Source organism: Heterocephalus glaber, unplaced genomic scaffold, assembly GCF_053883595.1.
Source record: "Heterocephalus glaber isolate CG9 unplaced genomic scaffold, H.glaber_assembly_v1.0 deba00001577, whole genome shotgun sequence".
In the NCBI taxonomy this organism is placed as follows: Eukaryota; Metazoa; Chordata; class Mammalia; order Rodentia; family Bathyergidae; genus Heterocephalus; species Heterocephalus glaber.
This window is the reverse complement of record NW_028258358.1, coordinates 23,071,222-23,215,400: the sequence shown is the minus strand read 5'-3', so window position 1 is coordinate 23,215,400 and position 144,179 is coordinate 23,071,222. Positions and strand designations below refer to the sequence as shown.

The 144,179-nt window shown below is 33.4% G+C and overlaps 1 long non-coding RNA gene and 1 pseudogene across 1 annotated transcript; both read right to left on the bottom strand.

Annotated features, from left to right (window-relative positions):
* Positions 1–47,459: 47,459 nt before the first annotated feature.
* LOC110344034 (uncharacterized) lies at positions 47,460–103,979 on the bottom strand. Its single transcript, XR_002386307.2, has 3 exons — positions 103,798–103,979; positions 90,973–91,078; positions 47,460–47,573 (listed from the first exon to the last, which is right to left on the bottom strand). It is a non-coding gene; the product is annotated as an uncharacterized LOC110344034 (long non-coding RNA).
* Positions 103,980–111,069: 7,090 nt separating this feature from the next.
* Positions 111,070–111,199, bottom strand: LOC147823530 (U2 spliceosomal RNA; annotated as a pseudogene).
* Between the last annotated feature and the right edge of the window lie 32,980 nt (positions 111,200–144,179).

The window sequence follows — 144,179 nt, the reverse complement described above, 5'->3', positions numbered from 1 at the left end:
TCATTCCTGCTATTCTGCTAAAATATTTCCTCCATATCATAGATGCAAAAGTATGCTTTTGACCAACTCTTTATTCAGACAATGAAGGCAAATAAATATATTGCTGAGATCTCTAGTGCCTTCTATAGATGCCTTTGTTGGTGCTGCAGCCTATTTCCATTTGAAGTGAAAAATACTGTGTACAACTCAGACTTTGTTATTTAAAATCTCACAAATATTCAAAGAACTACATCTGGGAAGAAATACATGGTTTGAGGGAGAACAGCAGACAGCTGTGGGGAGATTAAGAAACATATTTATAAAACTTAACTCTGCCAGACAAACTACTCATACTCAGTGTAAAGCATGTATATACTTTTAAATTAAATTAAATATAACACTTCAAGTCACATAAATAAGCATTTTATATACTTTATGTGGTTAGATTTCTGTCCTGATAGCAAGCTACATACACCTGAAGAAGAGCCCAGATACCTAGATATCTCCCCTATGAATCTTCTTATGGGGCTTTTCAAGATTTATTATGACTTAACTATTTGAAATCAACTATGACAGTACAAAAGATTCTGCTGGGTTATGAAGACTAGTTAAGAAAGAAAACTTGAGATCTGCCCTGGAATTATTACAGAGCTTTTTTCCCCTCAGGTTCCCACTCAAAACCTGCAACCCTAAAAATTCCTTGAATATAGCATATACTTCCTCTGAAATGTAAGGGTCTCAATTAAGTGTTATACATCTTTTATGTGACAGGTTGTGGAGGTACCAATAACTTATATCCTAATTTGGAAAGGTACCATGACAGCATTTTAGACTAGTAGATCCCTGGAAATTTCACTGTGGTGCCTGGACCCTGAATTACCCTAAAGTTTATTTCTCACCTTTTAGCATGCATATGACAACTAATTATTAATTTGTTTGTTAATTCTTCCTTCTCAGGCTATCCCAGTATGTTGCTATCAATGTAACAGATAATCTCTTTAAGTCAAGAAACTCAACATCTTTGCACTGTTATCTGCACAGAGATTAAATGCTAATATAGACCTGAAGCAAATCCACACAAATACACTGCTTTCTTTTTCAGGTTAAAGAGTAGGTTTCTAGTGGTCATCCTTAACTAGTGCAGTAAAAAGAACACTTGCTAGATAAATACCCTCATATTAACTTGTACAAGTCTTGTACTAGTGAAAATATTACAAACAAAAAAGAAATGATAAAGTTAAGTTTTACTACAATTCACAGTCATACTTGAAGCTTACCAAACATCTACATAGACTGAATGTATAAATTGAGAACATGATAAAAAGCACATTGAGTGGTACACGTGTGTGTGTGTGTGTGTGTGTGTGTGTGTGTGTGTTAAAGATATTCAATTATTGAATTCACCCAGTAATCTGGTATTTTAAAAAAATTATTGTTCTGGTAAAAAAAATTTAAAAGTCTTTCATTTAGTTCTACCTACTACAATAGCCATCAGTTTATGATTTGGAGAGAAAATATGTGGAATTTCTTGTTCATCAAAATGATTATTCTGCTTCAAGAAGCAGAGACTAAATGACATATTGATTTCATGGAAATCATGATGTACTCGTATAAGACTCAGGTCCAAGTTTAATTTATTACTTCATAAAGTTGAACTTAATAATAGTAGACTACAGTTATGCTATCAGTATTTAGGGAAATATCAACACCAATCCTTTGTCAACTAAAGTATGGATGGTCTTATTTTGTCCTTTTATTATTATCATAGTAAGTGTACTTACTTCCCTATGAAGAGGGTATAGGGAAATATTTCTAATATATCATTAACTAATTTTTAATAATCTTTCCTGAAGGGAATTCTGACCTAAGGAATCCCAGATTGGTCTTGAATTTTGGAGAAAGAATGAAATATTCAATTATGTGAATTTGTGTCATGCTTATGCCTTCAGATATAAAAATTATGTATCTGTTTAATCAAATAATATTTTAGTACATTACCTATGTAGCCCATATATTATATTTCTTAGGAGCTTGTAATTATTTTGTCATCAAAAAAACCTCTGTGGTTTAAATCATTGTTACCCTTCTGTCTCTGATTCTAAATAGAATAATGTTCCTTTTAAATCTGAAGGTTGACGACAGTAATAAAATCACAGTTATTTTGAAATTAAGACTATTTTCTTGTTAACAATATGGCTTAGATTTGCCCTTCTCTAAATGATCAAGAAATCACATAACATTATATGGAAGCTGACCCTGTCTCCCTCACTAATGAATTTCTTAATTCTTTATTAAAGAAGTTTCTTCTGATTTCTAAGTATGTAAGCGTGTGTATATGTGCAAATCTTTCACACAGGCTGCATCTCAAGGTTTCCATCACCCAAAGATTTGTATTTTTTTATTTACCTTATATCAGAGCAGTTTTGGAACCTACCCTCATTGAATAAAAGCTAATATTGAGTTCAAATTCTAATATGTTCCCTACAAAATTCAGCTACAGTTAAGTGCTTGAACTGGTATAAAACATTCAGAACATTCAATAAAGTCTCTAAAAGGTTAATTTACTCTGATAAATTATATTTTCTATAATATTCTTAGCCCATTTTGTGTTGCTGTAATAAAATATCTGAGGCTGTGTTCTTTAAAATAAAAGAGGTTTATTTTGGCTTATGATTTTGGAGCCCCATAGTATATGGGTCAAATATATGTAGTGATCTTGCTTCGAGCAACATACTCTATCAGTAACAACTTGCTATAGTCAGAGGCAGGAGACTTAACATACAACTGTGGGCACTGATCTTTCCCTGCAAGAGTGATTCTTGACCTAATTATCTTTCACAAAGCCTCACCTTTTAGTTGTTGCAGCTACCTCTAAATACCTTTACACTTTGGAACAAGCTTACAGCACATGAAACAATGGAAGACAAACTTAAGCCATAGCAATCATCTTTTCTTTAGTGTCTTAGCAATCTAATACTATCCACTTTTCCACAAAACTCCAAAATTATGAGTTAGCAAAAGTTTAGAATAGTTCTTGAGGGCATACTCTCTTCCTATGTCAAATCTGAAGCTTAAATCTCCACAGCAAACTGACACATGAGTCTACTCATAGGTATAGAAGAAATATGGTATAGAATTAGTAAATGTTCAGAAAAATAAACATTCTTTTGTGAAGGATTTCTTAATGACAAACTATCACAATTTATTTATTTATTAGTTTATTAGTTAGTGGTATTAGGTATTAAATCTAGGGCCTTCACCCTGAACTTCACCCTGAACTATATCCCAGGCTTTTTAAAATTATATTTTATTTTGAGACAGTTTTGATAATTTGATAAATTCTTTAGGCTAGTCTTGAATTTAAGATCATACTTCCTTTGCCTCAGCCTCGAAAAGTGGCAGTTTTTTAAAGTTTTTTTTAAATACATTGGTTCTATTGACAGTGGAGATCAGGATGTTCAGGGGAATCAATATATATTCCCCAGGTTGTTACATAAGATGATTGCAAAGCTGATGAATTGTATAGCATTTCTGCAACATGCTCAATTTATAGTAAAACTATCGACATATGGCTATGAATTTTAGTAACATCTAATTTATATCTAATTCAATCTGAATCTATCACCATGAGTTGAGTTAATTTTTTCTTTCCAGATCATATCATTTTTATCCTATGAATTTTGGATCTCAGTAATGTCTAACCATTCTCACCTACGAGTAGGTGATGACTCTAACTTGCTTGCTAAAGTCTGATCTTCTTCAGATGTTTCATCCTAAGAAATCAGTGATGATAATTTAATTATTCAGATAGCAAAACGTGCCATATTTCCAGTAGATGTTTTCTGCTTGTGAAGAAACTCAATCTGATGCAAAAACCATTGACTACATGATAACAATCCGAGAATTTCATTTTCAGTGTCTACTCTCCCATGTCATTATAGTTAATACTATTTCATTCAAAGACAAGTCAGAATAGAGAAAATACTTGACATATTGAGCCAAAGTGGGTCCATAATGGTGAACAGCTTATATATGTCTTTAAAGTTACACATTCAATGTCATTGTATCAGTATTCTAAAATCAATTACAATGGTAGTTTCTATACCTTAGAAATAAAGAAAAACTTGAGTCACTTTAGAAAACTGATTGTATTTTGAGTCCAATAATGTTAAGTGAAATGGACAAACAAGTTTTACATTGCATAGTTTCTCTTATATGAGAAACTCAAATTATAAATAGAAAACAGATAATAGCAAGTAGAGAGATTTTTCTCAAAAGGGTAAGGGAACAAGAGATGGGGGAGAGGAGAGGAAGAGAGGGACAGGGGATGAATAAAGGAATTATGTTGCATACATGTTAGAACTCCACACAAGGAAAGCAAACATCATGCACTGCAAACATATCCTAAAAAAATTATTTTAAAAGTGTCAACAATAGAAATAGGGGCCAGGGATTTAGCTCAGTGGTGCCTCACCTGCCTCGCAAGCATGAGGTCCTGAGTTTGATCTCCAGTACCAAAAACAATAAATAAATAAAAGTAGTAATTGATTTTATACATTGAGCATTTAAACATATGCTTTAATTATAAAAATGTTTTAATTATAAAAAATTCTACATGATAAATGCCACTTTTCATTTCTACATAGCTAATTTAAATATGATATTAATCAATTATATAGCAATAAATATTTAGGTCTAATAATTAGTTTTAGTGAATCATACAAATTATGACTCAATTGTTTTATTTAGATTCAAGGAAAAGTGTTTTTTTTCCAATAATTTGCCATCTTAAAAACAGAGGAAATTCTGGAACAAATTGAACATTAAACATTTATTATTCAGAGATCAGTTTTCTTAATTCCTCATATATCCAATCAATGTTACATATATAATTAAGATTAATACAGTCTCAAAGGACAAACTCACAAAATTTGGGAAAGTATTTACTGATGAAATTCACATACAGATCAATTTGGTCCAATGCCTGAGTAGGGTTTTGGAGAGCCAGGATTAGGCAATGATATGGAAATTATCACATTTTCAGAAGTTTGTCTCACTATAGACAGCCAAATGGTCAAATTAATATAATCTAAAAAATTAGTAATTTGGATACTATTCAAATAATTATTGGCCTCCAATTTTCCAAAGTAATAAGCAAAAGATGAAAACCAGTCATCCTAGGCAACAGTTCAAATTTGAAAATTGAGAGAACATGCCAAGGCAGAAGTCCAATTCTATAAATGGATTCAATATTGGGAGGGGTACATCATAAAGTGGTACAGCTGGGCATGGCATGAGTTTTTGTTCATCCATCTGATTAATCAAATTATAGCTCTCATTAAGAGCAAAGGATATGCCAAGGACTGGCTTCTGTTTCCTGATCTAGTATGGGTCACCTTAATGCCTTCTGCAGTTCTGAATATAAGGGTGAGGAAGGGAGTTGACACATGAACAGTTACTAACAGGAATGCTTAAGAAAACTCCAGAAGATAATTGAACCACAACCGGTACTCTGCAAAGGAGACTGCCCCAAGGGTTAAGATGTACACATGAAGATACATGTGAAATAATATAGAGTTGACTAAAAATCAGTGACCAAAAAAAAAAAATCAAGAAATCCTAAAGACAGAAATTCTACAATGAGTTGAACTATCACTAGACATTTAGTCAGAAAAAAGACATTCAGTTTATTAATGATATAATTTTTAAGTTGAAAAAGAGTTGCCAATCATGGGGTAAATAAAATGTAAGTTAAAGGGTAACTCTAAAGAGTGGATCAGGTCCAAAGTACTGAACAAAGGAATAAGTTGCAGAAACTCAGAAAATAAAGTCTTAATACACAAAACCCGAAAGCAAGTTAGTTATATAGGCAAATAATTATCATGATCTAACTGTGGGACAAACATAATATGAAAACAAAATAAAAAACAAAATTGAAGGGGGATCAAGATGTACAAATGCTTGGAGACCTATTTTAATTTTTAAAACAAAATAATTGGGCTATGTACTTTAAAAATATACACTGTGAACTTATTTATTCATATAACTCAATAAAACTGAGTCTCATTATGACTGTTTCAGCATATTACAGAATTCAGCTGAACATGCAAAATCAATGTCAAAGCAATGGAATAGTTTCCAACAGCCTTTTGACAAATGTGAAAGATGCTGGAATTCATAACACTGGAGGAAAAAGTTTTACAGTACTTGTTATCTAATTATCTTTTCAAATCTCAAACATGTATACAGCATGTTTCACCAAGTCACTCTCTAAACTTTTCCCTAGGCCTATCCTCACAGTTAGCCAAATTCTCTGATTTTTGAGGGGACATCTTCATCCTATTTTAAGCATGTCATCCTTACTCCACCAAGAAACCATGCTCTGAATTTTCCAATGAAAAATAGTCAAATCAGTTAGTATTCCTTTCAGTTCTGCTGCTCACTGTCTAATCTGAACAAAAAGCTGTAGTAGCCACACATATGTATACATTTATTAATATCTTTATAACATGTGTCTCTTGAAAACAAATTATAGTTGTCTTTCAGCATTTTGCCAGTCTTGGTTCTATGAACTTTTTGGATATGAAAATTTTAAGATGTTCTAATGCCAAATGTAAACTAACATAAAATGTATATACAACCTAGAAATCTTCTCATGTACCAAAAAAAAAATCATCTCTAGCATATTTACAATAACTAGTACAATATAAATCCTATGCAAATAGTTGCTGTAATGTATTATTTAGAGAATAATGACAAAAACATATATGCATATTTTCAATACAGACATAATTTTTCCAGTTTTTCAATCCAGAGTTAGTTGAATCCATGGAAGCTGAACTGCACAGATAAAGACAGCCCACAGTACTCATTATTTCCTAGTTCACAGTTTCCAACATGGTCACACTGATATCTGCACCACCTCTGTATAAACATGACTAAATTAGAAGTAGAAACTACATTTTTCAAAGGATATTTCTGCATGTGATAGTTTTACAATCCTCCAATATCTACTCCCACAAATCCCACATATGTAAAGTGTACCGTACTTGAAAGTATCTGTTTATTTAATCTTTTTGCTTCCTCCTCATTTGTCTCAATATTCCAATCTTCAAATCTGTGAAAGTATTTGTTACACTGTGTGAATATGCATACATGTATACATACATATGATTTTCAGCCAAATATTTAAAATCAAATGAACGAAAAGTATAAAATAACTCAACAGATAACAATTTCTTGCAGCTTTACAGAGAACTGCAGAAATTCCAAGAATAATGTCCTGACACTTGCCGGCTGTGAGGATTGTATTTCAGATAAACAACATTGGGCTCATTTTAGTCTGTCATCATATAACAGCTGCTGTATAAGGAATTTCAGATTTCTATATTTTATTTCCAAGGGAGAAGGTCATAAACATTGAAAGAATCAGTAATGAAGACAATACTTGTTTTGCATTTTGTTCTTAGTTCAAAATGGAAACAGATTAAAAGTTTCAAATCTTATTCTCTATATGTTCAATGAAGATAATAAGACTTACTATAAAAATAAAGAGTGATGGAAAAATGTATTCTGAATTTTAAGAAAAATTTCCACCAGAAAGAAGTGATATTAAGATTGTAAGATCAATATAAATATTTGTAACAAGTGATTTTAAATATAAAATAGAATAAGCAATAAAATAGACTGTGAATTATCAAAGTGCACCTTACCTGGCAATAAGTAGGCTTTGATACATGGCTTTGGATATGTTAAGACATACTTATAAACAATATACTTCTTTTCATTCCATTTTTAAAGTAATTCTTTATTGTTAAACATTTACACTAGAATTAGAAATGTCTGTATAAAAACAAAATTTAAGTATATTTATTGTACAAAATTTGATCATTTTGACTGCAGCATCTAATGAAATAACCTAATACACAACCAGCTTTACAGAATGCATAAAACAGAAATGCAAGTTCATGACAAGATTTTCTGCTTTCGAATGGTTGGTAGCACCAGGGTTTCACACTCTGGGACAGATAGAGTCATATACAGAAAATATATACATTTTAATTATGCAATTCCTTGGGTTTGACCAATCAATTCACACAATCCACACCTAAGTCAAAATACAAAGCATTGTCTTTATGGTAAAATTTTTTTCCATGCCCCTATAAATAAAGTCTATTTACCCGCCATAGCACAGGGGCACTGTTCTGATTTTTACAGTTCTAGGGTGACTTATGTATGGAATGATACAGGATATGCTCTTTTTTTCCTAATCACTTATTTATGGTTTTTTTAAAATATTTTCTCTTTTCTATACTATAAAGGTGGTATCTTAGAATATTAAAATCTAGTTCTTATTTTGTCATGAACTTAGTTTTTTTAATTTAAATATATATATTTATTGGTACATTTTAGGTATAAAAATACATTTACATTTATCATTGGGTGTTTGTACCAGAACATGATGCATCTTAGTTTTTATTTATTCTCCCATTAACTGTGCATCCTTCACCCCCTCCACCCTTCCCTATCTACGGAGATTTGATTCCATTTTTTTTGCTCATAATTTTTTTCTTTCCCTCTTCCCTTTCCCCTTTCCCTTCCACCATTCCCAAACCCTTGGACCTTTTCTTATTTCAAATTACCAATTATTCATTTTAATCATTTTCATCCTTATTTACACTTTCAATTTCTCACACTAGAGAAATTATTTGATATTTACACAGGTGTGTCCTATTTATTTCACTTAAGAGTATGTCCTCAATTTGCATCCATTTAGCTATAAATGTCTCTAGTTTTTCATTCTTTATGGCTGAGTAGTACTCCATTTTATAAAAAAAAACACATCTTCTTTATCCAGTTTCCAGTTGTTGGGCAATTGGGCTGTTTCCAAGCTTTAGCTATTACAAGTTGTGCCACTATAGACATAGGTGCACATATATCTCTGTGGTATGATTCTTTTAATTCTTTGGGGAAGATTCCCAGTAGGGGAATAGCTTGGTCAAATGGGACCTGTAGTCCTAGTGTTTTGAGGTATCACCATACTGATTTCCACAGTGGTTGCACCAATCCACATTCCAACCAACAATGGAGAAGGGTTCCTTTCTATCCACACCCCCACCAGCATTTGTTATTGGTTGATTTCTTGATAGCAGCCATTCTTTGTGGGGTGAGGTGGAATCTCAGTGTTCTTTTCACCTGCTTCTCTCGAATGACCAGTGATGTTGAACATTTTTTCATATATTTATTTGCTGTTTTTACTTCTTTGTCTGTGAAATGTCTTTATTTCAGATGCCCATTTTTGAATTGGGTCTTTGAATTTGGGAGGTCTGTTTTTTTTAGTTCTTTATATATTCTTGATAGTAGACCTTTGTCTGAGCTACAGCTGCTAAATATTTCTTCCCACATTGTAGGTTGTCTCTTAGCTCTGTTGGTAGTTTCCCTGGCAGTGCAGAAACTTTTTAATACTAAGAGATCACAGTTGCTGATTCTTTGTGCTAGCTCCCATGCTACTGAAGATTTGTTCATAAAGTCTTTTCCTATGCCAATGTCATCAAGAGTTCTACCGAACTTATCTTCCAGCAAGTTTAGTGTCTGTGACTTAATATTTAGATCTTTAATCCACTTCGATCTTAGTTTAGTGTGTGGTGATAGATATGAGACTAATTTTGATTTCTGACAGGTTGAAATCCAGTTTTTCCAACATCATTTATTGAACAGGATATCTTTCCTCCAATGAGGGTGGTTGGATCCTTTGTCAAAGATGAGGTGGCTGAGTATGTCTGGAGTTGTTTCTGCATCTTCTAATCTATTCCACTGATCTTCAGATCTGTTACTTTGCCAGTACCATGCTGTTTTTATCACAGTAGCTTTGTAGTATAGTTTCAAGTTGGGCATTGTGATGCCCCCAGCCATGTCTCTGTTGCCCAGAATTGCTTTTGCTATTCTAGGTTTCTTCTGCTTCCAAATGAATTTTTGGATTGTTTTCTCTAGTTCTGTGAAGTATATTGTTGGAATTTCAATTGGCATTGCAGTGAAGCTATATAGTAGTTTTGGAAGTATGGCCATTTTCACTATATTGGTTCTTCCAAACCAGGAACAAGGGATATCTTTCCATTTTCTTATGTCCTCTTCAATCTCCTTCTTCAGAGTGTTGTAGTTTTCACTGTAGAGTTCTTTTGGTTCCTTTGTTAGGTTGATTCCTAGGTATTTCATTTTTTTAAATACGATTGTAAAAGGAATTATTTCCCAAATTTCTCTCTCAATGGGTCTGCTATTTGCATATAAAAAGGCTATTGTTTTTTGAGTGTTAACCTTGTATACAGCTACTCTACTGAATCTGTCAATTAGTTCTAGAAGACTTTTTACTGAGTTTTTTGAGTCTTCTATGTAAAGTATCATATTAGCAAGTAATGACAGTTTCACTTCTTCCTTTCCTATCTTTATTCCTTTTATTTCTTCCTCTTGTCTAATTGCTTTGGATAATGTTTCCAGAACAATATTGAACAGGAGTGGTGATAGTGAGCATCCTTGTCTTGTTCCTGATTTTAGTGTGAAAGTTTTAAGTTTTTGACCATTTAGTATGATGTTGGCTGTTGTTTTTTCATAGATAGCCTTAATCAGGTTGAGATAAAGACCTCCTATTACAATTTTCTGTAGGGTTTTTATCATGAATGGGTGTTGGATTTTGTCAAATGCTTTTTCTGCATCTATTGAGATGATCATATGGTTTTTCTCCTTGACTCTGTTAATAAAGTGTATTACATTTATTGATTTATGGATGTTGAACCATCCTTGCATCTCTGGGATAAATCTGACTTGGTCAGGGTGTATGATCTTCTTGATGACACTCTGTACCCTGTTTTCCAGTGTCTTGTTGAGGAATTTTGCATCTATATTCATTAGAGAGATTAGCCTGTAGTTCTCTTTTTGGGTTGGGTCTTTCCCTGGTTTTGGAACCAAAGTAACACTTGCTTCCTGGAATGCATTTGGAAGTCTTGCTTCCCTTTCAATTTCCTTGATAAGTTTAAAGAGTAATGGTGATAGTTCTTCTTTAAATGTCTTGTAGAATTCAGCAGTGAAGCCATCAGGACGTCGGCTTTTCTTTGTTGGTAAGTTTTTTATTACATTTTCAATTTCACTCTTTGTAATGGGGTGTTTAGAATTTCTATATCTTCTTCATTTAATTTTGGCAATTCATATGTATCTAGGAATCTGTCCATTTCTTCTGTGTTTTCCATTTTATTAGAGTACAGGTTCTCAAAGTAGGTATTGAAATTTCTCTGGATTTCTGCTGGATTTGCTGTGGCTTCAGCTTTTGCATTCCTAATTGCATGGATTTGAGCCTTTTCTTTCCTTTTTTTGATAAGGTTGGCTAAAGGTTTATCAATTTTATTTATTCTTTCAAAAAACCAATTCTTTGATTCATTGATTCTTTGTATCATTCTCTTAGTCTCCATTGCATTGATTTCTGCTCAGATCTCTATAATTTCCTTTCTTGTTTGAGCTTTGGGTTTGTTATGCTCTTCTTTTTCTAGGAGCTTGAGATTCTGCATTAAGTTATTTAACTGAGTTCTCTCTGTTCTAATATGGGCATTCAGTGCTATGAATTTCCCATGTAGAACTGCTTTCATTGTGTCCCACAGATTCCTGTATGTTGTGCTGGCATTATCATTTACTTGTAGAAACTGTCTGATTTCTTCTTTAATTTCCTCTGTCACCCATTGGTTGTTCAGGCTGCTGTTGTACAATTTCCATGTGTTTGAGGGTGTTTTGCAGTTTCTTATGTTATTGATCTCCAATTTTATTGTACTGTGGTCTGATAATATACAAGGGATAACTTCTATTCTTTTACATTTACTTAGATATGTCCTATGAGGTAGCATGTGATCTATTTTGGAGAATGACCCGTGTGCAGCTGAAATTAAGGTTTATTCTGATTTTGTGGGTGGAACACTCTGTAAACATCTATTAAGTCCATTTGTTCAATAGCTTCATTTAGTTCTAGAATTTCATTGTTAATTTCTTTCCTAGATTATCTGTCTATTTGTGATACAGGGGTGTTTAGGTCCCCCACTACACTTGTGTTACTGCTTATTTGTTTTTTCATGTCCATTAATATTTGTTTTGTATAGTTGGGAGAATTTGTATTTGGTGCATATATATTTAGGATTGTCATCTCTTCCTCTTGGATTGTTCCCTTCACAAGGATGTAGTGACCATCTTTGTCTCTCTTAATTAGTTTTGGTTTGAAATCTACTTTGTCTGCAAATGAGATGGCTATGCCTGCTTTTTTCTGGGTTCCTGTTGTGTGGAGAACTGTTTTCCATCCTTTTACTTTCCATGTATGGATTTCCTTTTGAGTTAGGTGTGTTTCTTGTATACAGCATATTGCTGGGTTTTGCTTCTTAATTCATTCTGCCAGTCTATTTCTTTTGATTGGTGAATTGAGGCCATTAACATTGATAGTTATAATTGACAGATAGTGACTCATCCTTGCCATGATGTTTTACTCTTGTTGGCTCTTTTCTCATTTTCCTCGCTTTTGCTTTAGTGTGTTACCTTGCATGGTGCCTTCTCTCTGTTGGGCCTTATGGAGTTATGACCTTCATTTTCTTTTTCTAGGATATTGCTTAAAATCTTTTGGAGTGCTGCTTTGTTGTTCATGAAATTTCTCAGGTGTTCTTTTTCATGGAAGTATCTAATTTCCCCATCAATTTTGAAAGATAATTTTGCTGGATAGAACAGTTCAGGTTGGAAGGTATTTTCTTTTAGGGCTTGAAATACTTCACTCCAGACTCTCCTTGATTTGAGGGTTTGTGTTGAGAAATCTGCCATGATTCTGATGGGTTTTCCTTTGTAGGTGATTTGTTTTTTTTCTCTAACTGAGTGGAGAATTTTGTTCTTCAGTTCGCTTTCTGAAATCTTGACTATTAAATGTCTAAGTGTAGATTTTTTTTGGTCATGGCTGAATGGAGTTCTATATGCCTCACTTATCTGTACATCCAACTCTTTACCTCTGTCTGGGAAGTTATTTACTATTATTTCTGTGAACAGTTTTTTATGTCCATTGTACTTTCTCCTGTTTTTTCATGGACTCCTATGAGTCTTATGTTATTCTCCTTTGCATCATCTAGCAGTTGTTGGATTGATTTCTTATGGTCCCTTATTATCTTTAAGAAATCTCTGTTTTCATGGCCCTTAACTGCAAACCTATCTTCTATATCTGATATTCTGTCTTCAGATTCTCTTAGTCTGCTCTGCATGCTTTCAATGGAGTTCTTAATCTCATGAATATCTATTTGAATCTGTTTCATGGATTCCAGTTCTTTCTTATATTGAGTGATCATGTTTTGCATTTCTTTCTCATGCTGGGCATTCATGGCTTCCAGCATGTTTCTAATCTCATTTATTTTCTTATCGTTTTCTGCTCTAGAGCTTCTACTCATGTCTTTCACTCTGCTCACCATCTCTGTATTTATCTGGGAAATTATTTCTATTTTGAAATTTTCTAGAGCCTCATGCATCTGCTTTGTTACTTCCTGTGCTATCAATTCAGGTGTCCAGGTCATTAATTATCAGACTTTTTCACCTCATGTCACCCAGAATTTCCCTTTTGTGGCATGGAGGCCTGAGTTTGTGCCTTTCTTAAGCATCTTCTCATTTTTGTTTTTGGTACTGTCCTTGATTTAATTCATGGGTTGATATTTCAAGATTGCTTAATGTAAGTATCTTTGTTACTTGTGTTTAAAACCCTTATGGAATGATTGCTTTTCAGAGGTGTCTTCTAAATATGACTTGTGTTTGTGTTTTGAGACTCTAATGACTCTGGAGCTATTATATTTTTTTTATAGCAGGAAGGAAAACTAATTAGGTCAATCACAACATGTTAGCCCAAATGATATAGTCAGCAATACCATGGCATCAAACACAGCTTAGAAAATGACAATTTGTGGTGGTTATTAATCTATCACTTTTAAGTATGTGAGTTAAATTAAAACCAAGGACCAGCCCAACGTAGGTTTATAATGACTAATCTCTTCAATATAGCATCTTTCCACTTTGAGGTGGGGAGCTAAAAGGAGTTGGGGAGGGAGGGACAGGTAGAAAGAACAGATAAGATTAGCGGTGAGGCTAGAAGACACAGAAAGATCACACAAACTCTAAGAAGTTGTTAAAGGCAAGAGAAAATGGCAGAATGAAAGAACAGAGATGTGAATAGAATCACCTAACAGCAACAGGGAGGCTAGATACCAAATTTGCTTTCCTTTAAACCTAATGATAAGAGAAGAAAAGAACAGTAAGGGAGAAATCCAAATTCAGTGTAGAAAGGAACAAATGGGGAGATGAGGGGCAATGTGGGCCAGTGAGAGAATGAGGGAGAGAGAGAGAGAAAGAAAAGATAAAAGAAAGAAAAGTAAAGCTTTGAAGAGTAGAAAAAAAGTAAAAATTAAGAATTAAAAATAAGAAATTTTTTTTTTCTTTTTTGCAAATAGCAATAGAAATTATGGGCCTCCTTCAGGGTATGTCTCTGTTGTCACAGTAGGCAATATAGGAATCCCTGTTAATATACAAAGCAATGAGTCTCACTCAGCAAGCCAGCAGCAGACCAAGTACAGTGGTCTGATGTGCCTTTATTGTAGACGTACTCTTTACTTTTCTACTGAGCTTCAGTTTTCTTCCAGAAGCCTGAGAAGCCCTCTTTCTGTTACTAACTTCTGCTCTATCTTGTGGCGCTCCAGACAAGGGTCTTTATAATCTCCTGTGACTCTGTAGTGTGGGATCAGGTAGCAAAAAAGCCAGAAGGTGGGGGGGGGGGCACTGACCCTTGGAGGTAAGCTGGCATCACCGTGCTGTGGGCGTGGCCTGGGACAGCAGCAGGAACCCCAAGCTGCTTGTCTTGTCTCACCAGGCTGGTCGCCCCAGCTTTGAGAGCATCGGGGTCCATCATGAACTTTTATAATTTGATTATTTTTCATAATGTTATCTTAATTTCATCCTTATAGTATATGTTGTATTTTTATATTTGTTCAAATCACATTTTCCAATTTCTATTGTAATATTTTAATTGACCAATAAATTCTTTAAAGGTACATCAGGTAATTTCCAAATAACTTTGGATAAGCTAGATATAGTTTATTAATAATCTTTCATTTAATTATTCATTTAATTATGCTGTCATCAGAGAGGATAGTCTGTAATATTTCAAATTTTAAAATTCACTGTGGCTTGTTATGAATTTTTTCCCATTAAGTTTATTAGTACATTTTAGGTATAAAATCCAGTTACAGTTATCATTGGGATCTTGTACCTTTACATGAGTATCTTGGTTCTTATTTTTTTCCCCTTCCCTTGCCTTCCCTTCACTCCCTCCACCTTTCCCTATTTGCAAAGACCTTGTTTCCATTTTTTTTCCTCTTTTCATATTTTTTCCTTTCCCTTTTTTCCCTTCCCCTACCCCTCCCAATTCTCCTGGTCTTTTAGACCTTTTCTTCCTGTTACACAATATCAGTTATATAATTTTTAAATTACAATATTAAGATCTAGCAGACATTATCACAGATTTTACAGAATTTAAAAGGATATAGAAAGCATATTACAAAAATCTTTTTTGAAATAAATTTGACAACTTCTAAGAAGTACTTTGGAAGACAAATTAATGAAACTAACTCTGGAGGAAATATAAAATTTGAATAGCACCTATTAAAGAAAGTATATTTCTAACTTGAAAACCTACCTATATGACAACAGCAGGCTCATAAACATTTTAACTGATAAATTATATCAAACAATTAAAGCAGAAAAAAGAAGGAACACTTCTCCCCTCATTTTAGGAACTCAACATTGTGCTAATCCTAAAACTTGATAGAGATAACAGAAGAAAGAAGTATGAACATAGATAGAAATTTGTTTAACAAAACAAACTATTACAAGTCAGATCTGGCAGGATGTAGAAAGTGGTTTTGTTATAGGGATGGCAGTGTTGGTTCAGCATTGGAAGATCCACTCCCAAAAGTCGTCATTGTAACGAGGAAAGGAAAAAGCCATATGATCTTGTCACTAGTTGGAGAAAAAGTGTTGGACTAAATTCTACAGCTGTTCATGGTAAAAGCCATCCGGAGCCTAGAAGTAAAACAGAAACTTCTCAACAGATTAAAGACATGTACTCCATACTTCCAGTGAGAATACCTTATATAAATGGAGAAGATACAATGCTTTCTCCTTAAGGTGGGGAACCAGGGCAGATATGCTTACTCTTTATCTGTCCATTAAACTTTGAAACCTAGGACCAACCAAAATAGTCTGGCAATAAAGTGACACAACTAGGATAGGATTGGCAAGGTAGAAGCAAAATCTTTATATGTAGAAGAAATGATCATCTACAGAGAAAATACTAAGAAATCCCTAGGAGCCCCTAGAACTTGTATTTGAATTTAGTAGGATTAGAAAACACAAGGTATATATAAAAATTCAGGTCTGTGTATACTTGCTATAAATGAAGAATTGAATATTGAAATTTAAAAGTTATGTAGGAGTACAAAGGACCTAAAAAAGTTAAAAACAAAAACAGAATTGGAAGACATTTAGTACCTAATTTTAAGACTTCTTCTAAAGCTACAGTAATCAAAGCAGCATTGGTTTAAGGAAAGACATATAGATCATTGGAATAAAACAGAGAATCTAGAAATAGAACCACACATATATGGTCCACTGAGTTTTGAAAGATTATTTAACATTAACATTTTATAGAATATAAACTCAATTCAAGAGCCGAGGAAGAGATAGTGTTTTCAGCAAATGGCACTAGAACACCTGGTATCTGTATATAAAAAATTAACCTCAACCCTTTTCTTCCATACACAAAAATAACTTGAAGGGATCTATGAACCTAAATATGAAAGCCTAAAAGTATAAAACTTTAAGAAGAAATTATAAGGGAAAATATTTATGAATTCAGGGTAGGCAAGAACTACCTAGGATACAAAAAACATGATATATAAAAGAAAAAAATTGATAAATGAGATTCCATCTAAATTTAGAACTTTAAATGACATCATTAAAATGAAAAGTAGTCCTTAAACAGACCATATTTACAATACATATAACCTATGACCAGAATATTTAAGGAATTCTTAGAGCTCATTAATAGACAACCCAATTAAAATGTAGACCTAAGAAGATGATAAATAGCCAGTATAGCACAAGGAATGGTGTGCAACTCTAGAATCAGAAAAATACTAATCACTACAATAATAAGATTGAATTATACACTCATTAGGGAGATGAAGTTAAAAGTTTTAAAAGCCTTGTGATGACTTTTTCTTTTTGTTGGATTCTCCCCCTTTGCATTTAATTTGTCACACTGAATGGATTCATTCTGCTGGTTTTCCTGGGGTTGTGATCCTCATTGTCTTTTCCTAGGGTATTGTCTAAAAGTTTTTGGAGTGTGGCTTGTTATGATTTAGTATATGGTTTATTATAAAAAAGTTTCAATGAGTTTAAAATATTGTTTATGTTCCACCATTAGACTATAGTTTCCTATATATTTCTTAGTTCTACTTGGTTGATGGTATTACTCAACTTGTATGAAATCTTACCGCTCTTTTGTTTGCCTATTTCTTCTTGCTGCTATCAAAATAAGGATATTAAGCTTTAATTTAAAATTGTGCATTTGTCTTTTTGTTCTTTTAAATATGTCACTAATGTTTGCATTATTAAATACATATATGTACAATTAGTTTTATGCTGTAGTGTGCATATTAGGCTCTATAATTAGGTACCTACACATAGTGTGACTGTTAGAGTATTTGTGTATCTTTCTCTCTGTAGTCATGCTATGGAAGCCTTATCTGTCTCATAGTAATAAACTGTGTCAGATTTCATATATAGAATATACATATACATATTTATGGCATTTTTGTTATAAACTATTTGGCATTTTATATTTAATTTAGAGTTTATTCTCATAAACATCATATAGTTGAGTCTGTGATTGATCATAATATCTAACATATTAATAGGTGGTATTTTCCCAGTTATGCTTATTAGTGGTTAGATCACAGGCCTAATAGGACTTAAAGCTACTATCATATTTATTGTCTGTTTTCTTTCTTCATTGTGTCTTCTGTATTCTTTCCTGACATAGTTTGAATTAATTAAATTTTCTTATTTCATCTTCATCTCCTTTCACCCATAATTGCATTAATCTTTAGTGGTTACTCTTGGTGACAATGATCATTTAAAAATTACTGCAGTTGAAAGACCCTCTGGGACATCATCTGTAACAGCATGAAGGCCCTGGCCAGAGCCAGCCTGGATAGCGGCACAGTGCAGGAATCTGAAGGTCATCATTCTGAGCTCACAAATTGGCACAGGGGTAAGCAGCAGAAAGGGGGCCTTTCCAAAGCTTGTTGAGAGTTAAAGCCCATCGAGAGAGCAAAGAACCAATTCAATAAAGGTGAAGCAGACTGCAGCAGTTGGTGAGTTGTTGGGGGACTACCTCCTATCAGAACTCTGTGGGGGAGGGGGGCTAAAACCTCTATTAGAACCCAAAAGAGTTCAAACCCAAAAGAGGTTAGGGAGCTCAATTCCAGCCTCACAAACAGAAACCAGCCTAAACTTCAGTGGACTAGAACTGGCTCACCGAGATAGTCTACGTAAGTATGTATGCTACCCATGGTGTCCACTGGTATCAACAAAGACACGCCTTGAAGGGGACACATTTTTTCTTCTTTTCTTTTTTCATTGTTCACTTCTTGCCTTTCTTGTTCCATATTCTGTTTTTTCTCGATTGTTCTTATTTTTATAGGAGTGAAAATGTAGTTTCTAGTTTTTCTGTTGCTGTTTGTTCTGTTATTGTTTCTGTTCCTCCTCTCTTTTCCTTCTGTCTTCACCAGTTTCCAAAAGTTTACATAATTTTCCTGTGTCCTCTACCCTTACTTCTAACCTTTCCATCTCCTGTTTCTCTATGCCCCAAATACTTCTAAATATCCCCAGAGGGGTTATTTATTGCAAATCAATAATATTATATTATTATTAATAATATATTAATATAAAATATATAATTCACTATAATGAAGGGCTTATTTACTGCAAATATATTTCTGGTTGATTCTAGATTTTGATATAGAACCATAAGTCTAGTTCACCTAGTCAAGGATGTAGATTGACAGTTATCACTCTTTGCCATTTTCTAGGCTGTGCTTGATATTATTGTTGATGTTGATTGTATTGCTTTAGCCAAAGTGACCTGATTGTTCACAATTTTCTTTGCTGTTATATCAAGACTGAGATTGCCTAAGGACCATTACAGACTCAAAACCCAAAGGCCAACTAGACCTGCAAGACAATCCAAGAAGTAGCCATTAACTAAGGGTTCTAAATACTAGCAATAAAGATACTTGCAATAAAAAACTTACAAGCAGCAACATAGGAATTAAACCAAAAACATCAACAATGAAAATAGAAACAAGAAGACATCTAAATGAGACTCAAAACTCAAGACTTCCAGATTTCCAAAGGCAATTCCAAGGGCAATGAGAAGGAACAATCTGAAACTCAACCACCTGGACTCCTTGAATTGGCAATTAAAGAGGATCTGAAAAAAATGAAACCAGAAATAATTTCTCACATGAAAACAGAGATGGTGGCCATAATGAAAGACATGATTAGTGACTCTAGAACAGAGACAGATAACAAAATAAAACTAGTGGACCTGGGGAAAATTATAAAAACCATGAATACCCAACATGGGAAAGAATTGGAAAGTATCAAACACATCTAAGCAAATATCCAAGAAATGAAAAATTGCATTGAAAGTTTCTGCAGTGGAATAAGTGAATATGAGGACACAATTTGAGATATAGAAGATAGGATTGCAATTAACAAACATGAAAAAAAGATTTCTTAAGAATAGCAAGACAGGATGAGATATTAATCCAAAAGCTACTGCAAGAAGTATAAAAGAATAACAAGATTGACTGGAGTAAGTGAAGGAGTAGGAGTAGCACAAAAGACATAAACTTTGTATTTTATTTCCATTAATTTTTTGGTACATTTTAGGTATAAAATACAGTTACATTCATCATTGGGATCCTGTACCTTTACATGATGTATCTTGGTTCTTATTTTTTTCCCCATTCCTCTGCCGTTCCTTCACCTCCTCCACCCTTCCCTATTTACAAAGACTTTGTTTCCATTTTTTTCCTTTTCTCACATTTTTTCTTTTCCCTTCTTTCATTTCCCCTACCCCTCCCACTTCTCCTACTTCTTTAGACCTTTTCTTCCTATTTCACAGTATCAATTATGCAATTTTTAAAATTACAATATCAAGATTTAGAGGATAATACCACCGATTTTACAGAATTTAAAGGATATAGAAAGCATATTACAAAAATCTTTTTGAAATAAATTTGACAACTTCTAAGAAGTACCTTGGAAGACAAATTATTGAAAATGACTCTGGAAGAAATATAAAATTTGAATAGCATTTATTTTAAAAGTATATTTCTAGCTGGAAAATATACCTATATGACAACAGCAGGCTCATATATATTTTAACTGATAAATTATATCAAACATTTAAAGCAGAAAAAAGAAGGAACACTTCTCCCTTCATTTTAGGAAATAAACATTGTGCTAATACTAAAACTGGATAAAGATAATAGAAGAGAAAAGTATGAACATAAATTGAAATTTGTTTAACAAAACAATTAGAAGTCAGATCTGGCAGTTTATTATAGGGATGGCAGCATTGGTTCAGCGTTGGAAGATCCACCCCAATAAGTCATTATTTTAACAAAGGAAAGGAAAAAGCCATGTGATTCTATCAGTAGTTGGAAAAAAATATCGGACTAAATTCTACAGCTGTTCATGGTAAAAGCTATCAGGAGACTAGAAGTAGAACAGAAACTTCTCAACAGATTAAAGACATGTACTCCATACTTCCAGCAAAAAAATGCCTTATGTGAATGGAAAAGATACAATGCTTTCTCCCTAAGGTGGGGAACAAGGGCAGATATGCCTACTCTTCGTCTGTCCATTAAACTTGAAACATAGGCCCAAACCAAAATAGTCTGGCAGTAAAAATAAACAAGTAGCATAGGACTGGAAAAGTAGAAGTAATATCTTTATATGTAGATGAAATGATCATCTGTAGAGAAAATACTAAGAAATCTCTAGTAGCCCATAGAACTTGTATTTGAATTTAGCAGGATTAGAAAACACAAGATATATATAAAAGTTCAGATCTATGTATACTTGCTATAAATGAAGAATTGGGTATTTAAATTTAAAAGTTATGAAGGAGTAGAAAGGACCTGGAAAAGAAAAAACAAACAGCATTGGAAGACATTTATTACCTAATTTTAAGACTTCTAATGCTACAGTAATCAAGGTCATGTTGGCATAGGGGAAGACGTATAGATCAATGGAATAAAACAGAGAATCTAGAAATAGAACCACATATATATGGTCCACTAATTTTGGAAAGATTATTTAACATTAACATTTCATAGAACATAAACTCAACTCAAGAGCAGAGGAAAAGATGTTTTCAACAAATGGTATTAGGCCACCTGGTATCCATATGTAAAAGATAACCCCAACACTTTATTTCCATACATAAGAAAATCTTTAAAGGATATATGAACTTAAACATGAAAGGCTAAAACTATTAAACTTTAAGAATAAATTATAAGGGAAAATATTCATGAATTTAGGGTAAGCAAGAATTTCCTAGGATACAGAAATCATGATGTATAAAAGAAAAAAATTGATGTGAGATTCCATCAAAACATAGAACTTTAAAAGATATCATTAAGAAAATAAAAAGTAGTCCTTAACCAGAACATATTTATAATACATATATTATATGACCAGAATATATAAAGAACTCTTACAGCTCATTAATAGACAACCCAATTAAAAAGTAGACACAAGAAGATAATAAATAGCAGTAAGTGCAAGGAAAAGTATGCAATACTAGAATCAAAAAATACTAATCATTACAATAACAAGATCATATTGCACATTCATTAGGGAGATTAAGTTAAAGATTTTAAAAGAACAAATCTCAGCTTAGGTGTGAACCAGTTACAACTTTCTAATACTGCTAATATGAATGTAAAGTGATAAAACCATTTTGGAAAACAATATAGAAATTTATTTTATTACTGCTAAGAACCAGTAGTTCTGTTCTTAAGCTTTTACTTAAGAAAAATGAACACATATGTTCAAAATAGATTTGTACATACAGGTTGACTGTCCCTTATGTGAAATTTTTGGGACCAGAAGTGTTTCAGATTTTGAAATCCACTTGATCTGCAAAGAGGATAGCTACTCCTGCTTTTTTCAGGTTCCTGTTGCATGGAGTATTGTTTTCTACCCTTTAACTTTCAGTCTATTCTTTTAAATTTCTTTTTAAATTAAGTGTGTTTCTTGTATGTAGCATATTTTTGGATCTTGCTTCTTGACACATTCTGCCAGTCTATTTCTTTTGAATGGTGAATTGAGACGATTCACATTGATAGTTATAACTGATATATATTGACTTATCATTGCCATGACTTTTCCTTTTTGTTTAATTCTCCCCCTTTGCTTTTAATTTCTTGTCATTCCCAATGGATTAACTATGCTGGGCTTCCTGGGGTTGTGATCCTTGTTGTCTTTTCCTAGGATATTATCTAAAATTTTGGGGGGTCCTGGTTTGGTATTCATGAAGATCCTAAGGTGCTCTTTTTCATGAAAGTATCTTATTTTACCATCAATTTTGAAAGTTTTGCAGGGTACATCAATCTGGGTTGGAGGCTCTTTTCCTTTAGGGGATGAAATATATCACTCCACTTTTTGCCTTAAGGATTTGTGTTGAGAAGTCTGTTGTGATTCTGATGGGCTTTCCTATGAATGTGTTTATTTCTTTTATCTAATTGCTTGTAGAATTTTGTTCTTCTGTTGGATTTCTGGAATTTTAACTATTATATACCTATGTGTATACTTTTTTATCATGGCTCGTTGGAGTCCTATATGACTCACTTATTTGTATGTCAAGTTCTTTCCCCCTGCTTGGGAAGTTTTCTGCCATCACTTCTCTGAACAATTTTTTTGTGTCATCTGCACTCGCTCCTGTTTGTCTGTTGACTCCAATCAGTCTTACATTATTCTTCTTTGCATTGTCTAGCAGCTGCTGGACTGATTTCTCATGGTCGCTTACTATTTTAAAGAAACTTTTCTTTTCCTGGTCACTAATTGCAGTCTTATCTTCTATATCTGAAATTCTGTCCTCATATTGGCTCATTCTGCTGAGTAAACTTTCAATGATTTTTTTTAATCTCCTGGAAATCTGTTTGCATCTGTTTTATAGATTCTGTTTGTTTCCTATGTTGGCATTCCAACATGTTCCTCAGCCCCTCTATATTTTTTATCTGTGTCTGCTCAATTTATTAATCATGTCTTGCACTATGGGCACAATCTGTGCTGTTATCTGAGAAATTATTTCCAATTTCATTTTTTTCCAGCTCCTTTTTTCATTGCCAGTTCAGGGAATCCAGGTTGTTGAGTATCAGATTGTTCCATCTGGTTTCCCTTTGGGGTTGCCTTAGTTGATCTAGAAGTGTGGTTTTGAGGCTTCTTTACTTGTCTTCTCCTTTCAGCAGATCCAGCCTGCTGTGTCTTTGTTGAGGCAACTTTTTGCTCACTCAGTGGTCTTTACTTCTCAGCAAGCCACAGAGCTGCCTTTTTCTGGGACTCACCAGTACACTAATTTTTGGCTTCACAAAGGTGGCCTAGATCCCTGAGCTAACTTGTTGTCTGGGCAGGATTCTGGCTGGGGCCTGTGCATACTTGGAATGGTATGTAGGTGTGCCTCTGGATAGGGCCCCTATGTACTTGCTGTTTGGCAGGGCTTTTGGCTGGGGGCTGTGCACCCCAGTTCTTGTTTGTGTGAACAAGGTTCTGACTAGGGTCTCACACACTTACTGATGGTATGGGGGTGAACTGGCTGTTGCTTGTGTGCCTGCACAGCTCTTTTCCAGGCAGGCCTTGGCTTGGGCCAGTGTGCCCCAGCCTCTGGGGAAGGGCCAGAGCCCTGGCTGGGACCTGCTTGAAGCTGTGCTTCACTAGTCCACACCACTGCTCCCCCAACTAAGGTTGTCTGGTGTGCCTTTATTGCAGAGATTTTCTTCACTTTTCCAGTGGGATTTAATTTTCATGTAGGGGCCTCAGAGAGACCTCTTTCTGTTGGTCACTTCTACTCTATCTTCTCAAGCTCAGAACAATGTCCTTTATGACCCCTACAACTCTACTGTGTGGATCTAGGTAATGGCTTAGCACAGCTTGGGGGTGGGGTGCTGTGGTGCCTGCAGAACTCACTTTCTTGGTGGTCTGGGGTGGTGGTACAGCAGCCTGAGAGGCTCACCTCCTCAGCACTCTGAGACAGTGTGCTATGGTGGCCTGAGAGCTCACCTCCTTGGCCCTCTGGGGTGGTGGTACTGCCATAAATAATGTTTTTTAAAGAACTAATCACATAAAACTTCCCAAATGGGAAAAAAATATAAAATAAACTCTAGTGACAAATAGCTGTGATCAAAAATTCTACACCAAGTCATATAATAGGCAAGATTCCAGATATCCAAAAAATATTAAGAGCAGTTAGAGAAAAGAAACAAATCACATACAAAGGAAAGTCCATCTGAATCACAGCAGTCTTCTCACAGCAAATGCTCAAAACAAGGAGAGTCTGGACTAAAGTATTTCAAGCTCTTAAAGAAAACAACCTCCAACCCAGATTTATGTATCCTGGAAAACTATCTTTCAAAATCAGAGGAGAAATAAGATACTTTCATGACAAAGAACAATTTAGGAACTTCATGAATACAAAGTCAGCACTCCAAAAACTTCTAAACAATATTCTAGGAAGAGACAATGAGGGTCACAACTCCATGAAGCCCAACAGAGTGAATCCGTCAGGCAAGGCAAAAAATTAAATGCAGAGGCAGGGAAAAAAATTCAACAGGAAAAAATCATGACAGGGATATGGCAATATATATCAGTTATAACTTTCAATGTTAATGGTGGCAGTTCAACAATTAAAAGAAATAGACTGGCAGAATGGATCAAGAAGCAAGATCCAGCAATATACTGCATACAAGAAACACATTTGATTCAAAAAGAAATGCATAGACTGAAAGTTAAAGAATGAAAAAACGACACTCCAGGCATCAAAAATCCTCCAAAACACAGGGATAGCTATCCTATTTGCAGATAAAGTGGATTTCAAACCAAGACTAAATAAATGGAACAAAGAACTTCACTGCATCCTTGTAAAGGGAACAGTACAAGGGGAAGAGATGACAATCATAAATATATATGCACCAAATACTAATGCACCCAGCTATATAAAACATGTATCAATGGACATGAATAATCAAATAAGCACTAATACAATAGTAGTAGGGGACTTCAATGCCCCACTGTCATAAATGCACAGATCAACTGGACAAAAAATAAACAACAATACACTAAGACTGAACCAAACCTTTAAACAAATAGACTTAATAATAGATGTCTACAGAGTGTTCAACCCCACAAAATCAGAATATACATTCTTCTCAGTTGCATATGAGTCATTCCCCAAAATAGACCACATGTTAGCTAGCACTTACACATGTCTAAATAAATGGAAAGGAATTGAAATTATCCTCTGTATACTGTCAGACAATAGAGCAATGAAATTGGAAATGAATAGCAAAAGAAATCATAAGAACATCATAAATACATAGAAATTGAATAATAGGCTCCTAAACAATGAATGGGTCACAGAGGAAATTAAAAAATAAAATTAAAAAAAAAATTAAAAAGAAATTAAATGGCAATGCTAATACAACATACCAAAATTTATTTGCCACAATGAATGCAGTCCTATGAGTGAAATTCATAGTAGTGAAATACCCATACTAGGAAAATGGAGCAAGCTGAAATAAATTACCTAATCTTGAACCTCAGCCTTCTAGAAAAAGAAGAGCAAGACAAACCCAAAGCTTGTACAAGGAAGGAAAAAAGATCAGAACAAAAATCAATGCAGAGAAAACTAAGAGAAAAGTACAAAAAATCATCAAACAAAGAGTTAGTTCTTTGATAATACGTGAAATTGACAAATCCTTAGCCAATCATATCAAAAAAAGGAAAGAAAAGGCTCAGGTACATGCAATTAGGAATAAAAAGGATGAAATTACAACCCATCCAGCAGAAATCCAGAGGATTATCCACACCTACTTTGAGAAACTGTACTTTAATAAGATGGAAAACACCACAGAAATGGACATATTCTTAGATACATATGAATTACCAAATTTGAATGAAGAATATATAAAAATTCTAAACAATCCAATGTCCGTCAATGAAATTAAAAATGTAATTAAAAACTTACCAACAAAAAAAGCCCAGGTCCTGATGGATTCACTGTTGAATTCTACAAGAAATTTAGAGAAGAGCTTATAACAACAATGCTCAAACTCTTTAAAGAAATTGAAAGGGAATCAATAATCACAAATTCATGCCTGGAAGGAACTATCACCTTGATTCCAAAAGTTGAGAAAGATCCAAACAAAAAAGAGAACTATAGGACAATCTCCCTAATGAACATAGATGAAAAATCCTCAATAAGATACTGGCAAGCAGAATGCAAAGATCATCAAAAACATACAATCTGAACAACTGGAATACATCCCAGGGATACAAGGATATTTCAACATACATAAGTCAATAAATGTAATACACTATATTAACAAAGTCAAGAACAAAAACCATACAATTATCTCAATCTATGCAGAAAAAGGATTTGACAAAATCCAACATATATTCACAATAAAAACAGAAAATTGGAATAGATGGTCTTTATCTCAAACTGATAAAAGCTATCTACAAAAAGCCAACAACCGACATCATACTAAATGGTAAAAAAACAATTTTTTCATGGAAAAATCAGAAACAACACAAGGATGACCACTATAACCACTCCTGTTCAAAATAATTCTGAAAATATTAGCCACAGCAATTAGACAAGAGAAAGAAATAAAAGGAATAAAGATAGAAAATGCAGAACTTAAACTGTCATTATTTGCAAATGACATAATAGTCTACATAGAAGACCCCCAAAACTCCACCAAAATATTTCTAGACTTAATAACCAAATTCAGGAGACTAGCTGGATACAAGCTCAACAGTCAAATATCAATAGCCTTCTTGTACATGAACAACAGACTCACTGAGAGTGAAATTGGGAAATAATTCCTTTCACAATAGCATCCAAACAAAATGAATTAAATAAGAATCTATCTAATAAAGGAAGTAAAAGAAAGCTCTAAAGACTACAGCACTCTGAAAAAATAGATCAAAGAGGATATCAGAAAATGGAAAAAATATCACTTGTTCTTGAGTAGGAAGGAACAATATAGTGAAAATGACTATACTCCCAAAACTGCCAGACAGACTCAATGTAGTCCTTATTGAAATACTAACAGCATTTTCACAGACCTTGAAAAAAAAATCCAAACATTCATTTGGAACAAGTAGAGACCAAGAATAGCAAAAGCAATTCTAGGCAACAAAGACAAGGAAGAGGGTATCACAATCCCCAACTTGTTACTATGTTACAAATCTATTGTGATAAAAACAGCATGGTACTGGTAAGAAACAGACTGGAGGATCAATAGAACAGATTAGAAGTTGCAGAAACAACTCCATACACACTCAGCCACCTCATTTTTGTAAAAGGAGCCAAACACCCTCATTGGGAGCCTCTTTTATAAATGGTGCTGGAAGAACTGGGTTTCAACGTGCCTAAGATTAAAAGTAGACCCTGATCACTCACCATGCACTAAAATCGAGTTGAAATGAACCAAAGATCTAAGTATTAAAACAGAAACAGTAAATCTGCTAGAACAGAGGTTAGTTAGAACTCTTGAAGACATTGGCATGGGAGAAAACTTTATGAACAAAAGCTCAGTTGCACGGGAACTAGCACAAAGAACTAACAATTGGGATCTCATCTTATTGAAAAGCTTCTGCACAGTAAGAGAAACCACCAACAGAGTAAAGAGACAACCTACAATGTGGGAAAAAATTTTATTAGCTGTTCCTCAGACAAAGGTCTACTATCTAGAATCTATAAAGAAGTTTAAAAAAATCAGATCCCCACCCAAATATAATGATCCAATCCCAAAATGGGCATCTGAAATGAAGAGACATTTCTCAGACAAATAAGTAGAAACAGCAAATAAACATATGAAAAAATATTCATCTTCACTGGTCATTTGAGAGATGCAAATGAAAACAATGGTGAGATTCCACCTCACTCCAGAAAGAATGACTGCTATCAAGAAATCAACCAATAACAAATCCTGGCAGGATCCAGAGTTTCTCTCCCTGGGTCAGCCAAGCAGCCTGAGGCTCCTCAACTGTGTTCTAGTTCCTGTCCATGGCAGGGTGAGGTCCCAGGAGTGGCTTGGAGCCCCACCTTCATCCAAAGCTTCTCTTCTTGGGTCAGTCAAGCCTTGGGCTCCTCCACTGTGCTCCAGTTCCTGTCCATTGCACTGCAAGGTGAGGTCCCAAGAGCAGCTTGGAGTCCCACCTTAATCCAATGCTCCACTTAGCCAGGCAGATGCCTACAAGGCTCAATTCCATCCCCCCCCCCCGCCTTAAGGCTCTTCTGCTTCCTGGTCCCTCACTACAGAGGTACAGGGGATTATACTTCACATACTTAAATGTGATAGATTAATAACTACCACAAATTGTCATTTTCTAAGCTGCACTTGATGCTATGGTATTGCTGATTGTAACATTTGGCCTAACATGCTGTGATTGATTTAATCAGTTTTCCTTCCTGGTGTAAGAAAAATAAAATAGCCTCAGAGTCATTAGAGCCTCAAAACCTAAACACAAGCCATATCTGGAAGACACCTCTGAAAAACAATCCTTCCACAAGGGTTTTAAACACAAGCAACAAAGATACCTGCATTAAATAATTTTGAAATATCAACCAGGAATTAAACCAAGTATAGTACCAAAAACAAAAATGAGAAGACATTTAAGCAAGGCACAAACTCAGGCTTCCATACCACAAAAAGGAAATTCTGGGGGAAGTGAGGTGGAAAAGTTGGATAATCAACCACCTGGACATCCTGAACTGAAAACACAAGAAGTAACAAAGCAGATACATGAGGCTCTAGAAAAATTCAAAGGAGAAATAATCTCCCAGATAAATACAGAGATGGTGAGCAGAGTGAAAAACATGATTAGAGGCTCTAGAGTAGAAACAGACAAGAAAATAGATGAGATCAGAAACATGCAGGAAGCCATTAATGCCCAGCATAAGAAATGGAAACCATGACTGCCCAACTTAAGAAAGAAATGGAATCCATGAAACAGATTCAAACAGATATTCAGGAAATTAATAACTCCATTGAAAGCATGCAGAGCAGACTAAGAGCATCTGAAGACAGAATATCAGATATAGAAGACAAGATTTCAGTTAAGGACCATGAAAACAGAGATTTCTTAAAGAAAGTAAGGGACCATGAGAAATCAATCCAACAGCTGCTAGATGATGCAAAGAAGAATAACATAACACTGATTAGAGTCCAGGAAAAAACAGGAGAAAGTACAATTGACATAAAAAACTGTTCACAGAAGTAATAGTAGAAAACTTCCCAGACAGAGGTGGAGAATTGGATACACAGATAAGTGAGGCATATACAACTCCACCCAGCCAGGATCACAAACAATCTACACCTAGGCATATAATAGTCAAGATCCCAGAAACCCAACAGAAGTACAAAATTCTCCAGGCAGTTACAGAAAAGAAACAAATCACCTACAAAGGAAAGTCCATCAGAATCATGGCAGATTTCTCAACATAAATCCTCAAATCAAGGAGAGCATGTAGTGGAGTATTTCAAGCCCTAAAAGAAAATACCTTCCAACCTAAACTGTTGTATCTGGCAAATTATCTTTCAAAATTGATGAGGAAACTAGATACTTTCATGACAAAGAACACCTGAGAAATTTCATGAACACCAAACCAGCAATGCAAACAATTTTAAGCAATATCCTAGAAAAAGATAATGAAGGTCACAACTCCATGAAGACCAAAAGAGAGAAGGCACCACACAAGGTACAGCACTAAAGGGAAAGGGGGAAAAATGAGAAAAGAGCCAACAACAATAAAACATCATGGCAACAATGAGTCAATATCTCTCAATTATAACTATTAATGCTAATGGCCTCAATTCACCAATCAAAAGAAACAGACTGACAGAATGGATTAAGAAGCAAAACCCAGCAATATGCTGTATACAAGAAACACACCTAACTCAAAAGGAAATTTATAGACTGAAAGGAAAAGGATGGAAAACAGTTCTCCACATGACAGGATGCCAGAAAAAAGCAGGGGGAGCAATCTTATTTGCAGACAAAGTAGATTTCAAACCAAAACTAATTAAGAGAGACAAAGATGGTCACTACATCCTTGTGAAGGGAACAATCGAAGAGGAAGAGATGACAATCCTAAATATTTATGCATCAAATATGAATACCCCCAACTATACAAAACAAATATTAATGCACATGAAAAAACAAATAAGCACTAACACAATTGTAGTGGGGGACCTTGACACTGCTGTATCACAAATAGACAGATAATCTAGGAAAAAAATTAACAATGAAATTCTAGAAATGAATCAAGTTATTGAACAAATAGACTAAAGAGATGTTTATAGAGTGTTCCACCCCACAAAATCAGAATACACATTCTTTTCAGCTGCACATGGGTCATTCTCCAAAATAGATCACATGGTAGCTCATAGGGCAAATCTAAGTAAATGTAAAAGAATAGAAGTTGTCCCCTGTATATTATCAGACCATAGTACAATAAAATTGAAAATCAATAATGTAAGAAACCACAGAACACCCACAAACATATGAAAATTGAATAACACCCTCATGAACAACCAATGGGTCACAGAGGAAATTAAAGAATAAATTAGATAGTTTCTACAAGTAAATGATAATGCCAGTACAACATACAGGAATCTGTGGGACCCAATGACAGTAGTTCTACATGGGAAATTCATAGCAGTGAATGCCCATATTAGGACAACAGAGAGAACTCAGTTAAATAACCTCATACAGAACCTCAAGCTCCTAGAAAAAGAAGAGCATAGCAAAGACAAATCTCATAGAAGAAAGAAATTATAAAGATCCGAGCAGAAATCAATGAATGGAGACTAAGAGAACAATACAAAAAAATCAATGAATCATAGAGGTTGTTTTTTGAAGGAATAAATAAAATTGATAAAACTTTAGCCAACCTTATCAAAAAAAGGAGAGAAAAGGCTCAAATCCATGCAATTAAGCATGAAAAAGGTGAAGCCAAAACAGATCCAGTGGAAATTGAGAGGATCATCAATACCTACTTTGAGAACCTGTACTCCAATACAATAAAAAACACAGAAGAAATGGACAGATTCCTAGATACATACAAATTGCCAAAGTTAAATGAAGAAGATATAGAAATTCTAAACAACCCAATAACACTGAGTGAAATTGAAAATGCAATAAAATATTTACCAACAAAGAAAAACACAGGTCCTGATGAACATAGATGCAAAAATCCTCAACAAGATACTGGCAAAAAGAATACAGAGTGTCATCAAGAAGATCATACACCCTGACCAAGTCAGATTTATCCCAGAGATACAAGGATGGTTCAACATCCATAAATCAATAAATGTAATACACTATATTAACAGAGTCAAGGACAAAAACCATATGAGCATCTCAATAGATGCAGAAAAGGTATGTGACAAAATCCAGCACCCATTCATGATAAAAACCCTACAGAAAATTGTAATAGGAGGTCTTTATCTCAACCTGATTAAGGCTATCTATGAAAAAACAACAGCCAACATCATACTAAATGCTCCAAAACTGAAAACTTTCATGCTAAAATCAGGAACAAGACAAGAATGCCCACTATAACCACTCCTGTTCAATATTGTTCTGGAAACATTATCCAAAGCACTTAGACAAGAGGAAGAAATAAAAGGAATAAAGATAGGAAAGGAAGAAGTGAAACTGTCATTACTTGCTGATATGATACTTTACCTAGAAGACTCAAAAAACTCAGTAAAAAGTCTTCTAGAGCTTTTCGACAGATTCAGTAGAGTAGCTGTATACAAGGTTAACACTCAAAAAACAATAGCCTTTTTATATGCAAATAGCAGACCCATTGAGAGAGAAATTTGGGAAATAATTCCTTTTACAATCGTATCTAAAAAATGAAATACCTAGGAATCAACCTAACAAAGGAACCAAAAGAACTCTATAGTGAAAACTACAACACTCTGAAGAAGGAGATTGAAGAGGACATAAGAAAATGGAAAGATATCCCTTGTTCCTGGTTTGGAAGAACCAATATAGTGAAAATGGCCATACTTCCAAAACTACTATATAGCTTCACTGCAATGCCAATTGAAATTCCAACAATATACTTCACAGAACTAGAGAAAACAATCCAAAAATTCATTTGGAAGCAGAAGAAACCTAGAATAGCAAAAGCAATTCTGGGCAACAGAGACATGGCTGGGGGCATCACAATGCCCAACTTGAAACTATACTACAAAGCTACTGTGATAAAACATCATGGTATTGGCAAAGAAACAGACTCAAGGATCAGTGGAATAGAGTAGAAGATGCAGAAACAACTCCAGACATACTCAGCCACCTCATCTTTGACAAAGGATCCAATCACCCTCATTGGAGAAAAGATAGCCTGTTCAATAAATGGTGTTGGAAAAACTGGATTTCAACCTGCCAAATATTAAAACTAGACCTATACCTCTCACAATTCACTAAACTAAGATCAAAGTAGATTAAAGAGCTAAATATCAAGGCAGAAACAGTAAGCTTGTTGGAAGATAAGTTAGGTAGAATTCTCAATGACATTGGCATAGGAAAAGACTTTATGAACAAAACTTCAGTAGCATGGGAACTAGCACAAAGAATCAACAACTGGGACTTCATCTTATTAAAGTGCTTCTGCACTGCAAGAGAAACTACTAATAGAGCTAAGAGACAACCTACTATATGGGAAGAAATTTTAGCAGCTGTATCTCAGACAAAGGTTTACTATCGAGAATATATAAAGAACTGAAAAAAATCAGACCCCCCAAATTCAAAGATCCAATTCAAAAATGGGCATCCAAAATGAACAGACATTTCTCAGACAAAGAAGTAAAAACAGTAAACAAATATATGAAAAAGTGTTCAACATCACTGGTCACTCCAGAGATGCAGTTGAAAACAACAGTGAGATTCCACCTCACCCCACAAAGAATGGCTACTATCAAGAATTCAACCAATAACAAATGCTAGCAAGGGTGTAGAGAGAAAGGAACCCTTCTCCATTGTTGCTGGGAGTGCAGACTAGTGTAACCACTGTGGAAATCCTGATGGAGATACCTCAAAGAACCAGGACTAGAGCTCCCATTTGACCCAGCTATTCCCCTACTGGGAATCTTCCCCCCAAAATTAAAAGAATCATATCACAGTGATATATATACACCTATGTTTATAGCGGCACAATTTGTAATAGCAAAGGATCGGAAACAGCCCAAGTGCCCATCAAATGGAAACTGGATAAAGAAGATGTGGTTTTTTATAAAATGGTGTACTACTCAGCCATAAAGAATGAGAAGCTAGAGTCATTTATAGCTAAACGGATGCATATTGAGGTCATACTCTTAAGTGAAATAAATAGGACACACGTGTAAAAACTGAATAGTATCTCTAATGTGAGAAACTGAAAGTGTAAATAAGGATGAAAATGATTAAAATGAATAACTGATAATTTGATATAGGAAAAGGTCCAAAGGTGGAGGGGTGGCAGGAGGGGAAAGGGAAAGGGAAGAAAGGAAAAAAAATTAGGAGAAAGAATAAAAAATGGAAATGAAATCAATGTAAATAGGGAAGGGTGGTGGGGGTGAAGGGCACATAGTTAATGAGGAAAAAAATAAGAACTAAGATACATCATGTTCAGGTACAATCACCCAATGATAAATGTAAATGTATTGTATACCTAAAATGTACCAAGTAATATATAAATTTAAAAAAAATGCTGGAGGGCTTGTTGGGGAAAAGAAACTCTTCTCCACTGCTTGTGGGAGTGTAGACTGGTGCAATCACTGTAGAAATACCTATGTAGATTCCTCAAAAAACTAGAATTGGAAGTTCCATTTGACCCAGCTATTTCCTTACTGGGTATCTTCCCAAAAGAATTAAAAACATCATACCACAGCGATATATGAGTACCATGTTTATAACGACACAGTTTGTTCTTGTTGTTTTTGTTTTTGTTTTTGTTTTTTGGTACCAAGCATCAAACTCAGGACCCTGCACCTGCAAGGCAGGTGGCAGAACCACTAAGCCAAGCCCTTGGCTTTGCGGCACAGTTTTTAACAGATAAGTTTGGAAAAAAACCAAATGCCCGTCAACTGGTGACTGGATAATGAAGATATGGTGATATATAATAGAGTATTACTTAGCTATAGAGGATGATAAACTAGAGACATTTATATGGAGGCCTTTCTCTTAAGTGAAATAAATAGGACATAAATATGTGAATACTGAATTGTCTCCTTGATGTGAGTAACTGAACGTGTAAACGAGGACTGAAAGGTATAATAGATAATGTGAACTAGGAAGCAAAGGTTCAAAGGAGAAGGGAAAATAGGGGAGGTGGGGAAAGGAAAGAAGGGAAAGAAAATTTTTTTAGAAAATTAGGAATAAATGGAAACAAAGCTTTTGAAAATACAAGGGGTGGAAGGGTTGAAGGGAGGGAAGGGGCATGGGAAAAAAAAAAGAACTAAGCTATATCACAAACAGGTACAAATTCCCAATGATGAATATGATCATGATGTATACCTAAAATCTACCAATAAAGTTAATTTTAAAAATTACTACAGTGTATCTTAAATTAATATTAAACTATTTTAGTACAAGAAACTTGTAATATGGCAGTTTTGCTTAACCTTTGGTATCTTTCGTGTCATTGTCATATTTTAATAAAATATATAATATAACTTTTTTATATTGTAGATAAACTTCTTTCAAATAAATTAGAAGAAAAATGGTCAAGGCTCTGGAATGTAGAATTACTGATAATTCTCAGCCATGCCTCATTTTCAAAAGAAGTTCCCAACATTTAAATGACAACATATGCTTTATGATGCCCTCTATCTTTAAGCAAGCATCTATTCTCAATGAGCATTTAAAAGTGCTTTAAATATCATTATTTTTCACTTATTCAAGAATGTATACAGAATAATATCCAATTCTTAAATGCCAGTGTTATTCAACAGGATAGCACTGGAAATTGATTTTAAACATTTTTTAAAACAATAGTAATCACTGCAGCACACACAGACACATAAACTCATACTCACTTAAGGTATTATAATGACTTTATTATAGTAATAATGTCTTTATTATTTATTTTTCAAGCAATATTCATTATCATAGCAGTCTTAAAATTTGAATGCATTTTACTTATACTACCAGATTATGAGAAATTAAAGATTCATAATTAAAATAAAATTGAAGCATTTGTTCATTTAATGATTGCAATATACATGAATACCAATACCATATTTAGTTAAATTACATGTATCCTTCAACATTACACTTCAAATTTAAATCATCATACTACATTAACTGTCAAGTAATTGTATAATATACAAAGCGTGGATAGACCTTGAATCCATTAGTGACATCATAAATAATACTTGTACATCATGATCAGTGACCAACCATGTCATCCTTTTCAAAGTCTTCCAGTAATTTAAAATTAAAATTAAATTAAAATTGTTAATGAGTAAATTAAAATTGTTAATAAATTAAAGTAAATTAAAATTGTTAATGAGTAAATTAAAGTTGTTAATAAATTAAAGTAAACTAAAATTGTTAATGAGTGACATTAAAATACAAATAAATAGAGTTAAAAAGTAATAGTCAACCATTTGAATGTTTACTATATCACATGGAGAGATTTCTAGATGAATAATCTAAAAACCAGTGACACTATACTTATCAGTATAAATAAAGGAAGTGGCTTGGATGAAAAGATAGGAATGTTCCAGCAGATGCTGAATAATATCATGAAGAACTTCATATTATAAAGTTTGGGGTATTTTCACAATATTGAAAATGCAAAGGATGAAATGTTGAAAGGTGTTTTAAATTTATAGAAAGGAGTAAAAAATTCACCATAACATAGAAAGAATATTCTCTAAGTAAGGTGACCACCATCCAGTGTTTACAAAAGCACTATTCAAGTAGATTTGACACTTCTTTATTAATAAATAATATACTTTCTCAAAAGTTCTCATATCTTAATTTACAGTATAATAAATAATAGCTTATTATTTTATTTATGTAATTATTACCAGAAGAAATATTCTAATATTACGACAAAAGTTTTTAAGGGTGTGGATTGTTCTAATTGATTATTAAAGTAGTTCATGTGATTTTAAATGTTATGGTCATTATTATAGTGATGACAAATTTTAGTTTACAAAATTATTCATTGTTTTTGTGGATAAATTTGGATTTGAGTTCCACACATGGCCATAAGTTTACCATTTTAATAAAATCTAAAAAATACGTCATGGCTCTTTATTCTTTGTGTACTTTGATTCACAAATCATATAAGATAGTGCAGAAGATGTCTCACAAACTTTTCTCTGATGAAGAAACTATACTCCAGATGACTGCTTATTAATGTATATTTTTATATGACTATGGCATGATATTCTTAAAATTTTTAATATAAATTAGAAGAAGGTAAAGTATGATTGGTAACTGTGGTAGTGGTGGAATATGAATAAAGGAAAAAAATGGGAGTTTTTGTGAACAAAAAAAGTGGCTTGTTTAATAGATACCAAAGTAGGAATTGCTTTAAATTATACAATATTTACAGAAAATTAGAGTGCTTTGTTTCCAAATTGTGTTAATGGTATAATAAACTAATAATCATAAACTACATAAATATATAAATAAAATAATGAGAAAGCCAGCTGTGGATTTAGATACCTACATATATCTGAAGGTGTGCCATTGTAAAATTGAATAATTAACCCAGGTCTTTACCTTTTAATCTATCAAGCTATAAGTAAATAATTATAACTTCATTGTAATAAAGCATGCATGTAATTATTGTGTTCTACATAATCTTACAACTTGTAGAGATGGAAAAATCATAAATATTTGTGTAAAGTGGAAAACAAAATAAAATTATATGTACCTTATTTCTATAGTTTAATTTTTTTCTAAAAGTCATTTCAGTAAGCATATCTATCAAAAAGAATATGTTAGAAAGTATAATAATTTATTTGTTCTTCATTTTCTATGATACAAAAGTACAGAATTGTTTATCCAAATAGACTTAAATGTTTGTTTCAAACTGATGCTTATTCAAGGGACAGACTATTACACTTCTAAATTCTGGCTTTTATTAACTCTTTTATGTGAATTTAGTCATCACAATGATTGTATGACATAAACATTATTATGAGATCCATCTTACAAAGAAACTGGAAAACTTACAAGTTAAACAACTTTCCCAATGTATTCACCTCATATGTAGATTAGATTTTAAATTCCCGTAGGTCTTAGTTAAAACCAGGTATGGTGTTACACATCTGTAATCCCAGCATTGTGGAAGGCTAAGGCTGGGGGATCACAAGTTTGATCCCAATCTGGGCAATTTGGTGACTTAACCAAAACCTATCTCAAAGTTGAAAAGGAAAAAACATTATAAAGGGCTGAGGATGCTGCTCAGTGCAGAAGTCCTTTTTTAAATCAATAGAACTGAAGAAAGCAAGGATGAAAGAAAGAAGGAAAGAAAGAAAGAAAGAAAGAAAGAAAGAAAGAAAGAAAAAGAAAGAAAGAAAGAAATTTGAATTTAATGCTATCAATTAAATTTCTATTATTTTACATAAATAATAGTTACTTGCATAGATGGAAATACATTTTCCATTCCACTCTCCTGTCCACCTCAAACACTTACAATATACAATAATGTAAATTCCTCTTCCTGAGAATTATACTTTAGAATCCTTAATTGTGGTATATTTGTTAAAGGATACAGAAATTGTAGAAGAATCCTTTTCCATCCAGAAGTTCACACAAGCGATACACTGCCATACAATTGTCCTTCAACTTACTGATAAAGAAGTAAATAATTTTTCTATCTCAAACTCTCATATTTATTATCTAACTGGGCTTCTAATAATTACTGCCCCATGGTATAAACTAGATGTAATCTGGCATTCATCTGCACAGATACCAGCTCAAAGTTGAACCAAATCGTGATTTAATAAATTTATATATACAATTCCAAAAATGTTTTCAAATTCCTATAAATTCCTGCAACACTTTGTCTCCATTAAATCTTAGCTAAGAAATACAGTCACTTCACTATTATCAGTGAAAAAATGATATACATTGAATCTTTGACATTAATATCTATATGAAAATTTTGATTCTTTTAATTCATGAATCCAACTGTTTCCTTTTTTCTTTATTTCACACAGAAACTTAGAAATGCTTTCTATGTTTTGTGCAAAAAAGTTCTTTCTATAGACTAAAATTTTTAAATTTATACCTAAATAGGTAATCAAAAAGTATACTACTTCACCTGTACATTCATGCCCTCAGGCACAAAAGCATAAAAACACACACACACACAAACACAATATCCAAAACAATTAAAAATAAAGCAACTTCCCTTTTAAATAAGTTACAGAAAATAAGTTTTTCAGTTTCACAAAAGTAATGTTAGGAGTACTATGCCACCATCTCTCTATTAATTTATAATGATGAAATGCCAAGTACGTTCAATTACATTTAATGTATATATAACAATATACCTACTTAGTTGATATCACCATTATAAGTCTCCAACTTACAAACATTTAAGTTGCCAACTTTCATGTGTTACAAACTTTCTAGATGGGAACAATTAAGGAAAGTAGCTTGCATGTCTATCAGACACTGTCACAGTTGTGCTGTTGTGTACTTGCAATAATGTACAGTAGTAGCACCATGTTCAATCAGAGCCTAGGATGTTCAGAATTAAGAGTAAAAGCAATGGTGATGTGCAGACTGCTAGAAAGTACACAGCAATAGACTTTATATGATGCATCAAAGGTGTATGAGACTCACTTTGTAGGACTTAGCAAGGAAATGTTTTGTAAGTTTGGGACTTAACTGTATTTGTTAAGGACAATGTAAACTATGCTGAAGGTGTTCATTCAGTATAGCTGGAAAATTCATCTAGACAAAAGGAAGTTGATGTAGCTTTTCTAAGTTTATTTAATTGTCTAAATATAGATATTTAGACAAGAATACAGGAAAGGGAGCCAGGGGGTTAGCTCAGTGGTGCTGCCTCCTGCCTCGCAAGTGCAAGGTCTTGAGTTTGATCCCTGGTACAAAAAAAAAAAAAAAGAGAGAGAGAGAGGAAAGTTAGTGTTGAAATGGAAGTGAGTGAAAAGATGGCAGGCTAGTCAAGGCTAAATATTGCATTACCTAGGTGAAGAGGGCAGAATGTACAAGGAGAAAATAAATTTTAAAAACACAATGAAAATTTAAAGAATATGAATTTGACCTGGACTTTGCCTTGAAATTGAGAAATATCAGACTTTTCAATTTCAGGGTATCGTGAAGACTTTGTATATGCCAGGTGAATGAGTCATGAAATAGGGTGTTGTTTTCAATCATTTCTTGGATTAATACTTCACGATTTTAATGAAAAAAGTGGAAACTGCCTTCAGTTACTTATCCTTTACTTTGTTATACTTGTGTTAATATAGCAAAATACCATATCTTGGGCTATTTATAAGAATAGATATGTATTCCTTATAGCCTTGGAAATTTGGAAGTCCAAGATCCAAGTAGCAACTTGTGGTGAGGTCTGCTCTCTGCTTTGCAGAGGACCTTGTTGTTCTGTCTCCTGGAGGGGATGAATTCTGTCTCCTCGGGGACTAGCTCCCTCTGGAATTCCCTTAAAAGGAACATCCTATCCAGGAGGTCAGAGATCTCTTGGCCTTATCAGCTTCTAAAGGTCTCAATTCTTAATAAATTTCCTTAGTGCTTAAGTTTAAACATGAATTTTGGAGAGTAAGGCAAATAGTTAAATGGTACCATAATTACTGATACAAGAGCGGAAAAATATCAAAATATATTTCCTGAGCTACTAGTGAGAAATTTGGTGTTCTACTTAGATTCTGCAACAAAACTTTTATGGCATTTAGAGAGACTTTGAAAATCATTTTGATTTTTATTTTTCATTATTTGTGTAACTAAATTAATAACATCAATTTGCACTTTGGTATGTGGTGAAAATAAAATTTTTAAATATGTAAAATTATTTTAAGTGTTCAATTACTGAACAAAATATTTTCTTGTATTCATATTTTGTCTTGTATTGATATCCATATTGTATGTTTGTGAAAATATATTATTATTTCATTAACTTTCTTTTTTTAAAAAGTAATTTTATTGGTACGTTTTTGGTATATAATGTAATGACATTCATCATTGGAAATTTGCACCTTGACATAATTCATCTTGATTTATATTTTTTCCCCATTCCCCTGCCCTCCCTTCAACCCCACCATCCCTCCCTATTTACAAAGGTTTTGTTTCAATTTTTTCATTTTTTCATATTAATTCTATTTCCTTCTTTCCTTTCCCCTACCCCTCCCACTTCCCCTTCCCCTTTGTCCCTTTTCTTCCTGTTTCACATTATCTATTATAACTTTTAGTCCTTATTTACATTTTCAGTTTCTCACACTAGAGAAGCTAGTCAGTATGTACATGTATGACCTATTTATTTCACTTAACTGTATCACCTCAATGTGCAGCCATTTAGTAATATATGTCTGTAATTTCTCATTTTTCATGGCTGAGTAATACACCATTGTATAAAAAAACCAACATTTCCTTTATCCATTCTCCAGTTGATGTGTAACTGGGCTGCTTCTAAATTTTGGCTATTACACATTGTGCTGCTATGAACATGGGTGTACAAATATCATTGTGGGATGATTCTTCTAATTCTTTTGAGAAGATACACAGGAGGGGAATAGCTGGGTCAAATGGGACTTCTAATCCTTGTTTTTTGAGGCATCTCCATACTGATTTCCACAGTGGTTGCACCAGTCTACACTCCCACCAGAAGTGGAGTAGTGTTCCTCTTTCCCCACAGCTTCACCAGCATTTGCTATTGGTTGATTTCTTGATAGCAGCCATTCTTTCTGGAGTGAGGTGGAATCTTGGCTTTGTTTTCATTTGCATCTCTCCAAGGACCAGGAATGTTGAACATTTTTTCATATGTTTATTTGCTATATCTACTTCTTTGTCTGAGAAATGTCCATTCACTTCAGATGCCCATTTTTGAATTGGGTCTTTAAATTTGAGAGGTCTGATTTTTTTAAGTTCTTCTTATAATCAAGACAGTAGATCTTTGTCTGAGTAACAGCAGGTAAAAATTTGTTCCTACCTTTTTGGATATCTCTTCACACTGTTGGTGGTTTCTCTTGTTGTGCAGAAGCTTTTCAATAAAAAGAGATCCCACTTGTTGATTGTGTGAGTTCATAGGCAAATTAGGTTTTGTTGATAAAACGTTTTCCTACACCAATGTCTTCAAGAGTTCTAACTAAACTCTGTTCCAGCCAGATCAGTGTTTCTGTTTTAACATTTAGATCTTTAATCAATTTTGATTTTAGTTTAGTAAATGGTGAGAGATACAGGTCTAGTATTAATCTTTGGCAAGTTGAAACCCAATTTTTCCAGCACCATATATTAAAGTGGCTATCTTTCCTCCAGTAAGGGAGCTTGGCTCTAAGCTGAAGATTACGTGGCTGAGTGTGTCTGGAGTTGTTTCTGCATATTCTAATCTCTTCCTCTGGTCCTCATTTCTGTTTCTTTGCCAGTACCATGCTGTTTTTAACACAGTAGCATTACAGTATAGTTTCAAGTTAGGAGTTGTAATAGCCCCTAACATGAATCTATTGCCTAGAATTGCTTTTTCTATTCTAGGTATCTTCTTCTTCCAAATGAATTTTTTGGATTGCTTTCTCAAGGTCCATGAAATATGCTACTGGAATTTAAATTGGGATTGCATTTTGGAAGTATGGCCATTTTCACTATTTTGATTCTTCCTACCCAGGAGCAAGGCATGTCTTTTCATTTTCTGATATCATCTTCAATCTCTCTTTTCAGAGTGCTATAATTTTCAGAGAAAAGGTCTTTGATTTGTTTTGTTAGTTTGATTCCTAGGTATTTCAGTTTTTGGGGTGCTATTGTGAAAGGAATTGTTTGTTCTATTTCTCACTCAGTGAGTCTGTTGTTAGTGCAGAGGAAAGCTATTGATTTTTGTTTGTGTTGACCTTGTATCTGGCTGCTTCACTTAATTTGTTAAATCTAGAAGAATTTTGGTGGAGTTCTTGGGGTTTCTGTATAGAGTATCATGTCATCTGCAAATAATGACAATTTGACTTCATTTCCTATCTTTATTCCTTTTATTTCTTTCTCTTGTCTAAGTGCTCTGGCTAATCTTTCTAAAACTATATTGAACAAGAGTGGTGATAGTGGACATGCATGTATTGTTCCTGATACTAGTGTGAAGGATTTCAGGTTTTGACCATTTAGTATGATATTGGTCATTGGTTTTTCATAGATGGCTTTTATCAGATTGAAGTAGAGACCATCTATTCTAATTTTTGTAGGGTTTTTTCATAAATGCATGTTGGATTTTGTCACATGTTTTTCCTGGATCTATGCAGATAGTCATATGTTTTTTTTTCCCTTGGCTCTATTGATATAGTGTATTACATTTATTGATTTTCATATGTTGAAGCATACCTATATCCTTGGGATGAATCCCACTTGGTCAGGGTGTATGATCCTCTTTGTGATCTTCTGTATTCTATTTACCAGTATCTTATTAAGGATTTTTACATCTATGTTCACTAGTGAGATTGGCCTCTAGTTCTCTTTCTCAGTTGGTACTTTCTCTGCTTTGGGGATCAAGGTGATACTTGCTTCCCAGAATGAATTCAGGAGTATTGCTTCCCTTTCAATTTCATTGAAGAGTTTAAACAGTAGTGACAGTAGTTTCTCCCTAAATGTTTTTAGAATTCAGCAGTGAAGCCATTAGGGCCTAGGCTTTTCTTAGTTGTTAAGTTTTTAATTACATTTTCAATTTCATTGGTTGATATTGGGTTGTTTAGAATTTTTAGGTCGTCTTCATTCAACTTTGGTAATTGATATGCATCTAGGAATCTGTCCATTTCTTCTGTGTTTTCCATTTTACTGGTGTATAGGTTCTCTAAGTAGATATTGATGATCCTGTGGGTTTCTGCTGGTTCCATTATAATTTCATCATTTTCATTCCTAATAACATGGATTTGGGCCTTTTCTTTCCTTTTTCTGATAAGGTTGACTAAGGGTTTGTCAATTTTGTTGATTCTTTTGAAGAACCAACTCTTACTTTCATTGATTTTTTGTATAATTCTCTTAGTCTCCATTCCATTGATTTCTCCTGTGATATTTATAATTTCCCCCCTTGTATGAGCTCTGGATTTGTCTTGCTCTTCTTTTTCTAGAAGCTTGAGTTTCAGCAATAGGTTGTTTAATTTGGCTCATTCTGTTTTCCTAATATGCATGGTCACTGCTATGAATTTCCCTCACAAGACTGCTTTCATTGTGTCCTATAGATTCTGATATGCTGTATTGTCATTGTCATTTAATTGAAGGAATTGTCTGATTTCTTCTTTAATTTCCTCTATGACCCATTCGTTATTGAGAAGTGTGTTGTTCAATTTACACATGTTTATAAAATTTTTCGAGTTTCTTTTGCTATTGATCTCCAATTTCATCTCACTATGGCCTGATAATATACAGGGGATAACTTCAATTCCTTTGCACTTACTTAAACATGTTCTATGTGTGAGTATGTGGTCTATTTTTGAGAATAACCCATGTGCAGCTGAGAAGAACGTGTATTCTGTTTTTCTGGAGTGGAAGACTCTGTTAACATCTGTTAAACTCATTTGTTCAAGAGTTCAATTGAGTTCTAGTATTTCATTACTTATTTTTTGTCTATTTGATCTATCTATTTGTGACAGTGGGGCGTTGAGGTCCCCCACTATAATTGTATTAGTGCATGTATGTCTTGTCTTGTCCGTTAGTATTTGTTTTATATAGTTGGGCACACTAGTGTTTGGTGCATAGATATTTATGATCGTCATCTCTTCCTCTTGGATTGTTCCCTCTAGAAGGATGTAGTGTCCTTCTCCATCTGTCTTAATCAGTTTTGGTTTGAAAAGTACTTTCTGCAAAGAGGATAGCCACTCCTGTTTTTGGGGGGTTCCAGTCACATGGAGTATTGTTTTCTACCCTTTAACTTTCAGTCTATGAGTTTCCTTTTGATTTAACTGTGTCTTTTGTATGCAGCATAGTGTTGGATCTTGCTTCTTGACCCATTCTGCCAGTCTGTGTCTTTTGATTGGTGAATTGAGACCATTAACGTTGATGGTTATAACTGAAACATATTGACTTATCATTGCCATGACTTTTACTTTTTGTTGGGTTCTCCCCCTTTATATTTATTTTCTTGTCATGCCATATGGGTTCATTCTGCTCTGCTTCCTGGGGTTGTGATCCTCAATGTCTGTTCCTAGCATACTGTGTAAAATTCTTTGGAGTGCTGGTTTGGTATTCACGAAGTTCCTAAGGTGCTCTTTGTCATGAAAGTATCTTATTTCTCCATCCATTTTGAAAGCTAGTTTTTCAGGGTACATCAATCTGGGTTGGAGGCTGTTTTCTTTTAGGGCTTGGAATATGTCACTCCAAGCTCTTCTTGCCTTGATGGTTAGTGTTGAGAAGTCTGCTGTGATTCTGATGGGCTTTCCTTTGTATGTGATTTATTTCTTTTCTCTAACTGCTTGTAGAACTTTGCTCTTCTGTTGAGTTTCTGGAATCTTAACAATTATATGCCTATGTGTAGTTTTTTTCTGATCAAGGCTATTTGGAGTTCTATATGCCTCAGTTATCTGTATGTCAAGTTCTTTTCCCCTGCTTGGGAAGTTTTCTGTCATTACTTCTGCGAAGAGATTTTTATGTCATCTGCCCTCTCTCCTGTTTCTTCATTGACTCCAATCAGGCTTATGTTATTCTTCTTTGCATCATCTAGCAGCTGCTGGATTGATTTCTCATGTTCCCTTATAATTTTGAAACATTTTTTATTTTCTTGGTCATTAATTGCCATCTTATCTTCTATATCTGAAATTCTGTCCTCACGTTGGCTCATTCTGCTGTGTAGACTTTCAATGGAGGTTTTCATGTCCTGGAAATCTACTTGTATCTGTTTTATGGATTCCATTTGTTTCCTATGTTGGGATTCCATCAGGTTCCTCAGCTCCTCTCTAGATTTATGAATCATGTCTTGCACTAGGAGCACAATTTCTCCTATTTTCTGAGAAATGATTTCTGATTTCATTTTTTCCAGATCCCCTTTTGTTGCCAGTTCAGTGGGTCCAGGTGGTTGAGTATCAGAGTGTTCCATCTCATTTCCCTTTGGGTTTGGTGTATGTGATCTGGAAGTCTAGTTTTGAGACATATTTAAGTATTTTCTGGTTTCAGTTGGGAAGGGTTGTGGGGTGCTCTTGGCACTTGTTCGACTCACCTCCTTTGAGCTGGGAGAGGTAGGCCAGGGGCCTGGAGTGGTGGTAGGGATGGTGTCCTGAAAGCCCCTTCCTCTGGGCCAGGAGCAGTGGGATAGTGGCTCAGAAACCCCTACCACTGGGCAGGAATTCTTTAAATGCTGAGAACTTGATTTGCTCCAGTACAGTGGTCTGGTGGCCCAGTGTCCTCTGCATCTTTGTAGTGTGGAACCAGGTGGAAGTACAGAGAAGAGGCCAAAGGAGTGGTGGTGGGGCCGGTGGATTGCTGCTGGGCCCTGGGCAGATTCGGTGTTTTCAGCTTGACCGGCGATCTCAGGACCGCTATCTATTATGTTTTGCACTCTTGTGTTTATTGCAGGTTTTCTTACTTTTGTTTATTGCTTTTTGCAAATTTTCAGACATTGTTTCTTCAAACATTTTTCTGTTTTTTTCTCATTTCTTCTTTTTTTCACACTCTCCCCATTCTTCTTCTTGTATTCTCTTTTCACCTGTTACCATGTTTGTAAATGCCTCAAACTTCCTGGGTATTCTATTCTATTTCATGGGATGTTGTCATTTCTCTTCCCTTTATAGTTCTGTAGGTTCCTACACACCTTACTGAAAATATATCTAAATGTAAAATATTGAAATAAATATCATTTTAGTACCTGGTGGTGTATAATTGCCTATAGTTACTGATTAACTGATTATTAGAATTTGCCAGGGAAATCTTTTATACATGTTTTCATTTTGAAAAGTTATTAACATGCCCATTTTTAATATATTTTCATAATAATGGCTATTTATGTTAACTTTTCCTTCAGATGACCTTGATGTCTTGTACTATAGGAGAGGTTACACACACATAAATGTGAGAGGTGTAATCCTTTAAAATATAGATATAAATATATATATATATTTTACAATTCTAAAATTTCCTTTATGTTTTACGTTATGCTTTCTATTTTCCTACTGAGAATTCCTATCTCAATTTTTCCACAAGTGTTTTGTTTTACCTTTTTTGTGCATTTATAATAGCTCTTTTATACTGTTTGTTTCCTCCAACATCTACTTACTGCATGATGGATATCATGTCTCTTTTTCTCTAGAGAATTTTTCAGATTTTCCTGTTCCTTCATCAATTGATGTGGTGTGGTACATGCAATACATTGAGTATTATTAGAATATAGATCTTATTTAAATTCTACACAGAAAATATATGTCTGTTTATATTAAGTATTTTTACTTGTTTCAGTCAGAAATGTATTTTCTAAGTTTTGCAATAGTTTTGACCCACCTTCCATGCCCTCTGCTTCTAAGGTAGTTAAGTTTAATGACCTCTCACTGATTTTTAGATGTGTCCTGCATGTGTTCCACTCATAGGCATACTGGGACCTTAGCCATGTTCTACTTTGCTGTTTAGTCCTCAGATCCTTGGTATGCTGATTAAGGTCATGTCCAAAAATGTATAAATTGGACAGTATCCCTAGTAATCATAAACAACTCAATGCCATGCCATTTTCAACATCCCTCTTCTGGATACTTTGCTTGGGACTTACCTACAAGATCCAACTTCTACTGAATCTTCTGGCTAGAATTTTCTGGAGATTAATATTTTTTCTGCTGCACACTCTCAAAAGGACTCATTCTGTTTTGGGAACCAAACTGCAAGAGTATAAGAAAAAATTAGCCAGAGAAAACTGCTCACCATCTTTGGTCCTCAGTTCTTTTTGTAGGAAAGGCTTTCCTTCTATGAGTTGTGGATGATGGCATAACTCTTGGTTCCTGTATTGTTGTTGCCACTGAATTTCAGCCTCAGGACTGGGGGTTAAGGGAATGAAACAGAGATTATGTGTATCCATCACTTAATTCCTATTTACTCTGAGATTTTAAGAAAAATACTAGATAAGATTGACTTCAAAATTTCCTACTTTAAACTTTGTCTGATATTAAGCATATAAAGGAATTTAAAACATGACAAAACCAGTTGTCATGTTACCCATATGTAATTCCAGATATTCAGGACTCTGAGGCAGGAATACTAGATATTCACATCACCTTAGACAATTTAGGGAGACCAAGTCTCAAAATAAAAACGGGTTTGAAATGTAGATCAGTGGCAAATGTGAAGTCATGGGTTCAATTTTTTAGTAATACAATGCACACACACACACACAGAAAACACAAATACAGACATAGATTTTATATTTTTCCCTTAATACAACAGTTTTCTTGCAAAGTAGACATTCAAACAATATCTGCAACAAAACTGCATAAAAACATATTTTTACAAACCTCACAATCTAAGCAGATTTAACCAAACCACAAATAACAAAATTTGCATATGATTTCATGAAAATGTAGGAGAAAGCCTGGAAATAAAGCTCAAAGGAAGAATGTTTTCTCGGCATGCTCAAGGCCCTGGGTTGGATTCCCTGCATCATAAAAAATTTGAAAGAAAAAAAAGTTTGTAAGGAAAAGAAGGAAGACAATGAATTTCTGTTTTTTCTGTGAGATAGAAAACTGAAAATTGTCATCAGGCAGTGCTAGAAAGTTTTGATCTTCACTCTAACAGCAAATCTATTGATCTTCACTCTAATCTCAACTCTATTGAAGTTTCAGTTGATGATATAAACAAATTAGCAATTTGGATTAAAGATTTTCAAAATAAGAGAAAATTGAAACACATCAACTTAAGAATTTCAGTAAATATCCTTAAATCCTAAAATTAGTTGAAAATATAAAGACTATATTTTCTATATTGACTTTTATACTACTAAAAAGCAACTAATTCAGCAGGAATAAGCATCAGGAAAAGCCAAATTTCAGCTTCTAATTGTCAATTTCCCTTCAATACATTCAAAATTAGTTGGAGAGGTTTAATTCGACTTCCAGTGGATGACATGTAGGATGAACCTCTGGTAGATCATTCAACACTAGGTAAAAAGAAGCTTATAACAACTTCCACTTTTGCCAAGATAATTTGGGCAGCAACTTAAAGTTATTGCTTTATTGAAAAGACAATATAAGTGTCAGTAAAAATACTCATGAAATATTTAAGCACGGCAAAAAATTAATATTATGAGTGCATGCAATATTAGGAAATAAAAATATACTGATGCAACTCAGAATTCTAAGGTAGCAACTTGTTCTCAAAATTAACTAATGTAGAAAATTATTAACTATTTAATAACAAGTAAAATGATACTATTTGAAGTTACTAAATTAATTGATCTTGCTATGATAATGAGAACTAAGTAAAGAAAATAAAGATACAATATCATTTTCCTCATAACGAGATTCCACTTGTGAAGTATTATTACAAATATAAGTAAAACTAAATAGGTAAACGTTGTTTGAATTACTAACAGTTTGTAGAAACAAGAAATATAAATGATGTTTTAATGATACAGGGATGCAATAAAATATTCAGATTGCAAGAAATTCTACAGAGAATAGGACTAATTTTCCTACACAAATAAACTAAAGATGATAAGGAGAGATGAAGATTTAATATCTTAACTTTATCTATTAATATTGCAATGAATAATAAAATATTATTGAAAATAATAATATTTGGTTTATAATTTAATTCATTACAATATAACAACACAAATAAATTAAGTAACATGGTATTTGAGATTAGATTTTAAATTATCAAGTACAGTGCTGGTGAATAAAGTGAGGAAACACATGAAATGAAATTCAGCATAAATTAAAGTTACTGGAACTTGATGATAGTTACATGGATGTAAACTGTACTTGGTTATCTTTCTATATATATTTCCATTAACAGTTTTAAAAAAGCATCAAACCTTAGCCAGAGCAGATGTGCCAAAGAAAGTAATAAAAGCGACACATATAGAAAAGAGAGAAGACAAACTATCTTTATTTGCAGATAACACGATCTTTCCAAATAGAATACTTAAAATTTCCTAGAAATAGCAAAACAATTCAGAGAGGTAGAAGAATACAATATCAGCAGAGAAAAAAATGGTACTCCTGTACATCAATCATGAACTCACCAAGAGAAAATTTAGACAAGTAACATCACTCACAATGGCATCAAGAAAAGTTCAATACTTAGGAATTAACCTAATTAAGGAAATGAATGCCCTCTAGCATGAAAACAAGAGCACTCTGTAAAAGGATATGTAAGAGAGCATCAGAAATTGGAAAGATGTCTTCTATTTCTGGATAGAGAGAACCAATATTGTCAAAATGTCTATACTATCAAAACTGAAATATGTAGATTTAATATAATCCTAATCAAAAGACCAATAGTATTCCTCAAAGAGCTAGAAAACAATTAAAATTTTATATAAAATGAGAAGAGACCCAGAATAGCAAAACCAATTCTAGGCAACAAGAGAAAAGCAGGAAGCACCACAACCCTGTATTTCCAATTAACAAAGCTACAGTGATGAAAGCAGTGTAGTACTAGCCCCAAAACAAACATGTGGATCAATGGAACAGAATAGAAGTAGCAAAAATGACCCAAGGCATATTCAGACATCCAATCTTGATCTTCAAGGAGTCAAAAACATATGATTGAGGAAAAATAGACCCTTTAATAAATAATGCTGGGAGAGTGGCTAGATATGTGCAGAAGACTGAATCCAGACTCATATCTCTTAACTTGTACTAAAATAAGAAAAAAAAATATGATCAAAGACCTAAATATTAAAATAAAGATGATAAACTAGGTAAAACTCTTGAAGATATAGGCATGGGTATGGACTTTCTGAATAGTCCCTCAACAGCACAATTCAGTGCTGAATCAACAAATCAGATTATCTCAAATTAAAATTTCTTTACTCCAAAGAAAACAGTCAATAGAATGGACAACCTAAAAAGTGGGCCAAAATTTCGACATTAAATCATACAGTTATATACTTAAAACATAGATAAGATTTCTCATTCTCATTCAATTTTAGGACCTGTAGGCAATGATCTGAAGTTTGGAAAACAAAAAATATAATCATTTATTAGTACATTAAAAGACTCATGAAAATGTGAGAAACTTTATAAATCTCTACATCGTCAACTGCCCAGAAACCATTTCTTGTGTGTAAATTCAAAATTTTTTCCTTTCAGTGTAGCATTCATTGATAATAGCATTATAGATTTATAATTTTAATTATTCACTTTATTTAAAACTTGTGCTTCTAATTACTCAATTATGAATACATGTAGTTACATGAATCAGAATAGCTATAACAATCTATTTTGAAAGGCACTTTATAATTTATTGCCATTTGTTTCTAGGTTTTTCTCATTTTCAAAGGCAGTCATCCACAAAAAATTCCATACATAAACTAACATTCTATACATAAATCATTAAAAACTCCAGTTCATTTCTGATTTTCATCACATTTGTATCACCTAACCTTTTTGGTTATAACTGAAGTACTTAGTAGGGCAGAACTCTGAAACAAAACAGCACATTGTACATAATGACACAATTTAAAAGTTATCATGAGAACGTATTTATATAGAAATAAATTTTATTTAAACTCTGACATGTTTAAACACAATTTCTTATTTGAAAGACCAATGGCTCTAATGTTAAAATGAATTGGAAATATGACTTCTAATTTCCTGACAGCATGTAACATGGTTCTACTGAGGGCCATTTGTTGAATGCCTCCCATGTCTTACATGACCCACTTTATTATGTGCATCAATTTACATAGATTTTTGCATGTGTTTCTGGGCTAATTTTAAAACTACAATAGCTCACTCACTATTGAGTACAAAGCCCTTTGATTTTTCAACAAATTAAAAACCCTGAGAATTAATGTTTCTCAGTATTTTGTGATTTACCAAGTTTATATTTGATTGTCAAAAGTCTGATTCTTTTATTTTGCTTATTTTATCTAATTAAAGTGCTTTATCATACTGTTCTGAGTAGGTGATTGTTGTTTAATTCATTTATTGTTGTCATCCCAAAATTTACCATTTATGTTAGTTATGTTAAAGCTTATTTTTTGTCCTGTGGTACCTCAATTTTGTTCTTCCCAAGCCATATGTTGTGTAGCATTCTAAAATATGCCACATTGTGTCATGTATGGCTTATATTTATTTTAAATGATAAGATAACTTGTTTATATTTGAATTATTTTAATTCTAGCACCTTATGTTGCTTTCTCCAATCAAGTGCTTTGGTCACATGTTATAAAGTCTCTTAGATTCTACAGACTACAGAGAGAAACAGATGCTATGTGACTATTATTACATGTCCATCTTTTATTTCAAGTTCTATGTATATAAGTTCATAAAAGGTCATGCTTTCATCTCCTGAAGGTCACCAGTTTTCCTTAATCTCTGTTTTCAGTGATTAAAAGAGAGTTAGTATTATCATTTTCCTCAATCAAAACAGGGTTGTCTTTATATTTTACTATTAGTAAATATGGAAATTTACCTGCCTAAAAATGAACTTAGTGGGTAACTCATCCTGTATTATTTCATATGTGTGGTTAAATAAATTTGGAAGTAATTTTAGCTTAACACATTTTGAATATTAAGTACTACTCTCTAAACATTAACTTTTTTCTGTAAATTATTTCTTTCACAGAAATCATGATAGTTTAAAAATTTATTCACAATACAATGAAAGTTTTATAAGGCAAAATTGAATTTATAATAGATTCAATAACTATTTATGATAGATTCAGTAACTATATATGATACTGTTATCCATAAAAATTATAGAATTGCTTTTATAAAAACTAACCTTGAAGTTCTGAGAAAAAGAATTATATCTCTCAGCTTTTCCTACAATTATTCAATTAGTTGTTTATCTACAATATCAACACAAAATATAGTGTAAGTATGAATAATTTAGGGAGTATATTATGACAATTTTCAGAAACTTTTCTAATTTTGAAAATTGACGAAATGTATTAAAAAATAAAGCAAATATTGTAATTATATTTTTCTCCTCTGAAATTTTATTGAGAATGAAACAAAATAAAATCAAGACATGATTTTATCCATCAGTATCTGTAGGTCCAGAAATAACTCTATTTTCCTTACAAGAAAGAAAACTCACTATAATAAATATTACAATAGTTGAGAGGAAATGTCAAAATATTTAGCATTTGGTAATGCTTGAAGAAGTGCTATGATTCATTATGCTGATGTAGTACATAGTGTTTCCTTCAGAAAAGATTTCTTAAACAGATTCAATATAGCAGGTACTAAAATATATGCTCAAAATAAAATAATTACTAGTAGTCAACTTGTTATTTCAAGTACCCCAAAGCTCAGTGCAAAGTGGTGGGGGATACATATAGGAAATACTAAGTTGTTTGACAATTAGAAAGCCAATCTTATGCCAAATGTGTTATGGAACAAGGGACATTATGTTTTTAAATGTTTAAGAAAATATATATTATAAAATTTACAATGAAGAAAGTTACAAAACTGTGACATAATAACCTTTTAATAAGAAATGAAAGTAAAGGGGAGAAATTTACCAAAATCTCATCCATGATTATATCTGCTATTATATACGTGTATTATTAAAATATACTGTGAAAAATGTGTATTATGAAATATATATTATGAAAAATTGAGACTCATGAAAAATTGATAGAGGCTGTGGATGTTTATGATGAAATAAAGAGCCACATAGGAAATAGTTACTATAGGATAGTAAAAGAATTTTTCAAAGTTTAACATATTAGCCATAGCACAGAGAAATGTAGAGATAAAAAATAAATGCAATGATAATAGAACATTAAGGTATTTGGATTTTTTTGTAGTTATTAGACACATGATTAATAATTGCTTCCTGGCTCTGCATTAGATAATTTTGAAATTATGTCATACAATTTAAAAGACAATAAGCAAAACCTCATTGTCTTAGGTGGTTTCTTTTTTTGTATCGCTGAGACAAAATGCCCAACAACAAAAAGTAAAGGAGAAAAAGGTTATTTTTGGCTCACAGTTTATTAAGATTTCATAGTTGGCTGGATCCAAGGCAGAGTGGCATGGCAGAGGAGTAACAGTTTAGAGCAGTCAGAAGGCAGCGAGGTAGCAGGTAGCAAAGTAGTGAACCAGCAAGCGACAACTAGCAACAACAGCATCAGTCTTTCTGTCCTTTATATGCTACCCTAATAGAAGGCAGGACTCAGGTTAAGGCACTCTTAATGCTAGCATCTGTCCTTGAATCAATCCCAGCATCACATCCTTAATCCCAGCATCACACATTCTAGATCCACCTACATTTAAAAAGCTCCACCTATGACCACATGAAGCCTGAGGGGGTCATCTGGATACAAGCCATAAGACCCAGCCTATTAAAAATAATCTGTCATATTGCACTTGAATGTACCTATGGAATGTACCTATGTACTTATGGGATACCCTAATTAGGAGTTTCCTGGAACAGTTCAGTATAAAACATTAGAATTTAAAAGATATATATATATATATATATATATATATATATATATATATGGTTGGCTGTATTTGAAAGTGTGTGTCTCTTGAAATCATATTAAATAATATATGTGAAATGAATATTCTTCTTACAAGAAGTTTATAGAGACAAAAAGCAATTACTAAAAGAGGAAGATGATGAAGTATGTATGCAAGGAAAATGATCATAAAAATGCATTCAAAAGAAAAGAAGAAAAATTTGGTAAGGCTGGAAGAAAAGATAATGACAGTTAACAGAATATGTCTAAAAAACCCCAAAATATTTCAAAATTTCAAAATAAGGAAGAATAATTATGATATAATGGTAACTTAAACAGCATTTATGAATATTGAAATCATCACTGGAATGTCATAAAAACTGGAAGACCTATGCTACTACTAGAAATTTAGTTAAATTCATTTAAGAAAGGTCCACCAGTTGAAGGATGACTATGCATTTACTCTACATTTTCTCTGACTCATGCATTTATGCCCCACATTTCTGGAAGGTGGGAGTGGTGGGTGTAATAACCAAAAATATACATTCAGATTTGATTCACAAAGAACAAGCTAGAAGAATTCTCATTGTTGTCCTTTTCATATCCGTGACTCACTGACTTCCATACCAGTTAAGTTATGAGAAGTTTAGCTTTTCATATCAGTAACCACAGGAACAAAACCATTCCACTGGAAACTGCTTCTTGATGAAGCATGGCTCCTTCCAAAATATGATGCACTAAAAAGACGGAGGCAGAGAAAAGTAATTGGGATGGTAATTGGGCCAAACTAAAATTGGTTCAGAGAAAACATGGCCTCTGGCACAACTTTCCCACCAAACAAAGAGAATAAATGGTATGAATACAAAATTTATCTAAATGAATTCCTGGAGCTGTAGCTGTCTGCCAACTTGATCTGGAAGTTGGATAATTGAACTGGCTCTTGAAATTTATATCAATGAAACTCTTCTGCCTTATCATTTTAGAGGATGATGCTAATGGAATCCAATTGGAGAGTTACAGAATTTTAGAAAAATCTATGTATTTCCATGAAATATTAGGCTTAAATTGATCTTTCTGCATAAGAGTGAATATGAAAGGAGAGAAAAGCGTCCTTTCTAAATTATATATAAAATCTGTAAAAGAGAACAACATAAAACTATTTGAAAACTATATATTAAAACAAATTTGCATTTTTTAGGTAATACCTATACCTTGAACTTTCTATTACATTTTTAAAATACATAGAAGCTAGGAGTAAAAAATATCACAAGTTTTAAAAATTCATTATCTGACCAAAATACAAGTGTACTTCAGGAGAGTTAAATGATTAGTGCATTTTAAAAACAAAACAATTAGAATACAATCTGCCTTAGATGAAGTAAAGGCAGAATTAACAGGGAAAAAAATTATTTGGTTGTGTTGAAGGCATTTTAAATAAATCTCTCTAGAACATACAGTCAAAAATGGAGATTAGAATAATAGATACAGATGACAGAACATATGGATGTCAAATGTGGATAATTAATGTTCCGTAATGAGACTCTGAGAAAAAATTTACAGACTTTATTTTTAAAATGAAAATAAATACACTTCAACAAAATTGGGCCACATACAGCACTGTGAGCATAAAAGCTACCAGAACTGATGAAACCAAGAAAAAGAAACCCACATTGGGTTAGGGCATTTTTAATATTAAGAAAAAAAGACATATTCTATATTATTCAGACAAAAATCACTTAAATTACAAAATTAGGAAAAGCAAAATTTTAACCAACTTTAATAAATTTCAAAATATATTAGAGCAACATTTGTAGAAGAATTAGATTGTAGTAAGTGAGCAAAACACTTATCCAAACAGGATTGTCACTCACATGTAATACATCAAAAAAGACATTTATAGAACCTTATATATTTTTAAAAATATGTGTGCATGTATGCACATGGACACTGAAAGTTACAAGTAGAATTCAAATTAAATTAGAGACAAAATATAAGTTATAATAGTTAAGAATATTTTATGAAAATCAGTCTCCTCTGCACAGTTTCTAATTCTTCTGTTACAATGCATAAAATAACCAAAATTTTTATATAAGTAGCAATGGGAGACTCACATAATTAAAAATTAAATAACAATTTTATATACAGCAACATGTGTGGTATATACTACACAAAAATAAATTTTCAAGTGAAAAGATGAAAGCAAAAGGAAAAAGAAATAATAATAAAAATAAAAATTTCACTGCAAAAGGAAAAGATTTATGGTTATTACTACAATTAATCAAATAAATATTTTTGCTTATGTTTACTAAATATTTAATAGCAAAATGCCACAATTGTAAAGAATTATTTAAGAAAAAACAATACATAATTCAATGAATGAGCAACAATCTGCAGTTATATCCCAAAGAAGCAGTAAGATAAGGAAATGGGTAGTAGTAACAACAACAAAAAGTAATTTGTTTTACTATTTGAATGTAATGTAAAAAGTAACCAGGGGTAATTTGACATTTTATAATTAATAAATTTCATTTCAAAATTCATGATTTGCATTAATTTAATAACAAAAAAAGGGGTTGGCACCGCATTTGTTTGCTCTCCCGATGGAAACACAGTGCAGCTGAAGGGAGAGAAGACCCTTCCTAAAACTCTTCTGATGCCGAATCCCTGGAGATCTGCTACCACTAGGTGAAGAGCAAGATGAATGTCACAGCACTCATCATGGATAGCCAGCAAACAAATAAGCAGGAGGACACACTGGTCTACAGCTAGGGGAGAGGCATTAGATGGAAAGAGACTCACTGCAGGGGCAGTTATGTAGGAACAGACAAAGACAAAAGCAGAAGAAATATTGAGAAAAACTTTCCAATGTAAGACCTTCATCCTAAGGTACCAACAGAAATGTATGAAATCTCTAGTGTACCGAGGTAACCATAAAAACAAGAAAATACAAACCCAGCTCAACCCAGGACAGAATTGATCTAACCCGCCCTAGTGCCATCCTCACAAAAAATTATAGTATTTCCAGGCATATGTTTTTTTATATTAGTCTCTGATAGTCTAGGCACTATAGTCAGAAATAAATGAACATTTTCAAAAACAAAGAGGCCAGGTAAGGCAAATCTCTGACAGGAATCAAAATGATTATCAATTTTCAGATACTCTTCTCGTGTGATTCTATCTGGGAAAGGATGGGAAATGACTGTATTTAATATGCTAAATGCTCTAGTGAAAAAATAATCAGTATGTATGAGCAGATGGATACATTCAGTAAAGATGGAAATTAAATAGAAGAATTGGAATGATATAGTGCTGCAGTAAAACAAACACACACAGACACAAAGATGAAGAATGCCTTCAAAAGGCTCATGAATCTACTTTGGTAGAGTCAGGAAATGGACAAGTGAAATTTCAGCTAGATCAATAGAAATTTCCTAGGCTAAGCCATATAAAAATAGGGAGGTAAAACAATGTAAAAATCTAAAGCCTGCAAGAAATGTGGGAAGACATAAAATTATATAGCATAACTGTATGGAAAATCCTAGAAAGAAAATAACAACAGTATTAAGAAGAATCATTTGAAGACCCAATGTTCAATGTTTTCTGGTGTCATTTTTCCCAGATCCTCTTTTGTTGCCAGTTCAGAGAGTCCAGGTTGTTGAGTATCAGATTGTTCCATGTCATTTCCCTTTGAGGTTGCTGTAGGTGATCCAGAAGTCTGTTTTTGAGACTTGTTTATGTGTCTTCTCATTTCCACGGAGCGGCGGCGGGTGAGGGGGGTGCTTCCGGCACCCATGTGGCTCACCTTCTCTGCCCTAGGAGCTTGGGCCTGGGATGGTGGCGGGGGAGCTTCCTTCTGGGTTCTGGGACTGGCTCAGCTTCTCTGCCCTAGGAGCTTGGGATGGCAGCGGGGGAGCTTCCTCAATGTTCAGTGTTTTCATAAGCACAAAAAGTGGCCAACCACAGATGTAAGAACCTCAGAATATTCTAAAACTAATGTCAAAATTTAAACAAACAAACAGGAAATATTCATAGATATTAGTATTAAACTTATGAAAACCAGAGATAAAAACATCTTGAAATCACCACAGGGAGAGAAAGGACTCATTACATAAGAGAAAAAGAGATAAAAATTGAATTCTTATCAAATTGATGTATTTGTAAGTCAAAAGACAATGAAGGGAAAATTTTTGTGTTCTAAAAGAAACAGAAAAAGAAATTTTGCTAAGCCACCAAAGACTGATTTCAATATTGAAGGAATAAAGATGTTGAAAGCAGCCCTACATTTCAGTTATGAAAGATGAGAGAAAAAGATGAGTAAATTCTGGAGTTACTAGGAGTAACAATGCTGCACTGTACACTTCAAATTTGCTGAGAGCATAAATTCTATGTGTTTACAATGAAAGATAAAAGTAAATATGTGTGGTAATGGCTAAGTTGATAAGCTTAATTGTGATGATAATTTCACAATGTATATGAAATCATCAAGTTTTACACCATAATTATATTTAATAAAAATAAAGCATATGGGTTCTTGTGAAGGACATAACACAAATATAAAGATTTCCTTTTAATAACAATGATATGGTAAACAAGAGAAGATTGGATCTACAACAATTAAATTCATAATAAGTTTTTTCAAAGATAAACTAAAATATTATTTGTATTATAATTCTTTTATGAGATAAATATCTTTCTGAAGCAAAAATATTACTGAATGTTTACTATTTTGAGTTGATACCATATGCAAATATGAAGATGATATTAGAATGAAAGATTTGCTACTTTGTTCTTGAACACCTGAGAAAGTAAAGGAATTAACTTTACACTCTTCTGCTTCCTTACATCATTGAAAATATCTAACTTTAATTTTTCCTTGAGATGAGACTTGTATTGACTCAATATATTAAAAGGTAGGGATTTTCATTCCTTTTGATTTTCATGTCTGATTAATTGGATGGAAAAAGAATCTTCTGGGGACAAGGGAACAACATACAGCTCTGTAATGTCTCTCTGCAGCCTGGGGTATGCTAATAAGTAACCCATTAGTTCAACTCTACTGGAGAAATTACTTCTACAATCATAACCTGTCGAATTTGTCTTTTTAATAGAGGAGATCCTTTTAAATATGCACGAACACTCCTATACATTATAAGGTGGCTTTTTTTCCCACAAGATTTCAGAATAAGACACATTCAACAGAAACTAAGCTATCTGGAAGTTATCACCCAGTATCATTCCCTCTCCCCAGACGTACATTCACACTCATGTACCATCACTCACACACAATTGCACATACATACTAACACATCACATACTCACATGCAACACACTAACTTATTCCCACCGATTCCTCCCTCTTCTGCCTCCTCCTTCTTCCTCTCTCTCTCTCTGTTACACACAGATATATTTAAAAACTCATACATATACTGATGCTATAATTAAATTACATATATATATATATTTCTTATTTGGTTAGATATAGGAAGATTTACCGGGGAGTTTAAGAGCCTTGTTTTGATATGATATGCATTTTACCTTGGTCAGTGCTTCCCTGAATTGGAGTGAAGCTTGTAGAAAGACAGACATTATACATCTAGTAATTAATATATCATCTGTTGTTTATGATGAGTTGAACTACAACATACCTAAGTAAAGTTTTCTCTAGGATAGTTCTCTTGCTTTAAAGTTGGTGAGATAATTTTCACCATTAGATAATATTAGCTTGTGGAGCGAGTCAATTTTATTTTCATTTTTAAAAATTTGTTATCCCAGTATATGGTTATTTGGTAGGACTGACTTCAACTTGTCCAGTTTCCTGGAGATCATCAGGAAACAATTTAGACAAATGCAAATGAACTAAAAACACCTGGGTATACTTCTGTGCGCTTTGCTCCCTAAGAAACTAGCTCTTTGATATCACTGCCACAGTCTTTTTTCTTTTCCACTGACTGGCTTCTCAAGATTGCCCTTTCACTAGTCAAACTAATGTCAAGATATGTTTCCAACATGCAACTGAAGTGTCACAGCTTCTACTGCCAAGATGTCCCCTGATATCTCTTTCAAGGTTTAATACTTTTTTTTTAGCATTTTGATTTCTTTTTGAGGTTGACTTCTTTAAAGCTGGCCTATATAAATTCGTCATCATTATCAGAAATGACATTAAAATATTATGCTTTGAAATTGGTAGACATTTCTGTTCTGCCTCCAAAATACAAAACAGAGTATCTGGATACTTGAGTTTGACACAGTTATTAAATATTGAATTGTTTTCTGTATACTCTCATACATATGTCAGAATTTACCTTCTCCAAAGGGAATTTTCATATATATTTTTCAGTATTTTTAAATTATCATTTTTGCCCCTCATAAACACATTTATTATTTTAAAAAATCGAGAGGCCCTCCATTGTAAAACTAGATCTAAAATTCCAAAGTAGATTTTCAGTTTTAAACACCTATGGGGCTTTCCAAAAAGATAGTTACACGGCTTCACTTTTAGATATAGAGTTTCTAATGATATAATGGCATTACTGGAATGGAAATAATATGGCTAGGAAGATATTAATGTTTATATTCTTGATGTTACTGATAAATGAATGTATATTACCTTATAATGATTTATAGTATAATAGTTTTGCAATTTCAATCCCTTTTCATTTCTACTAAAACAAAATAATTCAATTCAGATCATGCAGAACAGTATGTACTCAAATAATATTACTTTCTAATTTATATAGTCAATATTCACAATATTTCCTCATGAATAATGTCTGTTGTAGAAAAAAGTTTGGAGTGGCAAAGAGAACTATTTTTCTCTGAACAAACTCATTAGACTGGAAAAGAAATTTTAAAATATTTAATGCTAACATTTAAAAACATGTCCCTCTTAGAAATATGAAATGAACATATGCCAAATATTTTAGTGAACTAAATAAATAATAAACAGAACGTTATAAAAGAATCACCTGAGAAAATAGTTATTTTTTAGACAATGTTGTGTTAGGATAAACTCACTAGCCTGACTATAAATGTGGATAATATTTAATGGTATCTTAAATCCTATCTCTAAGGAGTTATCTTTTCTATCAGACAAAAATATTTTACGACTTTAAAATGTATATCTCACCAGATGTCTATAACATGTAACTTTACTAACTCTTAGAATATAATCAAAATAAAAAGCAGTGTGAAATGTATAGAGATATATGTATATCTGTCTACCTAGTTATTTCCACACATAGTCTTCTCCCTGGGAATGATAGTGATATGATAGGTGTTGTGGAGTATGGTTTCCCACAGAGATTCCCTGAATTTACCATCATTGAACATTTCACAGATACTAGACATTACCTCAAAATGAAATAAGCAGAATACAATAAGACAAACAAACAGATCAAAAGAGAAGAGCTAATCCAGGTATAAGTTTATCTTTCTTCTATTCTTGTGAGCATATTCTTATGTTTGGAAATATCACACTACTTGACAATGATTCATGGAGTCATCCCTTCATGTAAAATGCAGGTAGTAATTCTGTAACTTGCATTCTTCTAAAAAGAATTCTCTGTTAGTTTAGAGAATTTTTTGAAACTCTTTCTTCACAGCATTATTTTTCCATAGAAATTGTTTAACTCTGAGAAGCTAGCTTTCAACTTTTATTTATTTAAGATACAAATATAATGTAAATAAATAGAAATAATCCAATGGCATGAAAATAGTTGAAATTTAAAATATGAATTCATATATGTTCAAGAATGATATCTAAGTTAAAAGAAAATATTCTTATTATATATTCCTAAAGTGAAACCTCAAAGGTTCTTGTTTTTCTGAAATATGAGATTAACCAACAATAGTCACCATATTAAATTCACATATATTGTGATAATTCAGCTTATTTAAACACTCATCATTTGCTATAATAGCTATTATCCCTATTATTTTTCTTTGTGTACATTAATTTCAGATTTTAAATCCTTTATATTATTTTTGATTTATCTTTTGGTCTCTGAGTGTAGCTTACTAAATGTGAACTATAGTCCAAATTAATAAGTATCATCAGTAAATTTTTAAAAAAATAATGGATGATTTTTATAACATCAGCTAAATAAATGTCCTACATCTTCTCAATAAAATTCAACACTATATATTTAAAACATTTAAATTATCTCTTTCACCATCTAATTTCCATTGTACATTAAATGTTACTACCAACCATCATCTGTATTTTCCATTCATATTTCTTCTTTGACATATCCTATGTTCAATAAGAGCACTTCACTGGACAATACTATAGATGCAAGGAAAAAATGAATTTTACTTTGTGAATTAATCTTATCAGCTGGTCCATTTCCAATTAGAGTGCAGAAGATATTGGAACTCTTCCACAAGGCTTTTATAGGAGTCATCTTTTCTTATGAATCATTCTTTAAATATATAGCAAATTTTTCTTTTCATGAAACCTTAAAAAATAAATCTTGGAGTAACTTTTAAACTTCTTAGAACTTTGCTAATATAAAATCACTAATTTCACAGTGATTGATTTCAGTTAAAGACATCATTCCAGTTTCCTTTATAGAGAAATCTGAAAAGTATTGTATATTTTTATAAGATTTTATGAAATAGATTTATAACTTTACATTTCATTAGACATACTCAGTGTATTTTATTAAATATTCTGATATACTTAATTAAACTTTTGTACTTACAAAACAAAAATTATGTAGAATGTTTTGAGCAAATATTAAGTATGATTTCCACTTGTGTTTATGTTCTTCAGAAGCAAAATTATATACTTTAGTACATGGAGCCAACTAGTATTTGAATTAGTACAATGTGTACATCTAAGTGTAGATAAGGTTATACATACTACAGAGCTAATACACGTGACTGAATTTTTCTTGAACTAAATTATGAATACCATTGTGTATGCTAAAATTTTTGACTAAAATACTCTTAGGCAAGCAGCTATGAAATAAAATGACAGAGTAAGGACTTGCAAAAGTTTAATCCTTTATGAAAATAGTGAAGAAAACTGGGAAAATATCAGAATAGATTTTTCATAACTTTAAATGTTAAATAAACTTGCAGCAACCAATTTTTTTCAATTAAAATTGTTTTAATCTTAGAACAGTGAGCTCTCGGGCAATTTCCCCTACTATAATCTGGTCCCTCTCTTCCCAGCTGTCTGGCAGCTTTGAAAAACACCAACGTCCTTTGAGGTGGTAGAGAGAGGTGGAACTGGAAGTTTTTCAAAGCTTTGGTTATAATGAAGAGATACTACTTGACCAATCTGGTGATGTCTTGAAAAAAAATCTGATTAAGTGCCTTTTTTAAAAAAAACTTATCAAACAAAATTGCTTAGGACTAAAGCTTTTTTACAGGGAGGCATTTGTCAAATATTTGAAGATCACAGCTTGCTCAGGTTGTCAGAAACTGTGGTGAAAAAAATGCCACTTGTAAACTAACCAATAAACTGACAAAATGCTTAAAAGGAGAAACTGACAAATGACATGTGGATAGATGAATAGAAAAACTCTTCCATGTTCCCAAGAATCTAGAGAGGTGATAGCTAAGTGTTTGGTCACACAAATCCCAATGAAAGCCCTGTGGGACTCTTAAATTCACAGTTCTTACTGCCCTTTAAATTTTATGCTAGGAATGGTTGAAAACAAAGCAGGGCTAGTTACTTGTTAAAGACATGCTGTGAATTCAATCTCAGTCCCATAGAACAGACTAAGATATTTTCAAGTAATCTCTGTCTATTAACTGTTTTAATCACTTTCTCATCACAGAGACACAATACCTAACAGCCACAACATAAAAGAAAAGAAACTTGTTCTGGCTTGTGTATCAGTGCATTTTCTGCTAATTCCAAAGAAGAAACACCATATGTTTCAATCACACTTTGTATCACACTTAATATCACTTTAAAATATTCCATTCTTGGGAATATATCCTGGACCATAACATAAGGAGTATTATTACAAGGAGTGATCTGATATTCAAATTTTGATTTATGATACTGATTATAAAGTCAATTTTACATATGATACATAGTATATGTGACAAATTAAAAAACCAAATATCTGAGTTCTAAATCACAGTGATAAATTGTTCTATTGAAATTCATACAACATTCTCTTTTGTGCATAGGATATTGAAATGATTTCATTTCTCATCTTTCATAAAACATTATAAGTATCACCTTCTAACTTAATGTCACTATATTCACAGAGTTCAAAAAGTAATAAACTAAACACAAGATTCCTCAGAAATTATTGGTTTGAAAGTAGCTGCTACTAATGCAATTAATTTGATGAGAGTGACACAGCACATTAGGTGTTGTGAGAAAGTGAATATGTATCACGTGCAGATCGGACAAAATTGTAAATTTGGAATATCCTTATTACATGTTTATAGTTCTGCATAGCAAGCATTTCAGCATTTTGAAAAGTAATTTTATTTGTCATATTATTCACAATGCAGTGAAGTATGCATGTAAACATCTGTTCTAAAAATTGAAAGCCTTGGTTATTAAGATATTTTAAGAAATTTTTATCTCAAATAACAGTACTAGAACTGAATGTAACAGTAAAATGTTTTAGGGAGCAGGTCATTAAGTCCTCACATACAACTTTTCACATATGTTAAACACAAAACTCTTAGGTCGTGGATTTTAAGGCCATTTTGTCCATTAACAATTTATACCTAACTATAGATGTTTAAACTTACAACAAATAATTATAAACATCACTATGGCCTTATTCATCTCTACTGTCTTAAATCTCATATAATTTTCATAATTTTTGGTGATTCTTTTCTTTGGTATTGTAATTTATTCATAGAGAAGACTAACATAAATATTATTGATTTTTATCAAAATAAATATAAATCTCACTCTGTTATCCTAATATGTGCATTCACTCTTATGAATTTCCCTCATAAGACTGCTTTCATTGTGTTCCATAGATTCCGATATGTTGTACTGTCCTTGTCATTTAATTGTGGGAACTGTATGATTTCTTCTTTAATTTCCTCTGTGACCCATTGGTTATGCAGAAGTGTGTTGTTCAATTTCCATGTATTTATGTAATTTTTGCAGTTTCTGTTGTTATTGATCTCCAATTTCATTGCACCATGGTCTGATAATATACAGGGGATAACTTCAATTCCTTTTCACTTACTTAAACACGTTCTCTGAGTGAGTATGTGTTCTATTTTGGAAAATGACCTGTGGGCAGCTGAAAAGAATGTTTATTTTAATTTTGTGGGTTGGAACACTCTGTAAACATCTGATAAGTTCATTTGTTCAAGAGTTCGATTGAGTTCTAGTATTTCATCACTTATTTTTTGTCTAGTTGATCTATCTATTTGTGACAGTGGGGTATTGAGGTCCCCCACTACTATTGTATTAGTGCATAGAAGACTTGTCATGTCCATTAGTATTTTTATATAGTTTGTTGCACTAGTGTTTGGTGCATTGATATTTATGATCATCATCTCTTCCCGTTGGATTGTTACCTTTACAAGAATGTAGTGTCCTTCTTTGTCTCTCTCAATCAGTACTGCTTTGAAATCCACTTGATCTGCAAAGAGGATAGCTACTCCTGCTTTTTTTCTTGTTCCCATTGCATAGAATATTGTTTTCCAACCTTTAACTTTGTATCTATGAGTTTCTTTTTGATGCTGAACCTCAAGCTTCTAAGAAAAAAAGAGCAGGACAAACTCAAAGTTCATACAAGGGAAAAAATTGTAATGGTCAGAGCAGAAATCAATTCAGTGGAGACTAGGAGAATGAAACAAAAAATTAATGAACTCAAGAGTTGGTTCTTTGAAAGAATAAACAAAATTGAAAATTGAAAAACCCTTAGCCAATCATCAGAAAAAGGAAAGAAAAGGCCCAAATCCATGTAATTAGGAATGAAAATGGTGAAATTACTACAGACCCAGCAGAAATCCAGAATACCATCAATACTTACTTCGAGAACCTATATGCCAATAAGATGGAAAACACAGAAGAAATGGACAGATTCCTAGATATATATGAATTACCAAAGTTGAATGAAGACCTAAAATTTCTAAACAACCCAATATCAACCAATGAAATTGAAAATGTAACTAAATACATACCAACTAAGAAAATCCCAGGTCCTGATGGCTTCACTGCTGAATTCTACAAGACATTTAGAGAGGAATTACTCCCACTACTGTTTAAAATCTTCAATGATATTGAAAGGGAAGCAATACTCCCAAATTCATTTCTGGAATCAAACATCACCTTGATCCCCAAAGCAGAGAAAGACTCAACCAGAAAAGAGAACTATAGGCCAATCTCATGAGTGAAAATAGATGTAAAAATCCTTCAGATACTGGGAAATAGAATGGAGAAGATCATCAAAAAGATCATGTACCCTGACCTCAGGGGATTCATCCCAGGGATGCAGGGATGGTTTAACATACACAAATCAATCAATGTAATATACTATATTAATGGAGCCAAGGATAAAAACCATATGATCATCTCCATAGATGCAGAAAAAGCATTTGAAAAAATCCAACACATATTTATGATAAAATTCTACAAAAATTGGTATAGATAGTCTCTACCTCAATCTGATGAAAGCCATCTATGAAAAACCAACAGCCAATATCATACTAAATGGTCAAAAACTGAAATCCTTCACACTAAAATCAGGAACAATACATGGATGTCCACTATCTCCACTCTTGTTCAATATAGTTTTGGAAAAATTAGCAATAGCAAGTAGACAAGAGAAAGAAATAAAAAGAATAAAGATAGGAAATGAAGAATTCAAATTGTCTTTATTTGCAGATGACATGATACTCTATATAGGAGAACCCAAGAACTCCACCAAAGGTCTTTTAGACTTAATAACCAAACTCAGTAGAGTAGCTGGATACTAGGTCAACACAAAAACCTCAAAGGTTTTCCTTTATCTGAACAATGGACTTACTGAGACAGAAAGAGAGCAAACAATTCATTTCACAATAACATCCGAAAAACTGAAATACCTAGGAATCAACCTAACAAAAGAATTCAAGGACCTCTTTTCTGAAAACTATAGGACTCTAAAAAAAGTGATTGAAGATGATATCAGAAAATGGAAAGACATCCTCTGCTCCTGGGTAGGAAGGATCAATATAGTGAAAATGACCACACTTCCAAAACTGCTATATAGATTCAAGGCAATCCCAATTGAAATTCCAGCAGCATACTTCATGGACCTTGAGAAAATAATCCAAAAATTCATTTGGAACAAGAAGAGACCCAGAATAGCCAAGGCAATTCTAGATAACAGAGACATGGTAGGTGGTATCACAAACCCCAACTTGAAAATATAGGTACTGTGATAAAAACAGCATGGTACTGGCAAAGAAACAGATCTGATGAACAGTGGAACAGATTAGTAGATGCCAAAACAACTCCAGACACACTCAGACATCTCATCTTCAATAAAGGAGACAAACACCCTCACTGGAGTAAAGATAGCCTCTTTAATAAATGGTGCGAGAAAAATTGGGTTTCAACTTGCCAAAGATTAAAACTAGACCTATATCTCTCATGATGCACTAAACTCAAATTGAAATGGATTAAAATCTAAATATTCAAATAGAAATGCTGAACTGGCTGGAACCGAAGTTAGGTAGAACTCTTGAAGACATTGGTGTAGGAAAAGTTTTTATGCACAAATCCTCAGTGGCCTGTGAACTAGCACAATCAACAAGTGGGGTCTCTTCTTATTAAAAAGCTTCTGCACAACAAGAGAAACCACCGGAAGTGTGAAGAAGCTGTGAAATAAACAGACATTTCTCAGCAAAGGAGTAGGAATATCAAATAAACATATGAAAAAGTGTTCAACATCACTGACCATTTGAGAGATGCAAATGGAAGCAAAGCTGAGATTCCACCTTACTCCAGAAAGAATGGCTGCTATTATGAAATCAACCAAAAACAAAAGTTGGTGGGGCTGTGGGGAAAGGGGAACTGTGCTCCACTGCTGGTGGGACTGTTGACTGGTGCAACCACTGTGGAAATCAGTATGGAGATACCTCAAAAAACTAGGACTGGAAGTCTCATTTTACCCAGCTATTCCCCGTCTGGGTATCTTCACCAAAGAATTAAAAGAATCATACCGCAATGATATATGTGTACTCATGTTCATAGCAGCATAATTTGTAATAGCTAAAAATTGGAAGCAGCACAAATGCCCATTAACTGGAAACTGGATAAAGAAAATGTGATTTTTTAAAAATAAAATGCAATACTACTCAGCCATAAAAATGAGAAATTAGAGACATTTATACCTAAATGGATGCATATTGATGTGATACTCAAGTGAAACAAACAACACACATGTGTAAATACTGAATTGTTTCTCTAGTATGAAAAACTGAAAGTGTAAATAAGGACTAAAAGGTATAATAGGTAATGTGAAATAGGAAGGAAAGGGGCCAAGGGGAAGGGGCAGTGGGAGGGGTAGTGGAAAGGAAAGAAGGTAATGGAATTAATATGAGAAAATGAAAAACTGGAAACAAAGTCTTTGTAAGTAGGGAGGGATGGAGGGGTTGAAGGGAGGGCAGGGGAAGGGGGGAAAATAAGAACCAAGAGAGATTATGTAAAGGTGCGAATTTCCAATGATGAATGTCATTATATTGTATACCTAAATTGTACCAATACAATAAAATTTTAAAAAAGATTACTACAGTTTGAGAAGTAGCTAGAGTATTGGTGTGGAATTAGGATAAAATTCGAGGGTCACAAGGCCACGGTTTAAATAACAGCTCTGTCATCTCCTAGCTTTGCCCCTGGAACTCCTTTGTCTCAGTTTCCATATTTGCTAAATAGGCTTAACAGTATCACTCTCCCAACGAGATAACAAAAAGACTTCCAGAACTAAAGAAGGGCTTCAGCAAAATTTAGTTAGATCTGCATGGAGTGTAAATGTTAGCAACCAAGTAGTCATTCAAACATGTACTGAAAAAATTAAGCCAATTTAATATCTTTAAAGCAACTAACTTGAACATACTTATTGAGCTTAGTTGTTTGAAGTGTTTACATGAGTCAATTTTTAACATTTAGGCAAAACCAAAAACAAAAAGCTTCAATTGATTGTTATGAATGGCATATTTAAGAAATTTCATTCCGGTTTCAGAATATCAACTTCACTTACACAGAAGAAACATGAGAAATATTCCAGATTGTATTCTGTGTTTCTATATAAATAAATGCTTTGAAAAATCTCCTATATGCAACTAAACCTTCTTTTTCTCTGAAAGAAACAAAAAATAAATCTCAAGTTCAATAGATTCTATTCCATATATTCTTCTAAATGAATAGCTAAATGTCTTTTAATTTTTTCATGTTATGACTGTAAGATAGCACAAATAAAAATGAGAAATATGTATGTTTAAATCCTCAAAAACCCCATAGCATAGAAGCCTGTAACTCTTCAAAGAATTTGTTTTCTGTGATAAACAGTGGTTCTTTGATCTAGTACTAGTAAAATTATTGTATATTTTATAAACTATTAACATATGTTCTGTACCTTATTATGTTATATTTTGTTTTAATTTTTTTTCTTTTATCAATTGTCTATTCATATATTTTTAAAAATTTATATATTTATTGGTACATTTTAGGTATACAATACATTTACATTTATCATTGGGTATTTGTACCTGAACATAATGTATCTCAGTTCTTATTTTTCCCCCATTACCTGTGCACCCTTTAGCCCTTCCATACATCCCTATCTACATAGAATTTGTTTCCTTTTTTTTTTCTTTCTCATAATTTTTCCTTTCCCTTCTTCCCTTTCCCCCTCCTCTCCCACCAGTCATACATCTTTGGACCTTTTACTATTTCAAATTATCTATTCATTTTAATGATTTTCATCCTTATTCACACTTTCAGTTTCTCACACTAGAGAAACTATTTGGTATTTACACATGTGTATCCTATTTATTTCACTTAAAAGGATGGCCTCAATATGCATCCATTTAGCTATAAATGTCTCTAGTTTTTCATTCTTTATGGCGGAGGAGTACTCCATTTAAAAAAAAAAAAAAACACATCTTCTTTATCCAGTTTCAGTTGATGGGCACTTGGGCTGTTTCCAAGTTTTAGCTATTACAAAGTTTTCCACTATAAACATAGGTGCACACATATCGCTGTGGTATGATTCTTTTAATTCTTTGGGGAAGATACCCAGTAGGGGAATAGCTGGGTCAAATAGAACCGGTAGTTCTAGTTCTTTGAAGTATCTCCATACTGATTTCCACAGTGATTGCACTAGTCTGCTCTCTCACCATCAATAGAGAAGCATTCTTTTCTTTCCACACCCCTGCCAGCATTTGTTATTGGTTGATTTCTTGATAGCATCAATTCTTTGTGGGGTGAGGTGGAATCTCACTGTTGTTTTCATCTGCATCTCTCAAATGACCAGTGATGTTGAACACTTTTTCATATGCTTATTTGCTGTTTTACTTCTTTGTCTGAGAAATGTCTGTTCACTTCAGATGCCCATTTTTGAATTAGGTCTTTGAATTGGGGGGATCTGATTTTTTTCAGTTCTTTATATATTCTCAATCATAGACCTTTGTCTGAGGTACAGCTGCTAAAAATTTCTTCCCACATTGTAGGTTGCCTCTTAGCTCTGTTGGTAGTTTCGCTTGCAGTGCAGAAGCTTTTTAATATGATGAGATCCCAGTTGATTCTTTGTGCTAGCTCTTATGCTACTGAAGATTTGTTCATAAAGTCTTTTCCTATGCCAATGTTATCAAGAGTTCTACCTAACTTATCTTCCAGTAAGTTTAATGTTTCTGTCTTAATATTCAGATCTTTAATGAACTTTGATCTTAGTTTAGTGCAGGGTGATAGGTATGGGTCTAGTTTTAATCTTTGGCAGGTTGAAATCCAGTTTTTCCAACACCTTTTATTCAATAGGCTATCTTTCCTCCAGTGAGGGTGGTTGGCTCCTTTGTCAAAGAGGAGGTGGCTGTGTATGTCTGGAGGTGTTTCTGCATCTTCTAATCTATTACATTGATTTTTGGGTCTGTTTCTTTGCCTGTACCATCCTGTTTTTATCACAGTAGTTTTGTAGTATAGTTTCAAATTGGGCCCCCAGCCATGTCTCTGTTGTCTAGAATTGCTTCTGCTATTCTAGGTTTCTTCTGCTTCCAAATGAATTTTTGGACTGTTTTCTCCAATTCTGTGAAGTATATTTTTGGAATTTCAATCAGCATTGCATTTAATCTATATAGTAATTTTGGAAGTATGGCCATTTTCACTTTATTGGTTCTTCCTACCCAGGAACAAGGGATATCTTTCTATTTTCTTATATCCTCTTTGAACTCCTTCTCAGAATGCTGTAGTTTTCAGTGTAGAGGTCTTTTGCTTCCTTTGTTAGGTTGATTCCTAGATATTTCATTTTTCAGATGCTATTTTAAAAGGAATTATTTCCTGAATTACTCTCTCAATGGGTCTGCTATTTGTGTATAAGAAGGCTATTGTTTTTTGAATGTTAACCTTGTATCCAGCTACTCTACTGAATCTGTCATTTAGGTCTAGAAGACTTTTGACCTAGTTTATTGGGTCTTCTATGTAAAGTATCATATCATCAGCAAATAATGACAGTTTCACTTCTTCCTTTCCTATATTTATTCCTTCTATTTCTTTCTCTTTTCTTATTGCTTTGGGTAATGTTTCCAGAACAATATTGAACAGGAGTGGTGATAGTGGGCATTCTTGTCTTGTTCCTGATTTTAGCATGAAAGTTTTCAGTTTTTGACCATTTAGTATGATGTTGGCAGTTAGTTTTTCATAGATAGCATTAATCAGGTTGAGATAAAGACCTTCTATTCCAATTTTCTGTAGGGTTTTTTTGATCATGAATGGGTGTTGGATTTTGTCAAATACCTTTTCTGCATCTATTGAGATGATCATATGGTTTCTGTCCTTGACTCTGTTAATATAGTGTATTACATTTATTGATTTATGGATGTCAAACCATCCTTGAATCCCTGGGATAAATCTGACTTCATCAGGGTGTATGATCTTCTTTATGACACTCTGTATTCTGCTTGCCAGTATCTTGTTGAGGATTTTTGCATCTATGTTCATTATGGAGATTGGTCTCTAGTTCTCTTTTTGAGTTGGGTCTTTCCCTGGTTTTGGAATTAAAGTAACACTTGCTTCCAGGAATGCATTTGGAAGCCTTGGTTCCCTTTCAATTTTCTTTACAAGTTTAAAGCATAATAATGATAGTTCTTCTTTAAATGTCTTGTAGAATTCTGCAGTGAAACCATCAGGACCTGGGCTTTTTTGTGTTGGTAAATTTTTTATTACATTTTCAATTTCACTCATTGCTATTAGGGTGTTTAGAATTTCTATATCTTCTTAATTTAACTTTGGCAATTTGTATGTATCTAGGAATCTGTCCATTTCTTCTGTGTTTTCCATTTTATTAGAGTACAAGTTTGCAAAGTAGGTATTGATGATACTCTGGATTTCTGCTGGATCTGTTTTGGCTTCCCCATTTCTATTCTTAATTGCATGGATTTGAGCTTTTTCTTTCCTTTTTTTGCATTTTCCCCTATGAAAATTTGATACATTTTCCTTTTCTCTCAAATTGAAGCATCCAGATACAGAAAAATAAAATGTGAGATGTTTTGTTTTATCATGTGACAATGGGAAGAAAGGTTCATAATAGAAACAACATAGATAAAAGGCCTAAATGAAAGCCTCATATAAATTTACCACTGCTTCAGAAAGAAATAAGCAGAAAGAAGACCGTCTACCTCTGTGTACATCTATATTCTTAACTAATGAGGGCAGAAATCAGAAGCAAGAGCCTGTGGCAAGACACCTCTGCATCTCAAATTAAATCCAGAGAATTCTACCATCTGAACTAGCAATACAATACATGATAGTTTCAATCTTTTCATTTTTACTCATTAGCCTTTAGTATTTCCCAAATGATCCTGCTATTCTTATAATAATACAATGTTAATAATTTCACAATAAGCAAATAGATGGATTTGCATTAGTTCAGAAGTCTTCTGTACCAAGAATCAGCAAATTTTCTATGAATGGTCAGACAGTAAATTTTTTAAAGCTATATGGACCAACAGGCAAAGTTAGAATATTATATAGAGATTTATATAGCAATAAATAAAGCTTGCACAGAATTTTGTGTTAATTTTTACTTACATTTCTATTTATATAAATGCATTGACAATAATAAACATATTTTCCATAGTTCAAGTCTATTAAAGATAAATTATTTGGTTGATTGTATCTCCAAGTTATTATTTCCTATCAATAAAAGTATCAAAAATTTATGTTATAAAAATATTAAATGAAATTTAATGTATTTTATTTTTGAAAATACCTTTGTACAAATAGATGCTGTCATTATTTTTAATCCTTAAACATATACTTGTTGAACATACTTAATGTTTAGAAGGTATTTATTGAATTTTATTCTTATTTTATTATATTCTTGTTCAATACAGTCAGTCCCTGATTTACAATGTTCATGAGTTAGATTCTAAATTTGACAAAGTTATAAACCTTTAACACAAATACACAATCAATATTGCTTCGGCTTCCTAGCAGTCACCTCCACATCACCACTGCTCTTCTTCTTGCTTCCAGAGATCCTTGGCTCTCCCTGAGCACTGTGCTATTGTACACTATCATACTGCACAGCAGCACAACTGTGACAATGCCTAGCAGATGTGAGCTACTTCCAAGATTAGTTTGCTTCTACAAATATTCAGAAGGCACGGTGTGTTCATATCTGTGAAAGTTCGCAACTTGAATTTGATCCAGATGTAACTCAGTAACAGAGTGACCCTGGGTTCATTCTCTAGTATGAGAAAATCTCTCACTATATATATTTCCTTAACCTGACATTGAATGTATATTTGGCAAATTATTGTACTAAATTTAAATATGAAACATTAAAACACGTGGTCAAAGAATCTACCTCATAAAAAATTTGAATGTGGTAATAGAAAACTGAATTCTTGTCTTAAGAACTTCTAGAAACTACATGAATTATTTTTATTTGAAATCACCAAAATATTTATATTCATCTGTACATATTATAAATGTTTAGCTTGCCCACTAAATTAGGAGATATTTGTGATTTTTTCCTGAATGCTAAAAACTGAAAGCGGGCTCTTCAACCATCAAACAGACAAGTACATAAAATTACAAGACTGAATATGTAAAAATTAATTTATTAACTTAGGTTTTGGTTGTCCTTAAATCATAGCCCAACTGTAGTAGAAAAAGTGGGTGTGCTGGTAGATTGGATATAGGTTTTAGTACATAAATAAATAGTTGTTTAAACCAAAGTATTAACTTTTTATTAAGAATAAGAAAATAATAGGAAATTTATGTTTTGATGTATGTACTCAACACTCATATTGATTGCAAGTGTTTAAAGCAAAATCTATTCTTCATCTCATAGTACTATTTCGAAAACATCATTTTTCAAGAGCATTCAAACTGAACATATTAGTAATACACTTTCCACATTCAACCTGGATTAGTTTATTGAAGTTACCTCCTCTACTTTCCCACTGCCCAATTCAACTTCAATCTATTTTTCCAGCAGAAATACATAGGAATAAAAATTTGTTTTGTGACCATTTTTTTTGCAAGAATAATGAATATCAAAGTCACTTTACATTTTAAAGATATACATAGAGTGTCTGAAATCAAACTATTACCATAAAATATAGACAGTAAAGTCATTTTTATGACCTATGATAAAAGAAAGAAAAATAACAAGAAATTTCATTCTTTTTCTCCTTAGTTGACTCATACAGACTCCATATTCCCTTAACAAAACCCCCAGACTCTCTAACCCATAAAACTACTTAGCATGTATTTCACATGTAAAAGAAATAAGTAAGTAACATATTGACCATATGTTTTTATTTGGAGTTAGATAAATGCTTGTAAAATATTTATTCATATGAATTTTTCTTAAAATTCCATGTAAAGGTAAAACTTGTGTCTTTGTAACATGTAAATAAGGCATATGATGTGCTAGAAAATATTAAGCAATTTATTTCTTTTCTTTTATATTTCATGACATATCTTTTACTGTGACAAATTTGGAAAGCAGTTTGGAGGCATTTCACTGACTATCTTATCAGTCTCACAGAGCTTGACAATAGCAAAAAGGATTTTCCTCTGCTCATTTTTTCCTCAAAATCATTAGCAGGATAAAAGTCAGAAATCAATTAATGGAAAAAATATTCTTCAAAAGCAATACTGTATATTTGACATTTCTCCATGACAGATATGAAAAAATAAATTCTAGTTTATTAAAATTTATTTGAATACATATTTAGAGTTTGTTCCAGGTGATCTTCTAGTTTTGAATCTTAAATCCATTGCTTAAATGAGCAGATTGTAAGCATGCTCTTTAACTGTATGCTTTAAACATGGTGTTTAATCTCCAAATTTAAAAAAATTAGAAACTTCGGTGGAAAAGAGTGGTGAACAGTGGAGAGACAGCCTCTCCAAGATTTGGTGTCCAGGGGTTGGAATATAGCAATGTGAGGAAGAGAAGGAGGGTAGTGGGTCCCCAGGAACCAGCAGGAGTCTGAAGTGAGAATTGAAGCCCATGGAAAGAGCAGAGAGACAGAGACCTCACAAAGAAGGAAGTGGTTAGCCTGAGCCCTGACCGTTTGGGAGGGGGGCTGACCCTCCAGACACAGTGACTACTGGCAACCCCAGGGGCCTCTACAGTGAGATGCACCAGTGCAGCAGAGTGTGGACACAGTGGACTGCAGTGACTGACCTTGCACTTGCCAGGCAGGTGCAGAGCTGCTGAGCTACATCCTCAACCCCAGAATTATCTCCTAATTCAAAGAAAATCTGAACATAAGGGAAGTATGCAAATCTGGCCACTGTGACTTTCATCTTCTTCAGATGCACTTCCAGCCACAGCTTCAATATATTCTCATCCTGTGCAATGACTTTCACTGCCCAGGCCTGTCTGACAGCCTATAATATTTCTACCTAATTTGGCTGTGTATATAACACAGGAAAGGGATATTGGCTGGTAGCCATCTTGTGAGGGCCCAACTGAGATTGGAACTCAGAGCAGCTAAGGGCTGGCTCTGTCTGGGTGGGGTGGAACCAAGTTCAAGTCATCAGGAGGTCAAGGAGCAAAGTTCAAGCTGGCAGGAAGCACATGAAGTGCTACAGGCTTAACAAAATGAGTTCCAGCCTCACAGCCAGAAATCTGGCTGAACTCCATGAAACTAAAGGGGCAGGCTTGCTGGGATTATTCTCTACCTCGCTATAAATCTATAGTTGGTTTTCTGGGATTAATTGACATTGATCTGGGCTCTTTCTGACCACTCTGTCTACCAGTGACAGCAGAGATACCCCCTGAAGTGGACAATTTTTCTTGATATTTTTCTTTTTCTTGTTTGTTTATATTTTTACATGAATATGAACATTGTTTCTAGTTTTCTTGTTGTTGTTTTGCTTTTATTTCTTCCTTCTTTGTTTTCCTCCTGTCTTCTTCACCAGTTTCTCAAAGTTTTTGTAAATTTCCTTTGTCTTCCATCCTTGTTTCTAATGTCTTTCTCTTCTTCTTCTCTATTTCTCCCCCTAATCCATTTTAAATTTTCTCCCCTTAGGGTAGAATCACCATATTGAAAGCATATTATTTTCTGTATACCATTTTCTGGTTTGTTTTAGATTTTGCTATATAAGCACAAATATAGTTCATATAGTTAAAGGTAGCAAATTAATAGTTACCACAGTTTTATTTTAGGCTGTGTTTGATGCTATTGTTATTGCTAATTGTACTACTTTAAGCAAAGTGACATAACTGTTCTGATAGTTGTTTTTCCTGGAATGCCAAGACTGAGATTGCCTAAGGGTCATAAATAATAGTATAGGCCAGTGCCAAAGAACCAGGGTCTAGGCTAAATAGACAGCAACTTCTCATCCCCAATAAATGGAAGAGATCTTGCAACAGACTCAAAACTCAAAAGCCAGCTACACATGGAAGACATCTCTGAGAAGTAGTCGTTCCCCAAGAGTTCGCAATACTAGGACTAATGCTACCTGGCATAAGCAATTTGTAAGCATCAAACCAGGAATTAAACTAAAGAAAAAAAAGAAAAGAAAATGGAAGACACTTAAGCAAGCTGAAACTCCAGATTTCTAGCTCATGAAAGGCAAACTCAGAGGGCAATGAAGTGGAATAAACTCAAAACCATCTACCTGGACTCTCAGGAATGATAACAGTGACAAAGAACAATGAGGCTCTAGAAAAATTCAAATCAAAATTAATTTCTGAGTTAACTACAGAGATGATAATAATAATGAATGGCATGTTTAGCGACTTTAGAGCAGCTACAGATAAACGAATAGAAGACCTTAGGAAAATGATGGAAACCATGAACACTCAACATAGGAAAAAATGGAATCCATGAAACAGATTCAAACAGATATCTGGGAGATTAAAAATTCATTGAAAGTATTTGGAGCAGAATGAGCCAGTGTGAGGACAGGCTATCAGATATCAAAGACAGGATTGTGCTTAGTGATCATGAAAAGAAAGACTTCTTAAAAGTAGCAGGGGAGCATGAAAAATAAATCCAACAGCTGCTAGAATATACAAAGAATTACAAAAGATTGATCAGATTCAATGAAAACCAGCAGATAACACAAATGACATAAAAAAAAATCCTGTTCAGGGAAGTAATGGCAGAAAGCTTCCCAAGCACAGAAAAAAGAATTTGACATACATATAAATGAGTCATATAGAACTCCAACTAGCCATGATCAAAAAAATCTACCATTCTTGTTGTCTTTGCTTCCTTGTGTGTGCCATGTTGTTTCTCCTCTGTGATGCCGGTTTGCCATCCCTGTCTTGGAGACAGCTGACTATGGACTGAAACCTCTACAAACTGTAAGTAAAATAAACCCTTTTACTTTAAGTATTGAGTATTTTGTCTCAGCAACAAGAGAAAAGAAACTAATAGAAATTTGGTAGCAGAGAAGTGGGGTCATTGATGGGACATTACCTGACCATGTGGCTCAAGAACGTTTGGAACTGGCTTGTGGGAGGAGGAAGAGTTAGAAAAGACTTTGGGATACTGGCTTAGAGGTAGAGATGGAATGACAGGTTTTTCTGTATGGGAGATTCTGGTCAAAAGACCAGAAAGCTGGTAGAGACCAGGCTCAGAAGGTGTCTGCTGAGGACTGCATTGGTTGTTGGACTCCAGATTATGTGTGTTATGGCTTGACGGAAAGTTTATCTGCATTTTTATCATGTCCAGAGACTTTACCTGAGACTGAGATTAAGGGAGGCAGACTAATTTATCTTGCAGAAGAAATTTCAAGGCAGTCAAATACTGAAGTGGTGGCATGGCTGCTGTTGGGGAATTTTAGCCATATCTATTTTGAGTATCAACAGCAAATTGCCCAGCATAATGATTTAAAACAGTGTGAGTTTGGCCAGAAAGGAAGCTCCAGTAAAGCTCTGAACTGCAAAGAAAAAGTAGAGATCTTCATTTCTGATAAGGAACAGAATAGAAAAATTGGCCTAAGGGCATCAGAAAAAGCAGCAAGACTCCAGCCATTGCAGCCTCAAAGTTGCAAAAGTGAAAGAATTTGGTTTGAGAAGGGAGGCCCAGAGCACCATGTTCCAGAACAGCGGTGCCCGCACCATGTTCCAGAATGGCAGCAGCCTAGAGAATTTGTTCCTTGGAATTAGATTCCGTGCTCAGCCATCAAGACACTCAACCCCTACAGCCAAGAGAGAGGGAAGGCTTGCTACTACTGCTCCCACTGGCAGTAGATCTTGGCATCATCCACATGGTGCTGGTATTTGCTGCATGCAGAATGGAAGAGTTGTGGGATCAGGAAGGCTTCCAGCCAGATTTCAGAAGAAGGCCCGCTGGACCAGGCTGTGTGTCCCTGGAAGGGCAGTGTTTGAAGCTGTGAGTATGAGGGTGAAGGTGCAGTGGTGATCCCAAAAATTTGGAGAAGCCAGGAGCATGCATTGTTTGAGGCAAGCTGCAAGGAGGCAGCAGAATTGCCCCAAGAGAGAAGCTATGGGAGCTACAACCATCTGCCGTGCCATAGAGGTGGAGCCACCCAAGCCCTTTGGAGTTCACAACTTGCCACAGGTTCCTGGGAATGCCAGAAGTGAAACTGTGGGATTTAATGTTTGGTCTGCTGGATTTTGTTCTTAGTTTAGTCCCATTCCTTTGTATACCCTTGCCTGTCACTTTTGAAATAGAAATGTCTATCTTATGCCATTGGAAAACAAATTAGAAACAATGAAATTACATATAATTAATTACATTGCAAGTTAAAATTCAACAGATTTTATTTCCAGTGCAGTGTTCTTATTGCTTTCTAGTACTTTAAAGTGACTGCATATTCTTTATTTTGAAATTTTAAAAAAATCTAATGTATTTTCTTCTGAGGTTCTAAACACTAACAAGTGGAAAGAAGAATGTTTAATGGCTATGTGAAACCCTTTCTCAAGCTTAGAGTTAGAACAGAAACATTAATGAAACTTACTACTAAAAATGTGACTGAAAATTGAGGCAGGGTTAACATTATACTGAAACAATAAAGTCTAAGATAAAATAGTAGACAGTTTAGAAAGAATGAAATACATGAAATAATTATATAAATATATGAAAATAAAATTTTTCATTTAGTGTAACATTAAGTTTAGTGAAATCATAAATTATTCCATTAATCTAGTTAGTAAAAATGAAAACATTTTAAACAATTTAACATGGAAACATTTAAAATAATTTATAGGTGAGAAACTAATTAGTAGGCAGACACCGAAATATGCGTATTGCACATACTTCATTCAAAAAGCATTCTGTCTATAGAATGGTTGGGAAAAACTGGGAGAAGAACAGAGAAGCAATGAACTCTACGGATCACTCTGTTTTCTCCACCAGGAACCCTGTCACTGAGCTACTTGACACACTTCACATGTAGAAAGTCTACCTGTCAGACAGACACCTCTCCTCTGTATATCTCATTCACTCGTCCACAATGCTGGCTTACTGGTTGTTCCCCTAGTGGATGAGTGCAAGTGCGTAATGTAGACAGCCACCTTGAATGTGTACAACTGAGAGAAGGCACATAAATTTGACCATTTGTCAAATTTCCCTAAAGCATTCCCCTCCCCCTTAGGAAAGTAAATTTTAAGGTCTCAGCCTCTGGCCTGGCTTTGCAGGAAAGAAAGAAATAATACAATCTTAAAAATTCACACCCAAGAACAATCAAGAGTTGTGTAGTAAGGATATCTAAAGAAAAGTTCCAAGAGATTCTTAGAGTCACTAGCTGTGTTGTCCATTTCTTCCCTGCAGCAATTCAGGAAGGAGAATAGAGCTTTTCAAATGCAAGGAAAGCAACACACTGCATCAAAGAACACACACACACACACACACACACACACACAAATCAATGAACTATGCCATGACCATGACCCAAAGAAGAGAGTAATATCTCTAGAATGAAGTCCAAATAATTGGAGATGTATAAGTTCCTTGAGAAAGAATTCAAAATTATTTTTTAAAGATACTCATTAAACTACAAAAGGACACAGACAAATGAAATAAAGGTGCATGCATAAAATGAGAAGTTCAATGAAGAAGTAGAAATCATTGAAAAGAACCAAATAGAAGGCCGGGGATATAGCTCAGTGGTTCTGCCACCTGCCTTGCAAGTGCAAGTTCCCGAGTTCATTCCCCAGTACCAACAACAACAACAAAATAAAAACAAAAACCCAAAACAAAAACAACCCCCCCCCAAAAAAAGAACCAAATAGAAATTTTGGAGCTGAGGAATATAATGAATTTAATAAAAACAAAAATAAATCTGTGGAAACATTTAAATAGCCATTACTTTTTTCTAGAAAAAAACATACAAATAGACAAAGGAAGCAGTGCTCTACACAATAATCGTGAAAAAATTCAAAGCAAGTTCACAGTAAGTTATCATATCACTTATTAGGAAGGTTATGATTAAAAACAAAGTTAGAAGTCTTAGTAATGAAGATGTGAAGGGAATATTTACACATTATTAGTGGGAATATAAATGGGGAAAGTATTTTCAGAATATATCATAGTGATTCCTCAGAAAAATTAAAATTGTAACTAATATTTTATCTATTAATATATACATGATATATATAGATGTATTATATATGAAATTATTATCTTGAGAAGATATGTGCAGCACCCTCATGTTTTATAATAATTAAGATATGCTATTCACTGAAATCTAGGCACAGAGGAATAGATAAAAAAATGTGGCACACAAACCATACACATGTGGGGATTCTTTGATTTGCAATGGCAGCAATAATATGAATGAACCTGGAGGACATTATGTTAAGTGGAAAAAGACGGCCACAGGAAGAAAAATACCACATAATTTCACTTCTATAAAGAGTGTAAAATGCTTACTTCACAGAAGCATAGAGTGGTATGGTAGCTACAAGTGGCTGAGGATTAGGAAGCTGTTGAAAAGTATAAACTTATGAGATGTGTAGGTCCTGAATACCTAATATACAATAGTCACATTATAGTTAATAATTGTAAATGTAATTAATAATAATGCATGGCACAGATAATATTTGCTGAAAGAGTACTTCTTATGTATTTTGGCCTAGTACAAATATAGAGAAAGTAAGTGACTCTGGGAGGTAATGGAGATGTCCTTCAGCTTATTGTGGTGATTATTTCACAATGTATGTGATCCCAAGCCATCTCTTTGTGCCCTGTAAACATATATAATTTTTACTTGTCAGTTATACAATAATAAAGCCAGGAAAAAGTCCCTAAAGAATTAAAAGAATCATAACACAGTGACATATGTGCACAAATATTTATAGCAGCATAGTTTGTAATAGCTAAAACTTGGAAATAGCTCAATTGCCCATCAACTGAAGAGTTGGTAAAGATGTCTTTTTTTATAAAATTGAGTAATACTCAGCCATTAAGAATGAGAAACTAATTCCACTGCCTTCTTTCCTATGAGAAAATGAAAAAATGCAAACAAAGTCTTTGTAAATAGTGAGCAGTTGAGGGGTTGAAGGGAGGGCAGGGGAAGGCGGAAAAAATTAAGAACCAAGAGAGTATGTAAAGGTGCATATCTCCGGTGATGAATGTCATTATATTGTACACCTAAAATATACCAATAAAAGGATATACAAAAAAAGAATGAGAAACTAGTGATATTTATTTCTAAGTAGTTGCACATTGAGGCCATACTCTTAAGTGAATTAATAGGAAACACACGTATAAATACTGAATAGTTTCTGTGGTGTGAAAAAATAAAAGTGTAAATAAGGATCCAAATGTATAATTGATAGTGTAATAGGAAGAAAAGGTCTAAAGGAATAGGGGAAGGGGTAGGGGTAGGGGAAAGGAAACATAGAAAAAGAAAATATATGAGAAAAGGAAAAAAATGGAAACAAATTTTTTGTAAATAGGGAAGGATGGAGGGGGTGAAGGGAGGGCAGGGAAATGGGGAAAAAATAAGAACCAAGATACATTATGTAAAGGTACAAGATGCCAATGATGACTGTAACTGTAGTTTATACCTAAAATGTACAATGAACTTAATGGAAATAAAATACTCCATCTTAGGATCATTTCCTGTCATTCCTTGAAAGCCTCATACCAAAAATATTTAACTTCCTACTTCTTTCCAAATAAAACACAAAACTTTTAGCTGGTATGTGTACATAAATCATATTAAATTATAATTTCCAGAAAATGTTTTTTTCTTCTCCAATCCCTAGCACAAACATCTTTCTACATCATGAATTTAAATCCTATTTTTGTTTCCATTAGAATTTGGTTAAGATATTACCTTCCTAAACAATGGCTCTTATATATGGAAACACATACATCATAATCTAAACTGGCTCTCTTTCATATGTACACACACATCACACTTTATTTTCCACTATCCCTGAATAGTATATTCTGGTTTCTTCTCTATTAGTGTAATAGACAACATAATGTATGAGCACACTGTCCTTGTACATATTTAATATTTATCATGATCTCTATTAAGTAAAACTCAGCAAATAAACATTAATACAACAGTTAGTACAACTTGAAAAATCTGAAGATTTTGAGGAGAATGTAGTATTGATTCTAGGGCTATCTCCCCATATAACTCCACAAAATAGATCAATTAGGATAGCAAGCCAAAAACTTCAAGACAACATAAAAACCTAAAGTGATAAGGTTTTCACTGGAGTTCACAAAACTTTGATAGAGAAGAAACAAACATATCCTAGGTGTTGGAAAACATTCTAATTGGCAACTGGAGAACACAAATGATGAGTCTGAATATTACAGTAAAAAAAAGTAATAATGCACCTATTAAATTGCATAAAAGGACTCACAAAGTGTTGGTCACAGGGTAATTCTGTGGGCTCTAATAACTCATGAAATTAGCCAACTAAACCTCTCAGCCAAAATCTCATAACAAGGAGAAGTCCTTGTATGAATGTTGAAATAGAGCAGGAATAGAAAACTGAACCAAAGTTTTAGCTAAAAGAGGAAAAATTTGTAAAGCAGTTTACAGCTATCTTGATCTATTCTCTTCTTTCTGCGTACAGAAGAAAAGTCACTCAAACTTGAAGACAGAGGAAAAAATTGCATTTTACCTAAAACTATTGAAGAAAACCAAGAAAAATTATTAAAGAAAATTGTATAATTTTATAATTATAAAATTATAATTCACTGAGAGAAATGACAATATAAACTTAAAGAAAATGATTAATCTTTTTGAATAAGTCAAACATAATCTATTCAATGAGAGATGGCATAAAATTACTTTCCAAAATGATGCAATTAGAAAAAGTGACAATTTAAAAATAGAGCTCTCAAATGCAGATGAGTATTTTTAACCACTGTTACTTTATTATTATTTCCTTCTATTTTTTGTCATTCTGATACCTTTTCACATTTACACTGATTGGTATGCTTTCAACATCATTCTATCACAGAATTTTCTATCTCAGTTTTAAAATTACTAAAGGCATACATCTAGGAATAAATTTGGCTCTTCTCTGGCCTACTCTCTTCTTTCAATACCACCTTCTCTATGTGTATCTCCCCTAAACTATTTTAATATGTATAGTTACCCACAACCACTTATGTTCTGATGTCCAAGATTTTAGAACCCTGAGATTGCTCCCTTTGTTTAGATTGCTTTCTCTCTCCTGATTGACATATATGTATCATAAAAATCTTGTCACTGTATCAGAAAAAGAAATTTTTCCAATTTGCCTGTATGTTTAGTCCAGCCCCTGGTTAAATATTGATGTCCCATTTTTCAGACCACTATGCTGGCAATTATAAAGCGTTTATGCAACAGGACCCACAGAGGCAAGCTGCCTGCCTCCCATTAGGCCCAACAAGGGGATTTTGTTTTACTTGGGCCTGGTTATCCTTTCACTTAGTCGCATTTTTATCCCTAGCACTTTTGTTATACTTTTTGATGAGCCCAAGAATACCTCTCTGACTCACCTCTACATTCACATATTTCTCTATCTTCTTTTCAACTTTCCTTCCCACAGTTCCCAGCCTAGCTTCAGGGATATGGTTCAGGAACCTTCCCCTCTCCATGATTTTCCAGACCCTTCATTAGCTGCTCTTTGTCATATTGCCTTGAGTATCAAAGCACAGACCAACAATCCCAATGTAACCTCCTGTAGCATCAATTTAAATACTTAAAACATAAATTATCCCAGTTTGTGTTTCCCAGAAGACTACAGTAGTTCTTCCCAGTAATGTCCCTGGGAATGGGAAGATACTAATGTGGTCACCTTCCCAGGGTCAGCCCTACCATAGAGTGATTATGTGGATCTTCTGAAGAGCACATGGAGAATAATGAACTCATGCCACATTCAGGCAGGAACTGGACTTGCCTGAAACGGCAATAAGAACTATCAGTTCAAGCTGCTACCCAAGGAGTCAGGGCAGGGTGGTGCCTCTCCTTCCCATCATTCATTTCCAATTCAGAGTTGCTCAGTGATTCCATGTGCCTCCAAAATTACTTCACACAGCATACATAAATGACAAATTATTGTGACTTGAGGAAAGCAATCTACCTAGAATTTGGAGAGATAAATGGATACAAAATCTAGTCATGGGTCATAAAACTCCATACTGCTGAATATTTCACTACCTAGCCTGAGAGGCTAACTTGATTCCTGTTTCCCTGAGTTGTAATTGTACCTCCATTTTGCTCAATTGTTGAAATTAACTTTCAAAATATTCTTCATGTAACTACAAAAATGAAAAATATGTAAAACTCAAACTGACTTGATGTAATAGATGACCAAGGGTACAGGGAAAGACTACCAATGACAAAAATTCATATGCTAGCATTTACTTTTAGAATTGTAAGATGGACAATTATCTTTCACTATATGTGTCTGTATCTTATCCTGACAACAACTTTTTAGGCAGCATGCATCAAGATTTTCTTCCTTATTCTGCCATTAATATAGAATTGTTTTTTTAGATTAATTTCAATTACAATGTGATAATTACCTTTATGTGTCAACTTAACTGAACTAGGAACTATCCAGATATTGAGTGAACTATTTTCTTGGTGTTTCCTTGAGAGTGCTTTATGGATGGTAACGATATTCAGTTGGTAGAATAAAGAAAGCAGATTGACATCACTAACGTAAGGGGGCCTCAGCCAATCAACTGAGGCCCCAAAGAGCACAAAATGGCTGATCTCCCTCCAAGAAGAAGAGAATGCTTCTGCCCTACTGCCTTCAAATTAAGCCATTGGCTTTTTTCTATGTTCAGACTCAGACTGAAATATTCATACTTTCTTAGTCTCAGGATTCTCAGACTTCCAATGAGAATCACAGAATTTACTTTCATGGTTTTAATACCTTTGTCCTTGGATGGAGAGCACACCACTGGCTCTCCTGGGTCTCTAGCTTGCCAAGTCAGGCTGTACATGTTAGCATTTTTTGGCCTCCATAATTGTTTGAGCTAATTCCTGTATATTACACATAAACATATACCATCTTGGTTCTGTTCTGCTGAAGATCCTTGAGTAATACATACAACATAACTTTTAACTTCCTGAAGAGTTATACAAATTATTTAGTGTTCTGTTCTGAGTTGACATTAATATATAGAAATATACATGATATGATCTTTCTTAATTGCTATCAAATTAAAATGACTAAATATTCACTTAAAATATTTATTTTTATTTTTTTCACAAAACTCCCTGATAAAATACAGGAAGTATGAGGTTTCTAAGAAGATTAAAAACATCATACATAGGGGTTTGGGTATGGAATCAATTATGAAGTAAATAATTTTAATTTCCAAGAGTCAGTTTATTAAAAGCCTCATAATTAGATGAAATACAAAGCCTGAAAAGAGAGACTATTATACATAAATTAAATGCTAGAACATTTACATGAAAATAATAACTATTGTCATCATTATTATTTTGAGTCACAAACAATCTAGACATCTAATACAACAAACAATTATATATGGTCTTTCAACATAAAGCTCATGCCCTAAAGTAGACATGGCTATCTGCTGGAAATAAGATTTTGTAACACACTGAAAGCAGGACCCAGCAAAACAGAAAAATCAACCATAAAACACTCATTGGCTCTGTTCTCTGATCTCTGCTTTTCCTCCTTGATTGTAACAATTTTCTTGTGTTTTGAATGATGAAAGGCACAGAGGCTATGAGATTGAGCAGAGAACATTTGTGCACGTTGTATCATAAATGGTGTGAATATAGATGATCTTTTTCAAAATACACTGGAAATCTGTCCCTTACTAGAGTATAGATTGTCTTTTTCAAAATATACTAGAACTCTCTCCCTTACTTCCTACCTTACATCCCTCCCTCCCTGCCGTTCTTCCTTCCTTTCTTTTTTCCTGTCCAATTACTGAGGTTTGATTTAATAAATGAGGTTTTGATGGAAATGTTTCTTACTCCTAGATTTAGCAATGACCTCTGACAGCTTCACTGTTGCAATTGGTGTCAATATTGTTCAATTCACAAATTCTTCTCACACTCATTTTCCCCAATATTTCTATCAAATTCTGTGAATGTCAGTTTCTTCCCTTTCATATAGGTATATTACAATGTGTAGTACATATATGTCTGTCCTAATTTGCAATGTTATTGATAATTCATCCATCTTCTCTGCCTACAACAATGTTGTTAAATCCCTCAAGTGATGGAAATTTCACCACCTCCAAAAATATTTCCTAAAAAGTACACTTTATAGTATTATTCCATTACTCTATGCTCTGATAACATTAAATAAAAATCATGGTGACATTTTTTAAAAAACAGAATTGTGGTGGGAGAGATGATGAATATAAAATAATCGGTAGTGTTTTGTGTTTATTTAGGAGCAATAAAGACATTAAGCTAAAATACCTCAGAGATTTGAGAAACCTTGTGATCTTTTTTTAGAAAGGAGGAAATGAAATAAATGTCATAAATTTTATGAAATTAGATTAATATTGTGCCAGGATTTGATATAGGGTTATAATAAATGGAACTGAAATTTTATACTTACATGTGAAGGTCCCAGTCTCATTTCAACATATTTGCTAGGATAATGCAATACTGTCTACCATAATATAATACCAGCTATTCCAGACTACATGCTTGCATTTGCATATTTCTTTAGTTACATTGTATTAATTATTAATTGAATACATGGAATTAAGACCATTCCAATCAGGACTAAACTCTTATCAATCCTTCAGTTGAATTAACATACCTCAAGAGAAGTAAAATCTCATAAACTAGAATCATATTAAATAAACCTACAACTGTTATCAATGGATAAACTATGATATACTATTCATTAATAAAAAGGAAGGAACTATCAATCCATATAAATACCTGGATGAATCTATTAAATAAACTTTATAAAAAGAAGAAGAAATATATAAATATATATATATTATTTCCTTGCAAATTCTAACATTATTGAGTAAAGAAATAAAGTACAGTGGCTTCTATTATATTTCCATTATATTACTTTACAACGTCAGAAATGTTTGTAAAATATTGAATATTTTAGGATATTATATAATTTGTTAAAAATTAATCAGAGAATTTTCTCTGAATACATCCCATTCTACAGAGATAAAACATAATTTGATAGGTTAAAGACTCAGAGAATCCCTGCATTAATGATGCTTATTCATTGCAGCTATCAACTACATTATGCTATCTATTGCTAAAAAACAAACTCCCAAAAACCTAGCAGCTTAAAACTGTAATTAAGATATATCTAGTTATTCTTTGGTCCAGGCTGGTGGCAGCTAATTAACTGCTCTAGCTGATTGTTTAAGATCTTTCATAGTCTGAATAGGTACTTAAAGATCCTCTACAGGCTCAATGAGTGCCAAAAAATTCTAAACTCCTTCTGTCAAATATCTGGCACCTCTATACTTAATGTGGAGCAAATTGATCTCACTTCATGTAGTCTCTCCCGCTGTGCAACCTGGATCTTTGTTTGTGTTGCTCTGGGTTCCCAAAGGTGGATACTGCCAGGCCATGAAAAATCTAAGCCCAGTGTTGAAATAGTTTCATTTCTGCCACATCTCACTGGTCTCGAGATAAATCATCGCTATTCTGGACACAAGGGCAAAGGGGGATACGTGTGATGTATGCGATGAGAACTTTTTGGTACTCATCTCTAGAAGCTGTCTTCCAATCATTTTTAAATTTGTTCTTATTTTCAAACTTTTGGAATATAGACCATGCCCTGTGTTAAAAAAATAATTTTCAATACATTTACAATCACTTTTCTCATATTTTCATTCAAACACATTTTAATTTTTTAAATTAAATTCTTTTATTGGTACATTGTAGGTATACAACACAATTACATTTCTCATTGGGAATTGTACCTTTACATAATGCATCTTGGTTCTTATTTTTCACCCTTGCCCAGCCCTCCCTTCAACCCCTCCATTCCTCCCTATTTACAAAGATTTTGTTCCTATTTTTCCATTTCCTCATATTAATCCCATTCCCTTCTATCCTTTCCCCTAGCCCTCCCACTTTCTTCCCCTTTGCCCCTTCTCTTCCTATTTCATATTACCTATTATACATTTTAGTCCTTATTTACACTTTCAGTTTTTCACACCAGAGAAACTATTTGGTATTTATACATGTGTGTCCTATTTATTTCACTTAAGAGCATCGCCTCAATGTGCATCCACTTAGCTATAAATGTCTCTAATTTCTCATTTTTATGGCTGAGTAGTACTCCATTTTATAAAAAAAGCACATTTTCTTTATCCAGTCTCCAGTTGATGGGCATCAAATACATTTTAAAAGGCTTGCCAAAGTTCCTTACTAAATTTAAATATGGCACATTTTATTTGCACAAATGATTTTAAGATTAATTTTCAAAAAAATGTCAAAATGAAGATTACTATACTAGGTATTAGTATTATTTCATCAATATTTTAAATTCTGAATCTCCATTTAAAAGATATCATAAGCTCATTAATTTTCATGAAAATACTATATACTTTATAGCATTTATGTTAAAAGGCCTTAAAATTGACCACCTACCTTATAAAATGAGATAAATAACTGACTCCCAGTAAAATTCATGCTGTTTTTCAAAATATTCATGGTATTTTTATACTTGATAAATAATCACTGTAGAGAAAATGTTTTTATTGCTACCACTTTGAAAATAACTTTTCTTTGTATTTTATACTGCTAAAATCCATGATTAATAAATCCCTGAAATAATTCACTTACATTGAAATTTATCTTTTTTAAAACAAAAGTTAATCTTCATTATCTTTGTAAACATGAGAACATAGCACCCCACATATAATGGGAAGCTTGGTAGTAAATCCTTCTACATCAGGGAAAATAGAAAAAAAAAACAATTACAAAAACAAAATTAGCTGCTCAGTTTTATTGAATAGTGAAAAATCTCAGTTTTAGAATTCCAATATTAACAGACCTGAGAGATGCGAAGCAATGAACCCAATAGCAGTAGCCAATGACATAGGAGAAAAAAAAAAAAAAAAACAAGGAATTTTAGGGTATGAAAGCCAAAGAATGAAAGTGTCTTATGGAGGGAATGAGCACTCTGGAAAATCTCATCAATTGATCAAACTTGATGAGACCTGAAATCTGACAATCATTTTTAATCCAAAGCCATTGCTGAGCAAAATGAAGATTCCCAGTAGAATGGACACTCAGAAGCATGACTGGAGTTGCTTCTGGAGAGAGGAGGAGCTGTGATCTTCATGTGCATTATTGTCTGTAGCTGGTTTAAACCATGGATAAATATATTTGTGAGTGAGAAAAATTTAGGAATTTCACTTAGAATTTTATAATATTCAAAACTAGAATGGTACATGCTAAATTTGAGTAGGAACATGGACAGCAGAAGGATAAAAGTTGAGATACTGTGATAGTAAAATCTAAAACAACATGCAGAGAAGGAGAGGGGCCAGAGGGAAAGACACAGATAACTCGTAGAATTGTGCTGGATGACCGTGAGCAGGTGGGCAAAATTAGAAAAATGGGACAAAAATAGAACTCAATTTCTGACGTATTGATAAAGTAATGAACAGCAAGGAGGAGAAGGGCAGCAAAATCCGGAGAACGTAAACTGTATACTGAGAACGGTGAAAATCAGATGTCAGCAAGTAAAGGCCCATATGCTTACTTTTGGCTGATGCCTACTTTTGAAAGTTGTAGTGGCTCTGAGCAGTACTCATTGCTTCATGTCCTGTCAATGGCTGCATTCAGGCTACAGCAGCAGAAATGAATAGCTGTGACAGAGAGCACATGGACATAATTTTTAAAATTTATTCTAACTTGACCCCTGCAGAAAAAAAATTAGTCATCAAAACTGATTCAGTCATGAAGATACAAATGGCTGATAACATTCCAATAATCACAAAATTACAATAATCACAAAAATGTAATATACATGAATGATAAAAAATATTAATTTATTTGTAATTGGTCACATGGCTCAATTCAAACATGATTTTCCTGGAGATTTTCAAATACCATTGGAAAACAGATTTCTGACCATTAAGCAACATTTGATACTGAAAAATTGAGTAAATTATTTGACTTTGAAAAACCTGAGAATTGTAGAGATAGACTATATAGTTATCATCTTTGAAATCCCTTCAAAATCAGAATGATACTGAATATTATTGAAAATATGTGATATTTTACATGTTATCTAGTTGGGATAGAAATTAGTTGCTTCAGTCACAAACCTGGAAATCATAATTAGATCAAATTTATATGATAATGAACATTATATATAGAAAACTGCAAAAATTTAGGAGTACAGGATACATCTATAAGAAATAATTTTTACTCATATAATGAGAAGGAAATTCAGATACTTGTTGAAGTCTTTTATCATTTCCATAAATTTGTAATATGTAGGTCACATATTTTTATCTCATTTTTCATGGATAAATTTAAATACCTGCTAAGTGAATATGGAGATATATGGTCATTTCATATCATTTGCTTGTTAAGAGTCATTTGTGTAATAGCCTAATTTAGAATACAATAATTTCCTTGTTCAGATATTTTTGCATGTATTTCTTGTATTTATTGAACAGAATATGATTTATTTATATCACTGCATTAATGAGAATCATACCCCTACACTAGAAATTAAATATACTTTTATTATACTATTTAAGGGCCAGGGATTTAGCTCAGTGATGGAGCCACCTGCTTCGCAAGCACAAGGTCCTGAGTTCTATCCCTAGTACCAAAAAAAAAAGTACAATTTAAACAGTAAACAAGAATTAAACTAAGACAAAAGATAAATTTTGCAACAGAAATTTATCACAGCTAAACCTAGGGAAATAAGACATATTTAATTAGAATACTCACAATAGAGGCAGACTGAATAAAAACTTTCAAGGCATTTGACAAATTAGCAGTTAATTGTTTTAGCATTTTACAAAAATCTTTGCTCACATAATATTTGACATAAGAGACAATGTCTATCAACTTTTAAGAGTTAAGCTTCTATGATGTCTGTAGGTAATGTAGACAATAAATATTTCAAAACTATATTTGTAGAGTAAAAATAATGAGCTTTTCAATTTCATAAAGGTCTTTAAGAGAAAAAGATGACAACCTTCCAACTTGGTCCACGATCTTCAAAGTTGCCACATCAAAGGATTTATTGTACTATTCAGACTCACCCTATTAACTAGAGAAATTTCTGATGCTTTGTGGAAATGTAGACCTGAGTCATAAAAAATTTCTCAGTATACTGTAAAATCTATTCTAGGATTTATGTATTCATGGACTTTTTACTCTCTCTCATGAAACTTCTACCCAAAGGTTATTTCCTTGGCTAATATCATAATGGACAGTACCTTTTACATTCTCAGAGTAGACATATCTGCATGTTTAAAGTAAACAAATATTTGCTTACAGATGTAGTATTTATATTTGACGAAAAGTGGAAAAGAAAATCTTATAACTTATCCAGTAAACTGCAACATTACTTCTGCAATTTTATTTTAAATCAACAAGATCATAACACAAGGCAACAACGTTCAGTGATGTCACATACTTTAAAACATTAATTTTTATGTTTATTTTTGAGTAGTCAGCTGTGCCATATATTATAGACTTGATTTCTACTTGGTACTATGTTAGCTTTTAATGTCCCATTAATATGAGTTATATTTCACACTCAGTTTATAAGTTCTTGACATTTTGATTTATGGCATGATTCCTTCTGCATGCTTCACACTCATAGGAGAGGGACAAACATGGTTCTTACGTAGGCCAATGTTTCTCCCAAGGTTTGACAAACCTGCTTTGTTCATGAGTAGATTTCCTTCATTCGATGCTTAATATCTTCATTTTATTCCAACCTAGGAAAGTTTCTTGATGAAAACATATATCCCCATATTGTACCTGATAAAAATCTCACCAACCATTTCCACAAGAAAGAAAACAGTGCAGACAATTTCTCTGTTAACTTTAAGGCAAGGATTCCCCTCCTACCAGTTTCCAACAGCAAATTCCTCATACCTGTTGCCACCTTATCAGAGGTCGCTCATACTTTTAGCAGCATTGTTTTCCATGCAATTGAAGCTTTTGTTTATTTCTTTGTTTGTTTCTACCATGTTCCTCAAAGCTTTTCCAGCTTCTGCCTTTGCCCAGCCCCAAAATCATTTTCATAATTTTAGATAATTGTTAACAGAAGTACCACAGTACCTGCTACCAACAGTAACTGACACCAGTTTTGTGGGGTTTTTTGATTTTTTGTGTTTTTTTGGTATCAGGGATCAAATTCAGGACCTTCTGCTTAATAGATAGATGTCAGCACCATTCAGCTAAATTTCCAGCCCCAAATTTTTATAAGTTAAGATTTAGGCAACAAAGCATCAACAGGGTAGGTAAAATAACAGAAATATATAGTTGACATTTTATTTGCTTATTTTATTTTTTATTAACACATGTCCACAGTACCTAATGTTTTCATTCTTGTGTGGAGTTGCCCCATGTACACAACACACCTTATACAAATATGGAGGCTAAAATCCAGCATCAAGGTGTCAAACAACCCATGCTGTCCCTGAAATTTCAGGCATAGTCAGCTTTCATCCTGCAGGGCTGAACGTGCTTGTGTTATAATAAAAGCTATTTTTAGAGATGAAAGTTTTGATAGTTACGTATATTAACTATATGTTTTATGTGTGGCCCAAGGTAATGCATTTATTAGTATATGTGTGCAGTACATACTGTTAATCATAGCATTCATCATGCGGAGTTGTTACTTGTAAACAATGCCTTTCCCTCCCCTCCTCTTTCTCCCTTCTCTCTCCATCTCTTGTTCTCCTTTCTTCTTTACTTACTGTGTCTAGGAAAGCCAGACATGTACAGCCCACACTGCTTCAGGACTGACACACCTACTAAGGGAATGATGAGTTCCTGGTTTCTCTACCAGCTTCCTTAGCTTCTAGCAGCATAACTAAGCTTTATGTGTCAGTATCCCACTGATTGTGTCTGTTCTAAATTATCTCTTTGTATAAGCAAAAGTCATATAAGGACCAACCCTACACCAACTTGAACTCATCTTAACTGATTACACTCACAATGACCTATTCCCAAGTGAGATCACATTCACAGTACTGGGAATCAGGAATTCAACATACAAATGGGGCAGCACTAATAATATGCCATAACTTTAATGAGTAACATTTACTTTATAAAGATATAATTTTGATATAGTTAATAAATAGTCACAATTCTATGTTTCTATGTTTGTATGTCTCTCCTGGAGACTGTTTATTTGGTTATGGCATAGAAATGATAAAATAAGAATTGGAATAGAAGAAAATTTAATGCAATATTAATTCATATTGAGAAAAATTACAAACAATAAATTAAAGTGGTTTGTATGCCAAATGATTTTGATTTAGCATTGTTGATTTCTTGGAAGCCACAGGTTCATTTCATAAAGTGTGTTCTACCTAAGAGGTTTGTATTAAATTAAATTATAACTTCCTTCATGTTACTAGAAGTATTTCTCTAGAGTTTACTTTTTAATGTATAATTATATGCATAAAATGAATAGTTGTATTTCAAAATAAAGAAACTTTACCAAGTACAGTAATCGATGTTAGTTTTTCTATTACATGAATATAAGGAATATATAACTTTATATTACTGATAGATAGTGATTGTTAAGTTTATTATTACTTGATAGGCAATTAATGGGAAAAATCTATTGTAATTCTCCCCTATCAATTTTCTTATATATCCTTCAATAAATATAATTTCTCTACTAAGAACTTAGAGATGACTACTATGTGATCCACTGCAAATAACATAATCACATAAACTCTTATCCATATGAAAGGATTAAACTTTTATGGATACAAAGAAAAAGAAAACAAAATCATTAATTGTTTCCTTTTTCTACCTTAATTTAACAGAAACCATGACAAATTGGTCCAAGAAAAGTGACATTGTATGTTTACAGTTTACAAAGTATTTCACTCCAACTTAATCTTAAATTGCTACTCTAGTTCCTAAGAACTGCATATTTAAGAAAAATGTAATAAAGATTATAGATATAATTTCATATATTTATTCATCTGAAAAAGTTTAACTGAAATACATGAAAAAAATTAAAAGATAAAATTTCAACTGGAAAATTCAATAAATATAAATTCCAGGATTATTTCCAAATTTTTTTAGATTGTAGAATTTTAAAAAATGAAATGCATGCTTTAAATCACTGAAAAATATATAAGAACAAAAACATGACTTAGAGCTTGGCATGGTGGCACACACCTGTAATTCCAGCAGTTAAGAAGCTGAGCCAGGAGGATTATTGTGAGTTTGATGCTATCCTGGGCTACATAGTAAGTTCCAGGCCATGCTGGACTAAATAGCAAGACTCTGTCTCAAAAAACAACAAAAAAAATGAAGATGAAATATAGAAGATAATTGTGCTGGAGTAGTAGAATATGTGTGATTCCTATCATTTTTCTAATGCCTAGATTTTCTCTGATGAGACTCTAACTTTACAATCTAGAGGAAATGGAATTTTGGGCAAACAAATTGATGACTGAGCCTGCCCTGGGTATAAAAATGATAATTCCTTAGGGGAAGAAAGTAATAAAAATGGATCAGAAATTTTATTGGAAATTGTTAATTTTCTTGTATAGTATCTCAGTACATTAAATAAAACAATAGCTGATATTGTATTGTCTTTCAGTAGTTTACTTTGTTATTTACTAAAATCTTAAAGAGTTCATAAAGTATTAAGAATGACATTATAATTTGGTTGCTTTAAAAAATAAATAATTTCTAAAATCTGTAATATAAAATAATGATTAAGGAATGCCTAGGAGTTTTCCAAAAGAAGACAGTTTTGAACTCACCAGTTAGTAACAGTCTAACACCATTGCTATGAGAAAAGTATATATTTTGTTTAGATAAAAACAAAGTCAGTAGAATAAAACAGAGCTCAGGGAAAATATATAAAATGGAATTTCCAGAAATTAATATGAAAAAAATATACATTAGACACTGTTTGAAAATTTTTCTCATTAAATGGTGAAACCTAATGCAAAATCACATCACATACAAAAGTGAGTCTAAAGAGGCCCACCATTCCATTGGTGAGTACATGCAGATCTGGGGAGCAGGTGTGTGGCCCAGATCTGCATGGCTACAGGCAGATCCCAGTTGTGGGTCCACCCAGACCCCAGAGGTTCTTATGCACCCACTAAGGCCAGGTCTTGCCCAGAGAGAAGCTGCATGGGTGCTCTGGCTTTAGCCTGAGGCCTGCATTCCATTGATGAGTGCTTGTAGATCCCAGGGAGCAGCTGTGTGGCTCAGATCAGATCAGCATGACAGCAGGCAGATCCGGGCCAGGGGTCCACACCAATACCAGAGGCTCAGGCATACTTGCCCAAGTCAAAAGCCCACCCAGAAAGGGGGCTGCACAGGTGCATGGGCTTCAGCCAGAGGCCCGCCATACCATTGGCCACAGCCAGGGACCCACCTGGAGAAGTGCTGTACAGGCACACAAGCAATACCCAGAGGCTTGCCCCAATACAAATGATAAGTGTGGAGCAACCCTTGCCAAAGCCTATTCAGACAACAGGAAATGGAGTGTACAGCTCCCAAACAAAGGCCCTCCCAAACAATATCTACATAGGGGCCCCAGTGAGAGCCACACCTAGATACCATCCCAAGTGTGCACAGGCCCCAGGAAGAAGCCATCCCAGACAAGAGGTCAGCTCAGGGATCCTGAAGGCCACCACTCAGAACGCAGGAATTGGTGTACTGGTAAGCAACAAAAGCAAAGGCTGCTCAGTGGCTTCCTGAGAATTCAAGACTACTGGGGGAGCAAAAAGGTGCCTCAATAAATACACAGCATGCTGCATCTATTGAAATGAGAAGACAGGTAAATAAGTCCCAAAACCAGATTACCAGAACACCTAAGACAACCCCAAAGGACAACCAGATGGAACAATATGATACTGAACAGCCTGCACTCCCTGAACTGGCAATGAAAGAGGACCTGGAAAAAATGAAATCAGAAAATCTCAGATAATAGCAAAGATTGTGCTCATAGTACAAGATATGATTAATAAATCTAGAGCACACATAGATTAAAAAAAAACAGAGGGCCTGAGGGACATGATGGCATCACAACATAGGAAACAAATGGAATCCATAAAACAGATGCAAATAGATTTCCAGGAGATTAAAAACTCCATTGAAAGCTTACACAGCAGAATGACCCAATGTGAGAATAAAATTTCAGATATAGAAGATAGGATTGCAATTAGTGAACAGGAAAAGAAAAATTTCTTAAAAATAGTAAGGGAACACAAGAAATCAATCCAGCAGCTCCTAGATGATGCAAAGAAGAATAACATCAGAATGATTGGAGTCAATGAAGAAACAGGAAAGTGTTCAGATGACATAAAAAACTGCTCACAGAAGTAATGGCAGAAAATTTCCCAAATAGGAGAAAAGAACTTGACATGGAGATAAGTGAGGCATATAGGACTCCAACTAGCCATGATAAAAAAATCTACACATAGGGATATAATAGTTAAGATTCCAGAAACCCAACAGAAGAACAAAATTTTACAAGCAGCTAGAGAAAAGAAACAATCCACCTAAAAAGGAAAGCCCATCAAAATCACAGCAGACTTCTCAACGTAAACCCTCAAGGAAAGAAGAGCTTGGAGTTAGATTTTCATGCCCTAAAGGAAAACAGCCTCCAATCCAGATCGATGTACCCTGTAAAACTGTCATTCAAAATTGATGGTGAAATAAGATTCTTTCATGACAAACATCTACTGGGTAACTTCATGAATACCAAACCAGCACTCCAAAAAATTTTGGACAATATTCTCGGAAAAGACAATGAGGATCACAACCACAGGAAGCCCTGCAGAATTAATCCATCAGGTACGAAGACAAGAAATTCAACAAAAACGGGGAGAATCCAAAAAAAAGAAAAAGTCATGACAATGATAAGTCAATATGTATCAGTTATAACCATTGGTGTCAATGGTCTCAATTCACCAAACAAAAGAAATAGACTGGGAGAATGTGTCAAGAAGCAAGATCCAACAAAATGCTGCATAAAAGAAACACACTTAATTCAAAAAGAAACTCATAGACTGAAAGATAAAGGATGGAAAACAAAAGTGCATGTGACAAGAACCCGAAATAAAGCAGGAGTAGCTATCCTCATTACAGATCAAGTAGATTTCAAACCAACACTGATTAAGAGAGACAAAGAAGGACATTACATCCTTGTAAAGGGTACAATCCAAGAAGAGTTGAAAATCATTAATATATATGCAACAAATAATAGTGCATACAACTATATTAAACAAATACTAATGGACATGTAAAATCATATAACCACTAATACAATAGAATTGGGGACGTCAATACCACACTGTCACAAACAGATAGATCAACTAGACAAAAAATAAGCAACAAAATACTAGAATGCAATCAAACTCTTGAACAAATGAACTTAACAGATGTTTACAGAGTGTTCCACCCCCCAAAATCACATTCTTTTTAGCTTTATATGGCCCATTCTCTAAAATAGACCACATACTTGCCCATAGAAAATGTTTAAGTAAGTGCAAAGGAATTGAAGTTATCCCCTATATGTTATCAGAACATAGTGCGATGAAATTGGAGATCAATAGCAAAAAGAACAGCAAGAATTTCATAAACACATGGAAACTGCACAACATACTTCTGAATAACCAATGGGTCACAGAGGAAATTAAAGAAGAAATCAGACAGTTCCTACAACTAAAGGACAATGCCAGTACAACATTTTGGAATATATGGGACACAATGAATGCAGTCATATGAGAGAAATTCATAGCAGTGAATACTCACCTTAGGAAAACGGAGCAAGCTCAATTACACAACCTGATGCTGAACCTCAAGCTTCTAGAAAAAGAAGAGCAGGAAAAACCCAAAGCTCATGCAAGGGAGGAAATTATACAGATCAGTGCAGGAATCAATGCAATGGAGACTAAGAGGATGATACACAAAATCAATGAACCAAGAGTTGGTTTTTCAAAAGAATAAACAAAATTGACAAACCATTAGCCAACCTTATCAGAAAAAGGAAAGAAAGGGCCCGAATCCATGCAATTAGGAAAGAAAAGAGTGAAATTACAACAGACCCACCAGAAATCCAGAGGATCATCAATACTTACCTCTTGAAACTATATGCCAATAAAATGGAAAATACAGAAAAAATGGGCAGATTCCAAGATACGTGTGAATTACCAAAGTTTAACCAGGATGACCTAAAAATTCTAAACAACCCAATATCAACCAATGAAATTGAAAATGTAATTGAAAACATACTAACTAAGAAAAGCCTAGGTCTTGATGTTTTCCCTGCTGAGTACTACAAGACATTTAGAGAGGAACTACTGCCACTCCTGTTTAAACTTCAATGAAATTGAAAGGGAAGCAATACTCCCAAATTCATTCCTGGAAGCAAGGATCACCTTTATCACCAAAGCAGAGAACAACCCAACCGAAAAGAGAGAACTATACACCAATTTCACTAGTGAACATAGATGCAAAAATCCTTAATAAGATCCTGGCAAACAGAATGCAGCAGATGATCAGGAAGATCATATACCCTGAACAAGTGGGGTTCATCCCAGGGACGGTTCAACATATGCAAATCAATCAATGTAATACACTATATTAACAGAGGCAAGGGCAAAAATCATATGATCATCTGAATGGATGCAAAAAAAAAGTATTTGAAAAAATCCAACATGCAAATATGAAAAAACCCTACAAAAAATTGGAATAGTTGCTCTCTACCTCAATCAGATGAAAGCTGCCTATGAAAACCCAACAGCCAATATCATACTAAATGGTCAAAACCTGAAATCCTTCACATTAAAATCAGGAACAAGACCAGGATGTCCACTATCAACACTCCTGTTCAATGCAGTTTTGAAAACATTAGCTATGGCAATTAGACAAGAGAAAAAAATAAAATGAATAAACATAGGAAATGAAGAAGTCAAATTGTCATTATTTGCAGATAACATGATAGTCTATATAGAAGACCCTAAGAATTCCACCAAAGTCTTCTAGATTTAATAACCAAATTCAGTAGAGTAGCTGGATACAAGTTCAACACACTAAAAACACTAGCTTTATTCTACAAAACAACAAACTCACTGAGAGAGAAAGAGGGCAAACAATTCCTTTCATAACAGTATCCAAAAAACTGAAATACCTAGAAATCAACCTAACAAAAGATATCAAAGACCTCTTCTCTGAAAACTATAGCACTTTGAAAAAAGAGATTGAAGAGGATATCAGAAAATGGAAAGACATCCCATAGTCCTGGGTAGGAAGAATTAACATAGTGAAAATGGCCATACTTCCAAAACTGCTATATAGATTCAATGCAATCACAATTGAAATCCCAGCAACATACTTCACAAATATGGAAAATCCAAAAAATTCATTTGAAACAAGAAGAGACCTAGAATAGCAATAGCAATTCTAGGCAATAAACACAAGGTAAGGGCGTATCACAATCCCAAATCTGAAAGTATACTACAGAGCTATTGTGATAAAAACAACATGGTACTGGCAAAGAAACAGACCTGAGGACCAGTGGAACAGATTAGAAGATGGAGAAACAACTCCAAACACACTAAGTCACCTCGTCTTTGACAAAGGAGCCAAACATCTTCATTGGAGGAAAGATAGCCTCTGTAATAAATTGTGCTGGAAAAATTGGGTTTTAACTTGCCAAAGATTAATATTAGACCCATATCTCTCACCGTGTCCTAAACTAAAGTTGAAATGGATTAAAGATCTACATATTAAAACAGAAACACTAAACCAGTTCAATGAGTGGTTAGATAGAATTCTTGAACCAATTGATGTAGGAAAATATTTTATGAACTTAACCTCAGTCACCTGTGAACTAGCACAATCAACAAGTGGGATCTCTACTTACTGAAAAACTTCACAGGAAGAGGATCCACCAATAGTGTGAAGAGATAAGCCACACTATGGCAACAAAGTTTCACCAGCTGTCCCTCAGACAAAGGTTAATGTCTAGAATTTATAAAGAAGTTAAAAAAAATCAGACCTCTCAAATTTAAAGACCCAATCCAAAAATAGGCATCTAAAATGAACAGACATTTCTCAAAGAAGTAGAAATAGCAAATAAACATATGAAAAAATGTTCAACATCGCTGCTCATTCAAGAGATGCAAATGAAAACAAAGCTGAGATTCCACCTCACCCCAGAAAGAATGGGTGCTATCATAAAATCAACTAATAACAAATGCTGGTGGTGCTGTGGGGGAAAGAGGAACCTTGCTCCACTGTTGGTGGGAGTGTAGACTGGTGCAACCACAGTGTTATATGTGCACACATGTTCATAACAGCATAATTTGTGATAGTTAAAATTTCAAAACAACCCAATTGCCCGTCAACTGGAGACTGGATAAAGAAAATGTGGAGTTTTTTTAAATAAAATGAAGTATTACTCAGCCACAAAAAACAAGAAAATAGTGACATTTATGGCTAAATGGATGCACATTGAGGTGATACTCTTAAGTGAAATAAATAGGACACACATGTACAAGTACCAAATAGTTTCTCTAGTGTGAGAAACTGAAAGTGTAAATAAGGACTAAAGGGTATAACAGATAATGTGAAATAGGAAGAAAAGGTGCAAATGGGAAGGGGAAATGGGAGGGATAGGGGAAAGAATGAAGGGAATGGAATTAATATGAAAAAAAGAAAAAATGGAAACAAAGTCTTTGTAGATAGGGAGATGTGGAGGGGTTGAAGGGAGAGGAGGGGGATGGGGCAAAATAAGAACCAAATGGATTATGTAATGGTGCCAATTTCCAATGATGAATGTCATTATATTTTATACCTTAAATGTACCAATAATATTCATTAAAAAATTAAAAAATAAAAGTCTAAAATTTGTCTTAAATATAAAAGATTTATTGTAAGTCTGAAAAAGAAAATGAAAAAGAATACCTTTTCATTTAATTAGATTGAACTTCTTAAATCTACAAGTTTTTTATTATATTTGATTATCATAAAATTAAAGATTTATATTTAAAAGATGATATAGAATATATAAGTAAATCAGAAAAGAAATTTGCCGTATTTTACAATAAGTAGTTGCTATTTAGATCCTACAAAGAAATACAGAGCAAGAAAAAAATAAAAGAAAAAATTCTGCAGAATAAAACACATTAGCTAATATGTCTACAAAGATGCTTAAAAGCATACAAATCCTTATAAACACAAATTAATATAATAATCATATGAAAACTCTGAAGTGTGAGGTAAGTAAAATAAAAATTATTTTTAATGTCTGATTAGAGGAAGATTTTATGTGAATGAAATCTTGTTTACTCGTGGAGAGGATGGTTATTATTTAAAATTCTCTATAAATTAATCATTTTCATTTTTAGAGCTGAATAAAGCAGATTGGCCCAATTGAAAGTTTATACTGTCTCCAATTTCATATAGCAATGGAGGTTTCACAACCTAGACATAAAGTACTTTATAAATATATCACCTTCAAATCCTTATCTTCTACTTAGGTAAGAAGCTAAACGAAATGTAGTAGATTCATAAGTAATAAAATGCAGCACTATGAAGCTATGAATTACATGGATATGCCAAAACTATTGTGGGTCTTTAAAATAGCACTGGGGCAAAAAAAGAAAAAGATTGAACTCGAATATATTTTAAATAAATTAATGCAAATTCAAATCCAATAGTATAACATAAACCTATATCAAGACATATTAATGTAATGGCATCTAAGGGAGATTTATGTGGGAAAGAGATTTTTTAAAAAGAACCTGAGAGAATTTTGTATATATTGATGATGATTAAACTCTGTGCATTATCACTAAATTTTTATGCCTGAAAAGCCAATACATTATTTAATACTCATTTATTAAATTAATTTACTGCTAACTTGTAACTTTCTCTTATGACTAGATATGGTCAATCTTCAGATCCTCACCTTACATAAGTTTGGTCTACCAGTAGTCCCTTGAAGTCTATTTTTGTTTTTCCAAGTCTATTCAAGTCTCTTCCCCAAACTATAAATGTCAAATAGAGAATTACAGGAAGGCCACCCCCTCTGTGTCTCACTGTATTTAACTCACAAATTTAAAAAAATGAGTGGATAGACAAATATACAAGTAAACAAAATAAATCTGGACTTATTATGAAGGAGAGACTTCTTCAAAAGGATAACTGCAAGTGAGAAAAGGGACTTTCACATTAGAGAATAAACTGTGACTATGAGATTTCCAGATATCTTGGGTGTTAAGTGAAAGGGGGCTTTCTTTTACCCAGAGGAGTAAATATGGCCAGAAAGAGCCCAATGTGGGGAAGGTGATTAGCCAAATAAGTGACTAAATAAGTGAGATAATATTTTTACCTGAGTCCATGTTCTCAGAATGGTTTGATAGGGCTCAGACAGAAAGTAGTCCAAAGGCCATGGTCCTGGGGGAAAGAGGGAATCTTAAAATCGAAAAGTTATTTTGTTCCCATTGATAAATGGAGACAAGAAGTTCAGCTAATCAAGAAGTAACAGGAATTTTGAGGTTCCATCTCTGTGCTTGTTGGTAAATGAGGCATTCATGAATCTCTTATGTCACACAGGAAGGGATATTCTTTGTGATGCGTCATTTCCCTGAACACACTAGGTGGGACAGGGGTTCTTAATGTTCAATGTTTTACACAAGTACTGGGCTCATGTAAAGTTTAACATTGTCACTAAGGATATTCACTTTCTAGTGTCCCAGAAATATTTGTTTTGACTTGGTAAAATTTCTCTCTTCCTCTTAGGGATCTCTAACATCATGTAATGTATGTTATTATTTCTTATTATCTTATTTCTTATTATCTTGTTATTATTTATCTTATTTTTATCTTATTATTATCTTATTATTTCTTACAGAAAAGTCTGGCAAAGAAATTAATTTGTATCCTTTTTCTCTTCTTTCTTTTCATTTTTTTTCATTGTTTTCTCTTTTTTTTTCTTCAGACTTTCCCTTAAATAAGAAATTGCAAAATCTGACTACATTTTATAAATTAGAAAATATATTTACAGATAGTTTAGTGTTTGCCTCTTCTCTGAAACATACCCACCTGATCACAACTTTCTAACTCACCAACCTGTTAAGTACAGTACTCCTACCAAGCATTTCCACATTCTTACTGTGCCAAAAGTTATTATTTGTACATTTTCATTGTTCAGTTGTCTCTCACAGCTCTGTCAGCAGCAAGTCTAGGCTTCTTTTGCTCAATTCAGATACAAATAAGAAATTGGTAAAGTGCTATTCCCTTACTGTCACCAGCATCGAGCTCTGAATTCCAGACACTCAGTTCCCTTACTATCAGCTGTCCCCATAACACTCTTGGCCACCAGAGCTAGCAGCACCTGGAAGGTCTCCACTGCTTTTTGTCATTCTCCATGTGACAGCTGCTCTCAGTATGACCAGCCCCGGGCTGCTGACCACTTTTTGTACCAGAAGCCTTTAGGGATACCAGCTCTTAGTACAACCAGCTCAACCTGCTCCACTAGAGGCAGGAATTGCAAATAGGCAAAACAGAACCATCTGAAAAAGGCTTTAGCGGTTTGTACCCTTTAGAGAAGCAGTATACAGAAGGATCCAGCAAGAGTAAATGGACATTTGTTTACATAGACAAAAAACGGTGTACTCTCACATGCGCACAACATTGTTCTAGTTAATCAGAAACTGTCAGTTTAGTCATGGATGGCGAAGGAGCTCCACGTGAATGAGAGTAAGAATATTTCATATGGTTACAGAGGGATAGAGTCATCCAAATGTCATATGAGGCAGACTAACAATATGCCTGCATGAGTCTAATGTAGTTGCTGCCCCCAAAGCAAAAATCTCCTGAAGCAATTGTGCACCAATTGGACGGCTGTGCCTGTCAAATGTTGAAAACAAAATAATAAACAAACAAGCAAGAGTAACCCTTGGGGAAAACCAGGACCTTCTCTTCTGTCTCAGTTTCATCTCTCTGTTAGTCAATCAGTAATACAGAGATCTTCCTTAAATTTATTTTACTGAAAAGAATTATCCATTCTTTGCATCCTGATAAAAGTTCAAGGTTGCAGGAAATTTTAGTCAATTATTTCTATATCTACACCAAGAAAGCTAGAAAATGGTATAGGCATCCACATGAATTCAATTTAAATATTTGATGATAAGTACCACAAAGTTAACATTGATAGATTCACTTTCCTTTTCTTAAAAAGGTTATTAAAATATCTTCTTTTGGACTCATGTGAACATCTACTGACAAAGCTATTTTTTAAATTATTTTATTGGTACATTTTAGGTATACAACAAGTTTACATTTATCATTGTGTGTTTGTACCTGTACATGATGTATCTTGGTTCTTACTTTTTTTCCCATTACCTGTGCACCCTTCACCACCTCCACCCTTCCCTATTTAATTAGATTTCTTTTTCATTTTTTTCTTTTCTCATAATTTTTCCTTTCCCTCCTTTCCTTTCACTTTTCAGTCCCACCACCACTACACCTTTGGACATTTTCCTATTTCAAATTATCAATTATTCATTGTAACCATTTTAATCCTTATTTACACTTTCAAGTTCTCAAAATAGAGAAACTATTTGGTATTTATACATGTGTGTCCTATTTATTTCACTTAAGAGTATGGCCTCAATGTGCATCCATTTAGCTATAAATGTCTCTACTTTCTCATTCTTTATGGCTGAGTAGTACTCCATTTTATAAAAAAACCACATCTTCTTTATCCAGTTTCCAGTTGATGGGAACTTGGGCTGTTTCCAAGCTTTAGCTATTACAAATTGTCCTGCTATAAACATAGATGCACATATATCACTGTGGTATGATTCTTTTAATTCTTTTGGGAAGATCCCCAGCAGGGGAATAGCTGGGTCAAATGGGACCTCTAAGCCTAGTTCTTTGAGGTGTCTCCATACTGATTTCCACAGTGGTTGCCCCACTCTGCACTCCTACCAACAATGAAGAAGGGTTCCTTTCTCTCCACACCCCCACCAGCATTTGTTATTAGTTGATTTCTTGTAGCAGCCATTCTTTCTGGGGTGAAGTGGAATCTCACTGTTGTTTTCATCTGCATCTCTCAAATGGCCAGTGATGTTGAACATTTTTGCATATATTTATTTGCTGCTTTACTTCTTTGTCTGAGAAATGTCTGTTCATTTCAGATGCCTGTTTTTGAATTAGGTCTTTGAATTTGGGTGGTCTGATTTTTTTCAATTCTTTATATATTCTAGATGTAGACCTTTGTCTGAGGTACAGCTGCTAAACATTTTTTTCCACATTGTAGGTTTTCTCTTAGCTCTGTTGATGGTTTCTCTTGCAGTGCAGAAACTTTTTAATAAGATGAGATCCCAGGTGTTGATTTGTTGTGCTAGTTCCCATGCTACTGAGGTTTTATGAATAAAGTCTTATCCTATGCCAATGTCTTCAAGAGTTCTACCTAACTTATACTCCAGCAAGTTTAGAGTATCTGTCTTAATATTTAGATCTTTAATCCACTTTGATCTTAGTTTACTGCATGGTGATAGGTATGGGTCTACTTTTAATCTTTGGCAGATTGAAATCCAGGTTTTCCAACACCATTTATTAAATAGGCTATCTTTCCTTCAATGAGAGTGGTTAGCTCCTTTGTCAAAGATGAGGTGGCTGACTATGTCTGGAGTTATTTCTGCATCTTCTAATCTATTCCACTGATCCTTGGGTCTGTTTCTTTGGCAAAGCTATTTTTAAGACAATATATAGCCTTGTAGTTTTCAGTTAAAAAAAAAAAAAAGAAAAATCAGAATAGAAAGCATTTATCTTCCCAACAACTAATTTGAAAATGTATGTTGCATTGTCAAAATTATTTCTCTTTTACAATTTGTCTCTTCTCAAAACTAAGCAGAACCTTATTTGCACCTATTTCAGTATTTCACCATCATTCTCACAATTTCCTAAACCTTCAATGATGTTCAAAGTTTCATTTTCTTTAAGAATCTCTTCTGTCCATACATCATTCTGAATTTTCACATTCAACTTGGTCTTCTGTCAGGATTTTTCCAATTAACTATATATAAAATTTCTACATTTCCTCATCCTCAGTTATTTTTAACTTACAGAAATTTTCTTTCAGTTCTCCCTACCAATAAAATCAATTTTTCCAGGGCCACCAAAATGATGTGTTTTGAAATTTAATGTCCACTCCTATGTGCTTCTTTTTCAATTCCTCAACATGATTTATCATAAGTGAACAAATTCCCTTTTTCAAAAACTTTGACACTGTCCATTTCTGAATTCCTTCCTATCACACTATTCGTCTCTTTCCTCGTTTTCCTTTGTTTTAAATTTCATGTAATTAAATATTGTTCCACAGATAACTTCTAAACTTTTCTTTGCAATCTTGTTTCAATTAAAGTATCTTGTGTTTATTGCATCTTTTCTTTATGACTTAATAGTCATATTTCTCCTGCAAGCCTTTAAGATGCTTGGTTTCTGTGCAGTGTCATCACAGTGTATCTCATTTTACACCATTTTCATCAAAATTCTCTTGGAAATTGCTATGTGAAGGTTAATGATGTTTTTAAGCTCAGTTTTTCTCTTTTATTATTTTTTTATTTTCTCTACTTTTTTTTGGATCTTTCTAAATTTTGACAAAATAATATGAGTACTTCTAAAACATTCTGTCATTCACATCTGTACTGTACACAGCATTTGTCTTTTTCTTGCTCTTTTGCAATGTCATCTAGAGGAATCCTCTAGCTTTGTTATTTTGTTTTTCAGTGAAAACATTAAATTAATAAAAATAACTTATTTTTAAATATATATATATATATATATATTTAAACCTCTGTTTGTGAATTTAATTTTTTCTACAATTCTGCAAAAGATGGTCATATTTGTGTTTGTGTGGGAAAGATGGTCCTGGTCATGTTTGTTACTAAGTGGAGAGTTTGTAATGAAAACAAAATCTTCACAAAGGTTTCTCTGTTTGAGAACTAAATTATTTTCAAACAAAAGTGTTTGTGAAATGAGGTACCATTTTGTATCATTATCCTTTTCATTTTATTATCTATCTTTCTTTTTTGGAAATCTATCCTCATAAATTTTCAAGTAATATGTATTATTTTTATTGTGTTCACTGGTTCTTCCACTACCTGAAACAATATTTGGTGATTATTAGTTTTTTCTTTTCTATTTTATTTATTTATTTATTTATTTAATTTGCTACCAGGGATCTGACTTGGGTCCTTGCGCTTGCTCAGCAGGCAGCGAAACCACTGAGTTAAATCCCTGGCCCCTTTCTTTTGTATTTTTAATGCCCAACTTAACTATTGGTAAATACTAGTTCTAATTATAGCAGAGTTTTTCTTCTTTATTTTTGCTTTTCTTTCTTTTTGGGAGGGGAATAAACAGTTAATTAAATGTGTTCCTGCCATATGATGCAGAGAAAGTCATTCTTTTGTTTTTGTCACACTTACCTGTTTATCCTGGTGTCCACTTGTTCATTTTTCATGTGACAAAGACAAACAATAACATTTAGCTCACATACTGGATCTCAGTGGATTTCAATATAAATTTTGATTCTGCCAACCTATCCAACTGCCTCAAATCCAGTTCCCTCATTACATCATTCATAACCAATCATCCCTGATGTTTATTCCACTCACATATCTTAATTTTGAGACTGAAGTTCTGGAATTTTATCTTTTCTTTTTTAAAGCATCCTCATCTGGACATATTTTGTGTTGCAGTTACCACTAATCTTGCTGACCCATCAATCTAAATAAATAAGATTCCTAATTTTAAGAAGTTTGTAAATTTGTTCATGCTTTTATTTGTATTTATATTAAAGTACTGTATTAGATAGAGTTTGGTATATTTTGGAGGTTGGGGTAGGGAAGAAGTTTGTGCTCGCATGTCTTTTGCATTGGATATGCTTGCAATGATTAAGGGCAAGGAAGGATGTAGATACATGTTCAGTCTGTCATCTTAACCAAAATTAAAACATTTTTTACTTAATATCATTAAGAAACATTACACATTATATTGTTATAGTTTAGATCTAAAATGTGACCCCCAAATCTCATGTGTTCAGATGTGTGGGCTTTCAGAAGGTTATTGGATCATGAGGATGTTATATTTATCAGTGGAACAAATTATGCACCAGTTTAAGCCTGAATGTGTTCTGGTTGGAGGTGGCTCATTGGAGGCATGACCCGGGAGGGTATGTTCCTGTCTAGGTTCATCTTTCTTCCTCTGATTCCCGGATATCATGGAGTAAGCAGCTGTTCCTTGCCATGTTCCTCTACCTTGCTGTTTCTGCTTTAGAACCAGCCAATTATAGACTGAAACCTCTAAAATCATAATCCAAAATAAATCCCTACTTTAAATTGCAATTGTTGAGTATTTTATGCTAGCCATGGAAAATTGACTAATGCATATATCATAGAAGTAATAGATCAGCAATGCGTATCTGGGTGGTTTCTTCACTGACTCCAGATAAAATCTATATCTTTCTCTCTCCCCTTTTCCCTGTCTCTCTTTCTCTCTCTCCCCTCTCTCTTTCCTCTCTCTCCTCTCTCACTCTCTCCTGGCTTCCTCTCTACCCTTTTCCAGATTGGTCTAGTGACCAGGACCGGAATAAAAATTGCATCAGCTAGATTGACTTAGAAAGAGTTTTTCCAGCTTCTAGGTCTCTAGATTGCTCTTAGTTTTATGGAATCCAGATGGCCAAGGCACAGAAGTCACTCCTACAATTTATTAGACCACTTTTAGAAAATTCATATATGTAAATTCTTCTTGAGTTCCTCTGGAAGATAAATCTAAAAGAATTTTCATGAATTGTATAAGCCAATACTGTCCTTCTTTTGGACTGAGAGCCATCCCCTTAAAATGTAATACAGAATTCCTGTCCCTCAGTCTTGTGAGAGGGTAGGAGCCCAACTGGTAAGCACCTTCCCCAGTTTTTAAAACTGCTTCTTAATAGATATACCTCTTGTTCCTTATTTAAACTGTCAATTTCTCACACCAGAGAGACAATGCAATTTTTCAAAATCATACCTAGGGAGAGCTACTTAGTTAATAATTAAAATGTTTTATGTAAAAAAAGTATAGCATTATTAGGAAATGACTTGAGACAGATTAGCAAATTAAAATATATTCTTTCAAGATCATGATACAGTGCATTTACAATTGTTATTCTTTAGTTATGTTTGTTATGAAAAAATATTTTTTCATTGAATGGCTATTACAATTTATTAATATCTACTTGTATTACACTAAAATAAAAATTTAAAAATTTAAAAAATAAAACTGTTTCTTACTTTGAAGAGAGAGGAAAGTTTACTTTCTGAGGGCAATTCCAATTAGAGCGAATGGCTCAAGATTCCCACACACCACCTCACCTTTTAAATACTTTTTCATCATTTGTTAAAATCAGGGGAACTGACTTCACAGTGCTCCTTCCTTATCTAGTTACTTCAACTACTGCAATATTAGTTGACTCCAGTTCAAATCAAATCATTCATTAAATATTTGGATAGAAAAATACTTAGTAAGATTAAAGTAATACAAAATACTCACCAACAATCTATTTCTTCCTTTAAACACTGACAACGACATCTTCTGGTTGCTCTTCAGATCATATAAGTCTTTTGCTTTTTAAATATTAACAACTACAAAGGAGGACTCATTTGTTTATTTTGAAATCAGTATAACTTCTAGGATAATTTCTTATCACTATACACTTGATCTTAGCCAAAAGGCCAAGAAGCGATTCTTATCACTATATGTTTTCATCAACAAGAAGTATATTGTGCTTGCATAATACATTATTTTTATATTCATTTCAGAGTTATTGTATTTTACTTTTTTATTAACCTAATAACAATGGCTGGTCCAATATGAGGTGGAAAATTGAGAGGTAAATTCAAATTTCTAGTTTATATCTTCATCTCCATGACTAAAATGTAATAATCATACATTATATATAAGGGTTTTTTTTTAGGTTTTGTATTCTGAGGAGATATTTTAAATTTTTTAGATTCAAACTATCTAATTCTTCTGAGTGAACTTTTGGAATTTGTGTCTTCTTAGAAGTTTTCCTAACTAATTTATTTTCGTACATAGAGTTCACACTATTAGCTTATGATCCTTCTAATTTCTGTAAGCCTGTTTACTGTTCCTGTTAATAGTTAATGATTCTTGTCCTCTCTCTCTCTCTCTCTGCTTTTCTCCTCCCTCTCTCTTTTCCTTGATCAGTCTGGAGCTAGGATTTTATAATGTTCTTTTCAAAAATAGCAGTTCTGGTTTCATTTATGATTATGTATTTGCTTTTCATTTTCCATTTTATTAAAGTTTGCTTGTAACATCATTTCATTTCTTCTGATTTCTTCTTGTATTTTGAAACATTGTTATGACTTATGAAGAACTTCATTTAGACATTACTATGCCCTTTTTCTTATCACATATAAGTAATATTGTGAGTGCTTCAAAAACTACAAAAATTAAATAGCAAAACACTGTCCAAGTAATTTTATGAATCCAGCATATTTTGATTAAAAAACCATAAAACCCCAGACCAATATCTACTATAAATTTGATTCTACAGTCCTTTATCAAATCTTAGAAAAGAAAGTTCATCAATCTTTTGCAAATGAGAAAGGACCAAGAAAAGAAGGGAAGGAGAAGTAAAAAGAATTAATACATGATATGTACATGTACCAATGTTCCATGATGAATGTAATCTTTATGTACTGTAAACATGTACTAATAAAAATGTAATTTTTTAAAAAAATCCATCAAAATATATGTAAAAAGGATAAAAATTAATTTGGCTATATCCCAGGAATGTAAGCCTGAATCAACAGTAGAAATGTAATACATTCATCTAATATTGACTAATTAATTTTTCAAAACATGATTACCACAATAAAGAAAGGAAATTAAATTGACAAATTCAGTGTCAATACATAACTAAAAAAGAATAGTCAGTAAATGGAATAGTAGGAAACTGTTTTAACTGATAAAAGGTATTCACTCAAAACTTCCAGTTAACCTTACACAATTCTTATTGCAAGACTGAATGCTTTTACCTGCCTTTACTCTAACAACAAGAATAAAGCAAAGTCCTTGACAGGAGTACAAGGAAAATAAGAAATAAATGTCTTAACAATAGGAAAGGAAAAAAATAAATGTCTATTTATAGAGTGGATGAATGAAGACAGTCACAGTGACATTTTTTACCCAAATTGATCTATTGATTCCACCCAATCCTAATCAAAGCAACAACACTGGCATTTTCTCTTTTATGTTGTGTTGTATTGTTTTGGGTTTTTTTTTTGTTTTAGGATTTCATATGCTAACCTGAAAATCCTTCTGAAAAAGCGAATGATCTAGTAGATTTAAACAGTTTGGAAAAAAAATAAATATTTAAATCTTTTACTATGTGGTTCCAAAACATACTCCGAATTTACACTGTGATATTAGCATAAACATATGGATCAATGTATGGATCAGACCAAAGATAAAGCAGACTTTGGCCAGCAAACTTTGGATCAAGACACTAAAGTACTTTAAAGTTGAAGGGATAGTCTTTTTAACAAGTTGTCTGGAATAATTTGATGCCCATTTTCAAATAAAAAGTCCAACATTTAGATTACAGTTCATACACAAGTTATATCAAATTGGTAACAAGCTGTTACCCTTTCTCCTACTAGGAATTTGCACAACTTTCAGACAATTATAGATATTAACTCTCATAATATTTTAAAATGTTCCTGTATACCTAAAAGCACCAATAAACAATGAAAAAAATTCTGGAATCTAGACAGATTTATATCTAAAAGAATAAAATATTTGCAAAATATTGTTATCTATATAACTTTTTTGGAGCCTCTGACATTTTTGCTTTAGTGATTTACAAAAGTTACTCCCAAAAAGTAGGATTGGGATACTCATTTCGTAAAATAAACAAAAGTTTACTTCGGCATTAATTTACAGCATTTATGAAAATCACGTCTCTATTTGGAGTTGTATGTATTTGGTCTTTTTGGCTCACTGAAATAAGTGCTTGCAAAATAATTTTTAAAAGCCAATAAAAGCATTTCTATCACTGTGGAGTAAAAACACAAAATAAAAGCATACAATAAAAAAGGTAATATTCTTAACACAGTAATAAAGGAGAAAGTAAATGGGTTGCTAATGTGGTTTGAAGGGTAAGTTATTCCAAAAAAAAGCCAGTGTAAGATATATAAAATATGTATTTGATTTTAGGGACATCATTTCCTTTCTCATTTTCATGGTACAGAGTTTATGATCAGGTATATACCTGTCCAAATTTGAGCTGAAGAATGGCTCATAAACTAGAAAATATATCATGGAATAAGATAGACAATCCATATTAATCTTATTCTTTTGTATTAAGAAACTTCTTTAGTTTTCATTGCCTTTCATTTCAGCATGTTGAATCTATTCTTTCTGAGTAATATACTGTCAAAAAAATAAAAACTGAGTATTAATTTAAAATCCATTGAAAATCTATAGCCCACCATTTTTTAAAAGTGACAAGTAGAAACTACAGGAAAAGCTACCAGTTGAGCTGGGGAATCACAGATAATAGAAATCAAAGGACAGAACAAAAAATTAGATTATATTATTAGAAATAATTTTCTTTGCCAGCTTTACCAATCACAAAAAGGCTTTGGGTACAATAGTGGAGTGGTTATTTTGGGCAATCATCTTCTCAATATTTAAAATCCTGTCTTGTATTCTCTTCCAGCCATTTTTGTAATCCTGGCATGTCAAACATAATAATAGATGATGGACACATATAGCACAACCCTTTCTTCATAAACAATTATGTTAAAAAGAAAAATAAAGACATATATTTCTGAGATTTAAATTAAATGTGATTTGAAAAAGAGAAATGACTACTAAAAGAATACAAAGTCATATTCAAGCCATAATACAGTTATCTCATAAAAGCTTTTCTTAGTTTCTATTTCAAACTTTTGTGATTTTTTTAGAACATTCAATGATGTGAGGCACAACTTGCTCTGTCAAATAAAGAGGTTGATTGTTTTAAACCTAATGGTGTCATGCTGCTCATAGAAATTTCCCATAAAGTTTGGGCTTTTGGTGTGCTTTTAAATTCTGTATTTTAATTGGGTTTTGTTAGATTTTTTTCTCTAATGTCCACATTTCTGTTTTACAGTCACATCCATATTGAGTGAAGTCATATCATTTTTTACGCATTTGTGGGCTATAATAGCTCAAAAGGCTTTCCTTGTTTTTGATGATCTTAAAACTGTTAAGGAGAATTAGCCAGTAGTTTTTTTGAATGTGCCTTAATTTTGCTTTGTTTGAGGATTTCTTCATGATAATATAGTGCTCATGAGGTATTGACAATATAACCACAAAACAAAAGCCAATATTGTCACATCTTATCAAGGAAATATGCTAGTAAGAGGTCTTGGATATTAACCTTGATCACTTGATTGAGGGAATGTTTATCAGGTTTCTACATGATAAAATAACCACCTACCCTCTTTTGATTGCTGCAATTTTTTAAAGCAAGTCTGTACACACAGTCTATATTTAAGGAATGGAGAATTACATTTCACCTCCTGTGGGAGGGTGTAGCTGCATAAATTAGTCATCCCTCAGTACCTATGAGGGATCTTTCCAAAAACCTGTATGGATACTAAAATCTGTGGATGTACAAATCTCTTACATTAAATGGTTAATTATTTATGTATGACCTGTACACATCCTCTTATATACTTTGAATTACTATTACATTACTTAATAATACATAAACAAAGCAAATTTTGCACAAATAATTGTTATCCTTTGCAGTTTTAGAAAGTGCCATAAAATCAACTGTATTGTTTAGTAATGAGGCATTTTTTCTAGACTATTATTAATCATAGTTGGTTGAATGAATGTGAAATAGACATATACAAAGGTCTGGCAGTATCTGGAATTCCATACAAGAAATTGGCTCTTCTATGGAATTAATATGTCCAACTATTTATTTAACATGGAAATATTAGATATTCATTTTATAGTAGGCTTATGACCTAATACAGTATTATATTTTATTGCTCAACCTTTTCCACATTTGTTCACTGAGATTTCTAATGGTTGTTTCTCATTTCCTTTTGACATACTTTCTATACTGGATCTCTTTTTCAAATTTTCTTATTTTTCAGTACTACAAGATGCCTGAGCCTTATCTTTTATATTCTATATTGCTGTCATAAATCTGTCCACTTCACCAGGTAACACTAGTTCTTTTATTTGGACAATGGTATTAGAGACCAAGATAAGAATGTTGGGTATACTATTATTAAAGCATTGCCTCATTTCTCTAGGAACACAATAAAGAGATAGTCATATATACACTCACAAATGTATACATATATTCATAATTATTTTTCTATATATTTGTCTTTATTATAATAAGCATTGAGTCATATTGACATTTCCAATGTTAATCAGGCAACACAAGATTTATGCTAATGGTTTCTCCTTTCTTATACATAACATCTGCCTTTCATGGTGAGAAAGCTAGTTCCCTCCTTCTCCAGCCTTTGAATAATTTGTTCAATACCAGTATACATGCACTGTAGTGTCAATAATTTTAAGGCATATGAAGTATATTTTTAAGTGAAATTTCTTTAATTTAACTATGAAAGGACAGTTCCCACTTCAATCAATTCAAATGGTTTTATATCTAGGTCTTAAGGTTGCTAATCTATCTCAAGGTTTAGGACATTGTTTATTCCATCTATAAATAAAATCAGACAGGTAATATACATATGCGACCATGAAAAAATAATCATTTAAACATATATCCTACTATTACTGAAGGATTTACTAGGTGCTGTATTATTACTCATTTTATGTTATAATAGAATTATTAGCAAGTAAATGATAAGGTAGAAAAATATGAGAAATTCAACTTTCTTAACACATGACAGCATATTGTGCTGCCACTAGCTCCCAGACTTTCAAAACACCTTGAATAAAAGCAATTTGAAATTCATATTTAATAATACTATCATCAACAATACTATTTTGTATATATATATATATATATAGAGAGAGAGAGAGAGAGAGAGAGAGAGAGACAGACAGACAGACAGACAAGAGAGTCATTGCTTACAACTGATTTTATATGCTGCTTTTGTTAAACATAATTGTGATATTTAGTTTTACATATCAACTGGAATAGGGCTGAGGGATCCCTGGGCAGACACAGCTGTGTTTCTGGTCTGTGTGTGAAGGTGTTCCTGGGAGAGATGAGCACTCAAATCAACATACTGTGTGACGAAGATTACCCTCTCCAGTGTGGACCAGCATCATCCATTTCATTCATAGCCTGACTAGAAAAAAAGAGTTGAAGGAGCTCAACTCTCTCTTCAACTGGCACATTCATCTCCTGCCTCAGATATCTGCACTGCTGATTCTCAGGCTTTCAGACTCAAAATTAATGACATCCTGGCTTCCTTGATTTTCAGCAAACAGATAGCAGATCATAGAATTTTTTGGCCTCCATAATCACAATTATATGAGCCAATTCCTATAACTAATGAATGAATAAACTCATGCACATATTGGTTCTGTTTTCCGGAGATTGCAATACAGTAACTTTAACTGGAGAATGGTCTTGATTACTTGGGGGTCACGAGGCCTGATTTTTATATTCAGTAAATTAATAAATGGTTGAAATATTTTTATCAAATAATGTATGTAATTGCTTTCCTCAGGCTGGAATTTGCATTAAACAGTGGGAGATTCTCCTAGGATTCAGGGCTAAATCTATAATATATGGATTTCCAATTCTGCTTCAGTAATTTAACTGCAAGAGTAAATATTTAATTAAATTTGAAATACTCTGTAAGGTTATTTGAATAAGTCCCAAATATCTTCAAAAGTGGTTTTCAATCTATGTTACTACAGTGAGTTTTTAAACTTATACAAAGAAAGGTTTTCAAGGCTGGTATTAAATGTGTACAGTTCTTATCTCTTTAAAATAACAAATGTGTTCAAATATGACACATTTTCCTTATCTCAGGGAATATTTAAGAAATATAAATTTGAAATCAGGGAAATAACTCCATTAATACTATTTTAATGGAAACATTGATTCTCATAAAGATTCCAGAAAAATGTAAATATTATTAACAATATTAATGTAATACATAATTTTTGCCTTTTATTGTGTGATTTATAATTTAAGCACCTTATTAAAATGTTTTGAAACACTGATGTTACCAAAGACTGTATCATCTGCTATTTATTATTATTGGAAGAAGTCAGATGTTTAGATACCTTTTAACTAGATACCTGGCAGCTCAACTTTCCAACAATTGGTATATGTGCTTATGGCTTACTATCATTCTGGCCAAAGGGCCATGAACTCACAGTATATATCACTTCTGGAATGGAACATTTAATTGTCCATGTTACAGCTTTAAATATCACTTTCTCTGCCACATTTACCAAAGCTATGCTTAAGTTTGTCATGATAGAAAGTGAAGTTGCCTATGATGCTGGGTTGATAATTATTTTGAAGAATAATTTTACCTAGCTTTTACAGAAATTGATATCAAATGAGGCTTATGGTTATAATTCAAACCCCCAAATTGTCAAACTGTCTTAATCATTAAGTGTTGAAAAAATTGAAGCTGGGTGTTGAAATTCTATTATTTCATGTTATGCAGTTTCTAAATATTTGGTAAAATCATCAGTCATTTGTAGTACTCTACAGGTAGATAATATACATAACAAATTTCAGTGCCAAATTATTGTACAAATACTAGTAGTACTGTTGACTGCTGGTGAGCATAATTTGCAATGTATAACAAGAAACAGTTGACTTCAGAAAAAAATTTCTATATTCCAAATATAAAGAAATAAAGTAAGAGTGCAGAGGAGGTGAGCCACTCCCAGCACCCAGGAGAAGGTTTCGAGGCCACCATACCACCCACTCCACCCCCCAGCACAGAGGAGGTAAGCCACGTGGGCACCAGCAGAATACCCCTCCATCAAAATGAGATGACATGTAAACAAGCCTCAGAAACAGGCTTACAGATCAGCTAAAACAACCCAACAGGGAAATGAGATGGAACACTCTGATACTCAACCACCTGGACTACTTGAATTGGCAACAAAAGGGGATTTGGAAAAAATAAAATCAGAAATAATTTCTCAGATAACAGCACAGATTGTGCCCATACTGCAAGACATGATTAATAAACCCATAGAGGACACAGATAAAAAAAATTAGAGGAACTGAGGAACATGATGGAATGCCAACATAGGAAACAAATGGAATCCATAAAACAGATTCAAACAGATTTCCAGGAGATTAAAACTCCATTGAAAGCTTATGCAGCACAGTGAGCCAGTGTGAGGACAGAACTTCAGATATAGAAGATAAGATTGCAATTAGTGACCAGGAAAAGAAAAATTTCTTTAAAATTATAAGGGACCATGAGAAATCAATCCAGCAGCTGCTAGATGATGTAAAGAAAAATAACATAAGACTGATTGGAGTCAATGAAGAAACAGGAGAGAGTGCAGATGACATAAAAAACTGTTCAGGGAAGTGATGGAATAAAACTTCCCAAGCAGGGAAAAAGAACTTGACATACAAATAAGTGAGTCATATAGGATTCCAACTAGCCATGATAAAAAAGTCTACACATAAGTACATAATAGTTAAAATTCCAAAACCCAACAGAAGAACAAAATTCTACAAACAGTTAGAGAAAAGAAACAAATCACATACAAGGGAAAGCCGTTCAGAATCACAGTAGACTTCTCAACACAAACCCTCAAGGTAAGAAGAACTTGGAGTGATGTATTTCAAGACTTAAAGGAAAACAGCTTCCAACCCAGACTGATGTACCCTGCAAAACTATCTTTCAAAATTGATGGATAAATAAGATACTTTCATGTCAAAGAGCACCTGAAGCAATTCATGAATACCAAACCAGAACTCCAAAAACTTTTAGGCAATATCCTAGGAAAAGACAATGAGGATAACAACCCCAGAAAGCCCTGTAGAATGAATCCATCCGGCATGACAAGAAATTAAATGCCAAGGGGGATAATCCAACAAAAGGAAAAAGTCATGACAATGATAAGTCAATATGTATCAGTTATAACCATCAATGTTAATGGTCTCAATTCACCAATCAAAAGAAATAGACTGGTAGAATGGGTCAAGAAGCAAGTTCCAACAATATGCTGCATACAAGAGACACACTTAATTCAAAAAGAAACTCATGGACTGAAAGTTAAAAGGTGGAAAACAGTACTCCATGTGACAGGAACCCGAAAAAAAGCAGGAGTAGCTAACCTCTTTGCAGATCAAGTGGATTTCAAACCACAATGTGAAACACTTCTGGTCCCAAGAATTTTAGATAAAGGATAGTCAACTTGTACGTACAAATCTATTGTGAACATGTGTTTTCATTTCTCTTAAATAAAAACTTAAGTACAGAACTGTTGGATCTTAGCAGTAATATAAGAAATTTCTATATTCTTCTCCAAAATATGTTTATCATTTTACATTCACATTAGCAGTATTAGAAAGTTCTAAATAGTTCACACTTAAGCTGACATTTATTCTTTTAAAACCTTTAACTTCATCTCCCTAATTAGTGTATAATGCAATCTTGTTATTGTACTGATTAGTATTTTTCTTATTCTAGTGTTGCACACAATTCCTTGTGCTCTATGGGCTATTTATCATCTTCTTGTGTCTACTTTTTAATTGGCTTGTCTACTAATGAGCTGTAAGTGTTCTTTATATATTCTAGTGATAGGTTATATGTATTCTAAATATAGTCTGTTTAAGGACTACTTTTAATTTTCTTAACGATGTCATTTAAAGTTCTAAATTTTGATGGAATCTCATATATCAATTTTTTTCTTTATACATCATGGGTTTTTTTCCCCCATTAATTTTATTGGTACATTTTAGATATACAATACAGTTACATTCATCATTGGGATCTTGTACCATTACATGACTATCTTGGTTCTTATTTTTTTTCCCCTTCCCTTGCCTTCCCTTCACCCCCTCCACCCTTCCCTATTTGCAAAGACCTTGTTTCCATTTTTTTCCTCTTCTCATATTTTTTCCTTTCCCTTTTTTCCCTTCCCCTACCCCTCCCAATTCCCCTGCTCGTTTACACCTTTTCTTCCGATTACATAATATCAGTTATGCATTTTTTAAATTACAATATTAAGATCTGGGGGACATTACCACAGATTTTACAGAATTTAAAAGGATATAGAAAGCATATTACAAAAATCTTTTTTGAAATAAATTTGACAACTTCTAAGAAGTAACTTAGAAGACAAATTAATGAAACTAACTCTGGAGGAAATATAAAATTTGAATAGCACCTATTAAAGAAAGTATATTCCTAGCTTGAAAACCTACCTATATGACAACAGCAGGCTCATAAACATTTTAACTGATAAATTATATCAAACAATTAAAGCAGAAAAAAGAAGGAACACTTCTCCTCTTATTTTAGGAACTCAACATTGTGCTAATCCTAAAACTGGATAAGGATAATAGAAGAAAGAAGTATGAACATAGATAGAAATTTGTTTAACAAAACAAACTCTTAGAAGTCAGATCTGGCAGGATGTAGAAAGTAGTTTTGTTATAGGGATGGCAGTGTTGGTTCAGCATTGGAAGATCCACCCCCAAAAGTCATCATTTTAACAGAGGAAAGGAAAAAGCCATATGATCCTGTCACTAGTTGCATAAAAAGTATTGGACCAAATTCTACAGTTGTTCATGGTAAAAGCTAGCAGGAGACTAGAAGTAGAACAGAAACTTCTCAACAAATTAAAGACATGTACTGCATACTTTCAGTGAGAAGGCCTTGTATAAATGGAGAAGATACAATGCTTTCTCCTTAAGGTGGGGAACAAGGGCAGATATGCTTACTCTTTATCTGTCCATTAAACTTTGAAACGTAGTCCCCACCAAAATAGTCTGGCAATAAAATGACACAATTAGGATACGATTGACACAGCAGAAGCAAAATCTTTATATGTAGATGAAATGATCATCTACAGAGAAAATACTAAGAAATCTCTAGGAGCCCCTAGAACTTGTACTTGAATTTAGCAGGATTAGAAAACACAAGGTATATATAAAAATTCAGGTCTGTGTATACTTGCTATAAATGAAGAACTGGATATTGACATTTTAAAGTTTTGTAGGAGTACTAAGGACCCAGAAAAGCCAAAAGCAAAAACAAAAACAGTGTTGGAAGACGTTTAGCACCCAATTTTAAGACTTCTTCTAAAGCTACAGTAATCAAGGCAGTGGTGGATACATCATGTTTTTTGTATCCTAGGAAATTATTGCCTACCCTAAATTCATGAATATTTTCCCTTATAATTTCTTCTTAAAATTTTATAGTTTTAATCTTTCATATTTAAATTCATAGATCCTTTCAAGTTATTTTTATGTATGGAAATAAATGGTTGAGGTTAATTTTTTACTTATGGATAACAGGTGTTCTAGTACCATTTGCTGAAAACACTATCTTTTCCTCTGCTCTTGAGTTGAGTTTATGTTCTATAAAATGTTAATGTTACATAATCTTTCAAAAATTAGTGGAGCATATATGTGTGGTTCTATTTCTATATTCTCTGTTTTATTCCATTGATCTGTGTGTCTTTCCTTATGCCAATACTGCCTCATTACTGTAGCTTTATAAGAAGTCTTTAAATTAGATAATAAATGTCTTCCAACACTGTTTATCTTTTTTTTTTTTTTTTTTACTTTTGTAGGTCCTTTGTACTCCTCCATAACTTTTAAATTTCAATATCCAATTCTTCATGTATAGCAACTATACATAGACCTGAATTTTTATATATACCTTGTGTTTTCTAATCCTGCTAAATTCAGATACAAGTTCTAGGGGCTCCTAGAGATTTCTTAGTATTTTCTCTGTAGATGATCATTTCATCTAAATATAAAGATTTTGCTTCTGCCATGCCAATCCTATCCTAATTGTGTCATTTTATTGCCAGACTATTTTGATTTGGGCCTATGTTTCAAAGTTTAATGGACAGATGAAGAGTATGCATATCTGCCCTTGTTCCCCACCTTAGGGAGAAAGCATTGTATCATCTCCATTCATAAAAGGCATTTTTGCTGAAAGTATGGAGTATATGTCTTTGATCTGTTGAGAAGGTTCTGTTCTACTTCTAGTCTCCTGATAGCTTTTACCATGAACAGCTGTAGAATTTGGTCCAATACTTTTTATGCAACTAATAACAGGATCATATGACTTTTTCCTTTCCTCTGTTAAAATGCTGACTTATGGGGGTGAATCTTCCAATGCTGAACCAACACTGCCATCCTTATAATAAAACCACTTACTACATACTGCCAGATGTGATTTGTAATAGTTTGTTTTGTTAAACAAATTTTTATCTATGTTCATAATTGTTTCTTCTGTTATCTTTATCCAGTTTTAGTATTAGCACAATTTTGATTTCCTAAAGTGATGGGAGAAGTGTTCCTTCTTTTTTCTGCTTTAAATGTTTAATATCATTCATCAGTTAAAATGTATATGAGCCTGTTTTCTGTCATACAGGTAGGCTTTCAAGCTAGGAATATACTTTCTTTAATAGGTGCTATTCAAATTTTATATTTGCTCCAGCGTCAGTTTCATTAATTTGTCTTCCAAGATACTTCTTAGAAGTTGTTAAATTTATTTCTATAAAAATTTTTGTAATATGCTTTCTATATCCTTTTAAATTCTGTAAAATCTGTGGTAATGCCCTCTAAATTTTTATATTATAATCAAAACAATGTATAATTGATATTGTGTAATAGGAAGGAAAGGTCTAAACGACTAGAGGAAGTGGGAGGGGTAGGGGAAAGGAATTAAGGGAAAAGAAAAAATATGAGAATAGGAAAAAAAATGGAAACAAAGCCTTGCAAATAGGGAAGGGTAGAGGGGGTGAAGGGAGGGCTGGGGAAGGGGAAAAAATAAGAACCAAGATACGTCATGTAAAGGCACAAGATCCCAATGATGAATGTAACTGTATTTTATACCTAAAATGTACCAATAAACCTAATGAAAAAAAAAAGAAATAGAGCAAGTCCAGAAATATGAGACCATTAGTTTAGGCAGACGTTTCTTAAAACCAAAGGGTAAACTCTAAAACTGACTTGTGTACCAAATAATTACAATGAATCTAAACACTGTGTTATAAATCTGAACTAAAAGCAATAATAATAATAATAACTATAAAAATGGGGGAAGGGGATCTAGAGACAGGGTAAGGGAATGAATGAGAAGGAGAAGAGGAATATAAAATATTCAGGGTGTGTTTTGTACATATACCTATTCCTTAAGATGAATGTAAACTTCTTGTGTTGCAAACACGTACTAACAAAATAAAATTTAAATTTAAAAAAATATGAAGGGCTGGGGGATTGTGGTTGTAACTAAGTTCAAAGGCCCTGGGCTCTATCCCAGTATCACACAGAGACACACACAAAAAAAGAATTAAAGACTTAACTTAGGAAAACTTAGAGAAGATAAGTATTTAAATATTGGAAGAATTGTCATATAAAAAAGTTCTAGATATAAATCTGTAAATATTTAAGTGCAAAACTGAGAGCAATTGGCAATTGTAATTATAGGGAAACAGATTTTGGTTCATTATAAAAGGAACTAATCTCTGTAATTCATTTTCTTTCACAATTTTTTCACAACAGTAAAACAATAATAGAAAACAGGAAAATCAGAGGTTCTTTGCAAATTAGAAGGGGCTGATAGATGGAGGAAAGGGAAAGGAAGGGAGGGGAAAGGGCCATAAAAAGAATTAAGATGTGTTATGTACATGTACCAACTCCCCATGATGAATGTGATCATTGCGTACTACAAACACGTACTACTAAAAATTAAAAAATGAGTAAAACTATGACTTAGAATTAAAAAGTCCCTAGATATTTATCCTTGAAATAGTGATCTGATTAACATTACAGCCTTTACTCCATTGTCCAAATCTCAGAAAGAATTAAATTGTCTCTAACTAGTGGTCAAATTAAGAGTGTGGGGACTGATCATCAGCTTGAAAGAATGCATAAGACTTGGTTGTTCTCATGAATCCTCCACAAACCTAAATAGGATTCAAAGACTTCCAAAATTTTAAGTAGAATCTGGTAACCTCTGAAGATACTGTGGCTGTTTCAAGAGTTCTCTAATTAACTATGTCTTTCATAACACTAAGCTGTTGTCTTTTCACTGTGTTTATATTTTTACTTCTGATACAAAACTAATGATGAATAAAATTTCTGTGCTTCAGCATGAACTATGATACTTGATAGAGCTGTGTTATTAGTTATTGAATACTTTATTATCACGCACTTTCAGAAGTATAAACAAAAAAATTTAATTAAGGACGTCCTTGATAAAGCATTAAAATCATTGATGTAATTAAATCTTGAATCTTGTAGTCAAACATTTTTAATATCTTGTGTGACAAAACAGGAAGTACACCTAAACATGCCTTTGTAGGCTGGGAAAATAGATTAAAAAACAGAAGGTTCTCTCAACTCAGAAAAGCTCTTCACAATGACAATAGAGAAACTGTTTTATTATTGAATAAGCATTAAATCTAAATGACACGCACTACACAGGCAATCTGCTTGGAGACTGCAAAGGTAGAAAAAAAATCTCATCCTTTTATACAGTCAAGCCCTCCAACCTGCTATATGCTTTTTTTTTAAATGATTGCCCAAGTGCAATGAGTTGACAGCACCATTTGTTACATATAGTTCATCCTAAATTCACCTGGTAATTGGAATGACCACCAATGTTACTGATTGATTTTGCACAATGAAAAAATGCACTTCCATGTTTATGACAAGAAGCAGCTTTGCAGTTAAAAGCAAGACAACTAGACTTGTTAAATTGCTACCTAAGTTTCTCCCAGAAACAAGGGGAGTGGTGGCCCTCTCTTCCTTGGTTATTTATATACAGAAGAATTGATTTGGGGGTTATTGAGAGAAATCTTCCTGGTTTGTAAGGTTGACTGTTATTTAACTTGTAAAGAAATTTAATACTTCTCAAAGACAATGAGAAGGACCACTGTTTCTAAGTAAATCCTCTAACAAAAAAGAGGGAGAAGTCTCTTTTACTTCTAAAAGGGAGAATTAATCGTCATTATTTTTAATTTATATTTGTCCTTATACTGAAGAACAATGATTTTTTCCAAAAAAAAAAAAAAAAATCCCTGATACAATTATTTGAGTCCTAAGCCAAATTAGAAGTTTTTTTTTCATAGAAAGTCATTTTCATTCCAAGGACCAACTGACAGACCAACAAGTCATGCAAATTTAGACATTTATCAAATACTTTCTAAAAGATAAATTAACTGAGCTATTAATTTTAAGGAAAAGAAATAAGAATATTTGTTACTAATGAAATCATTCAAGACTTTAATCAAGAATAAAGTTTACCAAAATATATACATTTATGTTTATGTTGTATTTAAATGTATTTTTCTGATGATGTCCATAGTAATGAGTATAATATTTGATACTATGTAATAAAATGTGCCAACATTAAAAATTACTGCTTGACAAAGTGAAATCATACTTTCCAAGTAACCATATATTATTATGTTAGGAAATAATGCATGAATGATTCATTCGCTGTGAAAAATAGACCAATGGACTTTAGAATAACGTAATTCATTTTTTTCCTTTAGTTTTCAGTTCTACATTCAAAAACAAAACAAATAAATCCCTTCAAGAAACAGTTACGTGTTTGGTAAAAATTTCTGCCTGCTCTCCATTCTTATAATGGTCCCTGACTATGTCATGACTATGTAATAACTATCTGAAAGTGCAATCATAAAAGTATTTTTCCAATTTATTTCTTTGAATTTTTTTTTTCCTATGCTGGGAATCTAACTTAGGACCTTGCATTTGCCAGGCAGGGAGGGTGCTGCTGAGCTAGATCCCCAGCTCTCCCCAGTTTTTAATTATCCACTTGAGGATTCATTTTTTTTTCTCCTTCCTTTAAGACAGCATGTCACAAAAGACTAATGCAATTCAAAAATGAATATCCAGCTCTGTTTTCTCAAGCTGCACATGACAGATATTTTCATTTTCTCTTACTTCTTGCTGGTTTTGTTTTAGATGATTTATGAAAATTTTATTTCCATAACAAACAACGCATTTATTACTTTTAAATGAATTAAACATTTTAATGCTTGTTTTATAAATATGTTACCACTTCACAACAGCACAGGGGCAAAGAGAGATGGGTGTGGAGATGATGACCTTAGAGCACAAGGTGAAAGCCTTTGCTTTCAGGCTCAGCAATGATTAGCTGCAAAACAAACACCTGAAGGATAGACCAGGGAAAATCTTATGGAAGAAATCATTGGACTACATTCAAAGGCATAATTAACCACCCATATTGTAAAAATGATGTGCAAAACCTCAAACTCTGACCCTCAAACAGCAATGATCAGCCAACTCAATAACAATAAAACAATCCAATTTGAAATGAGGCAACAAACTTGAATAAACATTTTCTAAAAATCTATTAATGCTGCGCAACAACAATAAAGGACCAACCATCTCTGCCAGGAAGAAAATCAGGAACCAAGTGTCCCAGGCAGCCATTATGAGGGCCTCATACACAGCCTCCCTTTGTGCCTTGCCCTCACATCTCATCTCAGTTCTGTCATCAACTCCAACAAAAGCCATATAACTTTTAAGAAGAATGTTGTTCTGAGTGGCAAGGAGGTCAGGGGGGATTTGTGAAACCACAGATAGATTCATTTGGATACACAAACACAGAGCTGCATGCGCAACAGCAAGGGATCACACATGCACAAAAATGCACATACATATGTGCATACACATATAATGCTTATGCATACAAAAATGCACATACACGCATCAAAATAGGACAAGATGCTGGTACACACATTAGTCGCACGTTGTTATCTTCATTACCTGGGCCATCACACCTGCTTTCATAGGTTACCACGTGTAAGCTTATGATTTCCAAGCATCTTGCTTTAGTTTAGATTTGTCTCCTGAGCCCCAGGAATGAGCAGCTTGGATGCCCATTTATTGGTCTTCCCTACCTGGATAATTTATAGACATCTCCAACTCAATATGTCCTGAACTGAACACTATACCTGCTCTTCCTCACCAAACTTGCTCCTCCAGTGGTATTACTGACCAAATGTGATAGACAAAGTTGTCTGAACAGGAATCCTATATGTCAACCCTCAGCACTTCTGCTTGTGTTCTCATACCCAAGAAAGCACAAGTCTTGTGGATATTTACCCCTAAAACATCTCTGAAAAATACCTAATTTTGATTAGATAGAAGAAAAGCTTTCCTACTTCTGCTCTAGCCCCTCAAGAATTTTCCTCTGGGAATATTTACTAATAAAATCTTCTGTTTAACTTTGTAAAAATTAAAAAATAAATAAATAAATAAATAAATAAATAAATAAATAAGTTACCATGCCCTGATACTGCACTCCTCCTACTTAGCTGAATTTTTACCTCACCTTAATCTTGTTAATCTTTGAGGAGAGAATGGCACATGACAGAGATCTTTCTTCAGGTGGACTAGGAAAAACTTGTTCATTATAATTGCATTTGCATTCTTAATGACACCTACTCCAACCCATGACAATTGATAACTGCCATGACAATGAAAAAAGAAAGAAAAAGAGGTGGTACCTGAATTCCTGAAAAATCCCCACCCTTTCCATGAAAGGATATAAATAGTCCTTTCTTTTATTACCATGCCTCTCCCTCCCATTTTTTCTACCCTGCATCTACCTCTTGATCGCCAAAAGGGAGAGATGACCAACAGGAAGAATTTGTAAGTTTATCTCTCACTTTTTTTTTTTAACTCAGGGAGGCCTCTTGAGGTAAGTCCCCAGCCCCTTCTATTTTGAAACAGGCTCTTGCTAGGCTTCCCAACTTGACCTAGAAATTGAGATCTTCCAACCTCAGTTTCTCAAATAGGTAGGGTTATAATTATACCATAGCAGCCTACATCTCTTATTCTTGGCTAAGAATAAAATCTCCTTCACTGTTCAATCAATGCTGGGTTTTGCTTTTTGTTCCGCTATTTTCTGTGGGAAAAAAAATCCAGTTTGTAATAAAAAAAATGATAACAAATATAGCTTGATATAACCAAATAAACAAAAGTGATTTGAACTTTTCAAATTGCTTTTTGAAGGAAAGCAGATTCCAAGATCAGAAAAGGTAAGATTCCCTGATGTAGAAAAATCAGAGATATAGACAACAAATATATAATTTTCCTGGAAACTGTGAATCAAAAAAAATTGAAGTATTTACCAATACATAGAATTGACAGATATAAAATAAAGGATATCAGAATCTTGGAAATATGTTTTGTCAAAAGAAAGAATAGCAAACTTTGTTTACAAGACTGTATGAAGATAAAACATGTTAAAAATGACTTAAGAATCCAATTGTATATTTTTTGGTTTGCAAAATATTATTTAATACTATTATAAACAATAAGTTAGATAAAAATATTATAGGCAGTCAGACAGAAATAGGCCCTCAAGATAGTGCAGAAGATGAAAAAATCATTAAAACTGTGGCTAGAGACACATCTAAAGATTAAATTCACATGGCTAGACTTAAATACTTCCCTAAGGGATAAACAGAAGCCTGAGATTATTGGTAGCTCCCTTTTAAGATTTCTCATATAAATAAACCATTATCTCATTAATGGTGGGTCATACTCTCCTACTTACTAGACTAAGACTAAGACTAAGACTAACACTAACACTAGCACTACTAAAACTAAAACTAAAGACAAGACTAAAACTATAGATTATCAACCAAAGTTAATGATGTCACTATTGGATCAGTATTAGCCAAGTGGCTATACTTGTAATCTTATTGGTTGATTGTAGTTTTGACCCACATTGTAACCACTTTGTAACTTTGCTCTATAAAACTTTCTCAGAGTAGTGGGGCTCATTGGGAACCCATTCGGGACCCCTCCTATCTTTCAGGAGCTATTCCTAGCTCCCATTTTTATTCCCCATTACTATGCCCTGATAAATTTTCCTACTCCGTTGTTCCTTGAAATTCATTCTTCAACTTTGGGGAGCAGGAACTCAGTGTATCTCACAGTGTATCTAATGTATCTACACTTTGAGAGTTCAATTTTTTTTCCCCTATATCATTTTGGAGATCCCACTTAGACAATTAGAAAGAAGTAAAAATTTGCTTTTGGCTCATTGATTATAGTTTGTGAGTCATTCAGGTAATGAAAAATTGTCATTCTTATTTTCCAGCTGCTTATGCCTTTTCTTTTTATGCTTGTATTTTTATACTTTGGTTTTTGCCAAATTATGGTAATTTTAAGTTGAGAACATGAGAAAATTATGATGTTTCTTTCATTGAACATTTTATTTTTACATGCATGGTCCTGTATTCCTGTCTTGTGTATAGACTTATTAGTTGCTGAATTTACTGATGTTCTTTGCATGACCAGTTTGACTTGTTTGGCTGTTATGGTTATTGTCTTATCTCAGAAAAGCAGCACTAGAAAAGAGTAATGTCAGAATCTTCTCTAGTGGACTTTGATACTAATCAAAATGTGAATTTGTAAATGCTGTAAACTGAGACTTTAAAAATAAAATTTAGTTTATGAACTATAAATGCTTTGTAAATTTCAGACTTCCTTAGCCAGGTATTTGTGACAGCACAGCTGCCAACCTTAAATCTGGGAGAACAGAATTCACTGAGGCAATCTGCCTTGATCCCTCCTCCAGGCTCAACTGAGATTGTTGTACCTTAGTTTCCTTTCTGGTCTGATCTTTCCCTGGTAACCAGGCAACCTTAGCTCTTGAGATTCCCCGTTCTTGTCTTTCCAGGCTGAGAGTGAAGACTCATTAAAAAATTGCCTCAGAAACTCACTGTGAGTGTTAAAAGAGAAGACTTCCTTTTCTCTGATCTCATTCACTTTGTACATTCTATCATTTTTTTTTTTATTTTGAGGCACATTTCTTCTAAAGATCAGGGAGAAAGGGAAAATCTCTGAATAGATTACAGTTGCAAACTGTCTCAACTTTTTACTTCTATCAACAACTAAGAATTTTCAATCTGCCCCTTTAGAGAAAACAGTTACATGTAGATATCAAAAAAGCAGTCTTGACTATCAGCTTCAGGTATCAAACAACTATGTCTATCAAAGTAGCAATGAGAAGCCTATATAGCTGGGTATTTCAATCAGATAACCATAACCTTAGGGTTCATTTTAAAAACTGCCTTTGTTTTCACAAGTGTAAAGGTTTTTATTCCTTTTGACTCTTATTATAAGAGATCTCTCTCAATTGACCTATGAAAAATTGTGACTATTCCATTTATAGTTATGAATCCAACAACTATAAAAGGATTATTGTAATTCAACTGTGCTAAATACATCTGAATGCACTCTGATCAATTAACAATTGTTTTATGTGTACCCCTCTTTCTGTTCAATTTATGACTAGTTACAACATCTACAGCTGTTTTGTTTGAGCTCCATTTTTTCTTCTTTTTGATTTTTTTAGATTTTAACATACTTATGTCTACAACTTAAGTTGGCTTATTGATAAGTGTTATTAGAGTTGAGGACATGCTTCTACACAGGTTGCCAACTGATCAAAATAATGTCAAGACTGGTTTTACAAATACAATACGTATTATTGTTTATATACAATAACTTGGAAGTCTTTCATTGACCAAGAATAATGTGCTACTTGTTATGACCTGGTTCTCATAGGTCATCTGAAAAATTTGTTAAGATAATTAAATGAGGATCCTTTAGGCTTGGAAAAATGGCTAGATGAAACTCCCATTGGCGAACAAGGGAGCAGCCAACTAAAAATATTGATTTCAGTTTTTATTCACTAATGAGATGCCAATAATTTTATAGTCTTATGGGAAACACACCCCAATAAACATTGCTAAACATAGTATTATAATATGCTTATATTGGTTTTCATCAAAAGTTTTCTATGGATAAAACAATAAAGTTTTCTTATTAAAAGTTGCTCTTCATACAAAACTAAGAGACAAAGGTTTTCCTATAACTGTGACACTCATTATTGCTAATTTCATGGTATACTAAATGTATTCATGCCTTCCTAATGTACAGGTCTTCTAATATGTACAACTATTATTGTTTGTAGTGATAACATTTTCTTTCAGACTCAAACATCTGCCTTTCTCTTGTACTCCAGCTACTTGTGATAAGAGGTACATGTCAAGCCAACATGAGATCACCAGTGAAATGACAGTTTTTAAAAAGAAGTTTATGTGATATATATATATATATATATCCATATATATATATATCCATATATATATCCATATATATATATATATGTTATATATGTGTCACTAAAGTTAGAGATGCTCAGGTAATAAACATACCAGATGATGTCACATGCTTCTTTGATGACATCCTATTAAAGGATAACAAATTAGGTGAGAGCTTTTTTGTGTATTAGATATAGATGATTGACTAAAAAGGCTATTTTATACTGAAACATTTAAATGTGTTGCAAAGATAATATCACGATTGTCATGCGGACATACTATGTGTGGCTCTTGATTCCAAGTTTTCTCTTTAAAACTTTATAATTGTTGTCTGTTAACATTCTGCAGAGATTCAACTTCTAGAGGAATCATGATTGGTAAAAAATAACAGTCCTCTGGCTATACTTTATATTTCAAAGTGCTTGATATCAAGATGAGATTATGATAGTTAAACACACTAGTTTTATTACAATACTGATATAACTGATCTTCTCTTCTGGGTGTTAAACAACTACAGTTTAGAGATCAAAACTGAAGAGACAACTGGGTTGAAGACAGCCAATATTATGGCCCTGGTACTCCAAGGACAATGAGGACCTAAGACATGAAAAACCCTTTTCTACAAGATCCTACAAATTTAATAGGTCACTCAACCTCCTAAACAGAGTCTGCTAGACCCCAGAGGACAAAAGTCAACAAATGTACAGTGTACCAAAAAAGAGAATCACCAAAGAAAAAAAGGTCTCCCATGCTTTCACAGAAAGTAACATGGTCAAACAAAACTATGAGCCATCCTAGAGGCCAAGGGCTCTGTGCACGATTCCAAAAGTAATGACTGAGAAGGCGTAACTGAACTTTATAGACAACAGGATAAATTTAGTTAACACAAGTTTCATTTTAACTTATCATTAAACATTCAACAAAAAAGTATAATCAAAAGAGGTATAAAAACAATATTATAATAATAAAAGTTAGATATTAAAAGGAACTCCAATCACTGACCCCTTCTGGGAGTTTCTAGCTACACTTGTAGCTGACCATTCTAATGGGCCTGTTAAGCTAAAGATACTGTAATAAAAGCTATAAAAAGCTCAAAAAAGTCTTTAAATTCCTTAGCTAAAATTGTCATTCAAACTTTCCATCATTTTACAACTAAAACTAGAGGGACATGTGACAAATAATATTGAAATTATAGATAACCTCCATCAGTAGACAAGTCTAAAAGCCAACTAGTTACAATTACTATTCCAATCCCTTAAGATCAGAGTCTGGACCTGGCTCTTTCTTTGACCCGACTTTGGATTCTAGTGTGCTGTTATGGTTTATGTCTAGATGTTCCCCAAAGCCTCGTGTGGTCATAGGCTATTTTGGAGGTGGCTGAATATAGAGTGTATGATTGATTCATGATGGGGCTAGGCCCAAAAGTACTAGGATTAAGGAAATGAGTGTTACCATCCCTAAGGAGTCTGAATAAAATAAAAGGGACAGGAAGATGCTGTTAGGTTCTCTTACTTCTTGACTGCTTCTGCTACAATGAACTATTGCCCCTGTGGCACGCCACCTTAGAGTCAGCTGATTATGGACTAAAAACTCTATGAACTGTAAGCCAAATAGACCTTTCCCCCTCTGACTTTGGCCATCAAACATTTTGTCTCAGGAATGAGAGAAAAATAACTAACACAGAAATTTGGTACTAAGAGTAGGGTAATTGCTGTGATATTATCTGGCCATGTGGCTCAAAAGCCTTTGGAATTGGATTGTGGAAAGGAAAAGAGTTCCAAAAGTTTTGGAAATGCTGAGTGTCAGGTATTTTGTCTCAGCAGTGAGAGAAAAGTAACTAACACATGTCTATACTTTAATTATACATGCTTTAATTTCTTGGGATATTTGTTTATTCTTGCCTAGAGGCTGTCAAAATCCAAATGATCATTCAGATGAATCCAACTTAAAGTTTGCCAAACTCCTTTTACCAGGATCCAGTAGATCAAGCTTGTCAAGAGAGTTCATAACTGCTAAACTGCAACACAGCTTCCATTCATGGCCCATTACAGTAGCTCTCTAAAAAAGGCCTCTCATTGTGGTCTAACTTTCACTGATCTTTCTCAGCTCAAAGCAGATGGAGAAAAGCTACACCCTTTCTTCCTTAACCACAGTTAGAGACACCGCTTCAGAGGGGGGAATATTATAGATGGCTAAGTTAAGTAAAATTATTACAGGCAGTCAGATAGTGTAGGCCCTAGAGGCAGTCAGTACAGAAGATAAAAACACATCAAAACTCTGGCTGGTGGCACATCTAAAGAAGACTAGAAGACACAATGGCTAGATTTAAATACTTCCCTAAGGGATAAACAGAAGTTTGAGATTATTGGTGCCACCCATTTGAAATTTCCCATATAAATAAACTATTATCTCATTGAGGTGAGCTATCCTCTCCTACACACTAAGACTAAAACTAAGACTACTAAGTTTAAGGCTAAAGACTAGATTAAGACTATAGATTATCAATCAAAATTAATGCTGTCATCCATATGCCCTTGCTGCTGTTGGATCAATATTAGGCAAGTGGCTATACTTGTAATCTTACTGGTTGATTAAAGTTTTCACCCACATTGTACTCAACTCATGATTTTGCTCTATTAAACTTTCTCAGAGAAATGGGCTCATTAGCAAACCATTTAGAACCCCTCTGTCTCTCAGGAGATGTTGTGATTCCCCATTTCTATTCCCCATTCCCATTCCCCAATACATTTTCCTACTTTTAATCTCTGTTGTTCCTTAAAATTCATTCTTTGACTTTTTTCCCCTTATATCAATACTAAGGGGAAATAATAAAACAATAGTTATTAAATATTTAGATTTTAATCACAGTCCTTGTTGCAAAATACAGAATGCTTCATGAATTTGCATGTAGTATTTAAAAAAGAAATAACTGAGAAAACCATACAGTGCCCATTGGAAGTGTAGAGAATATACCCACTTCCAATATCATCAAAAATATGGTGTCAGGACAATCTTCAAAAGAGTAGTTTCAAAGCCTAGAGAAAAATGAGCCACTATTTATTGCACATCTACTGGGCACATTCTTCATTTAGTCCTCAAACTAATTCTTTCAAAAAACATTTTAGTTCCTTCATAGAAATAATCCAATGTACAAAAAATTTAAGTAACTTGCCTAAATTATAAGAATACTGAGTTTGGGAGGCAACATTTAAGTTATTGTGAAGTCATCACATAAGTCTTTTCTAATTAAAATAGGCTTCTGGATTCATTTACTAATCATTTTCCACATTTTGAATGTGCAATCTCTGCCACTGTGTTTGAAGCTATAAAAAAGCATCAATAATCTGACTTATGTTTCTCTTATAACTGGATAGCCTCATATGGAGATAAGACATGTACTAGGATGTTTGCAATATAAAGAAGATAAGAATAATTAGGGGGTTATACAAGTGAATGTATAAGCTTCAGGATTATCAGAAGAGGAATGGTGAAAAGGTCATTTTAGTACAATGCAATGTTTTAAGTAGTAACATGACTCATTTTACTTTTTCTCCCATGCCTGCTTATTATTTTGATGTGTTAACCTTATTAAAAGGTCACATTGCTTAATTTTTTATTTTTTAGTACATATTTGTAGTACATAATTCTTGCACTTATCATGAGGCATGGTACATGTACATAATACTTCTTAAATCTCCCTCTTTATTCCTTTATATTTGCTAGGATAAGCCAGAGCTACCTGGATATAGAAGTATTTAGAGGACACTCAAAGGAGAGGCAAAGATTTTAGTTAAGGTTATTCAATGAATATGTGGCTATCACAGAGGGTCCAGGAAAATAATCTATTTTTTTGATATTACTCTGGCATAAGAAGTGAGAGAATTACAATTATAAATTTGAGACAAGCATCACATTATAGGCAGCCTCGTGTGTGTAGCAAGAGACCATGGGGAGACACTTATTTTCAGTTCAGAAAAAGAATGGTTTCTGTGCTCACACATTTGCATTCTACCAAACATACAGAAACAAATATTCAATAGTTTATCAAGTAATGCTGATAAAATAAAGCAAAGGATCCATGAGTGACAGAAGAGCTTCTCTGAAGAGGTGTCATTTCAGGTGAGACTTGTAACAATAATAGCAAGAAGTTTCCCAGACAGAGTGAAAAATAAGTACAAAGACTCTACAGAGAAAACGATTTTACTGATAACAATCACTTCAAAGATGGTCAGATGTAGCAGGATTTCCTCCTTCATAAATTACATGGCTTTATCTGAAGTTTAATAAATTACTATCTGGAACTTCTACATCTTCTTTCCAAAAGAGACATTTCATTGAGGATGTTCTCTTTGCCAAGAATTTCTATCTATGCTACTTTATTACCAGGATGAACAATGGTCGATATGTTGATCATCACTTTATCAATGAGAAAAACTGCTTCAAATAAATTCCACCAGGTGAAATTTGGATTTAGTCTGATTTATCCCTAGTTTCTGGATCTTGTCCTCTCCTTCATATGAATCCTCCAATGATATTACAGTTTCTTTTTCTCAAATACCTGGGCCTCACAAATAATTGTAAGGAGACTGAGACTAGTTTCACAAAAACTGGGAGAGTAAATATTGAAAACTTCATATTATTGGAAAGTAATTTCATACAATGCAAATTGTTTGTGTTCTCCTATTAATGAGCCCTTTGGGGAAGACTGATAGAGAACTCTACGATAAAGTACCCTACAGGGGTGTTCAGTCTATGTTCTCAGGGTCAAGACATCCAAAATTGCAAGTGCTAAGGGCTTGTACACCTTGATAGGAGGATAAAGCAATAATAAAAACTCTATTATTTTCTTTTCCATAAAATCAGAAATCACTGGCTTCACTTAATTCTAACTTCTGTTGTTCCCAAATATAATTCCCTAAATCCAAAAATAGGGAGAAGGGGCAGTTCTGACACTTCCAGTTGGAGCATGGTTAATTCATTGAAATGGCTTGTGTTCATATATACTCTGGAATGCAGTTCCTCAAGCACTGAAATTGATTATTTTGAAGGCAGGTCTCCAACCTAAGTCAGAAAAATAGATTATTCTTTTACAGTTTTCATGTCTATCTTCAGGATCCAGTTTTGGGGTATTCACTGATTAGTATTCCTCAGTTCCTTAGTGGCTAAGGCAGACTGGAATTTTAGTTTGCTACAATTTGCAATGTGTTTATCCAGTTTAGAAGGTAGGCTTAGCTCTGTTTTACTACTGCTTTAAAACGGTGGAATTCAGCCCAAGAACCTTCATAACTCAGAGTCTAATCCTATTGTTATATACTTGTATTTCATTTAAAAAAATATAAAATGCAGTCAAATTGTTTTAGTAGAATATGGTAATTGTGAAGAGCTGGTAGGTGGAAGACGTAAATTGTACAATACCAGTTTGTCATATAGAACACATGTTAGAGTAAAAGAAATTGTTAACTGATCAGGAATGAAAATTAATTACAACAGTATTATGGTCTGGTGTATTTTCAGTACTATCATTCAATCATTACAAAGATAAGCCTACCTCATTCAGAACATAGGTTTTTGTTGTTGCTGTTTGTTTCCAAACTGCTATACAAAGCTGTGTTGTACTAGTGAACATTTAGGTTAGTAATCTACTAGTATACCAGTTGCCTAGGGTATTGGACATATCTGGAATAGCTATTGAACTTAAATTAAAATGGCCATCATTCAATTGTTCATAAAATTTCCAGAAGGTAAACATAGTTCTGAATTTTCTAAATTTAATTTTTGTGTAAATCTGTAGAAATTATTGCTTTCTTATTGAACATCTCTCTCATGTTACTGTTTCTATTTTCATTTTATATTGAGCTTCACTGAGTTCGTGTAATACAATTGCAGTATATTTCATTAGAAGTAATTCAATGTTTCACCTCTGAATGACATAATAGTTTGTGCTTCACACACTATGAGTCCAATTCATTCTTTAGTTAGAAAAATATGCCACACTGTGCACTAGGAAAAGGTGGCTATTGTTCAATGTATGATTTGGATGTTTATTAATTTATATCAGTTAATCATATATATGTAAATATAAGATCATGCAAGAGAAACCTATAGGAATTGTTAGATTTAATTGTCCTTTGCAATAAATGTGGAGATGCACATTTAAAAAGAAAATATATTTATAATGATTAATTATTTTTAATATATAAATGATTATTTGGGATCAGTTAGAAAAAAGACATTGGAACAGTAGGCTTAAAAATAATCCCCCTTCCGGCAGGGGATTTAGCTCAGTGATCCTGCCACCTGCCTTACAAACTCAAGGTCTCGAGTTCAATCCCTAGTACCAAAAAAAAAAAAAAAATCCCCCATCATAAAAGAATACATACATAGATATGATATACAGACTAACTAGGTTTTTCCTCCAGTCAATTTGCAAGCATATGAGGGGAAAATAATCCATTATAAATAAGGCAAGAAAAAACCTGGAATTAATTTCTCAGTAATAATTTTAACAGGATATAATAATTCTAGAATTTTCCATGTAAAAAGTAGACAAGATTACAGATACATTACTTTTCACAGATATAGTTAATATTAAAATAAAACTAAAAAGTCAATTTTCAAAGTAAAGATAGGTATACTGAACTACTATATGATATATAATAACAATCACATAGGTACATATTTATTGTCTTTAAAATATCTCATATCTGTGTAAAAATAAGATGTGATATGAACTGTATGATTCATTTTATGAAACAGCAATGTTTATGCAAATGTATGTAGCTGGTGATCTATAAATATTTTAAAAGCTTAAATGTTTTTATAGTCTGAGTTCAGGTGATTATGGAGTTGCTTTTATATTTTCTTCTTTCCCATATAATCATGTTCTTCATGTTTTACCCATTGAAGGATCACAGATAGTATGGTGATACTGTAAGATTATATTACTGTATCTATTTGCATCATAGACCTCTTAGTTTGTGAAGAACACTTTATGATGTTTGTCAAAACACAAATTTGTCTAATGACTCATTCTTCAGAATGTGTATCTGTCATTAAGTGATATAGAACCATATTCTAATTTTCTTGGAAAGAATATTACATTTGTACCAGAAATATTTTTAAACTGTTATGATGTTAAATTTTTCCAATGCGAGTCATAGGCAAATGTACCTTATAAAGTGATAAGATTAAGGCAATTTTTTTATATTAAATTTCACATTTTTCAGAGTATATAACATAACAAACTTGTCCGATGGTTTGAATTTACAGTTAATTTCAGCAAGTTTTTATTTCCTTTCTACTTGCAGATTTCCATTCTGATTCTACCCTCAGAGAATAACACGTGATACATAAAATGTTTCCTGTTAATTAGTATTTTAGCCAAATTACCAGAAATTCTATGAGTTTTGTGAATCTAGTGCACCTATACATAAACAATGTTACTTGATGAGTTTGGGCAAATAAGCATCACAGTTTGCTAGGGAGAAATAGACTAATGTCTCCACTGAGGCATAGAATTTTGAAAGATTCACAGTTATTTTATTGAAGTTTAACTTCAATTAAGGAATTAAGGAAGGAAGGCAATTAAGGAAGAATTTGTGCAAATGTGCTGTTTCTTCAGATATTTTCTCTCTCGTAGCATTTCAAATCAGTCAGAAAATTGTCTCCCTGTTTCTGGCAGTAAGTGCTGTATGTTACCCAGTAACAAAATTGCTCAGTGAAGGTTTTAGTTCTTTTCAGTCTTTTTTTTTAGAAGCACAGAATCAAAGTTCATCTTAAAATGCTGTTAATCCAATGTCAGGAAAATCTGTGGTACAAACAGAAAGGGCAATCTATTAGGGAATAGGTCAAGAGGCCATGAAACAACATTTGATTGAGGCAAAGTTCTCGTAAGAATTGAAAATATCCTAGTATTACATTTAATTCATGGTCTTCACCATTTTAAATGCTCCTAAAGTGAATGAGTTTTGCAGAGAATCATTTTCTGAAGATTAGTAAAAAATATTTAAGCGTTACTATAAAATCCACTGAGTCATTAATCTAAAATTAATTATCAACACAATAAAGTCATTTACCTTAAATATAGTCATTTACCTTTGTCTTCCTTTAGTGAATGGATCTAGTGAAAATTGAACACACAGATTTCATTTTTAATTTTTTTTGTGTGTGGGGGATCGAACTCAGAACCTTGCACTGGCGAGGCAGGAGAGGTGCCACTGAGCTTAATCCCTGATCCAAGATTTCATTATTAATCAACACAAAGTTCTTCAGCCATAGAGGTAGGTATTGTGAATTGATTTCACAAGATCACCTCCGTGTATGCATATAACCTCTACAATGTGACCTTGAAGCTCCTTCCATGAGGGATAGAACCACCTCCCCTATTCTTTGAATTCAGTCAGTTTTATGACTAGTTTTGCCCTTTTGCCTAAGAGAATAGAGTGGTGTGGTCATAAATGCCTGCTTAGCCATGGTCATTTGTGTTTTGGCAGAGACTCAAAACCAGTCAATGAAGTAGAAAAGCTTTATCATTCATTAAAAAAAAAAAAAGTGCCTCAGATACGCCTTAATCAGACACTGTCGAAATGTGGCAACTGCACTCAGACTACTTAGAAACAAGACATCCTCCATGACAAATTAGGAGTCCATACTTGCTGTTTTCCCATTAGTCCAAACCTGAATGTAAGGAAAAATATTAAAGCAGTTCTCTACTATTAATCAAGTCCTGGCCACTTTGGCCAGATTGTTAGAATTATTGAGCTTCCTAGGATGCCTCACTAGATACTGTAGTAGGACTTCCTGAAATTGATGTTACAGATCATATTTCAGTTTTATTTTTACTTGTACACTGAGTATTATCTATTGTATATTTTATATCTCAATAGTAACCTAGTTTGACAGTTTTGACCCTAGCCTCAGGAGTCCTAGAACATAGCTTTTGTTCTCTTGGAATATGTCCCTGACATGTAAGAAAACTTAAGCTAGTCCACTTGTGGTTTAGAAGTAATGTTACAAAGCCCAACTACCCTGGCCTAGGCTTAGATCAGTGCAAAAATAGAAGACCTGAGCCAAAATTAGACTATCTATCTGCATAATATACAGCAAATTGCAGAAACATGAGTAAACTTCATTGAAAACAAAACTAACTTACCAAATCTTAAAATCATAAACAATAATAAATGCTTACTGTTTTAAGTCATTGAGTTTTGGAGTATTTAATTTGATCAATACAAATATATAAGCATGCACAACATATATCATTTTTATAAAATTATAAACTAAGGACCCCATTAACATCAAATATTTTGATTAATAATTTGTGTACTGGAAAAAATACTCAGCCATAAGAAATCAGAGATGAAGTCAAGTCTATAGAATTGTATTTTTCAAGTTAAAGAAATATATTGCATTTATTTATACCATGATAACTATTTATAAAACATAGTACATATTCCTTTCTATTTGACTGTAAATGACGCTTCTTGTTTACTGTACAGGGATTATTTTGTTTTGGTTTTGGTTTTTGTATAATTCTCCTCCTCCATGAAGAGAAGGATCACTAACTCCATCAGGTACTGTGCTGGTCAGCTTTCCCATCACTGGGACAAAACTTATCACACCAGCAATTTAAACTTGAAAATGTTTACTTTGGCTCGTTTTGTGAGAGGGGGTAGTCCATGGTCAGATGACTTAAAGGCAGAAATAGTGGAAGGGCATAGCTAAAGAATACTGCCCACATCGTGGTGGACGGGAAGCCGAGCACAGGGGAGGAGGATCAACAAAATATACACCCTCCAGAGGGACAGTACCAGTGACACACCTGGCCTAAACAATCGTCTGTAAGGGATGTGCCACATTTTTACTGAATACGTGACTTAAGTGAATCTTCCTTATTACAATATCTGGTAGGAGAGGCCTTTAATTGAAACAAAAAATACGAAATTAGAAAAAATAAACAATGTATAGCAGTTATGTATTTTCTCCCTAGTATCCAAGCATTTTTCCAACCTATTTGATTAGAGATTTTTTTTTTTTTTTTTTTTTTTTAGGTACCAAGGATTGAACTTGGGTAGTTGCGCTTGCGCAGCAGGGAGGGAAACCACTGAGCTAAATCCCCGGCCCCTTTCCAACCTATTTGAAATCCTACATTGAATCAGTTCTGGTCTTGGACAGAGCTTACTTCATGGCTTCCAGCTCCATCCCAGCTACCAGGGGACATGAATAGGACCAAGTTTCAGCCAATCAGTTACCAGCAGCACTCAGGATATTCAAATGAAATGAAGAAAGCTTGTGGAGCTGATCCACTGTCTGTGGGGCCCAACCTCAGATTCACTTTCCTGTGGCAGGAAGGGCTTGCAGCAGGAGGGACAGGCAGTGACTTCTCCTGAGAGTACGGTAGTATTTTGTGTTTCATTTTGCAATGCTTCTCTTGATGCCTCCTATTTTCTAAGCTTGATTTTTCAGTCTTCCCATGAAATTTGTGAGACAAAGATATCACCATTTCTGTTCTTTCCTACGTCAACCAGACTCAGTTTCCATTTTTGGAATAAAGAACTCTAGCGTGTCTAATGAAGCATCTAGATATCAGTAAAAAGCAAAAAGGATGATAATCTTTGCTTACTTGAGTCATCGTTATTTTTCTCACAGTCAGATTATAATGATCCTGTTCTCTTACATGAGGATGATCTTGGGCTTCTGGTCTATCCTGTAATTTATGTCATGCACTTTCAACCTTGCTAAATAGAAGTTATTAGAGTTTTCTCATACATGCAAATACCACTTTAATTTATACATCCATACTGCTAAATTACACATAAGGCTTTATTTTCATTCCAAAACTACAGTTAGTAGTTGCATTAATATTCTCACTTAATACCTAGAAATGCTTCACAATAGATTCAGCTTTTCTCTACATCTTTGTAGTTGCATTTTAGTTACATAAGTAACTTACTTTCTGGAGCATGAGCTCATAGAAAGGATCCTCATAACTTATGTGTTATTAAATATCTTTCTTGTTCTACAGGGTCATTATATAGGTTAGAATGAATAACATTTTAAGGAAAAGTAGTTTTGTTTTTTTAACTGGAAAACAAAACAAATGTGGCTTCAAACATGCCTGAGCGTGCCTGACTTGAGTGTGTGAGCATGTGGTACAACATTTTTATTCATTTTTATGCATTCTCTGAGGTTATGAATGTAAGCATAAATCCACTCTTACGATCTCTAAGAGCTCAGAGATCTGATCTAAGTTTTAGCTGGAAATCTTAGGAAAGATATTTAATCTGCTAGATTTATTTTTTCTATCTATGATTTTAGTGATTAGATTAGAAAATATCTAAGAATACTTGCAATACTGTAGTATCATAAATATATAAAAATTAACCACTGAATATAAAGTAACTGAAAAAAATTTAGATATTCCAGTTCCTTAATAGACTTAAGTAATAATATCATGTTTTATATTAAATTATCACATTAAAGAATATATAACTTAAAAATATAATTGAAGTAGTCTTTGCATATATTACATTAAAGGCAACAGAAACAGTAACAAATCATAATTTTATTTGTCTTCATTTTAAAGAAGAGGATTTTGAAGGCAAAAATAAGTATTTTAAGAATTTCCTTCCACATACATTTTGATATTGATTATTTGATTACTGATTATTTTATGGATTAAGACAGGGACAGGACAGGGTTTGGGGGTTTTTTTGCTTTTTTTTTAAAATTTTTATATTAATTGGTACATTTTAGGTATACAATACATTTACATTTATCATTGGGTGTTTGTACCTGAACGTGATGTACCTTAGTTCTGATTTTTTCCCCATTACCTATGAGCCCTTCACCCCCACCACCCTTCCCTATTTACATAGACTTTGTTTCCAGTTTTTTTTTCTTTCTCATAATTTTTCCTTTCCCTTCTTCCCTTTCCCCTTCCCCTCCCACCACCCCTATCCCTTTGGACCTTTTCCTATTTCAAATTATCAATTATTCATTTTAATCAACGATATATGTGCACCTATGTTTATAGCGGCACAATTTGTAATAGCTAAAGCTTGGAAACAGCCCAAGTGCCCATCAACTGGAAACTGGATAAAGAAGATGCGGTTTTTTCATAAAATGGAGTACTACTCAGCCATAAAGAACAAGAAACTAGAGTCATTTATAGCTAAATGGATGCATATTGAGGCCATACTCTTAAGTGAAATAAATAGGACACACATGTGTAAATACCGAATAGTATCTCTAGTGTGAGAAACTGAAAGTGTAAATAAGGATGAAAATGATTAAAAAGGATACAGTTTTAAATTTAAAAGAGCATGAGAAAAAGTGATTTAGAAAATCATTTTCCTA